This window comes from Macaca mulatta, chromosome 6 (assembly GCF_049350105.2).
Source record: "Macaca mulatta isolate MMU2019108-1 chromosome 6, T2T-MMU8v2.0, whole genome shotgun sequence".
NCBI classification, from domain to species: domain Eukaryota; kingdom Metazoa; phylum Chordata; class Mammalia; order Primates; family Cercopithecidae; genus Macaca; species Macaca mulatta.
This window is the reverse complement of record NC_133411.1, coordinates 185734687-185856582: the sequence shown is the minus strand read 5'-3', so window position 1 is coordinate 185856582 and position 121896 is coordinate 185734687. Positions and strand designations below refer to the sequence as shown.

Sequence of the window (121896 nt, the reverse complement as noted above, 5' to 3'; positions counted from 1 at the left end):
GTCCAAAGTTTTCTTTTAACATGAAAATGAGGTATGTGTTAGACTGGGGAGTTTACACGTAGCTGGGATGGAAGACACAGCACAAACATTAAGGCCTTGTTCCTGCCTAGGTCCCTTTGTGCACAAGCTTTTGGGTTAGAAGAAGGCAAGATGGCAATCTCACTGTCTTTTCCTTCCATAGATAATGTCTTGCTGTTGGATGGCACTGACCTAGTGGCTAGCATCACATAAGAAATAGCTATTATTTTTTGAGCAACTACTATGGTCCAGGCAACGTATGTGGCCTTCATTTAATCCTCATAGCAACCCTGTGGGGTAGGTGTTATCATCTCAATTCCCAGATGAGGAAACAAAGGCTTAGGGGAACAAATAAGCCACTTTTTGTCCATGGCAGTGAAACCACAGTGCCCCTACTCTTCATTCCTGAAGAAAATGCCATGTTTGGACTCCAGTATTGATTATTTTCCCGTTTTTCTTCCAGTGAAAAGTAGTTTATCAGTTATGTCCCATAAGCTTAACTCTCGCTTGTTTTCTCTCATTAAATGGCAATTTATTGGAGGTAGCACTCTATAAACAGGGGATAGTGTGTGTATCTGTTCGCCTGAAGATAAGAAAAGGAAAAGGGTACTTCTGGAAAGTGAATTATTTAGCTTAAAATTGAGCAGTCTCCCTAAAACATGAGTCAGCAGCAGGAGGGTATGGATCAGCCGGACCAGGAACCATAGGCTTAATTTTTAGCTAAATGGGGAGTCAAAGGAAGAACAGCTACCTGCTTCCCCCATCACCTCCCTACAACCGTCTTGTGTGCCCCCAGTTTTTTCTCCCCATGCTGTGATCCTGTGAGAGGAGCATTAGTGAAAGAGTGAAGAGACAAAGTAGAAAATGTGTGAGATCAGCCTACATCTGCACCCTGCTTCTGATAAAAGTTAACCTCTCTGAGACCTGGCTTCCTTGTCCATCAAATGGGAAAAAATCATACTCATAGGGTTCTAAGGATTACCATAATGTGGATAAAAGCTTTGTTTTAGCACAATGTCGTCACATAGAAGAATGAGTTAGTGGCAGCAGTTATTAATGTGATGCTAGTCTATGTGTCACAAATGATGTTGCACTAAGGGGTGGAGGGATGGGGGCGGGGGTGCAGATGCAAGAGGAGATAGTTTTCAGAGGAGCGCGTACTTAGGAGGGACTACTTGGGCTTCATCAACCATCAGGCTTCCACAGAAAACTTGGGTCCTGGGCATCTAGAGCTTTCCTAGGGCCGCTGGATTTCTTTTACTTCTGAAAGATGAGAAACAGCTGTTCTGCTGATGCTGCCAACTCATGGAGAGCTGGGAAGCTCCATGAACTTCACAAGCTATTGCCATAAATTGGAAGAGAGGCCGGGCACGGTGGCTCAAGCCTGTAATCCCAGCACTTTGGGAGGTCGAGACGGGCGGATCACAAGGTCAGGAGATCGAGACCATCCTGGCTGACACGGTGAAACCCCGTCTCTACTAAAAAATACAGAAAACTAGCCGGGCGCGGTGGCGGGCACCTGTAGTCCCAACTACTCGGGAGGCTGAGGCAGGAGAATGGTGTGAACCCGGGAGGCGGAGCTTGCAGTGAGCTGAGATCCGGCCACTGCACTCCAGCCTGGGCGACAGAGCGAGACTCCGTCTCAAAAAAAAAAAAAAAAAAAAAATTGGAAGAGAGAGAGGGGGACTACTCTTTGTTAGGCACTGTAGTTGTGCTTTTCATTTAGTCCTTATGGTAGCCCCAGCAGAGGTTGTGCCTCGCCCATTTCCCCCAGGCATTCACCATTCTGCTGTATACCCAGAGTCCTGTTGTAAGTACCTGAAACTCTGCCTGAGGACCCTCTTGGTTTGTATTGACATAAGCTGGGAGTGCCAGGGAATTAGTGCCCCTGGGGCAGCTCTCAGCCAGTGGAAGGGGGAGGATAAATACCCCAGCTTCCTCACTCAGTGAGGGACAACGCTAAGGCACATTCTACCTATTTCTCAGGGTTCCCTGTGGGAGTGAACCTCTCTAAGCTCCCAGTAACAACTATGTACACTTCATTGGCTTTCTCTTCCTACCTGGCTTCCAGCTCCTCTTCCGTGTTTTCCGGATCAGGACTGGGACTAGGGTGATGAGCCTTTTTTCTTGGGTTCATCTAAGTGCAAGGTTGGCACCTGTATGAACCCGAGAGGGTCTCTTTACATTCTGTACTCTAGGCATATCACTTGCATTGCCCTAATTCTGGCCCTGTCCTGGATCACTTCCCGAATAAAGTTATTTGCATTCAAATTAGGTCTGCTTCTGGGTTTACCTAACCTAAAGCAAATCCTATGAAGACATTAGTCTCCATGTGTTATACAGGGAAAACCGAGGCTCAGAGGAATGAAGAAATTTGCCTAAGGTCATTCAGTTGGTAATGGGATGGGATTTTGAACCCAGGTCTGTCCAACCCCAGAGCTGAAGCTCTCTGTACTATACCACACTACTTCCTACTTCCCATTTCAGTCACAAAACTAATGACTTAAGGGAAATTTCAGGTTTGGATGAGCTCATTTTTGCCTGCGAATCAGGGTAGCTTTGGCCTTAAGTTGTTAGCAGATGGAAATTTGGGGAGGGGAAGGCAGGTAGTAAGTGGATGAGAGGGTTGTAGTTGTCAGTGGAAAGATAGACTAGTGGAAAGACTGCTGAAACCATATGCACCCAGGAAGACAGTAAGAGGTTACTTATTTCCTGTCAGTTTCAAAAGACCTGGACCTTTTTTTTTTTTTTCTTTTTTTTTTTTTTTTTGAGACAAAGTCTTGCTCTGTCACCCAGGCTGGAGTGCAGTGGTGTGATCTCAGCTCACTGCAACCCATGCCTCCCAGGTTCAAGCAATTGTCCTGCCTCAGCCTCCCGAGTAGCTGGGATTACAGGTACACACCACCACGCCTGGCTAGTTTTTAAATTTTTAATAGAGACGGGTTTCACCATGTTGGCCAGGCTGGTCACGAAGTCCCGACCTCAAGTGAGGTCACCTCGGCTTCCCAAAGTGAGCCACCATGCCTGGCCAGCCCTGGACTGTTGAGGTTGTGGGAGGGCTCTTCAATTTAACAAAAATTTACTGATACTTGTTCCTTACCAGACACAGAACTGAGGTCTAAGGCTGCATGGGTGAATAAGAAACATTCTCTGGGAGCCCACAGTACAATGGAGAAGATGAACACATAAACAGATGCCTTTAATAAACATATAAATGCAGTGATACAAGAACATCCAAGATAATACGGAACCAATAAGCAGACCACACTCAGATGGGGTCAGGGCCAGGAGGAGCTTTTCAGGGAAGGGCTCCTCATTGTCGTTGATTATAATTTAAGGGATGAGGAAAAAGGTGAAAAGGTGGAAGAGGCCAAAGGGAGGGTCATTCCAGACAAGTCAGTGCAAACAAAGACACAACAGAAGTAGCTCCATGTGTGTAGGAGAGCTGCAAGGCACATTCATGATATAAAGGGTGTGGAGCAAATTGGGGGAGCTTGTTGAGGATCTCTATGCCTGGCTGGGGGCACTGTGAGTGGAGAAAAGCCTGTGAGCAAGCTCAGAGGGAAGGCCTGACCTCCCAGCCCACTGGCAGTGCTCTGCTTGTGCCCGCCTTTCCCCCAGCGAACTGTTGTTCCTCATTCCTTAGCTCCATCTGCACAGTTGGAGATTGGCACTAAGGGGCTCTGAGGGAACCTTGTGAGGACTTGTCCTTCCCTTTGTTGGTCAGTGGCCACCTGGTGTCTGAAGAGAACTGCTGGCAGCTGCAGTGCCTCTGCTATAGCCAGGCTATCCCAGCTGCTCACAGACCTCAAGCTCAGCCATCCTTCTCCCTCCACTGGCCTTGACCCAGACTTTCCCTGGCATTCTGACTAGGGAACCAGGACCCCGGCTCCTGGGGTCTGGACACAGACCTTCCAGAAACACAGATGAAGAGCCCTGGCAATGCTTGTCAGGGGCGTATCCTCACCCTGGCTCAAGAAATTGCAGGCTGTCAGCATGAATCACAGCTGGGCCTTTCATATTCAGTTCCACATTCTCCTCTCCCCACTGAACAAAGTGGAGAGGGACTGGGATCCCAGGCTAGGCGGGATGCTATGTTGTTTGTGACAGCCACTCTATCCTCCGCACCCCATCCCCCACTTCCCTGCCTTTCACAGCCTATATGCCTGGTTGGTACCCAGTAAACTTCACAGCAGGACTGATGTTTGGCATGTTTCCAGGCCTCTTCATGCCACTACTGATAGAGGAGCCACTATCCCTGGTCTCCATCCTGATGTCATGTGGAGGTCTTCTACTGTCTGTGGATAATGATAGAGTTACTGCTGACAAGGCAGCCTGAAGCTTTAAAGTGTATCCATGCGTTCAACAAAGATTGTTGCAGGCTGTCTGGTATTCTACGTTGGTGCCCCAAGGTTCTGTGCCTTTGAGGGGAAATTTCCGCAGAGAAACAGTTTGTTGGCCAATAGCTCCACAGCAGCCTAACACTCCCCTTCTCCTTCCAGTAAAGAAGACCTACCGTGTGAACCTACTCTCCCTGCTCAGCCTACAGACTAAAGTCTAGACTCTGCAGTCTGCCTGTCACCTCCTCTCCCACCATATATCCCCGCTTCGGTGTATCCTCTTCAGGCGCCTGGAGCTGCACCTCATTCCATGAAGGCATCTGTATGTGTGTGTGATTTGTGGTTGTGTACGTGCTCTCCACTTGGTCAAGGACCACTTTTGTCATCATACTGCTGTTCTTTCTTCAAGGCTCAGCTTCTTCAGCTAGCCCTGCCCACTTTCTGCAGAGTCAGCCCCTTCCTCTTGTGCTCCCACATTGCCTCTTGCTCAAAAGTACTTACCATAACCTTCCCAGGCCCAGCTCCTTCCAGGGGCGAGCCGCCACCTCAAAACTCAGTTTATTTGCAAAATAAATAGCCCTCAGCATTGTAGAGGGAATGGCCCAAAACCTTAGACCCAGTTCAAGGCTCCACTTTGCGGTGATCATCTTGCTCAAGTTTTCACCACAGCCTTGCCTAGCCTGGGCTACTCTTAGGGCAGGCCTGGAAGGAAGTGCAGCTTCCTGAATTAGCTGATGTTTGGTAAGTGGTGGTGGAGGAAAAGGGTGGGGCTTGAGGATATTATAACTCAGGTCACCCCTGAGTGTCACTTTTGGTCATTGGGGTGCCTCATATTGCCAGACAAGAGCTCAGACCTGAGGAGAGTGGCCAGCTTCTGTGTGTCCCAGGTAAGTGCCTCGGTCTGATTACTGCCTGCTCCTTCCGCACCATCTTGTCCTCATCCCTCCTGTTTGGCGCACGCCAGGGGAAGTGGACACTGGAAAGATTAAGCCAGCTGGTTCTCTTGCTTTGTTTTTGAGACGGGTTCTCTCTCTCTGTCACCCAGACTGGAGTGCAGTGGCACAATCGGCTCACTGCAGCCTCAATCTCCTGGGCTCAAGTGATCCTCCCACCTCAGCCTCTGGAGTACCTGAGACTACAGGCACACATGACCACACCCAGCTAATTTTTGTTATTTTTTTTTTGTAGCGATGACATTTTGCCATGTTGCCCAGGCTAGTCTCAAATTCCTGGGCTCAAGCAATCTGCCCGCCTAAGCCTCCCGAAGTGCTGGGATTACAGGTGCAAGCCACCACACCCAACCTGCCAGCTGGTTCTTGATGGCAGCTCCCAACATCAGCAGAGGTCCCTGGGGTACTTTTCAGGAGGAAAACTCACTTCACGTAGCCCATTCAGCTAAGGGAAGCCAAAGGGCCCTTAGTCAAACAGACCCTGGGCTCTGTGGATACTGCAGTGAAGGAGACTTGACCCTCCCTACAGGGAATCTCAGATGGAAGAGACAGAGCTGAATACCTTTACCTAGCATATAAATATTAGGGCTACTTGGGGATTACGTCACAGATTTTGTCATGTAAAAATGCTGAATAAATATCGAATGGATGAGGGAATGAATGAGTGAGTGAATGAATAAATGAACTAGCTGGGCCTTGAAAGGAGGCCACGTGTGTAGCCCTTGGTCCTTTTCAAAGGTAATTGCCCCAGTTACCTCATTTTATCCTTGAAATAGACCTGTAGCATAGAACAAGCATTCCACACCCCTATTTAGCAGATTCAGAAACTCAGCATAGGTATGTAAGGTTTCGGGGAGATTTATCAGAAGCTGATTTGTTGCTTTATTAAATAAGAAAAAACTACCCACTCCCCTTCCTTCCAATTTTAGAAAGGCACATTAGCACATACCTATACCAGACCCCGTGCCAGCCATGAGTGCAGAGGTGATCAAGTTGGGTGAGGTAAAGAGGTGAAGAAACTAGAAGCAGAGGTATCAGTTAGGAGGCCGTTGTAATAATCAGGCTGGAGGATGGTCTGGTGCAGTGGCTGTGGGAATGGGGAGGAGGGGATGCCCAGGAGAGCTCTTAGAGAGCCTGAGATCCAATTACATAGAGGAGGTGAGGGTCAGGGATGCATGCAGGCAACCCAAATGGCCGTGTGAGTGAGCACACTTCGATGTCTCCAGTCAAGGTGGAGAACAGAAGAGCTTTGTGGGGGAAAGGTGATGGAAAAATGAGTATGGCTTTGTTGAATTTGAGGAGCTTCTCCACCATCCAGATAGTGATGTCTTACAGACCATTGGGACTTAGGATTTGGCTGAGGCCAAAGGTAGATTTGGGAGCCCTGAAACAGCTATTAATGAAACCTTGGGAATGGGTGAGATAAAGGGAGTGTGGGGGAAGGGCACGACCAGAAACTTGGGAACCCCATTGTCTGAAGGAAGAGAAATTACTGATGAAGACTATGAGAGACTCAGGAAGGAGACCTAGGAGAGACTGGCTGTGAAAGCTAAGGGCAGGGAGAATTCTGTAGCAAAGAGAATGACTAGTGGCTTTGCATGTGAGAGAGGGCAGTAAAGGTGGGGGCTGAGGAAAAGGCTTGGGATTGGGCAGTTAGGAGGTCACGAGTGACCATGTGGAGAGGGCAAATTAGTGAGTGTAATGGGAGTAGGCGAGGAGGGGAGTGCAGGGGTGGGAAGGTACTGTGTTTCCAGAAGTTCTGCTATTGCAGGGAAGAGAGGTAAAGTGACTCAGTGGACAGATGTCTCTTCCCATACTGGACCCTCTACTGTGTTTCCCTTTTCCCCACCCCTAAAGAGCACCTGACTCACTGAAGGCTCCCTTGGGACTACGGGAACAGCAACACCACCTCCAGCTCGGATGAGCGAAGTATGACATTTCTACAGTTCTTTACAGTGTGCAAAGGACCACTCACTCCTTTAATCCTCCCAAGAACTTAGCTTTCCATGTTAGAAGAGGAAATGGAGACTCACAGAGTTTCAGTTCAGATTCAGCTACATAAATCTGAATGCACATCTGAGCAAGTTCCTTTGCTCTCATGATCTCATGTGCCCCACACAGCCCTTTAATACATGTTGGTCCCATTTCACAGATGAAAAGCCTCAAGGCTGAGAGATGCGGTGAAGCTGCCTTGTGGAGAGCAGGATCCCCACCTCTGAGCACAGGGCTCTTTCTGCTCTGCATTACTGCACTGTTAAAACCCCCCTGGTTTATGTTGCACATCACATCTCATAAAGCATTTCCCCAGGTGTTAACTCTATTTAGCGCTCACAACAACCTTGTGAGGGTAGATACTATTTCCTCCTGTTTTACGGATGGAAGCTGAAATTCAAAGAAGTCATAAATGACTTGCCCAAGGTCACATCACTTGTGAAACCCCTTTCTGAAGCACAGATCCACCCCTGTCCATGACCCCTGTTGCCTTCAGGAGGAAATTCACACGCCTTAGCCTGGCACAACGGCTGTCCCTAGTCCAGCCTGCCTGCCTCTCTGGCAGGTCTTTGCTCCCTTCTTTGTTCCAAGCCTCTAGCATGTCCCTGACCTCCCAACCACAGCAGCATGTCCATCTATTACATGTGGCCATCTCACCCACTGCCTGTGCTAATCATACTGTGATTGTTGATGAGACTGAGGTCCCTGAGGGCAGGGCCTAGGTCTGCTTCATCTGTACCACAACGTCCAGCATAGCAGGCATCAGGAACTGGTGAATGTCAATGAATGACAGAATTAATGAACAGCATTTGGACTGAAATCAGCCTTTCCAGTGTTCTCTCGTTTCACATGCTTGTGAAAAACAAGGGCCTTCTGGCTGACTGCTATAGGATCTTTGATGGTCGCAGGTTCTAGATTCTGCTCCCAGCTTCCTTCCTGGACCCCTTCAGAAGGAAGGAAGCTGGTCTGGGTTACAGACTCCTAGGGCCTGTAGAGTAAATGGTTGACCCAGGTTATCCCTTTTCTACTGTAGGTGGCCAGCCTCCACTGTGGAAGCTCATGGACTCCGTTGGATCTGCAGGGTTGCGACAGGGGGAAGAAGCCCTGAGTTACCCTGAGGAGGGCTTGCCCGGGCCCTCAGACAGCTCAGAGCTGGTAAGTTCAGCACTGGGTTCCTGTTTCATGCTTGTTCAAGGCCATCAAGAGCTGCGTGACTGAAGCTGCCATGGGGCCCTGGGCTCTCACCCATGCAGCCCCTTTCCACCAAGCTTTCAATATCTGAGCTGGAAATGATCTCTTTTCAGGCTCCAAAACAACTGCAAGGTTGGGATGATCATCTTACAGGTGATGAAAAGGGACATAGAGAAGTGATATGACTTGAGTTTAAGACATGACAGGAGCTCGAGCTGAGGTGTTTCAACTCCAAACATACCACTTTTGCCACCTTGCCACACAGGTGCTGCTCCCTCCCCAAGTGGGTTGACACAGTCTAGAGTGGACCTTCCCAGGATTATCTGGTCAAAAGCTGTGTTCTTGAGACCTTTCCCGCCTCTCCAGTTCCTCTTGCATGTTTCCCTCAATGTAGCCACTATAATCAGGCACACAGATGATTTTAGTGCCAAACTCATGCCTGAGGCTTGCTCAGAAGTGAGTTTCTCCTTTTTCTGTCATCTTGACCAAGATTTAGAAGTTGTCTCATACCACACCCTTGAGCAGGAAACTCTTTTGTAAGCCATTTCTTATCTCTTAGTCTCTGTTTCCTCATCAGGAAAATGGAGGAAAATAAAATCTAATACTCCCCACCCCGGAAGGCTAATGGAGATAAAGGACTTGCCTATGGCTGGACACGGTGGCTCACGCCTGTAATCTCAGCACTTTGGGAGGCCAAGGCGAGTGGATCACCTGAGGTTCAAGAGTTCAAGACCAGTCTGGTCAACATGGTGAAACCCCGTCTCTACTAAAAATACAAAATTAGCTAGGCATAGTGGTGCATGCTTGTAATCCCAGCTACTCAGGAGGCTGAGGCAGGAGAATCGCTTGAACCTGGGAGGCAGAGGTTGCAGTGAGCTGAGATTGTGGCACTGCACTCCAGCCTGGGCAACAAGAGCAAAACTCCATCTAAAAAAAAAAAAAAAAAAGGCCAGGCTCGGTGGCTCACGCCGGTAATCCCAGCATTTTGGGAGGCCGAGGCAGGCAGATCACAAGGTCAGGAGATCGAGACCATCCTGGCTAACACGGTGAAACCCCATCTCTACTAAAAAATACAAAAAATTAGCTGGGTGTGGTGGCGGGTGCCTGTAGTCCCAGCTACTCGGGAGGCTGAGGCAGGAGAATGGTGTGAACCCAGGAGGCGGAGCTTGCAGTGAGCCACGATTGTGCCACTGCACTCCAGCCTGGGCAACAGAGCAAGATTCTGTCTAAAAATAAATGAATGAATGAATGAATAAATAAGTAAATAAATAAATAAATAAATAAACAAACAGGACTTGCATAGAGGAGGTGCCCACTAAAGGGTTCTTGAGTCATTGTCTGTGGTTTCTTTAGTTTTCTGGCATGTTCTGACATCCACTTGACTAGGCTTGTTGCCCAGATTGTGGGGGTGTTACCCCTCGCTTCATTTCATGCTCCCACTTCCCCCTTGTCCAACCAGTGCCCCAGACCCTGCTGCAGACAGTTCTTCTGTGCCCAACCCACAGCCGTGCCTCAGGAATGAGAGCAGTAGCTGGGCCCCAGTGCCTGCTCAGCCAGGACTGGCTCTAGGGCCTGCTGTCATCTCCTCCCTCACTTCTCACCCCTCCCTGCTGACACTCCTGTGCAGGCCCACGTTTGCCCTGCTGGCTCCATCACATACACCTGCGGTTGAAAGAATTCCCTTTGGCTTTGGGAGACTTCACAGGGACACCAAATTTCCCATGGTCCTGGACTCCCAACTCAGCACCATAGGCCTTACCCTGTGCTCCCCTTGCTATGACCTTAGGTTGAAAAAAGGTTAGTTAACCACGTGTGGTCAGTTCCCAGCCCCATCTCAGAGGCCCTTCCCGACCCCTTCCCCTAGGCTTCTCTTTGTCATCAGAGAGGTATGGAGTCAGGCTCTCCAGGCCAGGTGTGCTTTGTGCTCTGAGGACAGGGAGCCTGTGCTTCGCTGAGCATCTCCCTATGTGTGGCGCTGTTCCTCCACCTCCGGTTTTCTGTCTTCTCCATCCTCATGGCACCTCTGGGAAGTGGGTACTATTGTTCCTGTTAGATAGAGGGGTCACTTGCTCAGAGAGGTGAGATGATGGGCCCAGGCCAGCAACACAGCAAGTTGGTGACAAGAGCCAGAGTTGAAACCACACTGGACTTCACACGCTCTCTACTGCCTTTCTCCTTGCTCTTCTGGCAGAGGTCTCTCCCCGCTCTTCCTGGGGTGTCGGAGGTGGCTCCAATACCTTCTCTTGGCTTGTGTGTGCCTCGCCGGGATCTGCCAGGGAAGTCCTCCTGTCTTTCTTGCAGTTCTGCTGTCTTCTAGTCTCTCCTCCTGAACATCTCAATGTGCCCAAGAGGAAAAGGAAGAAAAACAATTTGCCCAAGCCATTGACTTCTCCATGACTCTATTGTTTCCATGAAGCAATACTAAAACGCCCCTCCCATCCCAGCAGCACTTGGCACTTCCACATACATTACAGCCTTTAATTCTCATGCCACCACAACCATCCAATCAACAAATCCTGCTCCCAGCTGGTGCTCCTCGTGGCCCTGAGATGTAGCCTTGAGCAAGACATAGTCCCTGGCACTGGCTGACTTCCAAGTACTATTATTTTCTCAGTTTTGCACGAAGAGGTGACGGAGGCTCAGAGAGAGTGGGACTTTCCCAGGACCACAGAGCCAGAAAAAGGGAGTGCGAGGACCCAGGTGTAAGTTTTCTCAAGCCAGATCGTCTGGGGTTTCTTTCCAGCAACTTTCATCGGCCTTGGGTTCTTTTCAAGGGAACTTTCTAGGTTTTATAAAGCTTCACGTTGACGTGGAAACATCTCTGCAGTCAGACAGATATGGGTTCAGATTCTCCCCTGCCTCTTCACAGCTGCTGGGCCAGGCAGCTGACTTGCCCTCTTGGAGCCTCTGTTTCCATGTTTCTAACACTTGGGTGGCTGGGGCTCAGAGGGGCAAGGCTGAGACCCCGCCTGTCCTGCAGCTCTTTGACTTTGCTGCCCACTGCCTGAGTTCCTGGATGCACAGCCTGTGAGCAAACAGGGTCTGTAGCTTTGCTTCAGCTTCTCTTTCCCTTGTCACCAGACTGGCCTGGTCAGGGTGAGGTAGAGTGGGCATGGGCACCCCTAGCATGCATGGCTGTTGGAAGCATGTGCTGTAAGGTGAACGTGTAAGTGGACATCTGGCACCCCAGTTAGGATGATTTGCCTCCTTAGGGATCTATTTCCCATTCTCTTCCTAAAGCAAGAGGTGGGACTGAGCTGTCCTTATCTCCCTCAAACGGCAGCCTCTCCTCCCAGCCTCTCCTCCCTCCCAGCCTCTCCTCCCTGGAGGGGCCTTATTATCCAGGTGCCTGAGTTGTTATTTCACAGATAAGGGTCCAGTTTGGGGCAATAGGTCATTGAAATAGAACTCTCGTGTGACAGGAAGTGGAGGCTTTGGAAAGTCTGAGCCTGAGGAGGAGGAGGATGGAGTTGCTGGGCTGTGACCCTTCAATGAATCCAGGGAGGCTGTCGGGGCTTCTTTGAAGGATGGGTGAGAGTCGTCTAGGGGAGGGTTTTGCTCACAGGAATGAGGTCCCTGGGGCTCTTAAGCTACTGGGCTTCTGGTGGAGTGAGAGCCTGCGGTGTCCCAGCTTCTGCCTTCCTTGCCTTCTCACCTGCCCCTTCAGACTCTGATCCACCCCCACATCAGTCTTCCCCAAATCCATCCCCTCGCTCTTCCCCTGGATCTTCAAATGGCTTGTTCCCTTCCTTCATTTAGGTCACCTCCTCTGGGAAACCCTCTTGGACTCATATCTAAAAATACCTCTTTCTACCCTGGTCACTCTCTAATTTCTTATCCTGCACCCCACCTTTAATAGCCACCATCACTACTGGAACCAAATTGTATGTTTATATGCTTAATTTCTATCTCCCACCCTGGAATCTAAAGCATTTGTTGCTTCTTGGGTGGTTATGTGTGTGCAGTGCTTAGATTAGAGCTGGGTGCGTGGTGAGGGCTAGAGCAATGTTTCAGGAAGGATGACCGAAGGGATAAAGGACCATCCTCTGCATTGTGCTCTCCAAATGCTTTCGTGCTGGGCCTTTTCAGGCTTCAGAGTCTGAGAGTGGGTTAGGAGAGGGAAACACTTGAAGTTCGTTCGTGCATTTGTTTATTCTCTCGTTCGTTCAACAACAACTCACTGAGAGACTCTTGCTGTGGGTCCTGGGGAACCAGAGAGCAATCATCTGCAGTACGACAGGAAGAAGGTCTTGCCAAACCCTGAATTCAAAGAAGAAGGGGGTAGGGTAGAGGATGCAGGGAGTTGAGAAGGAGCCGTGAGGTAATGGGGCAGGAGGAGGAAGAAGGTGGATTGTCTTTCCAGGACAGAGCCTTCTGAGGAGGCCAGAGCTGGGTGCAGGCTGTTGGCAAGAGAGCCAGGGTGTATGAAGAGCTGAGAAGCGGGCTGGGCTGGGCAGGGCAGGCCTCTGCCTTGGTTGGAGTTGGGGAGTCTGGCTAGCCCAGCAGTGCTCCTTCCCAGATGCTGGCCTGTTTCTCCCCAGGTGCAGGAGTGCCTGCAGCAGTTCAAGGTGACAAGGGCACAGCTACAGCAGATCCAAGCCAGCCTCTTGGGTTCCATGGAGCAGGCGCTGAGGGGACAGGCCAGCCCTGCCCCTGCAGTCCGGATGCTGCCTACATACGTGGGCTCCACCCCACATGGCACTGGTGGGTAGCATAGACTGAGATGCGTGGCCAGGCCTGGAAGAGGGTACTGATCTAGGGGAGGGAAATGTTCCTTATTACTGTCCCCCATCTCTATGGCCCCTTGACCAGACTTTGCAGGCCTTAGGAATTTGGGAGGTGGGCAGAGGGCTCTGGTCGTGCCAGCTGCATGCCTTTCTGTGACCTGCTTGCCCTCTAGAGCAAGGAGACTTCATGGTGCTGGAGCTGGGGGCCACAGGGGCCTCACTGCGTGTTTTGTGGGTGACTCTAACTGGCATTGAGGGGCATAGGGTGGAGCCCAGAAGCCAGGAGTTTGTGATCCCCCAAGAGGTGATGCTGGGTGCTGGCCAGCAGGTAAGCACTCTCTGCCCAGCGTCTGGGGTCTGGGAGCCTGGCTGGGCAGCTGGGGCTCAGAGGGGCAAGGCTGAGCCCCCACCTCTCCTGCAGCTCTTTGACTTTGCTGCCCACTGCCTGTCTGAGTTCCTGGATGCGCAGCCTGTGAGCAAACAGGGTCTGCAACTTGGCTTCAGCTTCTCTTTCCCTTGTCACCAGACGGGCCTGGACAGGGTGAGGTGGAGTGGACATGGGACGCTGGGTCGGGGGGGGCTGCAGCCCCATGAAGGCCATCAGAGGAGTAACTCAGCTTCTCTACCTCCAGAGCACCCTCATTTCCTGGACCAAAGGTTTTAGGTGCAGTGGTGTGGAAGGGCAGGATGTGGTCCAGCTGCTGAGAGACGCCATTCAGAGGCATGGGGTGAGTGGAGGGAGGGGTGATGGGAGGGAGGCCCATGCTGGCCTGGGCCTGGCACACATGTGTGGGGCCTGCGCTTCTGGAAAGCTGCTTTCCTTTTCTCTTCATGTCCTCCATCCAGTTTAACCTCAGGTACATGTTGCTCCCATTCCCATTGTATAAGTTAAAACACACGGAGGCTAAGAAAGGTCAAATAAATGTTCAGGGCCCGGGACAAACAAACATGAACAGACTTTGACCTCCTCCTCAAGGTTTTCACAGTCTAGAGGGGGACACATTCTAATAAAAAATTGTCCGCGTCAAGGAGTAGTGCGTGGACAACTCTGGGAGTACTATAGAGGAAGCACCGGCTCTTCGATCAGGGACTTGAAGGAAGAGTTTGCCTCCTTCAAGTCAGGCTGGGACTGGGGCAGAAGATCTAGTCTCAGAGAAGGCCACACACGAGAGTCTGGATGCTGGAGAAAGGCTGGTTCGTCTGGACTAACCCTCTGTGGCGAGAAGCCAGTGCTGGGAGGAACGGGCTTGGGGAGCCAGGCAGAATGACAGTGAGGCTGGGAAGGTGCAGTGTTCAAGGAGGTGCTCAGTCTCAGGAAACTCATCCTGGTCCTGGGAGATGCTGAGGGTGGACGTCACTGTGACCTGGGGGCCCGAGTTGGGGGTTAGGGAGGAGCTGAGGGTGAGATTGGAGGAAAAGCTCCTATAAAATGGAAGCCCAGAGCGTCTGTGGCACAAATGTGTGTGGCGTGCAGACATATGTTTCCTGGACTCTATGTGTCTCTTCCAAAGCCAGGGCCCCAGCCCTGCCCATCCCTTGGATTCCCTGCTCTGACCACTCAGGCCAGCCTTGACCTCTGCCCTCTCCATCATCCAGGCCTACAACATCGACGTGGTTGCCGTGGTGAACGACACAGTGGGCACCATGATGGGCTGTGAGCTGGGAGCCAGGCCGTGTGAGGTTGGGCTAGTTGTAGGTGAGCCACAGACCATTTGTGATGACGGGTGGAGGGTGTGCTGCCTGGCGAGCAGGTCCTGACAGGTTCGTCTCTGCCAGACACGGGCACCAATGCATGTTACATGGAGGAGGCGCGGCACGTGGCAGTGTTGGATGAAGACCGGGGCCGCGTCTGTGTCAGCGTCGAGTGGGGTTCCTTCAGTGATGTTGGGGCGCTGGGGCCAGTGCTGACCACCTTCGACCACACCCTGGACCATGAGTCCCTGAATCCTGGTGCTCAGAGGTGCCCTGGTGTGGGGCCCTGACCTTTGGTTCCAGGCCCTATCTATGCTCTGCTCCCAACCCCTTCTGTTCCTGTTCTCAGGCCCTTAGGCCCCTCCCTGTCACTCTGAGGGTCTCCAGGGAGCAACCTGGGGCCCTGGCCAGGTTCAAAGAAGGAAGGGCCCAAAGTTCTAGAACCCAGAATTGTCAACCCTTGGTCCTCCCGATTCCTGACTCTGCCCTGCCCTGACAGGTTGGGGGTTGAGGGCTGGAAGTGGCGGAGCAAAGTGCTCTCTGCCGCCTTCTTCCTCTCCCCAAGGCTTCGGAATGTAACCTGTGTCAGAGGGGGCGATGGGGTCTAGGCATACACCCACCTGTCCTCTGGGAGGCCATTCGTTGCTTCTGGAGTCTCCAATTTGGGAGCCCCAAAGAAAAGAATCCTTCTTTGGGAATGCTTGGAGGTAGGACGAGGTGGACTGAGGGCTTAGAAAAGGCTTTGTCCAGCCACCCTTTCCACCTTCAGGTTTGAGAAGATGATTGGAGGCCTGTATCTGGGTGAGTTGGTGCGGCTGGTGCTGGCTCACTTGGCCCAGCGTGGGGTCCTCTTTGGTGGCGGCACCTCCCCTGCCCTGCTGAGTCGAGGCAGCATCCTCCTGGAACACGTGGCTGAGATGGAGGAGTGAGTGGGGGAGATGGTGGCTTACTGGGGGATTCTTGGCTTGGGGTAAGGGGAGGATACTCTGTCCCCAAGGTAGCCATAGGGCTTTAGTGGGATGGGGAGCTTCTGGGCTGAGCTCCAAACCACTTCTCTTTCCTCCCCAGCCCCTCTGCTGGGGCAGCCCGTGTCCGTGCTATCCTGCAGGACTTGGGCCTGAGCCCTGGGGCTTCGGATGTTGAGCTTGTGCAGCACGTGTGCGCGGCCGTATGCACACGGGCTGCCCAGCTCTGTGCTGCCGCCCTGGCCGCTGTTCTCTCCCACCTCCAGCACAGCCGGGAGCAACAAACCCTCCAGGTCGCTGTGGCCACCGGAGGCCGAGTGTGTGAGCGGCACCCCAGGTATTGTGAAAACATGATCCTCGTGATTATGTGGCATGAGCACGTGTGTGTGATACACACCCAGAGGGTCCTCTGGGATCACGTCTGCAAGCCAGTGGACATGAAGGGCACTTAGGCAGAGGGAGGGCCAGACTGAGCTATGGGAGGCCAGAAGACATCCAAGGAGAGAAACAATGCTTCCCTTTGTGTGTGCAAGGGTGGAGGCCATGGGGACATTAGGGCTTATGGTTGGTGCACAGAACAGATTTAGAACTGAAGTGATAGGGGAGGCTGGGTATGGTGGTGCACGCCTGTAATCTCAACACTTTGGGAGGCTGAGGTGGGAGGATCATTTGAGCCTGGGAGTTTGAGGTTTCAGTAAGCCACGATCACTCCATGGCACTCTAGCTTGGGTGACAGAGTGAGACTCGGTATCTAGAACAATTTAAAAAAGAAAAAAGTGATGGGGCCTTGGGCTTCAGGAGGCCCGAGGGGTCCGGGGCCAAGCTGGGCACACCTGTATGTGTCTGGGGATCCAGGGCCAAGCCGGGCGCACCTGTGTGTGTCTGGGGGTCCGGGGCCAAGCCGGGCGCACCTGTGTGTGTCTGGGGGTCCGGGGCCAAGCCGGGCGCACCTGTGTGTGTCTGGGGGTCCGGGGCCAAGCTGGGCGCACCTGTGTGTGTCTGGGGGTCCGGGGCCAAGCCGGGCGCACCTGTGTGTATCCATAGGTTCTGCGGCATCCTGCAGGGGACAGTGATGCTCCTGGCCCCGGAATGCGATGTCTCCTTCATCCCCTCTGCGGATGGTGGTGGCCGGGGAGTGGCGATGGTGACTGCCGTGGCTGCCCGTCTGGCTGCCCACCGGCGCCTGCTGGAGGAGACCCTGGCCCCGTTCCGGTTAAACCACGATCAGCTGGCAGCGGTTCAGGCACAGATGCGGAAGGCCATGGTCAAGGGGCTCCGAGGGGAGGCCTCCTCCCTTCGCATGCTGCCCACTTTTGTCCGGGCCACGCCTGACGGCAGCGGTAAGGACCTGGCCTGAGTGTGGGACCGAAACATGGGGTCACAGTGTGGGCTAGGGCTGGAGCCACAAGCACTATCCTGGCACTGAGGGTCTCTGCCCCACAGAGCGAGGGGATTTCCTGGCCCTGGACCTCGGGGGCACGAACTTCCGTGTCCTCCTGGTACGTGTGACCACAAGTGTGCAGATCACCAGCCAGATCTACTCCATTCCTGAGAGTGTGGCCCAGGGCTCTGGGCAGCAGGTACCCACAGCCTGAACCTTGGTGTCGGAGGTGGGGAAGGGCTGAGCAGTGCCTACGCCTGACCTGTCCTGCCCCACAGCTCTTTGACCACATTGTGGACTGCATCATGGACTTCCAGCAGAAGCAGGGCCTGAGTGGGCAGAGCCTCCCACTGGGTTTTACCTTCTCCTTCCCATGTAGGCAGCTTGGCCTGGACCAGGTGAGGGAGGGCCAAGAGAAGTGATTCCCAAGGGCCTCCTGCCCACATACCCTTCATGGAGTGGGCAGGGGGCAGGGGAAAAGGCTGGCTGGTGGTGGGGGCTGGGGTTGGTGGTGGTGGCAGCACTGCTGGGCTGGCCTTGCACACAGCCTCAGTTTCCCCAGACAGGGTAGGCCCAGGGTCAGGGTCTGAAGCATTTGGGAGCAGGTCAGGCCTAGACTGGGGTTGATCAGAGGACAGAGCATCCATTCTAGCTATAGCACTGGTGTGTGGGCCTCAGGGTTCTGCGGGAACCAGCGTTTGTTCCTGTCTCTAGCAGGGGCTTGAGGTTGCTTGGGGTTTTTTTGGTCTCTCTCCTCCTCCTTTCTTCGTTTGTTTCCTTCTCAGTGCCTGGCTCGGTGGTGGGTGCATGACTAGGGTGGCAGAGGGCCAGGCATAGGCCGAGACACACATCCCTACTCAGCACACACTTTAGCTTGTCCTTACACAAGGATGAAGGACTTGTCAATGTGCACACCTGAAGCCTGTCACAGAAACAATACCTCCCGGGCCTGGAGTGCAATGGCATGATCTTGGCTCACTCACTGCAGCTTCCACCTCCTGTGTTCAAGCGATCCTCCTGCCTCAGCCTCCCAAGTAGCTGGGACTACAGGCACATGCCAACATGCCCGGCTAATTTTTAGTAGAGACGGGGTTTCACCATGTTGGCCAGGCTGATCTAGAAATCTTGACCTCAGGTGATCCGCTCACCTCAGCCTCCCAAAGTGTTGGGATTACAGGCGTGAGCCGCCGCGCTGCACCTGCTGTGCAACTCTGTACTCTGCTTTCTTTTACACGGTGATTCTCTGGATGGTGCAGTGGGCCAGTCTTGCTGCTTGGCTGCTCTGCTCCAGGCTAAGCCTGCTCAGTCCTTTAGATTATTCCTTGTAAGATGTGAGAAGCAGGTGAGGCTCCATGTGCAAATCGGGGGTGGGGGTGGGGGCAAGAAATATAGTCTTATTAATTTTCTGTAACTGAACTTAATTTCTGTGCTGAAGGCCGGGCGTGGTGGCTCAGGTCTCCAGCACTTTGGGAGGCTGAGACGTGTGGATCACGAGGTCAGGAGTTCAAGACCAGCTTGGCCAAGATGCTGAAACGCCATCTCTACTAAAAATACAAAAATTAGCTGGGTGTGGCAGTGAGCGCCTGTAATTCCAGCTACTTGGGAGGCTGGGGCAGGAGAATCACTTCAACCCGGGTGGCAGAGCTTGCAGTGAGCTGAGATTGTGCCATTGCACTCCAGCCTGGGCGACAGAGCAAGACTCCGTCTAAAATAAAAACAAATGTTGGGCCCACATTCTTCTCAGGGGTGAAAACTTGACCCGTGTGGGGATTGCCTTCCCCAGGAGCCCCCTTGGCTCTGCAGCAGCCTTTGCTGTGCAGAATTTGCAGGGATGTAGGGACACAGGGAGGTGCCCCGGGCCCTGCTCTCTGGGCACTTCCCTCTGCCACGTTCTCTCTTGAGTCTCGACACCTTCCTGGGCATTACCTGGGGAAGGAGGGCAGGGGCCTCTTCTGTTCTCAGATTTCTCAGATCCCTTCTGAGCAGGAGTTCAGCCCAGCGGGGAGGGCATAGGACACCTGTCTCAGGAAGCCATCAGCAACCTGGCTCTGACGTCCCCCTTTGCCTACCCTTCTGCATTCTAGGGGTAGCAGCCCACACAGGGGCTATTACTCATCATCTGGTCTCTCTCAAACGGCTTCTTTCTCTCAAACATTCTTTCTCTCATTCTATCACATTCTCTGCTTTCTGTTTTTGAGACAATGAGCCTATAACAATTTAAAAAAAGGAATAAAAGGACATATTATTGGAGGAAAATGTTGGTTACTATTTCTAAAATCTTCTGCCCCAAGGATTTCCTGACCTACCCTCCATGCTCCTCCTCTGAGCAAAGCAGTAATTTTCTCCCAACAGCTGTAGACTAATTCCTGCTCCCCCTGCCCCCTCCCTCACAGGACGCACACTCAGAAAACAGCACTCCTTTCCAGGTACCGTCGAGCCCCGTGTCACTAAGTTCTAAGTCCCTTTTCTCACAATCCAGGAACTCTGCCTTCAGCCTGCCCAGGGCCTAGGTTCTGGCTTTTCCATTCCTCCTCCCCTTGTGTTTGGAACACTCGAGTGACTCACCCATTGACACAGCTCTATCCTTGAAGCTGAGAATTCCTTCCTCTCGAGTAACTTGGAGTTCTTTCTGAAAGGGTGGGATCTGCTGTCATCTGGGCCTCTGAGCCTTCTCTGTCCTCCTGTTTCACACACAGCACTCACTTTACCAGCTCTGTTCATTCCTAACCCAATTACAAAGGGCCATTCCTTCTGGGCAAACGTCTTAAAATGGCCAGACCCTCTGACCGTCTGGAACTAATAATGGAAAATGTAGGTTAGATGGTTATTAATAGGTTTTTGAACACCGAAAGCCTCCTGGGGAGTAGGGAGCGGGCAGAGGGCAAGGCCTTCAACCATACAGCAAAGTAGGCAAGGAATTGTGCTTGGGGAGGGTGGAAATCTTAGGTTTGTGATGGATGCAGGCTTTGCGGAGGCAGAGTGAGCCTGAAGGGGCCTCCAGCTTCCCGCCACTTCCTCTTGTTCTCACCCCAGGGCATCCTCCTGAACTGGACCAAGGGTTTTAATGCATCAGACTGTGAGGGCCAAGATGTCGTGAATCTGTTGCGGGAAGCCATCGCACGCAGACAGGTAGGAGCCTGTTCTAGGGGTGCTTTGGGGCTGTGGCAGCCCTTGAGGGGAGCAAAGAGTCTCCTGGTTTCTGAGCGGGGAGCCCTCTGCGGTAGAGACCTCTGGGTCCGGTGCTGGTTGCTGTGACGACCGCGTTGCCCAGCAACTAGCAGCATCCTTTTGTGTGCAGGCAGTGGAGCTGAATGTGGTTGCCATTGTCAATGACACGGTGGGGACCATGATGTCCTGTGGCTATGAGGACCCCCGTTGCGAGATAGGCCTCATTGTCGGTGAGGAGGGCCCTGCCCTTTCATGCCCCTACTGCTTGGCAATTTGCTGCCTTCTGTGGATTCCTCCGCTTGGATGTTTCCTTGGCATTGGGGATGTAGGATTGCTCTGGTCTGACCCAGTGGGGCTCTGGAACAATCTCGGGCTGGCAGTCTGGAGCTTGGGTGTTTAGTCCAGCTCAGTGACTGACTCATGGTCATTTAGGCTCTCTGAACTTCAGTTTGCCATCTGATAAATGAATCTGAGCTTTGGAGTTGTACAGATTTGGGTGGAAATACTAGCTTTGTGTTTCCACCTGTGTGACCTTGGGCAAGTCACCAGAGCCTCAGTTTCCTCATCTCTAAGACAGAGATAAGAATAACAATGCCTGTCTCAAGGCATCATGAGGATGAAATGGGAGGGGACAAAATATAGCATGGTCCCTGGCTCACAGCACACACCTGGTGTTTGGAGCTGGGCGGGGGCAGGGAAGCAATGAGCAGTGAAGGTCCTTGAGACAGTCCAAGATTCCATCCTTACTGAGCTCCTGCCCTGTGTCCACAGGGGACTGACTGGACAGAGGAACAGGAAGACACATAAAACAAGAGGCAATTTCTGCCTTCTCAGAGCTGACCACTCAGCAAGGGTTAAGCCCAGAACAACACGCGGTGGTCAGAGTGACTCGATTCTACACGTGGGCAGCAGCGCACAGTTAGGCACTTAGGAGAGGCATGCCCAGTTTGCTGTGGGCATAAACAGCTGGACAGAGGAACTCCAGGTGGGGCCAGCAAGGAGCCCACCTGCCCGGAGCTGAAGCTGTGTCAGGGAGAGGAGGGAGACGCCCTCATTCAGGGTGCGCCCTCTGCCCGGAATGCCTTTTCCTTTCTGTGCTTCTTGGGTTCGGTCACTTCCTCTCTGTTGCTTTCCTGACCCTGTTGGCAGAGACTTGCCCCGTGGTCTGGGCTCCCACGATGCTCTCCTTGGTGCTTTCACAGGGACACAGAGGCTCCATCAGAGCTGGCTATTCGTTGCCTGACCTCTGGCCAGACTGTGGGGCTCCTCATCTCTGATTTCTCTGTGTCCCCTGTTCCTGGTCCAGCACCTCTTAGTTGGAATAAGGGCCTGGCAGGCCAGTCCAGGGAGCTTCGGCCTCTCAACCGCAGAGAGCTGGGGACGAGGACGGGGGATGTCACATGTCTCCCAGGGGAATGACAGGACAGCTGGGCATTGTAGGAGCACTTGGGGGTGGCATGGTGGATGCACTGATGGTGATGTTGGTGGGAAAGGCAGTGAAGGTCCCCAGGGCTTGGAACTGGCAGGGTCTGCACGAGGGATGTCTGGGAGGAAGGAGGACCAGGACTAGGGACAGGCTGTGAGCATGAGGAGACGGAGAGGTAGAGAGAATGAGCCCGAATGTTGCCATCTCAGTATAGGAAGTGCTCAGAGGGTCCTTGTCCGCATCAATAAGTAGCTTCCACGTTATCTGGCCTCTCTGCAGGAACCGGCACCAATGCCTGCTACATGGAGGAGCTCAGGAATGTGGCGGGCGTGCCTGGGGACTCAGGCCGCATGTGCATCAACATGGAGTGGGGTGCCTTTGGGGACGATGGCTCTCTGGCTATGCTCAGCACCTGCTTTGATGCAAGTGTGGACCAGGCGTCCATCAACCCCGGCAAGCAGAGGTGTGGGCTGGGCCCAGGCAGTGGTGGCTGGTCGTGACCGGTGCTGGGGACTGTGGCCGGGGGGGCCTTCTGCCCTGTGAGCACACACACGTTCGTGCAGGTTTGAAAAGATGATCAGCGGCATGTACCTGGGGGAGATCGTCCGCCACGTCCTTTTACATTTAACCAGCCTTGGCGTTCTCTTCCGGGGCCAGCAGACCCAGCGCCTTCAGACCAGGGACATCTTCAAGACCAAGTTCCTCTCTGAGATCGAAAGGTGCCTGAGGCCTACACTGCCTCCCCTACTTCAGGGAGTATTTCTGTCCACTGTGGGGGATTGCTGGCCATGGGTGGTGGCGAGGTCCGCTCTGGAGGATGACGTGGGAGAAGTCATGACCCGCCTCTCTGTGCTCTCTTCCTTCCTGGCCCCCAGCGACAGCCTGGCCCTGCGGCAGGTCCGAGCCATCCTAGAGGATCTGGGGCTGCCCCTGACCTCAGATGATGCCCTGATGGTGCTAGAGGTGTGCCAGGCCGTGTCCCAGCGGGCTGCCCAGCTCTGTGGGGCGGGTGTAGCTGCTGTGGTGGAGAAGATCCGGGAGAACCGGGGCCTGGAAGAGCTGGCAGTGTCTGTGGGGGTGGATGGAACGCTCTACAAGCTGCACCCGCAGTGAGTCTGGGTGTGCGGGCTGGGGAGGGAGGTGTGGCTAGGTGGGGCTGGTGGCCTGAGCTCACCTCAGTCCTCCTCTCACAGCTTCTCCAGCCTGGTGGCAGCCACGGTGCGGGAGCTGGCCCCTCGCTGTGTGGTCACGTTCCTGCAGTCAGAGGATGGGTCCGGCAAAGGTGCAGCCCTGGTCACCGCTGTTGCCTGCCGTCTTGCACAGTTGACTCGTGTCTGAGGAAATCTCCAGGCTGAGGAGGCTCCACCGCAGCCTTGCTGGACCTGGGTCGGGGTCTGCCTGTTTCCCAGCCAGGCCCAGCCACCCAGGATTCCCGGGACATCCCATGTGTGACCCCTCTGCGGCCATTTGGCCTTTCTCCCTGGCTTTCCCCGAGAGAAGTAGCACTCAGGTTAGCAATATATATATATAATTTATTTACATTCACGTCCAATAAAATCCCTATGCGCCCCGGCGGCCGGGCAAGGCTGTGTACATAAGGCCAAGTGTAAGTGCGTGAATGCACTTAAGACAAAGTCAGGACACGAGCTTCACATGACAGGCCCCGCGTGGGGCACCAGCCAGCCCTGGGGACGGGCACACCACGCCACACACACTCGCCACTGTACAGCCCGGGACTCCCATTGCATATTCACAGGCCCCGCCGGGCAGGGCACCTCGAGGCTGGGGGAGGGGCAGGGGCAGGGAGGAGCCGTGGGGTGTCCCTGGGTGGGTGGAGAGAGGGCAGCACGTGAGAGGCAAATATGCACCGACACTGGGCATGAGACGTGAGCAGCCTCAGGTGTACAGCATGAGATGTGTGTGGTGGGGGGTGTCTGCATGACCCGGGAGGGGGGTGTGTGTGAGATGAGCACACGAGGCATGTGTGGCACGTACTCGTGTGGTGGTCATGTGCCTGAATCCAGAGGCTAACCCCTGTCCGGCTGTGGCCCTCGGTCCTGCAGGCTTGGAGCAGGGCCCCTCAGACGTGCCCCTACCCAGCAGGCACAGAAATGTTTGCATAAGGTCCAGCTCAGGCAGGAGCTCCGGGGTCCTGGCCCAGGCCCAGTGTGTGCGTGCATGGCCGTGTGTATGCGGGGCCCCTGGAGAGGGACGGGAGGAGAGGTAGCATCACACGCACATACACACACACACAGATGGGCTGGGCCTGGCTCAGGCTCCAGGCACTGTCCATCCTGGGCCCTGGGGCCGAGTGTGAGCAGGTGGCAGTGCCAGCCTGGCTAGGCAGGCCATGGAGAGGTGGGAGTTCGGGCAGGGTCTGAAGGACCAGCATTAAGGGACAACTTTGGCCGGGAGGGGGCCTGTCCGAGCAGCTCTCCCCGGGGTGGGGAAGGGCCCCTGTCCGGCTTCTGCCTGTCCTTGGTGGGTGCCAAAGCTGGTGAGAGTGTAGGCGTTGGGCCTGGCCGGCCTCAGCACTCGGCCTCCGACACTGTGAAGAGGCCAGCGTCTGGCTGGCCCAGTCCGGCTACTGCTGCAGCCAGCTGGCTGAGGTTGCCGTTGGGGAAGTGCCGCGCCTCCCACAGGTTGAGGATCATGGCTGTGGGGCTGGGCTTGGAGGCAAAGAAGCTGAGATGGCTGTGGAGGGGAAGGGGCCGTCAGCAGCCTGGCCTGGCCCCAGCCGACACCTCCTGGCCCCCTGGCCCACCCCAGTGCAGGGCCTCTTCCAAGCCAAACACAATGAGTGCCCTGGCCACTAGTAGATACGGCACAGGCCCCACAGGGCCTCCTGTCCACGCCACCCCCCACCTAGGCAGGACTGTCGGTGGCCTGCGCAGGCCCTCTCTGCCCCTCTCCCACCCACCTGTCCAGGTGGAGTTTCTGGGCCAGAGTCCGCCAGTCGGCACCCCGGTTACAGGGTGGGTCCAGGCTGGAAATGATCTTCTGCCGAATGAGGAAGGGGATCTTGAAGGCACTGGGGCCCACCAGGGCTGGGACCCCCCCTTCACTCTCCAGAGCCAGCAACTCAGCAAACCTTGTGTCCTGGAGGTGGGAGGGACAGAGGTGCCTGTTAGAACTTTCCCCAAGCCTGGGCCCACTGCCACCTCCTGCTGGGGGAGCTCCCAGACTCCCCAGAGCATGGGGGTGGCATGAGCACTGGTACATCCTGGGCACCTCCCATGTGCCAAGGCCCTGCTTACTGGAGCTTAGAGGTGCAGTGACCTGCCCAAAGCCACAAAGCCAGTGAGCAGAGGAGCCCTCTGTGGCCTCCCTCCCTCTCCGCCCTTCTCCCCTCCAAGTCACCCTGCCCAGCCTCTGCTGACACTCAACACGCACAGCTCTTTTCATGGCCTGAGTCCTCCCTGCCCAGCTATCACTGCCAGAAATGCTCTTCCCCTTAATGCTGCAGCCAAATGGCTCATTCTTTGGGGCCCAGTACAAAGCCCCTCCTCAGGGAAGCCCTCCAGGGTCTCCCCTCCTGCTGCTCTCATGTCCCCTGCATTCCCCTCCCCAAGTCCCATTTGCACCTGCGCCTCCCTCTCTCTGAGTCTGGGAGGAAGCTACCAAGGGCTTTCTGGGAGGAGGTGGGCCTGGGGACAGGTGGGAGGGAGAGTGGGTGGCAGGGCAGGCAGGGCAGGAGCGTTTTGGGGGCTGGTAGGGAGTTGGTAGTGGGAGCATGTCACGGCGGTGCTGCAGCCCCTGCCGTCCACCTTGGTGATGTTGAAGTTGATGTTGAAGCTCTGCCCATCGCCCTCCACCTGCCACACCCACAGCTTGCAGGCCAGGTCGCTAGTGCTGGGGCTGACGCGCTCCAGGGTGAAGGTGCAGTGCAGGTACTGCTGCGTGCCGTTCCAGATGTGATAAAAGGGGATCTCCTGATGGGGGTGCAGAGAGGAGGTGTCAGGTGAGCCCAAGCTCCAGGCCCTCTGTGCGCTGGCCATGGCCCTGGCCCTCACCTGGTAGCTGACGAGGAGCTTGCTCTGCCACAGGGAGCTGGGCACGTCGTGGATGGACAGGCGCAGGTTGTGGTAACTGTCCTTGAAGTGCAGGACCCGAGGCTCCTGGATCAGCTGTCCCCCCAGCTGCTTCTCCAGCTGCACCACCTCCTGCAGGGCCCCGGGTGGTCAGCCGAGGCCCCTCCCCACTGCCCCAGGCAATCAGTCCACAGGGCCAGGCATAGCTGGGCCTCCCAGCGGCAGGGGGTGGGGGTGAGGGGCGGGCGATACCTTGAGTGCGTCATGGGTGTCATGCAGGCAGTAGACCCGGATGTTGTACTCGAGGGAGGTGCAGGCCACCGGGGCAAACAGAAGCAGCTTGAGGCGCTTGGCGGCAGCCACGCTGAGGGCCTCTCCCACCAGGGCGAAGCGGCCCAGCTGCTCAGTGAAGACGTAGCAGGCACTGGCCTCCAGCTGGCAGTAGTAGAGGTGGGAGGGCGCCTCCTCGCCCAGGTGCAGCACATCCTGCGGGCAGGGGTCAGCAGGTCAGTTCTGCCCAGCTTCAGAGCCCTGGGGCCAGCTGTGGCTTCAAGAAGTGGCCGGAGACTGGGGAGGGGTGGGGGTGCGGCTCAGGGCCAACTAGCGGTGGAGGGCTGGGCCGAGCGTGCAGTTAGCCCACGTTCCCTTCCGGAGCCCGGGTCGGTTCCCTGCTCACCTCCCAGCTGCCCTCGCACGACTGCTTTTTGAGGCGCAGGCTCCAGCTGTCGGGGCTGGGCTCCCCACAGTGGTCCATAGCCAGGATGACTGGCCGGGTGAGCAGGACGCCGGGGGGTCCGCAGCTAACGATGGGACTCAGCAGGGTCTGACAGCCAGCTAGGGGCAACCTCAAGTGGGGGAATATGGGTGGGAGGGAAAGGTGTCAGTGGCCCATCCTGGGTCCTGAGGGCTAGGCCAAGGGCAGGGCGGCAGCATCCCAGGGCCCAGGGGCTTGGGTTGCAGAACCAGATGGGGCTTAGGCGCAGCTCTCCCCCCGCTGCCTCAGGCCAGGCACAACAGTGGGTGGGCAGGGGGCTTCCTGGGGACTGAAGGCGGCAGGTGGGTCCCTCCCACCCCGGGCAATGGGGCCCGCGGTCACACCTCACGTCTTCCGGCTTGTGCAGCGTGAGGTAGATCTCGTAGATCTTCCCTCGGGGTATGGCGTCTGGGGGGATGAGGAGGCTGATTCCTGGAACAGCAGGAAGACGGCCAGGGCTTACCCACTGCCAGCGCATCCAACACCCCACCAGACAGCACCTCCAGGAGCCTCCCTGTGAGGACTGACTGGTGCCAGCCCGGCCTGGGGACCGAGGGGCCTCAAAGACTGCCATGCTGACCAACCACCCCCACAGGCATGAAGCTGACTCAGGGGCACCCCAGGAGCAACTGAGGGAACCCCGGTGGGGAAAGCATGCCTCGCTAGCCCAGGCGCAGGATACCTGGGGACAGAAGGCATGCTGTACCAACCTCCCTTGTCCCTTGAAAGGCACTGGGCAGGACCAGGGTATTCCTTGCTTAAAACCTTCCCTGCCTCTGGGATGAAGTCCGGCTTCCTGGCCTGACATTGAAGGCCCTTTGCCTCTGGCCCCCACTGCCTCTCTAGCCCAGCCAGTGCTACATACTTGACGGTTCTGGAACCACTGCCTGAGCCCCCACTGCCCTCCTGTCCTGCTCCAGCTCCCCATCTCCATTGCCCCTGCTACTCTCTGCCACACCATGGTCCCTGCAGGTGGGGCAGGTCTTGAGCAACCTATCTCCTGCGCTGGATGCCCTCCCGTCGGCTGACTCGCCTCTGCTCCAGCATCTTGGAGGAGCAGGATCAGTGTGTGCCGAGAGGGGAGTGGTTCAACAGGGAGGTGGTGGGACAGGATCCGGCAAAGACGGGCCAGGGAGTCCCTCTAGAAGTGGTGAGCAGGGACTCCCCCAGACAGGGAGCCCTCACATGAGGAGGGGCTCCCAGCTCAGGACGGGTGGAGGGAGAGGAATTCCACGACTTTACCCCACCGAGTCCAAAAGCAAAAGCACACTCCCCAGACGGCAGCACAGAGCAGAGCAGGGCGGGGCGGGGCATCACGGCTTCACCGGAGGGTGCAGAGTCATAGCCACCGCTCCCTTCCCTGGCCCGAACTGTCCCGCAGTCCTAGCCGTAGTGTTGGTGACAATCCCAGACATCCTCGCAGGAATGCTCTCCATGGGGAAGGTACACACACTTGCATCTTCATTCATCAGATCCTAATGCTGGGTACTCAGGACGGCGAAGGAAAACGACAGACCCCACTCATGAAGCTCTTAGCCCAGCAGGCAGAAGGACAAGTCAACCACAGCACAGGATGCGGGAGAAGTGGCAGTCGCCCACGCTGCCTGGGCAGCAAACGGCGAGGGCTGCGGGGCCGCACTGTCCGCCTGCGTCTCTGTAAGAGCTGACAGATGCCGTCTCACCTCGTCATCCCAACAGCCCCATGAGGGGTTCGTTATCATCCGTGTGGACGTGAGGCACAGACGGCAAGAGCTGTCAGGCTGGGACCCAAAACAGAAGTCCCAGCTGAGCCGGTGGGAGGGGCAGGCGGTCAGTGCGTGTGAAGGGCAGCGCCGTGTGTCTGGGATGCTGAGAGTCCATGGTGGCTGCCGTGTGCAGGGGGATGTGTGTGCGGGAAGGGACTGAAGCAGCTGGCCTGCAGGAGGCAGGTCTTCTCTGCAGTGTCAGGTGGGCTTTGCAGGGGGCAGAGGGGAGCCCAGAAGGGGTTCGAGCACGAGAGGGTCATGATCAACTCTGGCTTCATTGGTGAAGGTTTAGAGCGAGGAACCAGGTGAGGGGTTTGGTGGCCTGTGTCAGGAGAGGCAGCAAGGGAGGACGAGAGCAAGAGGCAGCAGGAGCTATTGAGGAGAGACTGGCATGGGACTGAAGCTGGCGCGGGGCAAGGGTGGAAGAGCAGGAGGTCAAGGTGACCCCAAGTTTCTGGCTTGAGCAACTAGATGATCCGTGAACTGGGGAAAGCCAGGAACGGGGAGGTTCTGGGGGAGGGTGGGAGACGGTTCTGTTTTAGGCACCAGGAGTCTGAGGTGCTGTGAGACATCCAGATGGAGCTGGCCAGGAGGCAGCTGGGTGTACAGTGCTGTCGCCTGGGAGAACTGCAGGCTGAGGATGCGGGAGTGGGAGTTATCTGCACAGACACAGCGATTAAAGCCATGGAGTGGGCGAGGCCGCTCGGGGAGAGGGGCGCCGGGAGGGAGTTCGGAGGCACACCTACATGTATGGAACACGCAGCTGGAGACGGACAAGCAAACCAGGAGCACACGGGGTCATCTAAGCTGAGGGACTTGAGAATTTCAGGTGGGAGTGGCCGGCCGTGCCACAGGCTGCAGTCACTTCTTGCAAGGCAGCCATGGAAAGAGTTCGTCAGAGGGCTTCTGTGCTGGGGTGGGTGGAAGCCAGGATGCAGTGGGGACTCCAGGATGCCCTCTGCCCAGGCCTGTGCTGATCTGTTTGCCCCTGGTTGTCTCCCTGCTCAGTTGCAAGCTCCCTGGGACCGGGGCTTGCCCTACCTCTGGCCCCACACGGAGACCGGCACAAGTAGGCTGGTTGGCTGTGTATATGAACCGACAGTTATTTTGCGCCCACAGGCAACAGGAGGAAGACAGCTCTGGCCGTGGCCTCGGTGCCAGCCAAGACTGAGTTCTCCCCAGAACTCCACCCCTTTCCTGGCTGATCTGTCGCGGGACACTGAGGGGCACGAGAGGAACATCCAGCTGTCCCGTCCTCCTCTAGGAGGGAAGTGGAGATGAAGGAGGGAAGTGGAGCTCTCAGAGCCCCCTGGGGTCCTTCCTACCTGTGTTAGGGATCATCAGCCGGCCCCCGAGGAAGTTGAAGGTCCCATAGGTCATGTTGCTGGTGCCTCGGGGCAGGGAGCGGAAGTAGTTCTGGGTGGAGAGGCGGGAGACGAACTCCTCGGCCTCAGAGGTGGGGGAGCTGTGGTGCAGTGTGTGGCGGCCGCCACCCAGGGGGCTGAGCAGGTGCCCATTGGTGAGCTGGAACTTGGGGCTGGGCCCGTCCTGCCGGGGACAGAGACTGCCCTGGTAGGTGGTGGTGGTGGTGCTGAGGTCCGGCTGGATGGTGAGCAGATGGGGGTTGTCTGCAGGATAAAGAAAGACTCAGGCAGTGGCACTAAGGGCATCCCTGCCCCAGCAGCCCTTGGCGTGGGAGCTGGGGCAGGAGTGCTGGGGGCAGGGGGCCCCTCACCTGCTTTGCTGGGCTTGATGCTGACGGGCTGGAAGCCTGAGGTGAGAATGGATGAGTCAGCCACGTCCGAGTCCAGCCCCTCCTTCTTCCGGCAGTAAACGAGGATGAGGACAAGCAGCAGCAGGACGAGGCAGACGGCCACGGCGATGAGGCCCACGTAGAGGGCCACATCCTCAGGGCCAGAAGCAGCTGCAGGAGACAGCGCGGCCTTGGTGGGGGCAGGGGTGTAGGAGTCTGGGAAGGAGACGTCAGCGGTCTGCATCCCAGGAGGATGAGGTCTGGACCCTGGGGCATCTGCACTAGCTAGGGAGCAGATGCTCGTGGCAGGGACTGTGGAGTCTGTGCGTGTGCATCCCAGCCCTGTATTTGCCATTACTGTGCTGTGTGACTCTGAGCAAATCACATCCCTCACGGGCTTGAGATCCTGGCTGAGTCTGCTGCCCGGAGGATAGACGAGGGGAAGAGCTACTCCCCCAGGGCGGATGACCTGGTGCCTGGCTGCTAGGCTGAACCTGCTGCCTGCTCTTCTGGGACAAGGGCAGCTTGGGCTGGGGGTGAACTCCTGGGATCCCCAGAGCAGGGGGTCTGCCTCCTGCATAGTTCCAGGTCAGTGCCTAGACCAGGAGTAGGGGTTTGGGGGCCCTTCTCTCTGTCTGCCTCCCTAAGGCCTGGGGCAGGTTTGGGGAGGGGGTGATTGACTGCTTGGAGGAAGCTATATTGATTTTAGAAGAGTTTTGCATAAATGGAAGAAACGTCCATCAGAAAGGAATTGACACAGATAATTAGGTTTTTAATTGAAAGAATGGGGGAGGGTATGTTCTAGAGGAAAAAAAATCCAACAGAGATCTTTAATTGTTAGTTATGGCTTTGTAATTAACAGCCCTCACAAGCCCGGCGTCCCCACAGGACCTGTATGTGCACTTGGGGGACGAGGCAGATGTGAAGTTGTGGTGTTTGGGCGAGTGTGGGCAATGGGTGCGCATAAGTCAAGGTTCAAATCTGTGCGTGTCTCAGGAGGCATGGGAGGTGGCAGGGCGCGCCTGGGCCCACGTGCAGTATGCTAAGGGTGAGGGGGATCCCACAGGGTCCTGAGCCTGGAGAGGCTACAGCCTTTGGCGGGAGAATAGCTCCCTCAGCCCCCACCTCCCCAGGGCTGGGCAGGGCCAATCCAGGCAAACAGAAGAGGACCTCAGGGCAGAGAAGACTCACTGTGTACACAGAGGTCAGTGGTACAGTTGCGGGTGTCCAGGTCGGCACCCTGGCACTCCTCCCCTCCGTTGCGGGGTGCTGGGTCAGAGCACTCACGGCTCCGCCAGTGGGTGCAGTCCAGCCCACAGGCCGACCACTTGCTCCACGGGCTCCAGCTGCCATCCACTAGACGAGAGACAGACAGGCAGAGAGGAGACGGTGCAGTCAGCCTGGGTGCCCGCCCCAGCGGTTGGCCAGTGTGGCCCCTCTGGGCATCCAGACCAGGCAGGGTAAGGCAGCCTGGATTTGGGGGCAAAGCCAGGGCCAGGCCCGCGATGCACGCCCTCTAGTGTCCAGCTGGCCTTGATGACGCATGCTAATGACAGGGAGGCGCGGATGACGCCGGGGCTGCTTGGCTCTCTCCACACCAGGGAGGCTGTCCTGGCCCTGGGGCAGTGAGGGCTCTCTCGTCACACGTTGACCCTTCTGAACCCAGGGACAAGTGGACTCTGCAGCCACGGGCTGAGCCCTAGACCCTGTCAAACTGTACCTCACATCCTGTGACTTACACCCTATGTTGAGCCCTGAGACTGGACACAGATCGAGCCCTGACTCCAACCATACATCGCACCCCGATCCCCGCCTCAGACTGAGCCTGGCCCTGTGTGGCAGGCGGGTGGGATGGAGCCATGGGGGGGCAGGTTGGTGGGCGCGATGGAGCCAGGGCACGGAGATGGCGTGGTGAGGAACGATGCGGGAGGCGGTGGCCGCTGGTACCTGGGCACAGGGTGGCGCAGGCTGTTTTCTGGACATTCTGCCCCTCACAGAAAGCGCCCCCGTTGAGAGGCGCCGGGTTGGTGCAGCTCCGGCTCCGTTTCTGCCAGCCGCGCCCACAGCTGGCGCTGCAGACGGACCACTCGGTCCACGTCGACCACCCACCGTTCACTGGCCGGACAGAGAAGGGCTGGGGTCAGGGAGCGGGGGCGTCCTCAGATACACTGGCCCAGGGGACGGGGCGTGAGGGCAGAGGGGCTGTGAGCTGGATACGGGTGGGCTGTGTCTGAGCTGGGAGAGAAGGCCTGGGGGAGGCCATGCTCGTGCCTGCTGGCCCCCGGGCCCTGCAGCACACGTGCCACAGTCTTCCCTTCTCCCAGGGGGCACTCGGGGTAGCCAGGCTGAACCGTGGCTCACGCGCTCCTGCAGCCCAGACCCCAGCCTCTCCTGGGGTGACTCCCGCACCCTCCCTCTGCCGGCTCCTGGGGGTGCCCGGACTGTGCGTCTTCTGATTCCCGCCCTGGAGACTCAGGAGTGGGGATAGTCTGTCACCTTTCCTAGATTCCCATCCTGTCCCTCATCTCCTTTTGCACAATGCCTGCTGCCCACATGACCTCCAACCTGTCCCATACCTTTGCCCAGACATGCCCCTGGGTCCCCAGCAGTCACAGCGAGCCCTTTGCTTATCCTGCCTAGTCAGACATGATCTGGTTCACCTGGCCTTGGCCTCATGGCCTCTCTTTACCCCACCAGCCACATGTCACTGCCCAGGGGCACCACAGTGCCTCTCCCTGTGACCGGGGAGCCCCGGGGCCCACCGTAGACGATGACGGCAGCGGAGGCGCTGCGGCGACGTGCCACAATGTTCTTGGCCACGCAGGTGTAGTTGGCCGTGTCAGCAAGGCGGGCCTGTCGCACCACCAGGCTGTGCTCCCGTGTGATGTATACGTTGGGGTCCAGGGATGGGTCCACCAGGTCCTCGTTCCGGAGCCACTCCACCTAGGAGAGGGAACCCTGCCATGTTCCACCAGCCCATGCTAGCCCCACCCGGAGTGGCCCCTGCCAGAGTGGCCAGGCAGGAGCCCAGGTCTAGAAGGGGGCACTAGAGGAGTCCTTACCTCGGCTGGAGGGATGCCCTCCGGTGGGCGGCAGGGCAGCACGATGCCCTGCTCCAGGGACACCTCCTTGGCCAGCGGCTCCTGCTCAAAGTTCTTGCGCAAATCTGGAAGAGGAATGAGGGTGTCCTCCTGCCTGAGGGCCTTGCACAGGCTCAGACTGGCTGGCTGCGTCCCTTGTCCTGCAGGGACCGTGGCACATGGCAGAGGAAGTGCCAGGTGCACAGGGGGACATGGGGTGGCTAGGCGTGTCCACAGGCACTTTCCCCACTCATCCAGGCAGGGCTGTGAGATTTTCTGACCGGACCCCTTCTTCCAGGTAGCCTACTGTCCCCTCTCCTGGTGACACCCTCCCGCCATGCGCCCTCGCCCAGGGCCCAGCCCTAGACTCACAGGCTATGCGGATGTAGGCCTTCTGACTCTTGGTGGTGCCCGAGGAGCTCCATGCCACGCACTGGCACCAGTATTCCTCCAGCCCGAACACCTTTTCTACCTGCTGCCTTGAGACGTTAATGCGGACCTCCATGGTGGGCAGCCCTGGGGGAGGGAGGGGCAGGTAGTCAGGGCCCCAGGGCCACCCGGAGCCTCTGCGTGTGGGTCTCCGCGCCACCCGCCACCCTCAGCCTCGCTCGCTGCCTGGCAAGGGAGTGGACTTTGAAGGCAACCCCCAGCCTGGAGGAAACCCCGGAGGCCCAAGAGCCACTTGATTTCTATCTCCTGAAGGCCCCGGGAAGGCTGGGTAGACCTTCCATTCATTATACTTTGTTACCTGAGGCCTGACTCCTTGGAGTCACTCACAGAAATGTCCCTAAAGGGGGCTGCCGTAGAGCTTTGGGCCAGAGGGTCTGGCCTCCAAAGACTCCAGGCAGAAGGGGTGGGGCAGACAGGCTGAGCTCTGCACCTCTGGGGTAAAAGAGGTGAGGAAGGATCTGGCCCCCTCCCTCAGCGGCCAGCAGATAGATCCTGACATGTGATAATATAATAACAGTCATTAACAATATAATTGCAGTGATTATGTAGTATGATGCTAGCCCCTAGGACGCCCTGGGACTTAGGGTTTCCCACGTGCAGGGATGGGGATGTTGTCCTAAGCCACTCCCTTGGACAGAAGCGCAGAGGGAAGTAACTTGCCGTGGGGTCCCGGGACTGTCTGCATCCAAAGGGTAAGCTGGGGTGCCTATGCACTAGGGAGAAACTTGGAAGAGGGTGAGAGGGCAGCCAGCAGAGGGGGAGCTGAGCTGGGGGTCCAGGACCCGCTCTGCCTAACTAGGGTGAGGTGGGGGGACTCCGCTCCAGGCTGGACTCAGCCCCCCGCCTTCTGCCATACCTGGACTGAGGCAGGCTCAGGACCCTCTAACCACTCAGGAGCGGGGGCAGCAACCCTCCTCCTGCCGTCTGTAGCCAAAACCAGCATCCCCAGCAGTGAGAAAAGACTGTTTCCAATTTCTCCTCCTCCTGACCCCAATTTCCCTCGGGTCACTGGCTTATCAGAAAAGGAGAGAGAGGCCTGCAGCCAATGTGTTTCCATTGTTAACAGCGAAATTCAATTAGGGCTGCATTGCGGGAAGAGCGGGCGCCCAGCTGAGCCGCAGGCCGGGAGGCCGTTTCCCTCTTATTTCTCTCACATGTCTTTCTCTGACGCTTCCCAGACCCCTCCTCAACAAGTCTCTGGGCTCTCACACTAGGTGTCCAGATTTTTCTATCACTTCATTCCTGTCGCTGGCCAGCTGTCATAGGAGGTGGCGGGGCTGTCACCTCTGGAGAGATCGTGGTAGCTGGGCTGCTTCCCTCCATTCTGGGCACCACCTGCCCCGTTCTCTAAGACACCCAATGTGGACACTCTCAGGGGTGGGGTGGGCAGGCTGAAAACGAGGGCGTGGCTCACAGGGTTCTCTACAGGAGAGGGGCCTTGGGCACCAGCTGTCTTTCAAGATGACTGAGGGCATCTGATAAGAAGATTTGGGAACCGGCCCTCCACTCCCCTCTTCCTCTCTGCCTTGGGGGCTAGGGGTGGGAGACCTCCAGAACATTCTGAACTGTGTACTTTTTCTCCCTTGGGTGGACAGGTCTGTTAATAGTTCCTCCATCCCCCGTGGTGCTGTGAGGAGCCTGGCCCTCCTTCAGAAGCCTCACCCATGGCCCAGGGGGCTCAGCTGGGGAGAACAGCACTAAATTGAAGCGCTCCCTTTTCCTTTCCCTTTGTCTTCCCTCCCCTTCTGTCCTGCCACCTCCTCTTCTGCCTCTCACTTGCATGAGTGAGGGCCAAGTGTGTCCTCAATGTGCCAGCTCCAGGCAGTGCCTTGGTGAGGGGTGCCCTTCAGCCCCACAAGCTCCTGGAGGGCAGTGCCTGAGGCGGGGGCTGCAGACCCGGCCCTCCCCTGCCTTTGATGTGAGGGGCTGTGCACTGCCCTCTTGCGGATCACCAGACAGCCTGGTTCCTGGGAGCAGTGTCTGGGTACAGCTGTGTCTACACCTGCCCGGTCAGTGTGAGCAGGGGCCAGCCTTGGGGAGGGACCCCAGGCCAGCGGGCCTGGGCGGGTGTGTGTGTGAACCTGGGCCTCCCAGGGTTTCTGGCTGGGGCTCTGAGGCCAAGTTGGCACTTCGGTTCTCACTTTCTCAGCAATCTGCTTCTAAACAATCTAATAACCAATCAGTTTGTTTAACACAAAATAAATTACACTCCCAGACCAGACTCCAGTGCTTGGTTTCGCAAATTTCAGGCTTTTTTAGTGTCAGCAGGTTTGGGTTCTAGCACTTCAGGCCTTGGTCTCTGTCCCCTGGCCTTCTGGATGAGGACTGAGAGAGGGAAGTAGGTGCTCTCCTGGGTGTCCACCCGGCCACCCCCAGCCCCACACACGAACGAATGGGCTGCAGAGCTGGGTGGACCTCCAACCCCTGCCATACCTGTCTGACCGCAGCATGTTTCTAGTTTGGGGGTCTTTGGTCTGTGTCGCCGTGTGGCGCCACTGCTGTGGTATCTGTCTGTGGGTCAGGAAAGCCTTTCTCTTCGCCTCAAAGCACTCGATGGCTTTGGGTTGAGAAATTGATGAGATCAATGAACATTCAGATGTTCCAGCCATGGGAGGCCTGAGGTCGGATGCTCGGGGCAGAAGAGGACCCTGGTGGTTACGGGTGGGACGTGTCCCAAGCGTTGCTTCTCTGTCCGGCAGGAAGAGAACAGGGCCACGGGAGCCTGCCGGGGAGTGTGGGCCGGGGGCTCCCGGCGTGTGTGCTGGCCCGGGCCTGTGACTGCTCATTCAGACAAGGTCCTAGGTTCCTGCCAATCCATGGATCTGAGCCCTCATGATGGCAAGGGTGTTTCAGACAGAGGGGTGTGCACGGGAGCCTGGAAGGGGATGCTGGGAACAGCAGGGGGCTGGACTGGAGCTTCCAGGCTGCAGGAGAGCAGTTCTCTGGCTGTGCTTCCCTGGGGGACCTCCCACAGCAGTGGGAGAACTTACGCTGAAGGGACGCTGGGGAGAAAGGAAAGGCCCCGTGCTGGGTCCTGACTGGGCATGTGAGATCTCGAGGCTTCCCCCAACCAATCTGCAAGGGGCAGGATGGGGGCGGTCTCCTCATCCCCATTTTACAGATGAAGAAACTGAGCCCAGGGAGGGGAGGGACTTGCCTGCAGTTCTCCTGCAGACCCTCCCACCAAGACAAGGTGGGCCGTGCTGCTGGGCAGGGAGGCCTCTGGCACCGCCGCTGGGGCCAGGAGAGGCTCCGGTCCTGGGAGGTGCTGGTGCCCAGAGTTCTGTTGGGCTACATTGGCCACCAACCCTCTCTATCTCCCTCCCGAGGGTAGGAGGCGGAGCTGGATCACTGCCCTGAGAGCGTAACTCCTAGTACCTAACCCAAGGTGTGCCACAGAGCAGGTGTTCAGCGAACACCCAAAGACCGCAGGTGAGAAGCTGCAGTCAGGCCAGGGCGCTGAGATGACACTTGGGGGAGGGAGGCAGCCGGTGCTGACCCTTACGGAAGGGCGGGGTGTGACTGCTGCAGACCAGAAGGCCTGCTTGGAGCCCCAGCGGGGCTCTGGCTGAGTAAGAGCCAAGGCCTCAGGCTCAACTGTAAAATGACAAGCTGGTTCTGGGGTTAAATGGCGCTGCCTAAATCCAGGGCTCTTTACCTCACATCAGATCACTGCCAGAGCTTCCAAACTGTTCTTCCTGGCCAGGGTCTTGCCCTCCTCCAGTCTCCCTGTGCCCAGCATGGTCTTCCTACAGTGCAAGTCTGACTGCAGCCCACTCAGGTGTCTCACACACACTCTGGTGTCTCAGCCGCCAGGGGCCCCTTAGCGCAGTCTCCCAGGCACCGCTGCCTGCCCCGGGGCTCGCTCTCGCCCCATACCCGAGCCACTCGAGGCTGTTCTGCGCCTCTGCACCTTGCAGTCTACGGGCCTGGGTGATGCCCTTTCCAGGCGGTTTTGAGACCTGAGCTTGGATGTTCCTCCTGCTCTGGGAATCCTTCCTGGGCCACCTCTCTAGGCCCAAGGTCCCCAGCCTGTCCTTGGCATCAGTGTGAGTCCTGGGTGACACCTGCCTGTTCCAGCTGCACTGTGGCTTGAGTCTCATGGCAATGGCCTGTGTGTCCCACACAGGCTGTGACTCAACAGGGTATGTGTGCTATGTGTCTCAGGATGGCTGAGGCCTTGGTGGGAGGGGGCTCAGGACCACCCCTGAGATGTCATTATGTGTGGGGTGCTCCACAAAGCACCAAGGGAGAGGAAACTGAAACAGACTCTACTGAGTGAGGAGGAGGAGCAGGAGGAGGAGGAGGAGGAGGAGCAGGAGGAGGAGGAGGGGGAGGAGAGGAGGAGGAGGAGCAGGAGGAGGAGGAGGAGGAAAGTTAGGAGAGGAGTGGGGGAGGGGAGGAGGAGGAGGAGGAGGAGAAGGAGGAGAAGGAGGAAGGGGAGGAGGGGAGAAAGGGAGGGAGAGGGGAAGGGGAGGGAGGAGGAGAGGGAGGGGGAAAAGGGGGAGGAGGGGGAGGAGGAGAGGCTGTTGTCCGCTCCTGCCTCTCCCTCTGCCAGTCCTCTCTGGGGGAGTCATGGAACCCAGACATGTGGGCTGTCTGCCCACGTCCCCAGTGCCTGCTTAAGGCCAGGGCTGGAGGTGGAGAATGTTGTGTCTCATGGAAGAGGTGCTTCCTGGGTCTGCTCGCTGCACCTAGAACCCCTCTCGCTGTGCCCCTAGCTGAGTCTGGCTCCCTCCACTCAGTGTCTCAGGACCTGCCGCTTCCGTCAGCCTCCATCCCGGCCCCTGAATCATATATACCTCTGGCCATGCCGCTCTGCAGCTCAAGAGCCCCTAAGACAGTGGCCTCACCTCGGTCCCCTGCACACCCTCACCCTCACTGCTGACCCACCGGCACGCCGGCGTCTGCCTCCAGGCTCCCCTGGGCTGTGTCCCCTGCCTGGGAGGCAGGTCCCCTTCTTGGCTCCCTAAGCAGTTCTTACGCCTCTCTCAGTTTACACATCACCCCCCCCTGAGGGGCCTCTCCTCTTGCTGAGAGGTCAACCGCTCTCTGCCTGTCTGTGGGGGCTTGGGCTCCGAGGGTGGGGTGCCGTGTCTCCAGCACGGGAGTGGGTGCGCACAGAGGTGTGAGTGAATGCCTGACTGATGGAATGAACCAACGCACAAGAAAACAATCACTGAACCTGAGGTCTGGGAGCTCCTTGATCATCAGGGACCCACTCTCTCCCGCTCCTTCTCCCCAAACTGCTGAGGGGTGTCGCCTCTGGGGAAGGCCCCTGTGGTCCAAGGTGGGAAATCCTGGGGGCAGCTGCAGGCTCCTCTGGGCTGGCCGAGACTTGCCTCCCCCTGGATGGGCCCTGCCCGGGGAGGCCCCGGGCTCAGCTCACCGCTGCTCCCGTCTGTGCTGCGCTCAATCACATGGTCCACCTGGCGCACCCACTCCCCGTTGCACTTGAAGAAGATCTGCGTGGCGGGCACGGCCTTGCACACCAGCAGCACCGGCTTGTTCTTGACGATGTAGACGTCCTCGGGCTCCACCAGGAAGTGGGGAAGCAGGTCCGGGTTTGCACCAGGCACTGGGTTGGCCACGGTGGCACTCTGCTGGGCACCTGTGGCAGGGTAGAGGGGGAAGGTGAGGCAGGGGCCAGGCTGGGCAGGGCAGAGGCAGCGGCTCAGCAAATGATCCCACCATGGGTTGGGGCGGATGGGAAGAGAGTAAGCCCAGGCTCTGTCATGTCCCAGCTGGGCAATCTCAGGCCAGTGAACATCCCCCACCTGGGTCTCCACGTCCTCCTCTGTAAAAGGGGGGAAGGAGCAGCCCAGGCCATCCTGAAGACTGTGGCGAGGTGAAATGAGACCCGGGCAGAGTCCCAGCACCGAGGCGGCCTGGCGACCGCCTTCCTCGAAGTCCAGGGATCTGGCCAGGCAGGCCCCTGCCCGGGAGGTCCAGGGCAAGGCGGGGCAAGGTGGGAAGGTCCCTGGCCAGGCAGGTGGGCTGCCCGGGGCGGGGGAGGAGCAGCCCTGGCCAGTGGCCACCTCTGGGGCCCTGCTTCCTGGTTGGCCCCATCCCTGGCCCTGCACATTGTAGATGCTCAGAAACAACACGTGGGGTGGGCACAGGCAAGGCGAGAGCCGGGAATCTGTTTGGGAATCTGAGGTACCCACCTCCTTCAGGGAGACCTGAATATATGGGTTTCCTTCTAATTTTAACTGAAAACCACAACCATCCCACAAGTCATTTGTTGCTAATTACACAGGTAATTGGCTCTGAGGCATTGGCAGAGGTAAAATCCCCAGAGTAGTCTGACCCCTGCTCAACCAGCAGGTCCCCTGAGAGGGTGAGGTGGGGGTCACCCTCAGCTCTCACACCCCCCAGCTGCCCTTCGAACAGGCCCTCAGCCAGCCTGGCCTCCCCTGGGGCTGCAGTGATCCCCCCACCAATGCACACTCACAATTGCAGCCCCTGGGCATAGAGGGAAACCCTGGGTTTCCAGACCATCTATTCTGCTCCTCTTAGTGGTGACCCTGGGGAGTGAGCAGCTTGCTATCTGTGAAATGGAGATGACAGCTGCCTGTGGGGGAGGCCGCAGGCTCCTCACATGGTTGGCCTCTGGGCTCCTCCATCCTCCCCACAGGTGGTCCAAAACCCACCCAGGGCTTCAGCCCGGGAGGCCTGGGCCCACCCTACCCACCGAGGGGCACATATACCTGGCCCACTGCCCCTTTCGCTCCTGCTTGCACAGGGACCCTCTCCCCACAGTGGGAGTCCACCCTTCACCAGGACCGTGGTTTCACGGGGAGAGGTGTGTGCACCAGCTCCTGCAGGCGCCGTGGAGGGCAGGCTCGGACTGAGGGCTCAGGGGCCTCTGCAACTTCAGGCAGGTCCACCCCATCCTGAACCTGTGGGGCATGGTGCCCAATTCTTAAGGTTGTTGTGAGGATGAAATGAAACAGGCTTGAGGCACTCAGCACAGTGCTCAGGGAACGTTGGCTGCTGTTGGTACCCCCACGATTCTACATGTTCCACAGCAAAGGGCTGCACCCCCTCAGCTCGGTCATCCGCACAGCAATCTCATAGGGGTGAGAGTCAATAGGGAAACTGAGGCATGGAGCTGGCAGGTGCCTTAGAGATGGCAGAGGGAGGCTGGCTGAGCTGAGGGGCACAACAGCTGTGTCTTTGTGAACTCAGGGGCAGATGGGTGCGGAGGGCCTTTGGGACATAGCCGGACAGTTTGTCAGCCGCGGGGTCACCGGCCCTCCCTGGGCACCTGCCTCTCGTCTCACCCTCCGGCCTCCCTGACTGCCTCCTGCCTGCCTGCCAGACTCCGGCCTCTCCCCAGCCTGGCTTTCTTCCTTGTGTGCCCTCCCACCGGCCACCACCCCCTGCATGTTCCTGTAGCTCTGTTACGGACCCCAAGCCCTCATCATAAGCGAGTCATACCTGCAGTTCACACTTCGTGAAAATTAAGCTCACCAGACGCACCCCGCCCTGAACCACCTCTGCTGGGGTCTGTCGTAGGCTCGGGAAGTGGGGGAATGTAGGCGATGCTGGGGGGTGGGACCTAGACACCTTACAGATGGGGAACCTGAGGCCCGAGGGGCTCCCTTACTCCAGAGCCACCAGCTCAGACACTGAGCTCATCAACTGAACAGTCACCTGTGTGCTCGCCATGGTCACTTGGCAGCCACCGGCCAGCCCTGACCCAGGAGTGGGACCCAGGGGTGGCTCAGGGAGAGCAGGGCTGAGTTGGGCTCCCACATGGTCCTCCCACGGTCTGGAGAATGAATGGAAGGGGGTGGTCTTGGGAGGCTGGGGAGTGTGAACCCTGGAGTGGGGGTGTGGGGTGGGTGCTGCCGGCCCAAGGGTCGCTCTAGACATGCACCTAGGCAAGCCGCAGCATTTGGGAGGACCCTAGGCCGTGCAGAGGACAGGCCAAGCTGGATGCCAGAGCAAGCCCTGCAGGTGTTGAGAAGCAGGCAGGTGTCACCAAGACCCCCCAGTGGCAGGTTCCGGGCCGGCCTGTGCCATGTCCCTTAACAAGTAGACAATGCGCTGGCCTGTGCCTGCCTCTTGGCAGGGGGGCTGGGTGGGCAGGGGTCCCTGGCTGGGCGTGTGGGGGCAGCGAGGGGGTGCACGGCCCTCCAGCCTCCCTATCGATCAGCACGCCAAGCACTGCTCGCGCCAGCCGCCCAGTGAACCCAGCACAATCCCTCATGTCTGCATTTAACTGCTAATGAAAAATAAATGTACTGTGACCAATAAGGGGCATAGCTCACTTCTCCAGGGCCTCCGTCACGCCACTCTGGCCCCAGGGGGCATTTATCCGGTGGATCCAGGGGGCACCCTCCAGGCTGCAGCTATGTCCTCTAGCAAAGGCACTAGCAGCTATGCCCTCTAGCAAGGGCATGGGTGGGGTAAATTCGGGTGCTACTGGATGTCCTCTTGGGGCTACAGGAATCTTCCTGGGCAGTCAGGGCTAGCATTCCCTGCCTCTGCCCCCCGAGCTCACTGTGTGACTTCTATTCTTGCCATCAGTACCTGAGATCTGTCTGTCCCGGCTGGGTGTCCCAGTCAGGGCTCTCACCTGAATGAAGGCACAGCTGAGCCTCTGGCCTCCCCCACTGCACATCCTAGGCTACTAGCATGAGCCTTCTTTCCCTTTCCATGTACTTGTCCATCAAAGACAATGCCAGGCAGTGCGTGCTCAGTCCAAAGGACCTAGGATCCTTTCAACAGGGCCTGAGAGCTGACTAGTTTGCCGTAGTCCCCACCACTCCCTGTTGCCTCACCCCGGGTCTGTTTCTCCCAATTCCATTGTTCATCTAGCTCCCATGGGTGTTTCAGAATGGGGCCAAGTGCCTTTGACTGACATCACTGAGCCTCATGTTCTGGCCCCAGTTAGTGCTCTAGTCCTTCTCTGCAGAGACACCCATGGATCCCTCCGAGGCAGGAGTTTCCCACCTCCAGGTCTCTGCCTGAAACTCCCTTCCTTCCTCCTTGGCCAGTGCTTTCCTACCTTCTGTCCAGGGCTCAGCTCCAATGCCACCTCCTCTGGAAAGAGGGTTCCCCTGCCTCAGCTCTCCTGGGAAAGTACACAAGCCGTCTCACCCTCTCTGCATCTAAGGCCCGTCCTTGCTGGTGCTGGAGCTGTTGTCACAGGAGAAGCAGGCAGGTGGCCCAGGCTTTGTCCCCACCCCAGACTGTGCGTCCTCGGTCCGTGCCATGCAGCACAAGGCTACTTAATCGGGCGTTAGCAACTGGGGAGTCGGGGTGGAGCGCCTACCACTGCTGCCTCTGGGGCCACGGAGGGACAGGCGGGCGAGAACACTGCCAGGGCGGACACACCTTGGTTGCAGTGGCTCGTGGGCCTGCAGGAGAGCAGGCAGGTATGGGCCCACCAGCGTCACAGGCCCCCACTTTCCAAACCCCACTCACCCCTAGTTTTCCAAAGGCTCCTTCCGCCACGTCAAAGCTTTCCCATTGGCACAGGGCGTGACCTAGCCCGGCTGCTTGGAATTAAGTTAGAAGACCTCATTCACCGACTAGCAGATTCCTGAGGATACTTGATCCCCAGGAACTATAGGACTTGGTCAGACAGGGCTGGGTGGACGGCTCAAGCCCTTAAGTGGAACCCGATTCGCAGTGAACCCCGGGGCCCGCTGGCTGGCCCTGCCTCTCTCAGGAGGGAACTGGCGGCCCACGTGAGCTGGAGCTGGTGCCCTGCTCGGCAAGGGTGGGAGCAGCAAACTGGACAACCCCCACGCCCCACATCTTCACAGGAATAGCAAGGAGGAGGGGCAAGGCATGTGTGTGCGTGTGTGTGCATGTGTGTGTGGCGCGCATGTGTGTGTGTGCGTGCACGCGTGTGTGTGCGCGTTTGTGCGCGTGTGTGTGCGTGTGTGTGCACGTGTGTGCATGCGTGTGTGGCGCGTGTGTGTGCGTGTGTGCGTGTCTGTGTGTGCGTGTGTGTGTGCGTGCACGCGTGTGTGTGCGCGTGTTTGTGCGCGTGTGTGTGTGGTGCGCGTGTGTGTGTGTGTGTGCGCGCGCGTGTGTGTGTAGGGAGGCTGGGGGCTAAGGGGGGTGGCAACTACAAAAAAGGGAAGCAGATGAGGCCCCAGGGCCAGTGACAATGGGAGGCAAGAGACCCCTGGGCAAGGAGCCTTGGATGGAACTGAGCCTGGGATGGATGCCACCTTCTCCCATGACCTGAAACATATTCATTCATTTGACAAATACTTATTGAACGCCTGCTGTGAGCCAGGAACTGTTCCGGGCACCGGGATCCAGCGCAAGGAAGACAACACAGCCCCCCTCTCTGAAGCTTTCAAGTCGGGGAAACAAAGCAAAACAAAAGCCAAGTGCGGCAGACACACGAGGTTACGGAGAAGGTGGAAGGGGCGGACTTTCAGAAAGGGCGGGTCAGAGGGCTCTCGAGGGCGCGGGGCTCAGACAGGTGCCATCTGAGAGCGCCCTGAACACCAAGGCCAGGCTGCAGAGTGTGCTTGGAAAAGGGAATGGGGGACGCCCTAAGGCAGGAGGCAGCTGGGCTTGTTTGAGGATAGCGGGGAGGCCAGTGTGGCCTGGGCAGAGGGAGTGAGGGCGAGATGCATTCGGTCAGAGAGGAAGCAGGGGCTGGACCCCAGGGGCCTTTAGGTTTGAGTCAGGAGTTGGGATTTCATTGCCAGGGCCATGGGAAGCCTTTGGGGGTCATGTGAGGGATGTGGTGCGCTTCCCCTGTGTGAGGACTGGAAGGGGAGGGGTGGCACTGGGCAGAGGGGAGGTGGGGAGGCTGTTGTGGGCATCCAGTGGCGTGGACTGTGGTGGACCTGCTCCACCTGGTCCACCAGGGAAATGTCAGCAAAGTTGTTGCCTCCTCCTGGAGGCCTTTCTGGATCCACACTCTTTGTCACTCACCCAAGCACCCCCTCCATCCGCTGAGCCTCCATCTGGGTTAATGCCACTTCAGGACCAGGGGGAGTTTCTACCCCGCCTCCCTTGTTAGACCATAAACTCCCTGGAGGCAGAAGCCCAGGTCTGACCAGGATGCTGATGGAGGGTTTGTGGCATGACTGAATGACCGCCGCTTTTTCCCACTAGAGTTTCAGATCTGCCCAGGGTGGCCCTTCACTCCTGGTCTGTGGAGAGACCCAGAGAGAGGGCAGAGCAGCCCACAGGCGGAGTGGCAGCCAGGGAGAAGCCCCTCGCTCCAGGCTGCCCCCAGCCACCCCCTGGCATGTGCTGCTCTTAGAGGCTGAGTCCGTTTCCTCCCTGTAGTCTGGGAGATAAGACTCGCCTGGAATCTGAGGCCCAAGCTGGGTATGAAAGTGCTTTCAAATGTTGTATTTTTAAAAGCACCAGAAAATATGAGGTGTGATTAATCAAGCTATTAATGAACCCATATATAGTGAGGAAGGCCTCCATCCCTGGGGGCAGGGGAGGGGTGGAGCAGGGCGTCCCTCAGTCTCACTCAGCTGGGAGAGGTGGGTGCTACTTCCCCAGGCCGGCTGCCATTCCCTCCACCCGCCCCGCAGGCCACACAGCGTGGTTGAGGAACACAGCCAGGGGCCAGGGCGGCAGCCCCTTCCTCTACTTCCCTGAGAGCTGTTCTGGATGTGAAACGGGGTAGAGGAGGAGGCTGGGGCACAGCAGCCAGCACTGCACCCCTGAGCCCTGGATGCTGGTGCCCAGCAGGCCTTGGGGAGCCCCTGGGCAGCCTCCCCACAGAGGTTTGACCCCCAGTAGGTCCACCAGGGCCTGGGATCCCCGCTCCACAGGTGCTCGGATGTCCGGGCATGGGGAGTGCCACAGGGTGACGTGCCACTCGTGCCTCTGGCTGGCATTTGAGACCCTGCTGGCCTTGCCTCTAGGGATCCCTCCACACCCGGCAGTGTTTTCACCATGTGCAATTCTCAGGGCTTCTGCCCGTTCTGTCCCAGGTTCTGCCTCCCTCTCACTTTTTGGCTAACAGTGCCTGATTTTCTTTAAAGAATGCCTTCCTCTCAACTCCTCCCACCATGCAGACCACGTGCTCCAGGGACTGACCCCATCTCTGGCCCCACAGGTGGGCACGCTCCCCCTCTCCCATCCCCACGAGTGGTTCCCAGAAGGACTTGCAGGCCGCCCCATCCAATAGACGGGATTCCGGCATCTTTGTTGGGCTTTTAGGAAGGGAGGCCCTCTCCCTGTGCTGAGCCTGGAGCCGTGGAGTTGCCGGGGGCCCCAACAGGGAAGGGCCAGTCCTTCAGGCATTGTAGGCCCTGGTGAGGCCGAGGGGAAAGGCAAGCCATTCACAGGTCTGAAGCAAGAGCGTGAAGAGTGGAGACAACCAGTGCAAGGGAGAGGCCAGCTCCTGCCAGCATCAGGGGCCTCAGGGTCCATGGGCCTGGAGGCAGGGCTAGCTCTGGATCCCCAGAGCATGAGCCGGTACATTCCTTTTTTTGGCTGAAGCCAGTTGGAGTCAGGATCTTTCCATCTCATTGGTCCCCCTGCCCATCTGCTGTCTGCCTGGGTGGCCACTACTCGTCCTTCAAGGCCTGCTCAAACACTCCCTCCTCCAGGAAGCCTGCCCTAACCCCCGTCCGAGCGCCCACAGTCCCTGACTGAAGTCACCCTGTGCCTAGAATATCATATTGTCACCATTTCTGCATGTGTCTTCCCATATAAATTGCCAGGGCCTTGAGGGCAGGGGCCGCCCATCCCCGCAGCCTGGCCAGGCCTGACACACAGCCAGAGGCTTTTTGTGGGATGCATGTTGAACGTCATTCCCAGCAATGGGACAAGAGCCCAGGATCGAAGGGCTAGAAGTGGAGGAGGAAACTCAAATCTGGCTGGGAGCCGGCTCTGCTCACCTTCCAGTCAACCAGTGAACCCATCAGTTCAACGGGAAGGGAACCAGGTTCTTCAAATGCCAGTGCTGGACTCTGGGGAAGCAGAGGGGTCAGGGAGCCACTGGGCACAGTGGCAGGGGGCAGGGGGTGCAGGAGCCCAGTGTGGCTCAGGCGGGCTTGTAGACACGCAGGTGAGTGGGGCTGAGCACTCCCTGCCACCTGCATCCCTGCGGCCTGAGATGGCGGCATGAGTTTTCACTTTTATTTTTTACATTTATGTATTTATGTATTTATTTATTTATTTATTTTTGAGACAGAGTCTCGCTCTGTTGCCCAGGTTGGAGTGCAGTGGCCGGATCTCAGCTCACTGCAAGCTCCGCGTCCCGGGTTCACGCCATTCTCCTGCCTCAGCCTCCTGAGTAACTGGGACTACAGGCGTCCGCCACCACGCCTGGCTAATTTTTTGTATTTTTAGTAGAGACGGGGTTTCACCGTGTTAGCCAGGATGGTCTCGATCTCCTGACCTCGTGATCCGCCCACCTCGGCCTCCCAAAATGTTGGGATTACAGGCGTGAGCCACCGCGCCTGGCTGAGTTTTTATTTTTTAAACATACACAGTTCTGTGAAGAGGGAGCTTCACTAGGAGGCTCTGAGAAGCAGGGACACATTCTGCTCTTGCTGAGAGAGAGGGGGAGAGAGAGAAGCACCTCTGGTGAGGAGTGCAAGGCGGGAGTGGCAGGTCCCGTGATCTGGGTTCCAGTCTCTACCAGAGACTACAGATCTGGGTGGCACCGTAAGAGCCATGAGGGTCCAGGCGGCAACTCAGGTATGAACCTGCCTGGAGGTAACAATGGGGTACCACCCAGCCAGCAGCAAGCTGGGGTGCACGCCCCTGAATTCTTTCAAAGCCAAAACATAGAAACCCTCTGTACAGCCGGCCAGCTGCTTCCCTGACCTTATGGGACCCCACTGCAGCCCCCTTGTGTGAACCGCCTATTTCTAGAGCCTCATTGTTCTCATTTGTGAAACGGGCAAATAGAGGATGAGGTGGGTCGGGAATGCAGTCCACCCCGGGACTTGCTTCTCTTCTTCCACTTCCAGTCCGCTTGGTCCATCCCTCCGTCCATCCTCTGTCTCCCAGGCAGTCACCCCCAATAGCACAGGACTCCCTGGAGGGCAGGGACGGGTCTGCGCCAGCGTCCCAGGGCCCATGCCCAGCGTGTGGTGAACGCACGAAGGTGGGGAGAGGGCGGTGTCTCCTGTCTAGGAGGGTGCTGGACGTGGAGGTGACCGGATGGGGGTGAGAGCCCCTCTCAGTGCTCCTGGGAAGGGAGGGCTGCTCCCCCGACCTACGCTCGCACACAGGCATGCACGGCACTCTGGTTTCCATAGTAACGTGTGCATGAAGGTGTCACTGAAGCAGCATCCACCTCCCCGAGATCGGGGGAAAGTCACCCTCTTCCCCAGTGGGCTCCAGGGGCCTGGTCACAAGGACAGACACGAGCATCACGAGGAGGAATGCAGACAGGCTGAACCACAAAGAACAAAGTGAGGCAGGGCGGGGGCAGCACCGCTCCCAGATCAGAGGACGACTATGCTGCTCAGGCGCACCGGCCCCTTGCCCGCCAGCTGCTGCAGACCAGGCATGTCCTCCACCCCGGCCACTGCTCGCAGGCTCCTTCTTCCTGCCTCTGGTCGTACAGACAAGAACGTGAGGCTCAGGCCTTGCCTAAGGTCGTACAACCCACCAAGGACTTTAGCCAAATGGCCGGGGCCAGGTGTGGGGTAGGGCTCCTGTATCCGTTCTCAAACCCTCTGCACTCACCCCACCGTAGGGCCTTTGCCCTTGCCCTGCCCGCACACGCTGCCCCCGATCTTCCCACAGCTGCCTGCTCTAACCCCTCCCATCTCCGCTCTGGCAGAGTCACCATCACCCAGGACCTGGCCTGTGTGAAGGTGCTCTTCCTCCCCCTCCCCTTTCCCAGTCTGTTTTCCTCCTGCCACCATCTGAAGTCATCTTGTTTGTGTACTTGGTTACTCTTCCCTAAAACATGTCACAACAGCAGAGACCACATCTGTCTTGCCGGCACCAGGCACAGGGCCTAGCACTGGGTAGGAGCTGAGCCAAGACGTCCCAAATGCAGAGTGAACTGGCTTGGGCCTTCCCACACTTAGTGTGACACTGTTGCCATCGCTAAGTTCCTGAACCCACTCGCAAAGGGAACTCAGAAAGTCCCGGGGGGAGTGCTGTGATGGGGGGACGGGCTCCTGGGGCCCCACCCAGGGGCCCCTTCCTGCCGAGGGGCCTCGCCTCAGGCCAGAGAAATAGTTAATAAAGCTGAGGTCTAAATAAGCATTTGATTAACAAACGATAAAATAGCTATTGTGTCCCTGAATTAAGCTGTAATTGTGGCTGATAATTGGCTGGTTAGAATTTAATAAGCTGCAATTAAATAGAATGGAATCCAGGGTAATTATGTGGTCACACGGCCCAGGGAAAACTGGGGAAGGTGCTTTCCTGCCTTGGGATCCTTGGCCGGCGCCTGTGCTTTGATAGCTGTAGTGTGTGTGTGTGTGTGTGTGTGTACGCGCGTGCATGCGTGTACATGTGTGCTTCTGTGTGTGGTGTGTGTGTGTGTTTGTGTGTGTGTGCTTCTGTGTGTGGTGTGTGTGTATGTTTCTGTGTGGTGTGTGTGTGTGTTTCTGTGTGGTGTGTGTGTGTGTTTCTGTGTGGTGTGTGTGTGTATGTTTCTGTGTGGTGTGTGTGTGTGTTTCTGTGTGTGGTGTGTGTGTGTATGTTTCTGTGTGGTGTGTGTGTGTGTTTCTGTGTGTGGTGTGTGTGTGTATGTTTCTGTGTGGTGTGTGTGTGTGTTTCTGTGTGTGGTGTGTGTATGTGTGTTTCTGTGTGGGGTGTGTGTGTATGTTTCTGTGTGGTGTGTGTGTATGTTTCTGTGTGGTGTGTGTGTGTTTCTGTGTGTGGTGTGTGTATGTGTGTTTCTGTGTGGTGTGTGTGTGTATGTTTCTGTGTGGTGTGTGTGTGTGTTTCTGTGTGTGGTGTGTGTATGTGTGTTTCTGTGTGGGGTGTGTGTGTATGTTTCTGTGTGGTGTGTGTGTATGTTTCTGTGTGGTGTGTGTGTGTTTCTGTGTGTGGTGTGTGTATGTGTGTTTCTGTGTGGGGTGTGTGTGTATGTTTCTGTGTGGTGTGTGTGTGTGTTTCTGTGTGGTGTGTGTGTGTGTTTCTGTGTGGTGTGTGTGTGTATGTTTCTGTGTGGTGTGTGTGTGTGTTTCTGTGTGTGGTGTGTGTATGTGTGTTTCTGTGTGGGGTGTGTGTGTATGTTTCTGTGTGGTGTGTGTGTATGTTTCTGTGTGGTGTGTGTGTGTTTCTGTGTGTGGTGTGTGTATTTCTGTGTGGTGTATGTGTGTGTTTGTGTGGTGTGTGTTTCTGTGTGTGGTGTATGTGTGTTTCTGTGTGGTGTGTGTGTGTATGTTTCTGTGTGGTGTGTGTGTGTGTTTCTGTGTGGTGTGTGTGTTTCTGTGTGTGGTGTGTGTGTGTATTTCTGTGTGGTGTATGTGTGTGTTTCTGTGTGTGGTGTGTGTTTCTGTTGTGATATGTATGTGTTTCTGTGTGTGGTGTGTGTGTGTGTTTCTGCGTGTGGTGTGTGTTTCTGTGTGTGGTGTGTGTGTGTGTTTCTGTGTGGTGTATGTGTGTGTTTCTGTGTGGTGTGTTTCTGCGTGTGTGGTGTGTGTGTGTGTGTTTCTGTGGTATGTGTGTGTTTCTGTGTGCGGTGTTTCTGTGTGTGGTGTGTGTGTTTCTGTGTGGTGTGTTTCTGCATGTGTGGTGTGTGTGAGTGTGTGTAAGCCTCCCTCACCTCTCACCTGGCAGAGGCAGGTGGCCGGCCCAGCTGCCTCACAAGCAGTAGGGGCACTAGGCGGGCTCTGAGCGCTGCCAAGGCCTGTGCCTGCCCCTGCTGAGAGAGACAAAGATTCCTGGCACAGCTCCCGAAAGGCAAGAGGCCAAGGGAGGGTGGCCGGCAGGGCACTGAGAACACGACAGAGGCAGGCAGGTGGGTAGGTCCTTCTGTCTTTCTAATGAGGAAATGGGCTCAGAGAGGGGAAGGACTAGCTCAAGGACACACAGCAACCATGGCAGAGCCGGGGCCGATCGCCCGACTGCCCACAGAGGGAGGTAACTCTAAGTGGCCAGGAGGCTGGAGGATGCCCCCACCCTCGCCAGCTCTGGAGGCACCCTCCCCATTTCCATCCGGGTTCTTCCCCAGGCACACCCACAGGCCGAGTAAGGACAGTGGACCTGTTCCACAGACGCCCCTCAAGACAGGCCAGGTGGAAAGTCAGGAGCCGCCCCAACTAGGAGTGCCACTCTGCAGCCCCTCCCAAGAGCACGTTCCCCTGCCCACCCACTGCCTCCTGCCGCCATGCTCCCCTCCCCTCTCCTGGGGCCACCTGAGGGGGTGCACAGAGCTCCCTCAGAGGCTGCAGCCCGTCATGGCCAGCCCCGCCCCCAGCCCAGGTGTGGCCCCGGTGCGGGGATGATGAACAGCGTTGCCTACGCCGTTTATGACCCCATCAGCATTTTTACAATGTTGCTGGCAATTAATTTAATTAAAGACCCTGTCCCAGATATGGCAGCATTTCATATCTCACTGGTTTAATGTGTGCCCAGCCACAGCTGGGGCTGGGGTGGTCCAGGAGTGGCAGCAGCTCAGGTTGTGCAAGGTGGGGACCAGAGCCCAGTGGCACTCGGGAGGTCACACAGTCGCCTGCACTTGGCTGGGTGGGAGACGCCCACAACCACAGCCGTCACAGCACCCACACAGTCACAGCGATGACAACCACGGTGACCTTGACAGGATATTCTCATTTAACCCTCACAACAATTCTAAGAAGCAAGGAACTAATTTGAACTACCAATGAAGAAACTGAGGCACGGAAAGGCACAGTAAGTCGAGAGTGATGGATTCCTGCCCAGGCAGGCTGGCTACAGTTCCCCGGGCTCTCAACCAGAAGCATTCATCTGGCAACGTGTCCTGGCACCGTGCTAGGCACCAGCCAATGCAGCCCAAGAGGGACCCACATCCATGCTCCCATGGGGTGGCCCAGGGACCCCAACCCCACTGGGAAGTCCTGGGAGCACAGCCTCCAGAATCATGCCTGCTGCAGCCCGGTCCATTAACATTCGTGGGCACATACACCACTGCCCGCACCAGGATGGTGACCGCAGCCACAGGCCACCAGCCAATCTTCGATTCCCATTCTCAGCAGATGAGCCCGCTTGGACCCCTCCTCATACGATGGCCCACAGGAAAACCCAGTCACCCAGGGACAAACCCAGCTCTCACTCATGGGCCCCGCCAGCCCAGGGCGACGGCAGAGGCCAGCACACGCAGCTGCTCCTCAAAGCTGCCAACGGTCCCCTAGGCTCCGCTCTCCTGAGCCCTGCTTCTGCGGCCCCCACCAGCTCCTGCCCCGGGGTCTCCAGCCAGGCTCCTCACCCACCCTCGCTGCCTGCGCCATCCTGACTCTCCCTCTGCCTCTCGCAGTCAGCAGGGCCCCCTCCTCCCAGGGAGCCTCCCTCCTCTCCTGCCTCGAAGCCACCTAACTCATCCAGTCCCCACCCTTGGCCCCACCACCCACAGTATGCCTTCCCTTGGCCACCTCCTAGCTCAGTGCCATCCTCCACCTCGCTATTTCTAGAAAGAGAATCGGATCCCACACTTCAAACCCCTGCAATGGTTCCCAGTGGCCACAGGGAAAGGTGGCCCTCCTGACACCCCCACACAACTAACACAGCATCCCATCCCTGGTCACCAACCCACACCCTGCAGCCAGCTCAGCCAGGGGCATGTACTAAAGTTAGGGCTCGCACCCCGATTTCCTCCTAAACCTACAGGGCACCCCGCCTACTACCAATGCACTCAGCCCTGTTCATTCAAAATTAAAGATGTTGCCTCCTCTGGGCTGGCGTGGCGGGGATTGGAGGACATGGGCTGCACGGCTTGTTCCTCGGCCTCCCAAGATCCTGCTGACGCAGGGCTGGCTGGCACCTGCCTCCGCTGTCAACCTGTGCACCCTCCAGCACACGCAGCAGCTCGGAGCCAACTCTTTTCAGCAGTGTCCAGCTCAGGGGCTGGCAAGTCGGGGGCCAGTGATGGTGGTGGAGTTGAAATGTCTCCTCAACTTGCCACAAGCTCCGAGAGCAGGCAGTAGGGTGTCATCTCTGTCCCTGCTGGCAACTGGCCCAGGGTGTGTACTTGCTGGGGGCTGGGGCACAGCCCTCAGTCGGGCATCAGGAAGTTGAGTCCCCAGCCCCTACTCTGCCTCCACCTGGCCACGTGGCCTCGGGCAAGCCACTTCCTCTCTGGACCTCAGGAGAAGTCGGACTGAGTGAGAGGTGGCAAGTTCAGTGCCTTCAGGGGCTGGGTGGGGCCGGGAAAAGTGGAAAGTGACGGTGTCCATCCAAGGGGGCAGGCCAGACGAGAGATGCACCGTTTTTTTATTTTTTGAGACACAGTTGCCCAGGCTGGAGAGCAATGATGTGATCTTGGCTCACTGCAACCTCCACTTCTCAGGTTCAAGGGATTTTCCTGCCTCAGCCTCCCAAGTAGCTAGGATTACGGGCGCATGCCACAATGCCCAGATAATTTTTGTATTTTTATTAGAGACGGGGTTTCACCATGTTGGCCAGGCTGATCTTGAACTCCTGACCTCAAGTGATCCACCTGCCTTGGCCTCCCAAAGTGCTGGGATTACAGGCATGAGCCACTGCGCCCTGCCTGCACTGATTTTTTTTTTCTTTCAAGGGAAGCTAGAATCTATTTTTATGTGAAACCTCCCATTTAAAGATGTTGACAACTAATTTAAACACTTTAAACACTCTGCAAACAAGCCGGCAGGGCAAAGCCAGACTGGACAGTGTCCAAGGCCTCTTCCGACTTTACCAGTCAGGGTCACAGCAAGGCAAGGGAATCCCCGCTGCCCCACACTCCAGCCCTGTCCCTGTTGTGCCCTCCCAGTCTCTGCCCGACTCTTCCTGCTCTTGCCAGCACCCCATCATTCCTGGAAATCCTCCTCATCACAGCCCCCAAAAGAAGGCCCCTGGGGCTGGACAGAGGCGGAGGGGTCGGCTGTCCATCGCCTCAGGCATCTGGGTGGGTAGCAGGATGTACCTGTCAGCACCAGGTGTCCTCTCAGCTGAGGCCTGAGGGCACTGTCCCTTCCAGAGGCTGAGAGGGGAGCAGCTGCAATCCCGAGAAGGGCAGGACCCAGGCTGTGGCTGCCCGCCTTGTGTGCCCATCGTCTGAGCCTCAGCTCCTGCCCCTGGGTGAGCCAGCTCAAGCCTCCTGCAGCCAGCAGCACCGGCAGGTCCGGGCCGGGACTCCAGAGAGCAGACCCCCGAGACACCCACCTTCCTATTCCAATTTTGGGCGAGAAGGAGTCTGGGCCCCGCTGCGACCTTCCAACTGGGAATAGGGTGTCTGGCCGCTCCCATCACACCCCTGATGAGACAGTAATGAGCCCTCACCCCGTTTTAATTACCCACTGTCCAAATAATTACCAGCTTGTTTACTTCACTTAATGGCAGCCGTACTTTTTTCTCCTGGTATTGATTTCATGTTTTCCTCGTTTGTTCATTATCTTTCCTGCCCCTTTAATGTGCTCTAAGGTCTTGGAGGAACATGGAGGAAAGAGACAGGGGTGGCCTCAGCGTCACTGTGCAGCCTCAGATGAACCGCTGCCCTGTCTGGGCCCTGAGTCCCAGGGCCTCAGATCCCTGCACACCCACCCTCCTTGTGCTTTGGGGTAGCAGGGGAGAGAGAAGCTGGGGTACCCCCTCCCCAAGGCTCCCTGAAGGATATCAGACCAGGCTGAGAGGCAGAGGGATCTGGGTGCAGGGAGGGGGCGGGTGGTGCTAACGCCAAAATGAGGCAGGGAGGGGTACTCTAGGAAACCAGCCTGGAGGAGGCCGCAGTGTGGGGGCTGCTGGGCAGCTGATCAACAGGGGCCTGGAGGGGCTGCTGTGTGCCTCCTCTTCCTCTTGCCCCCAGGTCTGGTGTGGGAAGGCAGCAGGAGCCTCTGCCCTTAAGAAGCCCAGCCCCTCCCTGGGCCTGACCTCCATCCTGGGCCTCCGCCCCACCTGCCTGCTGTCACCATGGAAACGCAGGCGCTGCTGCCATGCCATCTGGGCTGTGGAAGGGCAGCCCATTTCTCTGGTTTTGGCGGGGGAGGGTAAAGGGGAAGAGGGACAAGGGGGGAGGGGAGGGCCAGGGCCTCTTTGGGTGAAGATTTAGAGTCTCTTGAAGGGGTCATTAGCTCTTAATAAATCACTAATAATTGCATGAATATTTAAATCTTAATAAAAAAACACTGAGGGCCCCGCGAGTCTCCCTGTGTGGGTATTTATGGCTATCGGGCTGGAATATATAAAAGTTGGGATCAGTCTGATTGAACTGTTATCGCCGCAGCTAAATGGGTAATTGGGAGTGAGAGACGCTATCAGTGGATATAAATTACATACAGTAAACCAAGGGCATTAACTGAGGGTTTATTATCAATTATCTCTGCGCTTGTTCCCCTTAAAACGAACTTTAAGTATATTAATGAGAAAATTTACAGGTCTTAATGAATTGAGGGAAGCCAGAGGATGCTGAGGGCCCCCCACCTCGGCGGCCTGTTCCCAGGAGGGGTCCCCTTAGAAGGGAGGCCCTGGAGGGAGGGCGGGGTCAGCCAGCCCAGCCACATGTGTGTGCACAACGCCAAGCCCAGCTCTCCCATCAGCCCCTGAGGCCAGCCCTGTCTCTCTCCCAAACGCCCATCCCTGAGTCACGCGCTGGATGGGAATGGGGCATTTTCATTCAAACATCCTTTCATCAGTGAAGACCACCAGGACCTGGCTCCAGCAGTTGGGCACCGAGAATCAGCCGGAGCCCGACTTCAACGAACGGGGGGCGAGGCAGACTTTCATTTGCCCCCACGCGGGAGCGGGGCACCCATCGGAGCAGCACAAATGGAATGAGAGGGGGATGGGAGGGCGGCAAGGGGCTGTGCGGCTCTCTCCTAGGCTTGGCAGGGGCGCTCCCCGTGGAAGCTCTGGGAGGGCAGAGCATGTGCACGGCTCTGCATCCATCCTGCTCCCAAGCACGTCCGCCCCTGCTGAGATGCGCTCCAGCCGCTCAGAGCAGCCCACAGGCCGGCTGGCTTCAAGGTCGGCATGACCTCCTTCTGGGCCAATTCACCACCCAGCAGCCCCAGCTCCCTCCGGGCCTCCGCGCCAGGACTGTGGCTGCTGTCCCTGCTGTCCTCAGCCTCTCCCACCACCGGCTGTGGGCCAGGTCCTGGGCAGCAGCTTAGATTCACCAAGCAGCGCGAAACCAGGCCTGGTCCCTCTCTGGAGCCCGCCCACTTGTGGGAGGCAGACGGTGGTGAGATCATCCAAGTGGTAAGTCCAAGGTTACTGCCCAAAGTTAGAGTTCAGTCAGAGAAGGGCTGGTGGCATGAGCACATAACTGGGGGGCCCGATCTGGGGCATCCAGGAGGGCTTCCTGGAGGAGATGTCACCAAGCCGTATAAGATGCCTCAATAGCCAAGGAGTCTCCAAGGATGCTCACCTGTCCCCCATCACGGACAAGAAAGCCATTCATTAAACTCCTTTGCTTTCTTGTCCCTGCTGGTCTGGGTCTCTCTTCTCTTTTCCCTTCCCTACTCAGTTCCCCCGACCCGCCTTAATCCCATTCCTGGCTCTACCTCCTACAGTCTGGCTTCCACCTCCGCCTAGCCATTTGCCAAAAGACCCCTCTGTCCCTGGTTCCAACGCTCCTTTTGGCCCGGCCTCCAGGGCTCCTCCCTCCTTTGTGCTCTGTTCTGCTCTCCCCTCTCTCCTGGAGAATGCCAGGCTCCAGCGAGGACCTCAGGGCAGAAATTGCCTCCATCCTCATCAGGACCTCCAGGCTCACCACAGCAGAACATTTCGCCTCAGCCATCCTGTGTGGCTACCACAAATGACCAGCTCCCTGTGCAAATAGCATGGTCACCAACGTGGCCAGAAACCTGCTGAATGTGACCTTCCACCTCCTTTTCTCCTGTCACTTCAGACACCACGGCCACTGTCCCTTTCACAATGCAGCACCCAGCCCTTTGTTGGTTCTCCCAGCGCTCTGAGCTCAGTCCTGCTTCAGGGTCTTTGCATCTGCTGTTCCCTCTGCCCAGAATGCTGTTCTCACTGATGCCACAGTGCACTCCGCATCACCTGGATCTCAGCTTGTGGCACCTCCCCAAGGAGGCCCTCTCTGTCTCCCCATTAAATAGTGCCCTGTTGCACTGTAGTGCCTAGTGACCCTGGTGGGTGCCCTGCTGGCCATGTCTCTTTGTTGTCGGTCTGCGTGGAACTAGAGGGGAAGCTCCAGGAGCAGGGGGGCTGTCGGTCTCATCCACCTGGACCAGGGCCTGGCTCACTGCAGGACAGATTTCGGAATGGGGGAATGCAGACATTTCTGGAAGCCCTACTCTGTGCCAGGCCCCAAGGCCTGGGCTGCAGAGGGTCTGTGGGACACTCACTGTCCAACAGGGGACGCCAGCAGGCACAGGTGCAGTGCATACGCCCTGCCTCAGGGCCTCGGGGAACAGGCGGGGGCTGAGAAGAGGTGGTAGGGAAGGGCATTCCAGGCCGATGAACAGCATACGCAAAGCATATGAGGCAGGACCTATCTGGTGGCAGCACGGGCTGGATTAGACAGGCTTGGATCCGTGCCAGGACACTGAGCGTGGGGAAGCAGGGGCGGCAAAAGACTTGAGCAGGGACGAGGAGATCAGAGAGTTCTGGAGCGAGGGCTCTGTCGTGGGGGTGGTGGAGGCTATCGTCACAGGAGGACAGGGAGCTGCCTGACCTGGAACAGGCTGCTGGAGACGGGGAACGGCCGTGAAAAACATCCCCGGGGCAGGGCATGAAGGGTGACTCTCCTGGCAGGAGGGAGGCGGGGCGGGAGCAGAAGATACCTCTGTCATTTCCTGCCTGGTTGTTGCGTGAGTAGATGGCGGTGCAGCCGGGCAGAAATAACTGGAGAAACCTTGGCCTACTGCTCACTCTCAGGGGAGGGCAAGACCACTGCCCTCTGATAAGGTGGGGCTCTTCCGGCAAGCTGCGAGCCACCAACCCAGACCCAAGTGTGGAACTGCTGCTGTCTGTCGCGAGCACTGGGCAGGTCTGTGGCTGGCACCGAGGACCGGCTTCCACGATCCACTGCAGGCAGTGCTGGGGGGTGGAGAGGAGTCTCGGGGTGAGTGGTTGGGCCACAGCCCCGCTGAGTCCTCTGTTCCAACTGGAACAACAGGAGGCTTTTGGAGGCTGCGAGCTGTGGTCCACAGGCCCCAGGTGTGATGTAGGAGGTTTAACTCAGCATTTAAAGACTAGGAAGTTACACAGAAACACTGGTTTCCCACCTCCTGTTGAAGAATCAGAAGCCAGGGTCCCACCAGCCCATGCTCCCCCGAGCCACAGTGGGCTGTGCATTTCGGTGTGGCACAGTGCAGCTAAGTCCCCACTGGACCTTCCCTTACCAACCTGCTGTACGCAGTGGGCGCCCATGCCGGCTCAGATCATCCCGTGTCCCTTCTCGCTCAGCCGGGACCCTGTGGGTGGACATAAACCTCCCCTGGTCTCTCCTTCCTTGGCACAAGGCAGGCCCAGGAGAACAGAGTGAGGCTGGGCCCTGCACAGATCTGGGCCCACCTCCACCTGCGACTCCAGCAGAGCGGCTTCCTTAGCTGTGCCACACCCACCAAGAGAACCCCCGTGGCCCATGGGCTCCCAGGACGGAGCGTTCTCCTCAGCTCTGTCCTGAGGATCAGGCAAGGCCTGGGGCCTCTCATCTGTCCCCTGAGATGCTTCCGTCAGCGTGGACCTGAGTTTAGTCATAGCTTTTATTCAAAAAGCCCTGTTTGCTGAACCTCGCCAGCCCTCCACTGGTTTCCATGTCTCAGGGCCCCTCCTCCTCCTCCTCCTCCTCCTCCTCCTCCTCCTCCCCCCCTCCCCCTCCCTTGCCTCCTGTCTCTGTAAATAATCCTCTCCTCTGTGCCTATAATTAGCCCCAAGTAGAATAATTCATAATAAACTTTATTTCTTGTGGCATCTTTCTTGCTAACATGTCGCTGAGCGCCTCACACGATCAAAGGGAGGAAAGCAGACTCCGGGGAGCTGCTGAGAGCCCTCCCCACGCACTGCATGTCTGTCAGGACACCAGGGGCCAGGGCTGGGCAAGACGGCCCATCACACGCCACGGCTGGGCCCAGCCGCCGAGTGGGAGGAGAGGTGCCCTCCTCGGCCAGCCTGAGCAGAGGGGGGCTCCAGGGTGCAGCCCGGTGGGTTAGGGATGCAAACGATAAGCGACCAGTCCAGAGAATCTTCCGCGAATAATAATAATGGTAACAGTAATAATAATAAGAGCAGCGAGCACTTACATACTTACTACACCCCTGGCTCTGTTTTTCAAAAATCTGTTTTTTTTTAAAGCATAAAATAAAATTTATCCCCATTAAATCTACAGCCTGATTAATTTGGACAAATGTATCCACCACCAGCACCAAGACACAGAGCAGTTTCATCCCCTAAAGTTCCCGCCAGCCCCTTTGCATCAATCCCTTCTCCCTTCTGCTTTCTGTCACTAGAGTTTTGCCCTTTCTAGAATGTTATTGCAATGGAATCATGCAGAATGGAGTCCTTGTGTCTGGCTTCTTTCGTGGAACACAGTGCTTTAGAGTCCCTCTCGGTGGCTTGAACCCGCGGCTGTGTCCTTCCCCTGCTGGGCAGCGTCCCACCGTGTGGACGGACCGCAGCATCCGTCCCCTCACCTGGGCTGTTTCCAGATTCTGATGATTTTCTCTTTCTTTCTTCTTTTCTTTTTCTTTTCTTTTTTTGAGACAGAGTTTCACTCTTACCGCCCAGGCTGGAGTGCAGTGGCGTGATCTCGACTCACTGCAACCACCGCCTCCTGGGTTCAAGTGATTCTCTTGCCTCAGCCTCCCAAGTAGCTGGGATTACAGGTGCCCGCCACCACACCTGGCTAATTTTTGTATTTTTAGTAGAGACAGGGTTTGCCATGTTGGCCAGGCTGGTCTCAAACTCCTGACCTCAGGTGATCCACCCGCCTTAGCCTCCCAAAGTGTTGGGATTACAGGCATGAGCCGCAGCGCCTAGCCCTTTTTTTATAAAAAAAAAGAAATTATTTTTCCGTTATTGGGGTACAGGTGGTATTTGGTTACATGAGTAAGTTATTTAGAGGTGATCTGTGAGATTTTATTTTAGTGCACCCATCCCCTGAGCAGTATATGCTGTACCCTATTTGTAGTCTTTTATCCCTTGCCCCCTCCCACTCTTCTCCCCAAGTCCCCAAAGTCCCTTGTATCATTCTGATGCCTTCGCATCATCATAGCTCAGCTCCCACATATCAGTGAGGACATACGATGTTTGGTTTTCCATTCCTGAGTTACTTCACTTAGAATAATAGTCTCCAATCTCATCCAGGTCACTGCAAATACTGTTAATTCATTCCTTTTTATGGCTGAGTAGTAGTCCCCCACATATATACACACACACACACACACACACATACACACACACACACACACACATATATATATCACAGTTTCTCCACTTGATTGATGGGCATTTGAGTTGGTTCCACGATTGTGCAATTGTGAAATGTGCTGCTATAAACATGTGTGTGCAAGTATCTTTTGTGTATAATAACTTCTTTTCCTCGGGGTACACATCCAGTAGTGGGATCCCTGGATTAAAGGGTAGCTGTTTAAGGAATCTCCACGCTGTTTTCCGTAGTGGCTGTGCTAGTTTACATTCCCACCAGCAGGGTGGAAGTGTTCCCTGATCACCACGTCCACGCCAACATCTCCTGCTTTGTGATTTTTTGATTGTGGCCATTCTTGCAGGAGTAAGGCGCTATCGCACTGTGGTTTTGACTTGCGTTTCCCTGATCATCACTGATGTCGAGCAGTTTTTCATGATTGTTGGCCATTTGTATATCTTCTTTTCAGAACTGAGATTTTGACGATTTTCAGCAAATCTGCGAAGAGCTTTCACAGACAGGTCTTTGGTGGACACATATCTGAACTTCTCTTGGGAGTGGGACTTCTCCAGAGAGACGGATTGCTGGGGTGCATGGTAAGCACATGATTAATTTGATAGGAACTTTTATCTTTGTGGTTTGTGCTACGTACGTTTATAGAGAACTTCTCACTTCATCCTCAGAGCAACGTTACGAGTTAGGTGCTACCAAGATTCCCACTTTACAGGTGACAAACTGAGGCTCAGCAAGGTTCAATCAGTTATATGCCCACAGCCACACTGCTGCACATGGGACAGCCAGGCAGCCCGGCTCCAGAGTCTGCGCCCCAAGCCCCCCGCTACGCTGTGGCTCACAGCTCTTCTAGGCTCAGCCCTGGGTGAGGCTCTGGGGTGGTGGGCACAGCTCTGATCTGGAAGCTGGGAGCCGAGTCTGAGTCCCCGATTCACCTCTGGCCGGCTCACTCTGGCACAGCTCTGTCTGCAAATGGCACCCACAACCACCTATGTCACCGAGCAGCTCTGTGGCTCAAAGGAAATAAATTAGAACAGACATCTGGCGCCCCCTGCAACTTTAGCTCGTGATCATTACCATGTGGTCCTGACCCCCTGACCTTACAAGTTTAGCTGAAGAGACGAGAACAGTTTCTGACACTCTCATTGCCTGCCACAGCTTTTGATGCATGACCAAGTCACGCTGCCTCCATTCAGCGCTGAGTGGTTCCTCCCCCTTCTCGGGTGAAGGAGGTGGATGGTTTTCCAGTGGGGAAACATTTGCCCAGACACCCAGAGTTTGGGGATCAAATGGAAGCACCAGCCAGGCCACCCCATTGCCAGCAGCTCTCTGTGCTGCTCAAGGGTTGTGGGGGGACCCATAAGAAAGGCGGGACAGGGTGGCACAGAAGCCCTTTCCGGGGCTGTCAGTGTGGGCTCATAGGGGCAGGTCTCCCTGTCATCTGGTCCCGTTTGTCCCACTGCAGAATGAGGCTTCTCTGAAGTTGGCCTGGACTTTGCAAGTCCTCTTCGTTGCGGAGTTAGAAGATGGGCACCTGGGGCGCCTGGGCCGGGTTGGGGAGAGGCCCCCTTTTGTCCTGCCCACTTGCTCCCTCTGGGAAGCGCATCTGCAGATGAACGGTCCCCGGCCCTCACACGAGCCCTCTGCCACCCTGAACTCTGCTCCGGACCAGCGGCTCCTGTACAGGGTGAGGGTTCCCTCAGAGGGAGAAAGACACGAAGAGATAGAGATGTGGTCACTCCCTTGCGGAGCCCAACGTGTTATTAAAACAGGAGCACAAAAGAGAAAAGTGCTGACGCGAGTGTTATCTCATTTAGGAAGCTGCGGGCTGGTGGGAATGAATAATGGCTCTGCCGCCCAGCCCCTCCCCTGCCTCACAGCCCAGCCTGTCCCTGCACCCTCACAGTGGGCCCCACGCCTCGAAGTTCCTTCTCTCCTCTCTCTGACACTCTGCTCCAGTCTCCTCTCCCTCAGGCTTCCAGCAGGTTCCTTACAAGCCCCTGCTCTCCCCAACCACATCCTAGTCCCCACATCCTGGGCCAGCGCCTGCAAGGCGTGAAGAAGGTTCACACTTTAAGAAGAAGGTTGCCAAGCGTGCGGCTCATGCCTGTAATCCCACCACTTTGGGAGGCCAAGGTGTGCTGACTGCTTGAGGTGAGGAGCTCAAGACTAGCCTGGCCAACATGGTGAAACTCCATCTCTACTGAAAATACAAAAATTAGCAGGGCATGGTGGCGAGCGTGCCCGTGGTCCCAGCTACTCAGGAGGCTGAGGCAGTAGACCACAAGCATGGACCACAAGCAAGGCTGAGGCAGTAGAATCGCTTGAATCCAGGAGGTGGAGGCTGCAGTGAGCTGAGATTGCACCACTGCATTCCAGCCTGGGCAGCAGAGTGAGACTCTGTCTCAAAAAAAAAAAAAAAAAAGAAAGAAAAGAAAAGAAATAAAAAAAGGAGGTGGTGGGGAAGCCACAGTGGGGAAAGGGAAAGGAGTCCAGGTGCTGCTTGCTTCTGTCTTAGCTTCCAGCATCTGCTCTCCCAGGACCCCCATGCCCTCCCCAGAGTGCTCCACTCAGGCCAGGTCACCCACTCCCTGCACATCCTCAGCCTTCCTGCTGCGGGCCCTGCCAGGGCAGTTTCAGGGGCAAGGCTCCTACCCACAAACCAGGGAAATTCAACCCTTTCCTAGGGGTGAGGGCAGGAGACAGCCTAGGCCATGTAACCTGGGCACCAGGGACAGCCTGGGACTGCACAGACAGCGGCCCTCCTGGCCTGCCTGGGCTGTGATGCTGTTATCCCACCCCACTGAGCCAATGTGACAGCAGCCATCCGTCACCAGGCTCCTGCACATGGGCCCTGGGAGGCATGTCCACTCTCCTTACTGCCTGCGGATCAGGGATCTTGCTGCCACAGAGCTGTAGCTTTCCTGGCTTTCAGTTCATCTTCTTCTGATGTGCTTGTGGCTGAGTGGCCTTGGCCCCCCTACCTGCTCCCCAGCTAATCCACTTATCCCCTTCAGTATCTCCTCAGGACAAAGAGCATGTGCTAGGTGCTGTGAGGGGTCAGGGAAGGTGAGCGTGATGGGAGTGACAGGAGTGGGGTCAGGAAGGCAGTCGCCTTTGAGAGGGGCCTTGAAGGTGGCACAGGGCATCAGTAGGTGGGATGATAGGAGAGGGCATGTCAGGCAGAGACCTGCAGGTGCAAACGCACAGAAGCAGGAGAACACACTCCATGACTGGACACCTGCTGACCGCTTTCCCAGCTCCAGCTCCCCTTTCCCCAAAATCACAGCTCCATTTTCTTTGGAGATCCACTCCTGTTCCATACTCAACTATGTGGTTTGAGTGGACATGACCTCTACCAGCTTCAGGGATGGACGCTGATTGGCTTAAATCAATGCTATCTCTTGCCCTGGCTCTGGTGATTGGTTTGAGATGGGCATGTGGGCCAGCCACCGAGGTCCCAGGAGACATTCCCCAGGGCTTTTCAAGAGAGGAGGTATCTTTCCCCTGGAAGGTGTGGGGTGAGGATGTGAGGGCTGTGCTGCTGCAGTCATCCCCGTACCAAGACAGGAAGAGTGCGGAGATGTTAGGGGATGCCCTGGGGAAGCAGAGGATATGGCCAACACCAGGGAAGCCAGAGTGGAACAGCGAGCCAGGGTAGCTCCCGAGTGGTGGTGTCTGAGCCAGCGCATCAGGCTTTGCCCGAAGTCAGTTGTACCTTTGGGATTTTCAGTTGCAAGTCAATAACATCCACTTAGTAAATGTGTTTAAGTCTGTGTGAGTCAAGTTTTCTTTCAAACTGCAACCAAAAGATTGTTAACTGAGAATCCAGTTTGGCTGGAGTGAAGGGAACATGAGGAGAGGTAAGAAGACAAGACTGGCAAGATAGATCAGGAAGATTTTACCGCGGGACTTGAATGACAGGTTGGGAACTATACTTATATCTATAGGCATTGGGGGACCATCACAGGCTTTTCAGCAGGGGAGTGGCTTCCTAAAATCCTAAAATACCATCTGAATTAGGCCTCACCAATTCCAACTTCTCACCGCTCCAGCTCCTTCCCCCCAGAGTTAATCAGTAGAATCAGGTTTGCAAGAAATAATAAATAGTTCACTCTTCATGATTCTGCAGGGCCACGTTGCCCGGAACGAGTTCTGGGAATTTCAACGGAAGCCGATGGGGCAGGAGTCTCCACCACAAAGAATGGAGGCCCCGAAGGGCAAGTTTCTGACTATTCCGTTCACTAGTGTACTCTTGCACAACAGTGACTGGATGTATATGTGCTCAGTTAATCTTTGCAGATGGATAAATGAATTCTCTAGAGGTCTCTAGAGGTGGTGGCGGGGACCTCCATCAGGAGCTAGCAGAGGTTAGGAAGCAGCCTCCGGAGAGGCGTCTGGGGCTGTCCACGGTGCTGAAAGCGTGCCACGTCCAGGACCGCTATCTGTGGTGCTAAAACAGAGTTCCCAGCTAGCTACACAGCTCATCCATGGCAGCTTGGAAAGGGCCCAAGGCATCTTAGGAACAGCGGCGGGAAAGCATACTCCATAACCTTACCTCCCTTGCTAATCCCATTCCCTGAAGACCTTCTGCACGACTCAGATAACCTGGCACACACCCGAGCGTGCCTATTTCCCGATGGTGACCCTGTCCCTGGTGTGGATATCGGTCTGGCCTCGGGTACCCAAGTTCTCCAGGGTGTGGGTCCCTGAAGGGCTCATACCTCAGCCCCTATTCAGCCAGCCTCTGCTAGGGACCCTGGGAGAAGCAGCCAGGCAGAGATGGGCTCTGGGCAGTCAGCCGGAGAGAGAGACTGCAAGCCAACAGCATTCACTGGAGGGCCTGGCAAGAGGCCCCTGTCCTCACCGACTCATGGGCACTGCCAGGCAAGGTGCCTGTGCTAGGAGACAGTACCCAGAGGGAGGGGTGGCTGCTCTGTGATGGCAGGTGAGATGGCAGGGGCAAGCTGGAGATAGAAGTTGGCACTGTGAGAGTGAGGTCTGGGAGTGGGGCTGGGGAACCCCACAGCATGGAGTTTAAGGGGGCTATGGGAGCAGCAATGGGGGTGAGGGACTGGGGAGGGAGGAAAGGCAATTTCACGGCACAGTGAGGCTGGTGAGAGGGAAGGCACCCTCGTCAGACAGGGACAAGTTGTTCCCAAAGGCAGACTCACTCACACATACAGAGGCGGGGTATCAGGTTGTTCTGTCTGGCCTGTACGCTGGCTCTGGCAGGGACTTCCTCTGACATCAGAGAGGAAGATGCCTCCTAACATTCTAATTTTGCCCAAGAACTACTTTGGCTCTGCCATCCATGAACTTATCTAAACCTTTCTGGAAGCAATTTATATTTCCAGCCTGTATCACCTCTAGGGGAAATGATTTTCAAAGTTTATTCCCTGCTGAGTGCAGCAGGATTTCCTGTGATTGGTTTTAAACATACCTCTCCTGAGCTTTGCTGGGGGCTGGGGGCTGGGGGAGGGGTTCGCTCTGTCAGGCTGGGGCCCAAGCTGCCTTCTCCCAGCCCTTTCCGGTTTCCCAGATCTCCGCGACACTCCCTCTCGGCCTCTCTCTGACCGAGGCTGTCCCAGGTGGGCCGGTCTGATTTTCTATGGCCGCTCCCTTCTCATCGCAACTCTCTCCGTAACCACTCACCTGGCACTGAACTTTACAGGTGTCTACACACTGTGGTCTCTGTGAGATCTCAGTGGCTGTCGCTCCCCTGTGGAGCAGGCCCCCAGGGATCGCTACTTCCATTTCACAGATGTGCAAATCGAGGGAAATGAATTATGCAGATCACGTAAGTCTGTAATATAATCAGGTTCTGCCCCCTCTCGGCTGGGGCTCCCCTAAGGAGGTGTAACCACAAGCATGCGGGATTGTTGGGTGCAGGTATCCCTCACTCACCTGTTGGGAGAAGGGAACATCTATGGCTTGCTGCAATCTCCCCTCCCTATCATGCCCGGCCTGCTGTTGCCCTCCTGGGCCCTGCCTTAGGAAAGTTGCCTTCCCCCAGACACCGTCCACATCATTCTCCCCAAACTAAGGCCTGCTGGCCATTCTCTGTCCAGCTCACGGCCTTTCAAGATAACATCTTCCTAAAGCTCATCCCTCACCAGTTCAGCATTTCACTGCCACCCAGGAGAGTTTCGATTTAACTGCAAACTTGGTGATTTCACTATACACATCCTCTTCAGATCTTTTATTTAAATGTTAAAAACAGATTAGCCCCAATTCTTGCCTGAGCTCACATCTTCCATTTCTCTATCCAGAAGACTGTTTATTCATCCAGGCCTTTTGTTTCCTTTCTTTGTCAGCTCTTTATCAATGAGAAAACAGTGGCTTCAAATTCCAGATGAATCTGTTAAGACACTTACACAGGAGACCTACACCCCAGGATACTTAGGATGTGCACACCATTGCAGGACACACACACAGGCACACACACACAGGCACACACACAGGTACACACACAGGCACACACACACAAACACACACATACACAGGCACACACACACACACACAGGCACACACACAGGCACACACACAGGTACACACACACAGGCACACACACAGGTACACACACACAGGCACACACATACACAGGCACACACACACAGACACACACACAGGCACACACACAGGCACACACATACACAGGCACACACACAGGCACACACACACAGGCACAGGCACACACACACAGGCACACACACAGACACAGGCACACAGACACAGGCACACACATACACAGACACACACACACATACACAGGCACACACACATACACAGGCACACACATACACAGGCACACACACACACACGCATACATAGGCACACACACAGGCACACACACACACATACACAGGCACACACACACAGGCACACACATACACAGGCACACACAAACACACAGGCACACATACACAGGCACACAGACACATACACAGGCATACACACAGGCACACACAAACACACAGGCACACATACACATACACAGGCACACACAGGCACACACACACACACATACACAGGCACACACACACAAACACAGGCACACATACACAGGCACACAGACACATACACAGGCATACACACAGGCACACACAAACACACAGGCACACATACACATACACAGGCACACACAGGCACACACATACATACACAGGCACACACACACAAACACACACATACACAGGCACACACACACACACAGGCACACACACACAGGCACAGGCACACACACACAGGCACACACACACACAAGCACACACACACAGAGACACACACACAGGCACACACACAGGCACACACATACACAGGCACACACACAGGCACACACATACACAGGTGCGTGCACACACAGCCACACACACAGGCACACACACAGACACAGGCACACAGACACAGGCACACAGACACAGGCACACACATACACAGACACACACACACATACACAGGCACACACACATACACAGGCACACACACACACGCATACACAGGCACACACACACAGGCACACACACACAGACACATACACAGGCACACACACACACACAGGCACACACAAACACACAGGCACACATACACATACACAGGCACACACAGGCACACACATACATACACAGGCACACACACAAACACACATACACAGGCACACACACACACACAGGCACACACAAACACACAGGCACACATACACATACACAGGCACACACAGGCACACACATACATACACAGGCACACACACACAAACACACACATACACAGGCACACACACATACACAGGCATACACACACAGGCACAGGCACACACACACAAGCACACACACACAGGCACACACACACAGGCACACACACATACACAGGCACACAGGCACAGGCGCGCACACACACACAGGCACACATACACACACCCTTTATCAAAGGCATCATTTACACAGATGCTGGTACCTCTACACTCATGCTCAGGTGCACAAGAATTCACACCCATGCCCACACTCCTTCCTCACTGGCACACCTGCACGCTGGGGAGGGATCCGGAGCCACCCTTTGAAGGGCCCTTGGTTTCATGTGTTTGACAGGAGGGAAGGGGCCGGAGCCAGGCAGGGAAATGCCAGCACAGGGAGCGATGAGTCGGAGGCTCTGGAGCATCTGGAACTGTTGGGAAGGAATCAGGGAATTTCCTGAAATTTGGACAGGATGGTTACAGAATCCGGGATGGGAATTTCTCCCAGCCACAGGCAGGCACCCCCAGGAACATTCCTGGGAGACACACACACTGGACTAGGCAGGCGGCCTCTGTTCAGACTTAGCCAGAGGCAGTCCTGGCAGGTGGCCCTGAGCCCCCAGGGCCTGCTTTCCAAGCCTGCAGGAAGGTCACCTTCACCCATGGGCACATACTTCCTCAGTCACACCAGTGCCAATGTTCACCTCCAGGTGCACAAGCCAGCCCCTGGCCAGAGGGCCCATTCCCTGGCTGATGGGATGTGAGAACACCTGGCACTTTAACAAGCCACCCTGAGACCGCCTCTCTCCCTGGCCACGCTGCCTGCAGAGTGCAGCGGCTGCCCACAGTGCCAGGAATTTCTGAATGCTTTCATGGAGCTTGTGGCTGCACGCAGGCATGTGTCTCCCATAGCCACCTGGCACAGGATGGACCCAGCCTGCCAGCTCCTCTGGCCCAGCTGTGGGGATGAGAAGAGTGAGGCTGGTCCCTGCAGGAGCCCAGACAGTGCACACACTGCTCCTCTAAGAACTGGGAGGGAAGGAAGAGGGACAGTGGCAGATTGAACTGTAATCAGGGACACCATCTCCTAGCACCGGGAGACAGCTTCTCTCTGGGAGGGTGGGGCAGGTTCAGACTCCTGCAGCGACACAGGGAGAGGGAGAGAGAGAGAGGGAGAGGTTGGGGTGGGGGAGAGAGAGATTGAGAGAGAAACCTGCAGAGAGTAGAGAGAGGTGGGAGGGCACTTGCGCTGCTGGGTAAATACGTCTCTCGGCAAACAGGGCCCCGCTCCTTCCACATCTGTCCTGCTGCCTGGGAGTTCTGAAACCAGATCCCTCTTCTTCTCTTTTTCGTCCTTTTCTGGCATTTTTCTTCCCCTTAGGGTCCTCAGAGGAGAAGACTCCATAGAAAACTCTTTAAATGAATGGCCTCTCCTGGGCCCCGGGGAATAAATTAGAGTTTGGAAGTGATGGCCAAAACGGGGGAAGTAATCCTGGGAAGACAGGGAGACGGATCGGGCCAGCTGGGCGGCTAATGCCAACCATGCATCTCGGCAGGACTGGGGAGCTGGGAGCCACTTCTCCTGTGCAGACAGGACAGCGACAGGCGGGGCGCCCTGTCTCAGCTCCGTCCTTGTTCTCTTCCATACTCCCGGCAGTGTGTAATTATTTCATTTCTTCATTGGTTCACTGGTGCACGGCATCCCCTCCACTAGAGTGTCAGCTCCATGAGGGCCCACGCACAGCTCCGCAGTACTCCACCTCCCCAGTGCCGGCTTAGAGCCCGGCACAGACGCGGCATTCCACAAGCATTTACTGAAGACCTAAGTTGATGAATGAGAGAATGAGAGGCTGTGTGACTGAACTAATGAGTTCTGCCACAAAGGGCAGACTCACGGGCTATGCTTGAACCTGTCAGGGAGAGGAAGCCGGGGCCCTGCGGGTGCCTAGGGAGGCCCCACCTGAGTCCCAGGCCATGGCCTAAAGATTCTGAGCTGGCGTGGACTGGATAAAGAACACGTGGTACATATACACCATGGAATACTACACAGTCCTAAAAAAGAATGAAATCCTGTCCTTTGCGGCCACATGGATGCAGCTGGAGGCCATTATCCTAAGTGAATTAATGCAGGAAGGGAAAACCATGTTCTCACTTAAGTGGGAGCTAAATATTGAGTACGCATGGACACAAAGAGGGAAACAACAGACACCAGGGCTCACTTGAGGGTGGAGGGTGGGAGGAGGGTGAGGACAGAAAAACTACCCATCGGGCACTGTGCTCACTACATAGGCAACTACATCACTCACACGCCAAACCCCAGCACACACAATGTACGCATGTAACAATCTGCACATGCATCACCTGGAACCCCGAGTAAAAGTTGCAAGGAGAAAAAAGATTCTGAGTCGGGTTCCTCTCGACTCCAACTTGGCCTCGGCCTGAGAGGGCCTTGCTGTTTCCTGGCCTTGGCCAGCTACCTGCACCCTGGGTTTGAGAGTGGCTACCACACGTGCCAGTCCTGTGTGTGGCACTGGGGAGGGAACGGAGGATTTAAGAAGGCACGAGCCCCCTCTCATTCCTCCTCTGCCCAAGGGGTGACCAAGCCCTGGCCATCCAGTTCTGTCCCTGCCTCCACCTCTGCCTGTCATGGCCTCGTCAGTCCTCATCTGGATCACTCCAGTACCGACGGCTCCCTCTTGCCCAACCAGCTTCTGCTTGCCACCGCCATTGTTCTAAAACCCAGATCGGAGTCCGCCGCCTTCCTGATTGAAAATCTCCAGCAGATCCCCACCATCCCCAGAATGGCTCAACACCCCTCAGCGTGCCATGGAGGGCCTTGTAGAAGGTAGACCCAACTTAGCTTCCCACCCTGAGCTTCCCCCACCATTACATGGTCACAGCAGCAGCGGCAGCTGAGGGTCCCGGGTTCTCACCACACACCACACAAGGCCTTATCTGATCCTCTCATCCTAGAGGCTAGGTGACTGCTGTCCCCATCCTACAGATGAGGAAAGTGAGGCACGATTCAAGCAGATAAGTGACTTGCTCCAGGGTGAACAACAATAGAAGCAAAAAGAATCATTATGAGAGCTAGCTTGGATCAGGCGTGGACTTTGCTCCTGGCATTGTCCTAAGCATTTCACAACTGTCACCCCAGTGAGTCCTCACTCCAGCCCTGTGAAATCAGACTGCCAGCCAAACGCCCAACTTCTCCACAGCTCATTTACTGCATCTGTAAAATGGGAGCATAATAACGGCACCTCCTCCAAACTGCGTTGAGGCTTCAATGAGAAAGTGTGAGGCCAGGCACGGTGGCGCACGCCTGCAATCCCAGCACTTTGGGAGGCTGAGGCAGGTGGATCGCCTGAGGTCAGGAGTTCGAGACCAGCCTGGTCAACATGATGAAACCTCATCTCTACTGAAAATACAAAACTTAGCCTGGCGTGGTTGCAGGCACCTGTAATCCCAGCTACTCGGGAGGCTGAGGCATGAGAATTGCTTGAACCAGGGAGCCGAGATTGCAGTGAGCCGAAATTGCACCACTGCCCTCCAGCCTCCTGGGCAACGGAGTGAGACTCTGTCTCAAAAAGAAAAATAAATAAGGCCGGGCGCGGTGGCTCACGCCTGTAATCCCAGCACTTTGGGAGGCCGAGGCGGGTGGATCACAAGGTCAGGAGATCGAGACCACGGTGAAACCCTGTCTCTACTAAAAATACAAAAAATTAGCCGGGCGCGGTTGTGGGCGCCTGTAGTCCCAGCTACTCGGGAGGCTGAGGCAGGAGAATGGCGTGAACCCGAGAGGCGGAGCTTGCAGTGAGCCGAGATCGCACCACTGCACTCCAGCCTGGGCGACAGAGCGAGACTCCGTCTCAAAAAAAAAAAAAAAAAAAAAAAAAAAAAAAAAGAAAGTGTGTGAAAGTGCTTAGGAGAAAATAAGGTTGGCACCTGAGGGGGGACCAGCTTGAGTGGGCTTTGGGAAGACGGTGGGCACACCAGTGGGGATGGGTGGGTTGAGGGCAGGACAGAGGAGGACTTCAGCCAGGAAGCAGTGGCCAGGGGTCAGCTCTGGGAGGTGGAGGTGGGTGGGACAGGAGGAGACAGGTGTGAGGACACTGGGCTTATAGGGAAGCCCAGCTCTGGGCAGTGCAGGAGAGTCCGAGGTGGTGCAGCAGAGCCGAGTGATGGGAGAGGGCCTGTCAGGGAGAACCAGTCCAGCCCACAGCTAGCCCCCTTCTATGGGGCAGAAAGAAGGGCCAGCCCAAGGCTCGCCCCCCTAAGGAATGGAGCCCCGAGGTCACACCTGGATGTGTGCTGGCCTTGAGCATTCCTGCGCAGAGGCGGCCAGTATCCCGCTGTGTTGGGTAAAATGCGATGAACAAAAGGGGTGCCAGGCCCCTGGCATTGGAGCCCTGGCCCAGGCTGGCAGTCCATTAACATGAAGGACTTTATCACACTTTCCAACCTCCCTGCCTTGTATGGCGACAGCAGGGAATTAAAACAATAATTGTTTTCTGATGTTGCTTCTGCAGAACGATAAAAGCTTCTAGTTATTTTCCTTTCACTGGGGGAGGTGAGGGAGGGGTTTGATCCGGGGCGCGGAGGTGGGGTGTGGGGCAGCAGAAGTTTGGGAGGCGCAGAAGGATGAGGAAGGGGCTTCGGTGTGGCCACCACAGAGCAAGACTGCAGGAACTGACTCGCTGGACAAAAGTCTGATCACCTCCCATCTCACACCCACACACACATGCACACCCACACACCAGCGTGCACACACACACCTGCACACACACGCATGCACACACCCCAGCACACACACACACCAGCACACACACGCATGCACACACCCCAGCACACACACACACCAGCACACACACGCATGCACACACCCCAGCACACACATGCACACACACACCAGCACACACACCCCACTCATGCACACACACCAGCACACACATGCACACACACACCAGCACACACACACACACCAGCACATGCACACACACACCAGGGCACGCACACACAAAGCACACACACAAGCGTGCACACACACAAGTGCACACACACCAGCACGCACACACACCAGCACACACATACACCAGCACACACCAGCACGCACACACACACACGCCAGCACACACACAAGCACACATATACACACACCAGCGCACACACACACACGCACACACACACCAGCACACACACACCAGCACCCACACACACACCAGCACACACACTCTTACACACCAGCACACGCACACACACACCAGGGCATGCACACACAAAGCACACACACAAGTGCACACACACACCAGCATGCACACACACAAGCACACACACCAGCACACACCAGCATGCACACACACACACGCAAGCACACACACGCGCACACATATACACACACCAGCGCACACACACGCCAGCACACATACATGCACACACATACACCAGCACACACAAGAACACACCAGCACACACACACAAGCACACACACAGGCCAGCACACACACTCTCACACACATAAGCACACACGCCAGCACACATGCCAACACACACACGCACACACGCCAGCACACACACATGCACACACATACACACACCAGCACACACACGCACATGCACACACTAGCACACACACATGCACACACATACACACACCAGCACACACACAAAAGGACACACATCAACACACACACACAAGCATGCACACACACGCCAGCACACACACACACGCACATACCAGCACACACACATCAGTGCACACACACACCCACTCATACACATGCACACACACCAGCACACACACACACCAGCACGCACACACACACCAGTGTGTGCACACACACACCAGCACACACCAACACACACACGCCAGCACACACACACCAGCACACACACACATGCACACACACACATGCACAACACATGCACACACGCCAGCACACACACGCCAGCACACAAGCAGGCGCACACTGCACGCCGCACCCATGCGCCATGGAGGCGTGTCCTCCAGCCCAGGCTTTAGCGCACTGTGAGCGGCTCCGGAGAGGGCCACCCTGCTTGGGAGCTCCTGGGAAGGGAGTAGAGGGTCCCCAGCCAAGAAGACTGGCAACAGCTGAGACCTGGCAGAGCTGGTCTGTCTGAAGGCCTGGGAGCCCCTTAGAGCGGCTCTCATGGCACCCAGAGAGGAAGGTGACAGGGACAGGCTCTAAAGAGTAAAAGTTTTGTGACCAGCCTGTCCAACATGGCAAAACCGCATCTCTACTAAAAATACAAAAGTTAGCTGGGCATGGTGGCACGCGCCTGTAATCCCAGCTACTCAGGAGGCTGAGGTAGGAGAGTCGTTTGAACCGGAGAGGTAGAGGTTGCAGTGAGCCAAGATTGCGCCATTGCACTCCAGTGCGGGAGACAGAACAAGACTCCAGACTCCATCTCAAAAAAAACAAAACAAAACAAAACAAAAAACAAACAAACAAAAAAAAAAAAGAGTAGCAGTGATATGGAAGTGAGAGGGTTGGAGGCCTGTGGGTACCAGCCCCATGGTAATGAACTTGTACTTCCCAGGTGTAGAGAAGCCTGGCACACCCAAGGTGGCCTGCCCAGGGCTGGGGACTTGAGGGACTGATTCAGGGATGATAGGATGCCTGATAAGGTGAGGGAGTCTTCTGTGTCCCCTGAATAATCATCCACCTTCCCTCCCACTGATCCATCCATCCATATATCTACCTGTCTATCCACCCATCCATCCATCCATCCATCCACCTCCCACCCATCCACCCACTCCATCCATCCATCCATCCATCCATCCATCCATCTTTCATCCATCCACCCATTCATCCACCCACCCATCCAGCCATCCATCCATCCATCCATCCATTCATCCATCTTTCATACATCCACCCATTCACCCACCCACCCATCCATCCACCCACTTCATCCATCCATCCATGCATCCATCCATCCATCCATCTTTCATACATCCACCCATCCATCCACCCATCCACCCACTCCATCCATCCATCCATCCATCCATCCATCCATCAATTCATCCATCTTTCATACATCCACCCATCCATCCACCCACTCCATACATCCATCCATCCATCCATCCATCCATCCATCCATCCATCCATCAATTCATCCATCTTTCATACATCCACCCATCCATCCACCCACCCATCCATCCACCCACTTTATCCATCCATCCATCCATCCATCCATCCATCCATCCATCCTTCATACATCCATCCATTCATCCACCCATCCACCCACTTTATCCATCCATCTATCCATCTTTTTTCTTTTTTCCTTTCTTTTTCTTTCTTTCCTTTTTTTTTTTTGAGACAGAGTCTCGCTCTGTTGCCCAGGCTGGAGTGCAGTGGTGCGATCTCGGCTCACTGCAACGTCAAACTTCCAGGTTCAGTTCAATTGATTCTCCTGCCTCAGCCTTCTGAGTAGCTGGGATTACAGGTGTGCCACCACGCCTGGCTCATTTTTATATTTTTAGTAGAGATGGGGTTTTACCATGTTGGTCAGGCTGGTCTTGAACTCCTGACCTCAATGGTCCACCTGCCTTGGCCTCCCAAAGTACTGGAATTACAGGCATGAGCCACCGAGGCAGCCCCCATCCATCTTTCATACATCCACCCATCCATCCATCCATCCATCCATCCATCCATCCATTCATCCATCCATCCATCCATCATGAATGAGCAGTGAGCATGAGCAGGCCATAGTCCCTGCCCTCAAGAAGCGTGTGTTTTAACTGGGGGTGGTGCAGAACATCAACAAGTAAGCAAGTCAAGAAAGTCATCTCCAATGTTGATAAATGCCAAGAAGAAGCTAAAGCAGAGAGTGACAGGCTGCTACTTGAGGTTGGAGGCCCAGGGGGAACCTCCCTGAGGAGGTGATATTTGAATGAGACCAAATAACCCAGGGAAGCCAGAGGAAGATGGGGGGGCTGAGGCTTCTGGGCCTCCATGCCCTCAAGGGACTCTTGTGTCCCATGATCCCTACTCCCTGGTCCTGCCACCTCCAGCCCCATGCCCAGGAAGCGCAGGGTGGGCACAGGTGGGCGTGGAGTGGTGACTGCTTGCACTGGTGCCATGAATGACATCACACCCAGGGGCTCCCTCACCCCCACTGCCCTCCAGGTTTGCAGCAAATCACCCTGATGCTTTAAAACAAATACCTCTTAATCACTAAAAATTGAAATGATTTCATGTGAAAATGTTAATGTATTCGGAATCACAGCCGCGCACTGCGTCTGACAAATTAGCACCCAGCCCGCCGCATTGTTTGTAGCTACATTTATCCTGGTGACGAGACACACACACAAAACGGTGGCGCAGAGGGGCAGAGAGGGCAGCTCCTGGCTGGGGGTGGGTGTGGAGGAGGGGGAAGGAGGACCAAAGGGGGGTTTCAGAGGGAAACAGAGGTCCACAGGGGTCCAAGAGGGCTGTGAGAGGCCCAGACCCGCTCTGACCCTACCGCTAGCTGCACCTCTGGGGGCTCCCAGCCGTCTGGTCCCCTCTCCCATCTTCTGTCACCAATCTTGAACCACGAGACCTACACCAGGCTAACCTGATGGCCACACACAGATTCAAGCACCAGCAAAACAGGAGCCCCAAGAGATGAGAAAAATTTTTGCAAGAATTTAACATTTCAAAAACAAGAATCAGGATGTGGAGAAACTGGAACCCTCATTATTGCTGGTGAGAATGTAAAACGGTGCAGTTGTTAAGGAAAATAGTTTGGCAGTTCCTCAAGAAGTTCAACATAGAGTTACCATATGACCCAGCAATTCCACTCCCAGGCCTACACCCAACAGAACCGAAAACAGGTCTTTAAACAGGTTCTTGTACCCAAGTGTTCAAAACAGCATTATTCAGTCGCCAAAAGGTAGAAACGACCCAAATGTCTACCAATGGGTGAAGGGATAAACCAGATGTGGTCCATCCACACAATGAAATATTATTTAACCACAAAAAGGAATGAAGGCTGGGCGTGGTGGCTCACACCTGTAATCCCAGCACTTTCAGAGGCCAAGGTGGGTGGATCACTTGAGGTCAAGAGTTTGAGACCAGCCTGGCCAACATGGTGAAACCCCATCTCTACTAAAAATACAAAAATTGGCCAGGCGTGGTGGTGCATGCCTGAAATCCCAGCTATTCGGGAGGCTGAGGCAGGAGAATCGCTTGAACCTGGGAGGTGGCGGTTGCAGTGAGCCAATATTGTGCCACTGCACTCCAGCATGGGTGACAGAGTGAGGCTCTGTCTCGGAAAAAAAAGAGAGAGAGAAAAAAAAAAAGGAATGAAGCAGTTGAAGCAGTGATGCATGCTACACATGGATGAACCTGGGGCACATTATGCCAAGTGAAAGAAGCCAGGCACAGAGGACCACGAATTATATGATTCCATTTACATGAAATAGCGTCACAGATAAGTCCATAGAGACAGAAAGCAAGCTGCCGTTTGCCAGGAGCTGGGGCAAGGGGAGCATGGGGAGTGACTGCTTAATGGCGTCTCCTTTGGTTTGATGAAAATGTTTAGAAACTAGATAGAAGTGGTGGTCACGTAACATTGTGAATGTACTCAATGCCAATGAATTGTGCACTTAAAATGGTTAATTTTATGTTATGCGAATCTCACCTTGATTAAAAAATGGCAAAGAAGAATTAAAAAAATGAAAAAATATATATATGCATCAAAGTCCAACTCCATTGGACTAAGCTCGTTTTACCAGTTACTGTTTGATCCTGGGGTTGCTGAGGCCTGCGAAGGGCGGACGCAGCCTGCCTAGCCTTCTCCCCGCACCCTCCCAAGGCTTCTACCCTTGCCCTGTCCCAGGCTCAGGATCAGCTCCATGAGAGCCCAGGCCCGGTCATTCTTCCCTTTTGTAGATGGGGCAGGGGAGCGTGTCTGGCCTGGGCTTGTGCTGTAGCAGCAGAGCAGGTCTGGGACCCAGGCCCCCTGACGTCCTCCGACCAGCTAACCCTAGCAAATGTGCCCTCAGCCGCTCCCGCTGTGCGTCTCTGGAAGTGGAGGTGGCTTCTACGCGTGTATAAATGGACACAGACACAAGTCATCACACCTCTCCTCATCCAGCTCCACATTCCCTGTAACCAGACCACAGTAGGCCCTTTGCTGCACCCGCAGCCGGTCTCAGTTCATTCAGGTCTCAGTTCAAGTGTCACCTCTTCCAGGACTGTCCTGTCTCACTGGCTACCCAGCATGCCCCTGCTTCCAGCTCCCTCATGGTCCCATGGCCCTCATGCTCATCTGTGGCGCCTGACGCCGGGCCTGGCCCCAGCCAGTGCTCAATACATGCTTATTTAATGGCCCAGGTGCCGTCGCCACCTAGCTCTGTCCCTCAGTCCATCCCCTCTGCTTCTCTTAAAAGCTTGCTGAGGCTCTGGGCCTTCTGCTCATTTTGCCTGCTATGGAGCTGGGGTTGGCACCTAGCTCTGCCCTGGCAGCCGTGGGATGTGGGCACGTCACTCGCCTCTGAGCTACCCATCGAGAGCTTTTGTGCAAGTACATTGCCAGCGCCCAGCAATATATGCTTGTCCTGCCCTCACCCCCATTTCCCAAGTTTCTCCCTGAAACCTTCACTGCATCCTGTGCCTTTTCTACCTGGTATCCTTCCATGCTCTGCAAATTCCAAAGGGCCTCTGTGTCCGGCCTGTCCACACTGTTCCCACTGTCCCAGCTCACTCCTGCTGCTTCTGAGCACAGCCTCCTCCCGCAGCTCTCCTTGCCTGCTCCCAGCGTGTCCTCCAGGCCTTATCAGCAGGGCCTTTGCCAAAGCCTTCCTCAAGGCTGCCTCCCCTCCAGCTTAAAACCTTGCACATACTCCTGGGCCCCCACTGCTCTCTCCCGGGCCTCCTTTTGGCTTCCTCAAAATTGTCCCCTGAATCAACCTTTCCACCCCAGCCATGGCCATTCCCTAATCATCTTCTTAGAATGGGATTCGAGCTCACGTATGTCCGTGATCAGCTCCTTATGAAAGGGTCTCTCATCTCCATTTCCCACCCTTACTGCATCTGAAAGTGCCAGTCACGGTTTCCAATTATCTTTTAGATGTTTCCACCTGACTATATCCTCCATCACTTCAAACTGAACAGGTGAAATCTAAGGCCCCAAACGCAGGCTTCGAGAGCTGGAAGGGAGGGAAGGAGAGGGATGGCCCTGCCCATGGCCTCAGTACCTGACACCGACCAAGCACTGTGCATAGGGTAGGGGATGCAGCCTTGGTGTGCATGGGAGCGGGGGTGAGTGGCAAAGAGAGGGTAGTGCACAGGCACTGGGGGTGCATGGGGCAGGGCATACGGAGTGGTGAGAGTGCCCGGGCCAGAGAGTACACGAAGCAGGGAGTACACAGGGTAGGGGTGTGCAGGGCAGGGCAGGCTGGTGCACAGGTGGTGGTACTGCACAGGGCAGGGGGCAGAGGGGGACACGGAGTGTGAGAGTACCCGGGACAGAGGGTACACAAGGTAGGGGGTGCACAGGGCAGGGGGCTGCACAGGCACTGGGCTGTATAAGTGGTGGGGGTACACAGGTGGTGGGGGTACACAGGTGGTGGGGGTGCACAGGTGGTGGGGGTGCACAGGTGGTGGGAATGCACAGGTGGTGGGGGTACACAGGTGGTGGGGGTACACAGGTGGTGGGGGTGCACAGGTGGTGGGGGTGCACAGGTGGAGGTGCACAGGACAGGGGGTACACAGGTGGTGGGGGTGCACAGGTGGTGGGGGTACACAGGTGGTGGGGGTACACAGGGCAGGGGGGACAGTTGGTGGAGGTGCACAGGTGGTGGGGATGCACAGGTGGAGGTACACAGGTGGTGGGGGTGCACAGGTGGTGGGGGTGCACAGGTGGTGGGGGTGCACAGGTGGTGGGGGTACACAGGTGGTGGGGGTGCACAGGTGGTGGGAATGCACAGGTGGTGGGGGTACACAGGTGGTGGGGGTACACAGGTGGTGAGGGTGCACAGGTGGTGGGAATGCACAGGTGGTGGGGGTACACAGGTGGTGGGGGTACACAGGTGGTGGGGGTGCACAGGTGGTGGGAATGCACAGGTGGTGGGGGTACACAGGTGGTGGGGGTACACAGGTGGTGAGGGTACACAGGTGGTGGGGGTGCACAGGTGGTGGGGGTACACAGGTGGTGGGGGTACACAGGTGGTGGGGGTGCACAGGTGGTGGGGGTACACAGGTGGTGAGGGTGCACAGGTGGTGGGAATGCACAGGTGGTGGGGGTACACAGGTGGTGGGGGTGCACAGGTGGTGGGGGTGCACAGGTGGTGGGGGTACACAGGTGGTGGGGGTGCACAGGTGGTGGGGGTGCACAGGTGGTGGGGGTACACAGGTGGTGGGAATGCACAGGTGGTGGGAATGCACAGGTGGTGGGGGTACACAGGTGGTGGGGGTACACAGCTGGTGGGGGTGCACAGGTGGTGGGAATGCACAGGTGGTGGGGGTGCACAGGTGGTGGGGGTACACAGGTGGTGGGAGTGCACAGGTGGTGAGGGTACACAGGTGGTGGGGGTACACAGGTGGTGGGGGTGCACAGGTGGTGGGGGTGCACAGGTGGTGGGGGTACACAGGTGTGGGGGTACACAGGTGGTGGGGGTACACAGGGCAGGGGGTACACAGGTGGTGGGAATGCACAGGTGGTGGGGGTACACAGGTGGTGAGGGTGCACAGGTGGTGAGGGTGCACAGGTGGTGGGGGTACACAGGTGGTGGGGGTACACAGGTGGTGGGGGTGCACAGGGCAGGGGGTACACAGGTGGTGGGGGTGCACAGGTGGTGGGGGTGCACAGGTGGTGGGGGTACACAGGTGGTGGGGGTACACAGGTGGTGGGGGTGCACAGGTGGTGGGGGTACACAGGTGGTGGGGGTGCACAGGTGGTGGGGGTACACAGGTTGTGGGGGTGCACAGGTGGTGGGGGTACACAGGTGGTGGGGGTACACAGGTGGTGGGGGTGCACAGGTGGTGGGGGTACACAGGTGTGGGGGTACACAGGTGGTGGGGGTACACAGGTGGTGGGGGTACACAGGTGGTGGGGGTGCACAGGGCAGGGGGTACACAGGTGGTGGGAATGCACAGGTGGTGGGGGTACACAGGTGGTGAGGGTGCACAGGTGGTGAGGGTGCACAGGTGGTGGGGGTACACAGGTGGTGGGGGTACACAGGTGGTGGGGGTACACAGGTGGTGGGGGTGCACAGGGCAGGGGGTACACAGGTGGTGGGGGTGCACAGGTGGTGGGGGTGCACAGGTGGTGGGGGTACACAGGTGGTGGGGGTACACAGGTGGTGGGGGTGCAGAGGTGCTGGGGATGCACAGGTGGTGGGGGTGCACAGGTGGTGGGGGTACACAGGTGGTGGGGGTACACAGGTGGTGGGGGTGCAGAGGTGCTGGGGATGCACAGGTGGTGGGGATGCACAGGTGGTGGGGGTACACAGGTGGTGGGGGTACACAGGTGGTGGGGGTGCACAGGTGGTGGGGGTACACAGGTGGTGGGGGTGCACAGGTGGTGGGGGTACACAGGTGGTGGGGGTACACAGGTGGTGGGAGTGCACAGGGCAGGGGGTACACAGGTGTTGGGGATGCACAGGTGGTGGGGGTACACAGGTGGTGGGGGTGCACAGGGCAGGGGGTACACAGGTGGTGGGAATGCACAGGTGGAGGTACACAGGTGGTGGGGGTACACAGGTGGTGGGGGTGCACAGGTGGTGGGGGTGCACAGGACAGGGGGTACACAGGTGGTGGGGGTACACAGATGGGGGAGGTGCACAGGGCAGGGGGTACACAGGTGGTGGGGGTGCACAGGTGGTGGAGGTGCACAGGGCAGGGGGTACACAGGTGGTGGGGGTGCACAGGTGGTGGGGGTACACAGGTGGTGGGGGTGCACAGGTGGTGGAGGTGCACAGGACAGGGGGTACACAGGTGGTGGGGGTGCACAGGTGGTGGGGGTGCACAGGGCAGGGAGTACACAGGTGTTGGGGTGCACAGGGCAGGGGTGCAGAGGCACTGGTTGTGCATGGGCATGGGGGCACCTAGCAGTGAGGGTGCTCATCTGCCAAAGTGGCATCCAGGTTCCAGCCCCAGCCACCCAGGAAAATGGGCTCGCTGGGCCCAGCCCAGATCTTTTGCTTTTTCGGGAGAAGCCTGACATTTGGATTTTTATGTGAATTCTCTCTCTCTCTCTCTCTCTTTTTTTAGAATGTTCTATCTGCCGCGTGGGGGCTCGGTGCCCTGCCTGCTGCCACCTGGCTACCTCTGGGTGGGCGCTTTGCCCACATCATCATCTTTCTCCTGAGATCCTAGGCCAGGCCCCTTTCAGGTGCAGGACACAGAAACCCAACTCACACGGGCGTTAAAGTGGGAAGTTCTTGGATCTAGGGCCAGGAAGGCTGTTAAGAGCAGCTCACAGGACTGAGAAAAGCTGCAGGGACCAGAGCCTCAGGGCCTCGGGGCCACTGGGACAGCCTCCTCCTTCCGCTTGTCCCCGATCTCCCTGTGCGCTGGCTTCACCCGCCTCCACCCCACGGCTTCTTTCCATACGAGGGAGAACTAGCTCTGGGCCAGCGTCAGAACCTGCATCAACACTGCCACCAACCCGGGAGGTATCAGGGTTGCACCTCTGCCTCCAGGCCGGAGAAGCCCTGGGAAGGATCCTGACTGGCTCAACTCAGGCCATGTGGCCAGCCTGGCCCAATCATGTGCCCAGGATCTCCGGAACCATTCACCAGCTGGGGCAGGTCCTTTCCCTAGGGAGAGGCTGGGCCCCCATTAACTGACCGTCCCACCAGGGCTCCACGGCGGGAGGTCACCAAAGGAAGGTGGAGGTGCTGTGCCCTGAGAAAGTATTTCAGCAGCCAAAACAATGGGCGGCAGAGAAACTACCAAACCCCTCGAGATGGAGCCGTCCCTCCAGAAAGCCCAGTTCCCAAAGCGTAAGAAACTTCTCGAGACCAAGTAGGGTGGACCTAAGGGGAGTCCAAGTCAGTGCCCAGCCGTCCTTTCCCTTTTCCCACCGAGCCTCGCCGCGGCCACCTGCCCCTGTCCACAGTCTCCCTGACTGTCCCATAGAGCCCGTTTCCAGCAGTCCCCCTGTGGGGGCTCTCATTGCACCCAGACCTCCGTGCCTCTGCTTGCTGGGAGGGTCTCCCTCAGCCTCCCTGTGTCTCTCCCTGCTGGTCCTGACCTACCCTGGAGGGCTTCACAGAACCGAGTAAATCCACCTTTCCCTGGACGGCTTTCAGTGCCCTAAAGGAAACAGGATGGCCCCACACCACCAGGACCTGTTGGACGTCTCTCCTGGGCCACGGCTGGGTTTAAGTCTGCCTGTCACCCCCAGTGCCTGCCTGACCCGACAGGGCTGTTCCGCTCCCTTGCCTTCACGTGACCACAGCCAGTTTCTGTTGCTTGTGACCCAAACGCCCTGTCCACACTCTACACATAGCCTGGCAGGGTGGAGCTCCCTGGGTGGAGCCTCTTGCTCTTTCGGCTTCTCCCCCAGCCCAGCTCCCCATCTATTTTCTGTTTCTGACATCACTTCCCCAGGCTTGAGAGCTCTGAATCATGTTTGCCTCCTCCCCCTCCCTCGCCCCCCCACATGCAGCATCCAGATGCAACATTTCCCCCTTTGCAGCGTCTCCCACATCCATCTCTCTTACTCCATCCCCGCCGCCTGCCTGCCACCAGGGAGGGACGCCTTGTCATTTCTTGCCTGGATGACCGCAGCAGCCTCCCGGCTGGTCTCCTTGCCTCCAGCCTCTCCCTGCTCCCATCCATCCTCCATGGGCTGCCAGATTAATCTTCCTTAAACACTGCTCACTGCCTGTCACTCCCCAGCTCAGAGATGTGGTCACAGCCCTGTCGCTTGCTGGCACCCCACAGGCACCGTCTGCTCCAGTGGGGCTGCACGCCTCCCGACTGCCCTGTACACATGCTGCCACTGGCATTGCCCGTCCACTCCTCCTCCCCTCATTGTCTGGCCAAATTCCACCACATGCCAAGGTCCCAGCCTGAGTCCCTCTCCTGTTCTGGCCTCAGGGCTCCCAGAACTCTAGGGCAGAGGCAGGGGGTGCCCAGGGACCAGCTCTGAAGTCACAGGTTGGCCTGAGGCCAGCAGGTGGGCTGTCCTTGCTGGGCCTGTCTGGGCTCTCCAATGTGGCTGTGGCCTCTGCCACCTCTCTGCTCTGCATGTCCTGGAGACACATCCCGGCTCTCAGGTGTCAGAAGTCCTACTCAGCCAAGTCACTCTGGTGACTCACCACCACACCAATCTTCCTTCTCAGGCCCCCCATGAATGCTCATTATCCAAGAATGAGCACCTTCCCAAGATTCCAGGCCTGCAGGCCCTGCCCTTGACGCATGCTGCTGCCAGTTTTATCAACCGAAGATCCTGCTCCACACCAACCCTTCAAGGGCGTGTCACAGAGAGGGGCCAAAAGTGAGCGTCCCCCGCCCCGCAGGCCACACAGCTCACACCTGCAGAGCATTTACTGTGAGCCAGCATCAGGCGGCGTGCGCCACGTGGCATGACTCGTTTATTCCTTGAAGCCCTGTGAGGTAGGAACCTTTCATTGTCCGCATTTTCCAGGTGAGCAAACTGAGTCACAGAGAGCTTAAATAACCTGCCCAAGTTCACCCAGTTTAGGATTCTAATCCACATCAGAGCCCTGGCTCTTAAGCACAGTCCTCCCAGGTCCTAGCTGACGCTCTACCTTTCGACCCACCAGAGTCTAAAGTCCAGGAGGGAAGCTGCCCCTTCTGGCCTGGGAAGTCAATTGGTCCTGCAGGGGAAGGCCTGAGATGCCTTTGTCCACTCCTTGCCTGTGGTCATTTCAGAGGGCTGGGAGTGACCTTGGTCAGGAGCAGTGGTGTATGGAGCCAGCTCGTCCTGGCTCAGGACAGCCAATCGCTACAATTTCTAGAATTTTGCAAGTCAGTTGACATCACATTGGTAGCTTGAAATAGGCCGTGGTGGGAGTATTTACACCATGGAAATTGGCAAATTAGTCCCCCAGCCTGCCTGAAGAGCCAGTTGTTAACCATTCAACAGGACGCCACGCTGGTGCGGGGGGAGGCAGAATGCTGACCACTGTCAGAAGGCGTCCTGGCATTTGGGTGGTGGGCTTCAGGAATTCACACTCAAGACGGGCCTCCAGTGGAGCCAGGGATCTGAAAGAGGTCTTGAGAAGACCAAGTGGGTATCAAAAATGGACCTCTCATTGTGTGATCCTGAAGGAACTGGAGGAGGAAGGTCCCTAGAAAAGTGCCAGGGCAACTACAAGATATCCAGGTAGGTAGGCTCAGACTCTGACCAGACACGCCCAGTATAGAAAGATGGCCCGAAACCAAGGACAAGCCACAGGTGAGAGGCACGGATGGAGAAACCACGCTGGGAAGCGGAGCACAGGTGCAGCGGCGTGAGGCTCGTGGGCAGTGCCAGAGAAACACAGGGCAGGGGCGGGGCTCGGAGGAGGGCGCCTGGAAGAGCTGAGCCGTGCTGCTGACCTCTGAGAAAGTGGCATGGGGGCGGCTGTGGGGCAGGAGCTGTAGTCTAGTCGTCATAAGGAAGAAAGTTTGGTTTGGTGAATGTATCACTTAGGGTTCTTTGAAGGTTAGCAAGAAAAAAACAATTCTCACAAATTTAGGAAAGAAGTAGTACTGGCAGAAGACTGGGTTGTTAAGAGAAGGAACAGAGGCTTAAAGAGCAGGCTCTGTAGCTGGAAAAGAACCAGGCCAAGAGAAATACTTACCTAGCTCACCTGGGCCCTGTGGCCGGAATGAAGGGGCCCCCAAAACACCCCACTAAGACTGGAGTGGAAGCTGGACCAGATACAAAACCTAACAAACATCCACTGGAGTAGCAACAGCCCAGTGAGCCTTATGCAAACTCTAGGCACTGTTCTCAATGAGCTGCAGATGACCAAAGGAAGGTGGGACCGTGAGAGGCCTGCTGGGATCCCCATGGACCAGTCACACCAGACCAGCTTCCCTTATTATGGGGTTACTGTCCCACGGTAGATTAAGGATGGACTAGTAGAAACACAGCATGTCTGGATTCTAGCCAGGCACCTGATAAAATATCTTAGATGGCTAAATGCAGATATATGAGCAGATGACAGCACAATGAAGGGGAGGCAAAACCTGTTGAATGGCCAGCCTTGTTTTCTTTTTTCTCCTTTTTTTTTTTTTTTTTTTTTTTTTTTGTGAGATGGAGTCTCGCTCTGTTGCCCATGCTGGAGTGCAGTGGCATGATCTCGGCTCACTGCAAGCTCCGCCTCCCGGGTTCATGCCATTCTCCTGCCTCAGTCTCCTGAGTAGCTGGGACTACAGGTGCCTGCCACCACGCCCGGCCAATTTTTTGTATTTTTAGTAGAGACGGGTTTTCACCGTGTTAGCCAGGATGGTCTCGATCACCTGACCTCGTGATCCAGCCATCTCGGCCTCCCAAAGTGCTGGGATTACAGGCATGAGCCATCGTGCCCGGCCTGTTTTTTCTTCCCTCCCTACCTCCTTCCCTCCCTTCCTTCCTTTCTCACACTGTCGCCCAGGCTGGAGTGCAGTGGAGCAATCTTGGCTCACTGCAAGCTCCGTCTCCCAGATTCATGCCATTCTCCTGCCTCAGCCTCCTGAGTAGCTGGGACTACAGGTGCCTGCCACCACACCTGGCCGATTTTTTGTATTTTTAGTAGAGACGGGGTTTCATCATGTTAGCCAGGATGGTCTCGATCTCCTGACCTCATGATCCGCCCGCCTCGGCCTCCCAAAGTGCTGGGATTATAAGCGTGAGCCACCGCGCCTGGCCTGGCCAGCCTTGTTTTCTAATGCTGCCAACAAAATAGTGTTGATCCAGATCCTGCTTTGCTTCTGAGCCACAGGCTGTGCTTGGTGCTATTCAGTATGCTCATTTAATACCTGGCAAAATGTGTTGATGACATCTGAGGATGATTGTGCCCACCCTTCCTGGTGGACAAGAAGCTGAGAGGAGCAGCACATAGCCTGGGTAAACACAGGACAATGGCCTCGGTGGCTCCAGCCCAACCTAATCTGCATAATCATACCCCTGGCTGTGGTGATTGGCTCACACACTGGGCAGGGCACTGGAGGTAGACCAGTGATGGAAGACTTGGACATTTGTTGGATGGTGGAGGGAAGAGATGTGCTCTTCTCCCCCACCCCTGCCAGGCCTGGGCCTGGGCCTGGGCCTGTAAAGATGTAGTCCCAGGAGCTACTGGCAGCTACCTTGGGATCAAGGGAAGAGGCTGTTGGAGAGTGGTGCCAAATCCCCAAGAGCAGAGATGAGGCAAGGACCTTGGCCATGCTGTTCTCCCTGGGTACAACCATGCCTGAAGCCACAGCCACCCCGAGTTCAGTTCCATGTGCCATTATAGTCTCCTTACTTTTTTTTTTCTTAAGCCAGTGTGAGTTGGGTTCCAATATTTGCAACAGATACACTTAGTGTCCTATGTCACTTCAAGCTGGGGCATTGTGGTGAGCTCCCAGGGCTGGGGAGGCTGTGACAATTGGGCCGCCACCCAGAGGCAGGTAACAAAGATGGGGGGGGTTGGGATTCCGGCTTGGGTGAGGAGCAACTGAGAGGGCTGGGGAGGGCTGGCCAGGAAAGGGGCAGATGTGGCCAGGTGAGAGCCTTGTCTTAAATAACTGAAAGGGTTCCTCCATCCTGTGCAGCCCCAGAAGGAAGGGCCCAGAACCATCTGGGGAGCTTACTGGGAAAGAGTCCCCCTCATTATAAGAAAGTGGTTTTGAACAGTCCCAGTCGCCTGAAGATGTGTGGTCCAGGCAAGTCCCTTTGGCTTAAAGCTCAGGGCTACGGGTGAGGAAAGCCAACACCACCAGAGGAAGTTAATAATCAACGTCTGGTGGCCTGGACAGCCGTTCTCAGGCTGGAAGCACATTAGGTGGGGGTCAGGAGGCAGCATGGCGATGGGGAATGGGCTCCAGGCTGTGAGGGAGGTCACTCGAGGCCACACAGAGAATCAGGGTCTCCATACTTTCTCCCATCAAGTCCATAGGAAAACAGAGAGGCCCTGGCAGTAAACAGCCACACAGGAGAGCCCACAAGGTGGGTGTGGAGTGTGGTGGGGGAGATCGGGCAGAGCAGTAGCTGCCCAGTAAGGTCCTAGCTCTGCCACTTCCTGTGGTGTGACCTCCCCTGATATGTGTCCTCATCTGATGCATGGGGCTAACCTCACCCACCTGTGGTTTGTCCTGAGATTTTGATCAGATGATGTAGGCGGAGCCCAGCAATGGCATGATTACTACCATCATCAAGTTAATTAAGAATAAAAAACGTAACAGTCTATAGCCCCCAGGGGCTCCTCCTCTTCCTGCCACACAGCCTCTCTACTTAGCAGAAGGAGAATGCATTTGGGTGTCTGGGGCTGGAGTGGAGCCCCAGCCTGTAGAGGACAGCCGGGACCTGGGGCAAGTCGGGGCTCGACCTCATCTGTAAAACGGGAATGGCGACACCGGTGCATCGGAAGCCCCGGCCTGCAGGAGGTGCTCGGGATATGGGCACGTTCTCCTCCCTTTCGCGGCGGTATCAGCCCGGGGTCTTCGGAAGCCCCAGGCACAAGATCGCCTGACAAGCCCTGCGCCCACCCACTTCTCAGGGGGCCCGGGAAGGGCGGGCAAGGGCGGGCAAGGGCGGGGGCTGCAGCTGGGCTAGAGCACGGAGGCGGGGTGGAGGCGGCCGCGCGGCTGTGCCCGGAGGCTGGACGCCCGCTCCCGGGGCGGCAGCCGAGCGCTCAGCCAGGAACTTGTTAACAGGCCCCGAACAAAGAGCCGCTAATCCGGCGGGCGGCCGCGGGCGGGCTGGCGGGCGGAGGGATCCCGCCCCTTCCCGGCTTGGCCGCCAGAGTTTGCAGCGCGTTAATTACCCCGCGCCCGGCGGCCCCACGGCACCCACCCCCGGCCTGGACGCCCCTGGGCGCAAGCTTCCCGCAGCCCCGCCCGACGGGCGCCGCGGCGAATGGCGAAGCCCCTCGGCCCCCGGCTGCCGTGGGCTCGGGCACCCGCGCCCCACGGCCGCTCACGTGCCCCGCAGATCCGCCGGCCTGAGGGCCCCCGCGTACGGAGCCACCTAGACAGCGGGGCGGGGGCTGCCGAGGCCCGAGGCACACGCTGAGGAGGGGCTGCTACCCGCCAGTGACGGGCACATTTGTTTTGGGGGGGGTGGGCGAGGTGGGGGGCGGTGCTGGAAAGATGCAGACCTGGGAAAAACGACTGGCCCCTCGGCTCCACTTGGCCCCTGCCCCGATTAGAAGGGGTAGAATCTAATTCAGGGAGTACTCCCCCAGAACCCCGCAGCCTCTCCACTGGACCTGCTGGCCTGGGGCACGGGAGTTCCACCTGCCGCCCTGGCTGGGGACACCTAGGGCAGAGGTGGGACGCAGGCTCCGGACCTCCTTCCCCAAGGCCCTTCAGGTGCTGTCAATCTAGACAGACTCCCCCGGTCTTCCCCCACACCCCCTCCCCATCTGAGCTACATATTTGCCTGGAGCTCAAGGTGACCCTGAGCCTTCCAGACGGACACAGCTCTGATATCCCAGTGTGGGACAGGCCCGGCTCTGGGGGCCCCACCAGTCAGGGTGACACTGGCCCTTGGCGCTCCCACCACAGCACAGAAGCAGGGGCCTCAGGGCCCCTCCCCCATCAAAATAGTACCTAAAACTTCCCCTTCCCCAGTTACTCTGGGGCTGAGCAGCTGCCACTCAGACCTCCCAGAGGTCTGTGCGGCTCCCCCTCTCCCACCTCAAACAGGGCTGGGAGGGCCAGTCAAGGACCACCTGCCCTCGGCATGACAAGAAACAGAAAGGAATCCAGGCTTGCCCCCAGCCCAGAATGGGAATCTCACCCCAGGCCTTTTGCCTCCCCCCTGGTTCCCCAGCCGCACCATCTTCCACAAATTCAGCCGAGGACTCCCCCACTTCCCGAAGGAGAGGGCTGAACAGTGCCCTCTGCCATGTCATCATCAATTGTTAACATGTATTGAGTGCCCACTATGTGCCAGCACTGACACGCTTCAGCCCGCCTAATCTGCACAAAAACCTAGGAGGTGGGTTCTTTTGAGTACGTTGTTCAGTCAAGGAAACTGAAGCTGTGCAGGGAGGAGCTGGATGCAGGGCCAGGAGGCGTTCACTCTTGGGAGCTGGCCCTACCTTTGTGCCTAGGCACCTGCCCAGCCTCACCCTAGTACTGGTCCAAACCCAGCTACAGAGCTTGCCAACTCACCTGTTTCACTACCTTCTCCATGTGCCTGGGGTTCTGGGCCCCTGGGGTCTGAAGCTGCCTGCCACACCTGACACCAGTGCCCAGGAAAGGGGTGGGCCTTGGGCACTAGGACCCTGACCTGGGTGCCCTGAGAAGGCCTGTTTCTGACATAGGAGGTATCTGCCAGCAGAAGTGGGCCCTCAATTCCTGGCCTAGGGGTTGGGACTCACAGTCCCCAGCTCTGCCTCACAGCCACTTTTGGCTCTGCCCCAGCAGCCACCTGGCTCTCCAGCAATGCACACAGCCCCTGCCAGGGCGGCTGATGTCTGTGGCAGGTGCTGGGCAGGTGTGAGCAGTTCCTGGGGGAGCCTGCTGCTGAGTGCAGAGTCCACCCCAGGCTCCAATACAGGCATCATTGGGTTTACACCCTTTAGTATACAGAGAGGCAAACAGCCCAGAGAGGTTAAATGATTTGTCTAAGATCACACAGCAATCAAATAGCAGAGAGAGGACTAGAATTTAGTTCTGTTCAGGGCTCCTGCCCCACTCTGTGCCATGTCCTGAGAGTCAGAGATGATCATCAACACACAGTTGCATGACAAGCTGAACCCAACTCTTCATCTCCAGAACCTCCAAACAGCTGCCCCTTGTGCACTGGAAGCACCGACGTCTGAATCAGGCCCAAGCCCCTGCGGTGGGTGGTGTATGTAGAGATGGCGGGGGAGCGGGGGCGCTTCTTCCAACCAGAAGGGGCCACTGCCTGGGCCTGGGGCAGAGGGAAATGAAGCGGCTCACACTGAGACTCATCTTTCTCCTGTGTCTGGGCTCGGGCCCTGATGTGGCTTAAGTCCCCACCTCTGTCCTAACTCACGCCACCCCCCCACAAATGCAAGGGAACACAGACGAAGGAGACAGAGAAGTTATGGCACCTACTGGGTGTCGGAGTTCATCCTGAGTGCCCTCTCCACATTGCCCATCAATCTGTTACCATAACCCCAGAAAGCAAGCATGACCCATTCTATCAATGTAGAAACAGGCTGGGGACTGCAAGTTGCTTGTCCAAGGACATGAGGCTTGGGTTGGAAGTTGGCCCTGACTGCCTCCTAAGCCCCTGTCCTTTCTGTTCCACCTGGAGAGAATATAGGGTGAGACTCTCCAGAAGGCAGGAGGACCCTTCAATGCCACTCCCACAGGAGCAGACGAGGAACGAAGGGGTGGGCTGGTGGAACTGATTGCAGGAAGCTGAGCTCCTGTCTGCGCGTGGTTGGGCCCTGGGGCTCAGCCTCAGGAACCAGGAGTCCCACCCCACGTAGGAGCTGTGCAGAGCAGCCCACGTCATGACGTGACTCTGTGAATGACACTATTTGCTCAAGAAAACATTCGCTCTGGGAAAATCCATGTCAGGGTGGGGATGGGGGTTCCTACTCAACAGATATGGGCATACAACTTGTGTGAGTGGCCTACAAGCATGCACCAATGTGAGCTGGTTTGCTGTCCATACGTGTGGCTGGGGTATGGCACTCCCCACTCCATGATGGGGCCTCCTTTTCCTGGTTCCCACCCTGGACAGGAGGCCCTTTCCAGCCTCCCTGGAGTACGGCAGTCTGTGTTCAGGGACAGGGATGGGGTGGTTGCTGAGAGGGGCAGAGCAAACATCTCTCCCTGTCCCCAGCAACAGCACCCTCCCTGCCTGAACAGAGAACCCAAACTCACAACGAGGAAGTGAAGAGAAACAGCACCTGGTTGGCAGTGACTCGGAGCAAGCTGGGGCGGAGAACAGGGTCATCGCGCCATAAACAATGGCAATACCTGAGGGAGGCACTGGAGGAGAAGGCGGCGGCTCAGGTCGGCTCAGGTCAGAGGCTTCTGGCAGCTGCCCCAGGGCTGAGGACTCAGTGCCTCCGTCTTTCTTTAGCCCCCCCAAAGCACATCAGTATGCCAGGGCCCCTTTGCAGCGGAGGAGGTGGGAGGCCTTTGGGAGGGGCTGGACTGAAGCTGCAGGCTTCACAGTGCAGGGACTGGCAGCAGCAAAGGGGTGTGTCCCAGGTCTGGACAGAACCAACGTGGGGGTGTTGGGTGGGGAGCATGCTGGCAGGGTCAGTGGCACGAGGCTTTGCAAGGCAAGGGAGTTACAGTCTGGAAGCCAGAGCTTGCCTGGGGGTGCCCACCCCACCAGCAGTCAGAGCCAGGGAGGGCACCCGACCTCCAGATAGACCAGCCCAGAGCTGATGTGGGGTGATGACGAGGGAGGAAGGTATTTTTCTAAGGGCCCAAGGGGGCTCAAGGTTTGGACTGACCTGCAGGCACTGGGAGTCACCAAAAGCTTTCTAGCAGATTTCCAGCCTGGATGCCAGGGGATGCCTTAGTCTGAGTGGAGGAGGCCCGAGGGGGATGGGTGGTGGTGGTTGCTGCAGTGGTCCAGGTGAGGGAGAAAGGAGCGGAGGAAGACAAAGAAGTCGAGGGACATGAGCAATGTCACAAGTAGGCCTGAGCTGGAGGACTTGGTGACATATTAGACGTGAAGCGTGAAAGAGAAGGGAGAACCAAGGGAGACTCTAAGGCTTCCAGCCCCAGGCTGGGAGAATAGGAGGAAGAGATGACAGGGCCCTTGGGAAGAGGGGGCATCAGGAGAGGGGTGGCCTAGAACAGGAGGCACCACATGCATGTGCGTGGACACACAGGTTCCCAAGTGGCAGCTAGGCCCAGCACCAGAGCAGGGAAGCCCCACCCCAAGCTCAGGGCAGGCTCCCGCCTTCTGAAGCCCCAGAGCTCCAGCCTGCAGGTCTGGGCCCAGAGCAGCACTAGGCAGGAAGAAGGGTTGTGAGGACAGGGGCTCTCTGGCCCCTGGCTGAGGCCAAAGTTGGCTGCTCCTGGGAACCAGAGCTGTGACTTTTGGTTGTGGGCTTGGTACCTGGATCAATGCCTATCCCTGGTTCCTGAGAGAAGCCCCTCCCAACACAGGCAAGTGGGGGAGCAGGCAAGCAACAAGAGGACCAGCTCTCCCCTGGGGGGACCTAGGGACCCCAAAGCCCAGGCCACCCCACCCACAAGGCAGGGTGAGCAGGAGCAGGGTATCTCCTAGCCCTGGAGGATTAAGACCCCCTCAGCCAGCTGCATTCTCCCAGGTGTGGGGGTGGACAGACAGGTCCTAGGTCAGCCCTAAGTATGAGGATAGGGGTCCGAGAAGGAGGAGCAAGGCTAGATGGTTGGGGTCAGGTTAGGCAATGCGGCAGTGCCAGAGCATGGCACCCCTGAGCCCCATCTTCAAGGGAGCCAGCTCCCAAGCCCCTCCTGCCCAGGACTGCAGAGGTCTGGGTGACAGGGAGACCACAGGGGCAGGGTGGGAGTGTGCATGCCAGCTGCGTGTGACGGGGTTTGAGAGGGAAAATCCTGTGAGACAGATGGGTGCTTGCGTGCACGGGCACAGAGAGGGCCTGCAGGTGCGAGCATGATGAAGGGACAGGCTTTTGTGTGATGTCCAACAACAGAGGGTGGGCGGGTGGCCTGGGGAGCAGGCGGCTGCAGTCGGTCACGCTGGCCCCCGGCGCCCCCTGCTGCCCACTGGCCATCCCTCCTTCAGCGGCTCACAGACACATTTTTCACTGGAGGCTGTTGCCACGGAGGCAAAAGGCAGCGCGGGAGGAGCCGGGGTCACCGCAGGGCCAGCCTGCCTGGGCGTCCACATGTGCCCCGTGCCTGTGGGGCACAGGGGGAAGGGAGTCCCAAAGAAGTAGGGCCAGCCCCCCCTTCCCATGGCCTTCAGCAGCTCCTCCCGCAGGCCCACGGGCAGAGTTGATGCTTGGGGGCAGGCTCTGCTTCAGCCCCTGCAGCACCTGTGCCCACCTGCCAACTCCCTAGGCAACCTTGGGCCAGGCCTGAACAGATGCCCTGCCAACCAGGGATGCAGTTTCCCCACCCCACAGCCTCCTGAGGAGTCCATCTGGCAACTCCCCGCTCCAGGCTGCGGGGCCCTGATTCACCGGTACCTGTGCCCCCTTATCTGTACACGCTCACCTGTGCAACTGCACACAGCCGTCACACATGTGTGGCATGCTGGCCATCACACACATTCATCAGGGCACACATACCAATGCTGCACAGACTATGCCAACCCCCTTCGTCACCCGGGCACACATGTCAACCCAGAGCCTTCACACGTGCTCACGTGGGCGACATGCAGCTATGACCACCCAGCCCTCACATGCATCAACTCAGAAAACATTTCCAGGGCACCTACTGGGTGCCGGGCAACACCTCACCTGTGTGTAGGGCACTAATACCCCCACCTCATCATGGACAACAGTGCAACCTGCACCCCCATCTGGAGAGCCACACACACGCCCCTAACACACACGTGTGGGACACGGACACACACCCAACAGTTCAGCCTTTCAGCGTGGTCAGGATTAGAAGGAGAGGCCCTGGGGAAGAAGAGGGGTGCTGATGGAGAAGGGAGATAGAGGGGGTGGGATGGAGTAGAGAGGGGTATTGAGGAGGCAGGATGGGGCGGGCGGACAGGCAGTGATGGGTGCAGGATGCGCTGTGCAGAGACACCCTTTAAGGAAACAGCCATCAGCCTCAATCATCAGGCTGGTCCCCGAGCTCTCACTCACTGATCTCTGATCAATCTGGCTTGGCAGCTCAGAAACCCCAATGCTCCCTTCCAACACCCCTGTTATAAGCAGTGGCCTGGCCAGGCTGGGGAGTCACCACCCAGGTTCTAGGGGCAGCAAGAATCGAGAATTGCCAGGTAAGCCTCAAGCTCCCTTGACCACACAAATGGCACCCGTCCCCCCTCCCCCCGACCACAGACACATAAGCTTAGCTCAGCTTAGTGCATGGGGGGCAGAGATCAGGAGGCCCCCACAGCTCAGCCTAGGTGAAGGCTCAGGGACAGCAGACAAAGGATGCAGGGGAACTTCCTCCCCCCAAACCCCCTCCCAAGGGAACCAGGTGGGGTGAGGGCTGAGTTAGCAGCGGGTTAGGGTGACCAATGGGGCATGCAGGGACCAAGAAAGGCTATGGAGTTTAAGAAAGAAGGGGAAGCTGGTGGACCAACCGCACACAACTCTGGCCCCCAGCACCAGGGAGACCAGGAGCCACAGCCCCGGCCATTCGGACCGCGGCGCTTTGACTGTGCTGGCTGCAAGGACTGGGGGCTGGTGTATGCGCCTCCACGCCTGAGTGTGTGCGTGTGCGAGCGTGTGTGGCGGGGACAGAGGAGGACACTGTGTTCTGGACGTGGGCAGAGGCCAGGTGCCAAGCTGGGAGATTGTGAGTGGCTGTTTAGGGCAGATGCTACCGGGAAGAGGTATCTTAACCGCTCCCCGCACCCCCCATATTCTGGGCACTGGGATAGGATCAAAACCCTCTAATCTTCGAATCCTGAAAGTCAGTCTCCCTGGGGTTGATCAAAACCCCCAGCCCTGCTTCGGGCCCAGGCAACCAGCAAACTTCCCCCACCCGGAGGCGTGGGGTGTCTACACTCGCCAGCCCCGTGCGCTGACAGCTGCTCCTGGACTTGGCAGAACCCAGGCTTCCGGGAGAGCGCGCGGGGAAGCTGCGCAGCAGCAAGAAGAGGCCCCCGCGTCCCGCCTCGCAAAGTTTGGCCTCGGGGGGCTCCTAGCCGAGTCTGGCAGCGCGGGTCAGGGACCCCCCCAGAGTAGCGAGCGTTCACGCGCACGGTCCCCCGCAAGCCTCCCCAGAGCGCGCGCGGCGTGACTCACCCGAGCCGCGGAGCCAGGCGGCGAGGACTATGCCCAGAAGCGCTGGCCACAGGCCGGGCCGGACGGCCATGGCCGCGGGCGGGCGGGCCGGGCGCGGGGCCCCGCGGGCGGGAGGGCGGCTTTCAGCGCCTCAGCCCGGAGCCCCAGCTCGGGGCGCCCCCGGGGCCCATGCCAGCGGACTGCGCTGCCTCCGGGCGGCCGGCTGCCGGGCGCACGCGGCGCGTGGCTCCCCTGGGCACGGGAGCGCAGCAATGCAGCCGGGGCGGAGCGCAGCGCCAGCCGCGCCGCGCACCGAGCCAGCCGCGCCGCGGAGCCCGCAGCCGGAGAGCCGGCCGGTGGGCGCCGCAAAACCCGGACTGGAGCGACGGAGCGGGGCGGCGGCTGGGAGGGGCTGGGGAGGGAAGGAGGGGCCGGGCCGCCCCGCGACGCGCGCGCGGGCCACCCCCAGCACCGGGAATCCCTCTGGGCGATGCCTGAGGCTCCCCCAGGGAGGGGCTTGGGGTGGTGGGCGTGGAGGCCTCCCACCGCCCCGCGCGGTCTCCAGGGACAGGGGCAGGAGTCTGAAACCCGGAGTGGATCGGTGCTCCGGATCCGGGCTCTCGCAGGCCCGCCAGTCTGCGCACAGGTGGCCCGGGAGGGGCCCGGGGCTGCGGCGACCCCGGCGCGGCGCCAGCCTGCGGAGAGCCGCCCAGGGCAGGGGTGCCCCGGGCAGGTTCCGCTGCAGTCTTCTTCCCCGCCCCTTCCTCGCGGCCGCGCTCCGGGACTGTCCGGGCGCCGCGGTATGCTGCCAGCCCGCGGCTTGGTTAGGGGACTGCGGGAGAGCGCCGGGGCCCCGGCCCGAGCGCAGAGGTGGCCACCAGAGCTGGCAGGCCAGACTCGGGGACTCCCGCAATCCCAGTCTCGCAGCCTGGTGGATTCCAGGGGCGCGCCTCCCACCATGACCCAAGGTTTCCCTAACCCCTCGGCGCAGTTCGCCGAAGGAAAACAACCTTTGGGCGCAGAGCACCCGACTGGGCGCGAGGTGTTTGAGCCCCGAGAGCGCACGGCGCCCGCGACGTGGGTGGGAAGGAACGAGCTGGGCTTTGGCAGCTAGAGAAATCGGGGGTAGGGTCTAGGCGACTTCACCTTCTAGCTCTGTGACCTTGGGCAAGTCACGTCGTCTCCTGGAGCCTCCAGCAGTGACCGCTGCTGGAGTCTCCTGCGCCCCACCCCCATTCCCTAATCCGGCTAAAATAAACAGAGGACTGCCTTGAAGGAGAAAGAAAATGACAGCTGCACGCCGTGTGCCTTGCGGCGAGTGATCGGAAAAAGAGAGGGTCCTAGTCTGGGTCGGGAGGGGAATGAGAAGGGTGAGGGCAGGGTCGCAAACTCAAACGCCTACGGGGCCGGTCGATAATATAAATTGGCGCTGCAGGCTAGGCGATACAAGGAATGGTCTTGCTTCCACAAAGAGATATGAGCTCTCCTATATTTCTTGAGACACGAGGCCCTCTCTCGGTCTGTCTTTTGTTTCCCACTTTTGAGAGAAGGGTTATGAAAAATGTTTTGCTTTCCTCTTAAGTCTACTATAAAAAACACCAGCTAAAGCTCCGGAGGCAACCATACAGACGCTGGGCTCCATCGCCAGGGAGGCAAAGGGCAGCGCTGGGGACAGGGCACAAGGATCCCATCTCAAGGGACAACTGTCTCTTCTGCTCCAGGTGCTGGTTGTCGGGGAAGGGGTCTGGGGCACAGTATAGCCCGGTCTTCCAAATTTTCAACAGAAGCCGTCGTATGTGAAATATTCTGATTTAAAATTTTTAACTGGTAAAAAATAATTTTTTAGACTTCATGTGAGCCCAGGGGAGAATGTCCACCACCTTCTTGTTTGGGAACTTTGCTTTGGGGGCTGTTTGAATGTACACAGTGTCGGGGCCTGATCTACTCACATGTCTGTGTGTGTGTGTTTATGAGCAGTTCGTACCCAGGCTGCTCCTATTGGCACCATAACACCCCTCTTCAGCATCTGCAGGAAAGAGGTGGGAGGGAGAGGTGAGTCAGCGGCAGGATCTGCCCTTGGGGCTCATGGTATAGGGGAGATGATTAGGAACCAGGATTGGGCACTGGAGGCTGGTGGTTGAGGATGAAGGAGCAGGATTGAGGGCTGGAGTATAAGATGGCATTATAATAGTGTATGCTCTGTCTAAAGGGATGGCTGGGTGTGGTGGGTCACACCGTAATCCCAGCACTTGGGGAGTCTGAGGTGGGTGGATCGCTTGAGGTCACACAGCCAGATGTGGTGGTGGGCGCCTGTAATCCCAGATACTCAGGAGGCTGAACCAGGGAGAATTGCTTTAACCTGGGATGCGGAGGCTGCCGTGAGCCAAGATCATGCCATTGCACTCCAGCCTGGGTGACAAAGCAAGACTCAGTCTCAAAAAAAAAAAAAAAAAGAGTGTATGCTGGATACCACTATGTCCTTGCATACATTTATAATTTGGCTTGATCCTCCCATGCAGTCCTATTAAAGAAACATGATTATCCCCATTATGCAGATGCAGCAGTTGAGGCATAAGGAGAGGTAGCGCCTGATTGCTCAGGGCCAACCTTATTCAATAGACTACTGGGGTAGCTGAGATACGTCCTTGGGAGATTTGATTTCAATGTCCATGTCCTCATCTTTCCTCCTGCTACAGTTTCTACTCTAGGATTTGAATTGGGGAGATGAGGTTTGAGATACAGGAAAGGAAGGGTCTTTTCTGCTCAGTTTGGCTGCTTTGTTCACTTCTCTTCTTGCCCCTCTCTCTTCAGCCAGAATGGAATGATCTATGTAAGAGTCAGGATAGATTAGGGGATGTCATAACAAATAGTCCCCAAATCTCAGTAACAAATCAACAAAGGTTTGTTTCTCATTCGTCCATCATTGGTCTACTACTCCAGGTCACCCTCACTTGAGGACCCAGCCTGACAGCAGCCACTCCAGAGGTACACCCACTAGCCATCAATGGCTCAGCTCGGACACAGTGGATCGTGTCTGGTCACAATCCATTGGCCAGAACTGGCCCCACAGTCCCACCCAAGAGAGCCAGGAAGTATAATCCTACCTCATGCCTGGAAGGCAGAGCTGAAATAGATGGAGAGTAGTGTGAGTGCCTGCACACCCTGCGGTCCCAGCAGGATCTGGCCCCTGCCTTCCTCTTCAATTCTGCCTAGGCCCTGGCCATAAGGCCCCCCAACCCCTCACTTTGTTTCTCCAGCATCCAAGCTCATCCCACCTCCAGGCCTTCCCATTTGCCTTTCTTCTTAGAATACTCTGTCCCTAGATCTTCACATGGCTGGTTCCTTTTAGTCACACAGGCCTCAGCTGAACTGTTTCCTTCCAAGTAGTGCTTACAGTCATGTCAGGAGAAGGAGGAGGGGTGCCCCTGCAGAGAGGGGGGTAGGTGTCTCACTGGAACTCTTCTTAAGAATCCAGGGTGAAGGGCTGCCAGGAAAGGGTTTGTCTCAGGCCCTAAGGTAGGATGGCCAGATGCGAAGAGGACTCCTGAGAGCTCCAGCCTCCTTTGCTTCTGTTACTCAGGCAAATTTTTCTTCATAAGACGAAGTCTTGGTCTATCCTGAATTTTCAGGGCAGACAGTTCTGCTTCAGATGCTGGCATGGCAGCAGGGCTCTGGGCCCCTGTCCTTGCCACCCAGACACCCTGTGCCTTCCCCCCGCAAGTGCTCTGTAGTGAGGCCGCTCCCTGAAGGCATCTCCTGAAGGGATTGGCAGGTGTCCTGCCATCATGGCCTGATGCAAAAGAGGAGTCCTAATCAGTGTTGGTCAGTGACATCGAACTACTAATATCCCCTGGACCTGGGGAGCTCAGACCCTGTGCTGAGGCCATCATTGACTTGGACATGCACCGAAGTTCCTATGAGTTGCTTGGAGTATAAATTTCCATGTCCTGCCTATCCTGATGTTGATCCAGGATGTCTGGGGAGGGGTCTAGGAATCTGCTTTTACCGAGCCCTGTAATACCTACAAGATGTTTTTGCTGCTGCCAATGGTCTGAAGACTGACCATACTTTGAGGGACATTGTCCTAGGTCTTTGCCATAGGTGCTATCAACAACTGGGTGTTCCTCACCTACCCTTTAGGTCCCTGGTTTTCTGCAATTAAATGCAGACACTTAAATTCATCCCAATTATATTCCATCGTATTACATCTAATCCTCCTTTCCCATATGGAGCCCTCTCAGGACGTGGGTGCTGTCAGGCAGGGTATTTGCTATTTTCTTCTGCTTCCTGTCATTCCCAGATGACATTAGGAAGTCACATATACTTTCAACCAAGTCTTTACTAAACAGGTTGCTGCAAGCAGGACCAAGGACAGGACCTAGAGGCTCACCAGCTGCTCCTTTGTCCACTCAGCAAGCCTCTGACCACACCATCCTTCAGCTCACATCTCACTGCTGCACCCACAAAGAGAAATGGAAAGACTTAGCAGAGCCCCAGAATCATGAACTTCCAGCTTTGCTCAAATCTACCAGACAAATAACCCAATTGATCAGGAAATTAGTTCAGCAAGCAGGACGTGCTCTTGGAGACCCCTAAGCAAGACACTGGATTTTCTATTTATTTATTTATTTATTTATTTATTGAGACAGGGTCTGGCTCTGTCACCCAGGCTGGAGTGCAGGGGCACTCTCTCAGCTCACGGCAACCTCCGCCTCCCAGGCTCAAGTGATCCCACCTCAGTCTCCCAAGTAGCTGGACCTACAGGCACATGTCACCACTCCCAGCTTTTTTTTCTTTTTCTCTCTCTTTTTTTTTTTTTTGTAGAGATGGGGTTTCACCATGTTGCCCAGGCTAGTCTTAAACTCCTAAGCTCAAGCCATCTGCTTGCCTCGGCCTCCCAAAGTGTTGGGATCACAGGCGAGAGCCACTGCGCCCAGGCAAGACATTGGCTCTTTATAGTGATCCAAGTGTTCACATCTACCCACTGCTCAGCATTCAGCTTCTGTCTTCTGGAAGCAGCTTCCTGTCTTTTCTTCGAAGGATCACCCCTCCCCGCCATCAGTGCACAAGATTCAGGTCAGACTATCCCACTCCATTTCCAAAAGACAGCACATGCCCAGGCCTGGCCAATCAGCATCCACTGTTCCCTGAAACACAGTGATTGGTTCAGGGATGGGTATATGACACTAGCCAGGCCATTGAGTTTCATTTCTGGGAGTTTTGTTGGAACTAAGGAGAGAAAGAATTTCTTTTCTCGCCGTACTTAAAACTGGAAATAAATGACCTGATCTTGGCAGCACTGCCACAAGAGAAGGGCATGCCTGAGATTGAAGCTTGGGTGGAGAGGAGCAGAGACTGGAGAAAAGAGGGTTGCAGAATCCTAATTCATTGTTCAAGCCCTTAGATTCAGCTGCTTCTGAGGCTGCTGATACCGCTGGATTTTTCAGTTAGATCAGCCAACGCATTCCCTTTTGAGCTGTTTAAGCCCATTTACGGTTTTTGTCATTTATATTTGAAAACATAATACAGGGCTGGGTGCTGTGGCTCACATCTGTAATCCCAACATTTTGGGAGGCTGAAGGGGGAGGATTGCTGGAGGCCCTGAGTTCAAGGCCAGGCTGGGCAACATAGAGAGACACTGTGTATCACTGTGTATTAAAGCATTTTTTAAAATGAGCTAGGCATGGTGGCATATGCCTGTTGTCTAGCTACTTGGAAGTTTGAGTGGGGAGGACTGGTCGAGCCTAGGAGTTTGAGTCTGCAATGAGCTACGATAGGGCCACTGCATCCTATCCTGGATGACAGAATAAGACTCTGTCTGTTAAAAAAAGGGAAATAAAAATAATACAGAATTATCCTTTATTAAAAATATACAGGGTGAGCATTTATGACTGACTGCTATCTGTAAGGCTTGATGCTACCCACTGGGGGAACCTGCAGCATGTTGGGGAAGACACAAATGTCCTCCCAGTTGTAAACTGGGGTGGAATGAGAGCCAGATCATAAAAGAAATGAGTGCTTTGTGAGGGACAAGACAGGAGATGGAACTAGAAATAAGCCCCTTCAAAGGACCCCTGGCAACATCTGGACCCGTCCCCTCTGCACACAAACCCCAACACTCACCCGTGCTCTGAATCCAACACACGCACACAGCAAGCCAGAACCTGCCCAGTCTCCACAACTAACACAACACAAATGCACTTCCCACACCCAGCTCACACATGTGCATACTGGATAACCAATGACAAGCAGTACAGGTACTCATGTTCCCCGCACAGTCACATACATGTACAGACTCTTCCATATCTTTCCACTCCTTTCCTGCACAGACTGTTCACATGCCAACCCTCCATGCTGCCCTGTTCTACTGAGCACTTCGTGCCTGGGCCTTGAGGCTGGCCTGGCAGTGCCTCGGCGCAAGAACTGGGATGTCACTGCCTTGGAGCCTCCAGGACCAAGGACAGCGCCCAGCATTTCTTGAGAACTCTCCAGGTGCCCAGGACAGGACTAAACTCTGTAGCTGGTTTATCTCCTTCGATTCTCACAGTCCCTTATGAAGTAGATGTGATTATTGTACCCATTATATAGATACAAAAACTGTGGCACAGAGAGGGGATGTAACTTGCTAAAAGCCACTCAGCTGGTAAGAGATGGAACAAGGATTTAAACCTAGAAGCTGCTCCAGAAATGTTTGCTGAGTGATTGAAAGAATGTTCAGTCTAAATGGTTTTATTAGAGACACATCCTCCTATGATGCATGTGTTATCACACACACACACACGCACGCACACGCACTGCACACACCCAGAGACAACCTTTCCCAGCTCCGTGAGCTCCGTGACATCTCAGTCTCTGAGGTCTCCCTGGCTACACAGTCCCCCTTTCGAGTTTTCCTGCTGGGCACTCTCAGGCAGGTTGGGGGGTGGGCAGTTCTCTGCTGAGGGGCCTATGTGAAAAGGAGGAGGCGGAGAACTGTCAGGAAGGGGCAGGAGGAGCGGAGGAGGAGGAGGACGGGATTGGACCAAGTGGAAGCCTGGCACTGTGCCCTTTGCAGATGACCTGATGAGTATTTTGCAGAGTTAATTTCATTAGCGTCTCTGGGAGATGAACAATTAGCAAGATGCTCTGATGCCTTTAAAAGCTTAAGAGAAGGAGAAGGTGGCCTTTCTTGCTTCCCCACCAGACCACAGCATCCCCCACCCCCACTCTCCTCCATCTCTGTCCCCATCTGCATCGTTCATCCACCCTTGTCTGATCTTCTCTCGTGCCCTCATGCCCTCAGAGCCACTTCTACCCTCACCCCACCCTGCTCCTTGGCCACCACACAGCCCCTCCCTCCCTCTTCCAGGCTCCCATCTCCCCTGCGGCCTCGTGCTGGAGCTGTGCCCACACTGCATCAATTGGTCCCCTGTGTTCTGATCGCTCAGACACCCAGCACTGGGGCCTGGCACTGGCCCAGCCCTCCAAAGAGACACAGCTTTCTTTGGCACCCAAAGAAAGCTGGGCCAGGTAGGGGTTCTCTGGTTTTGATTGATTTTGCTACCAGGTCTCTAGCAACTTCCAGATGGGGTTCCAATGGGGATTAGAGTTCCCATGCCAATCCCAGGGTGGGTCTGGTAGGCAGGACAGAGGTAAGCTTTGACTCAGTGAACCGAGGGCTGGGAGAGGAGGCAGAAGCTTAGCTCTGCCTTGCTTACCAGACCCACCCTGGGATTGGCATGGGAGCTCCAGTCCCTTGGGGAAGGTTGGGGTTCACAGAAGGGAGGCCCAGGTCTGTGGGGGGCATCTGTGGCTGTATCAAACAGGTGGAAAATGGGACTCCAGACATCCTGGGGCAGTGTTTGTCCCAGACCCCTGCTGCGTGACCGTGGTCCTGGGAACACATCCTCATACTGCCTCCTCCATGCCCTAAGTCAGTGGGAAGGGTTCTGGTCCAGCCACCAGCCTCCCACAAGCCTCCTCTGGGCAGCCCTGGGTAGTGCTGGCATAGGGAGGCCTGGCTAGATGGGTCTTGAGTTCTCTAGGACCAGGTCAGTGTTCTAGGCAGGCCCTTTTCCCTCAGACTAGATGGTTCCTTGGTGATTTGAAACCCCCTTCAGCCCCAGACCCCCACTTCAGACAGGGCATCAGAACCCCCTCAGAGCTTGCTGAAACCCCGATGTCAGGCCCCTCTTCAGGTCTACTGACAGGATCTTTAGGTGGGGCCCAGACAGCTGTGTTTTAAGAGATTTCCAGCTGGGCCCTAAAGACTGGGAACCACTGCACGCAACATGGGCCAGGAGTGGGAGGACAGTGGTCACACCCCTGAGGCCGGGCAAAGAAACCCTTGCTCTGCAGCAGGGACTCTCAGCGGCCTGTGTGGGAGGGTCTCCTTTCTCCAGGAGCAGGGTGGAAGCTGGTTATTCCAGGGCAGGTAAAAAAATTCTGGTCTCTAAAGCACAGATATACACACACATATACACATACACACATACGGTGCACAACCAGATATACAGTGTATCTGTGGTCTTAACATTTCAGGGGGGCTACTAGGGATGAAAAGGCTCCTTATGGGGGCAATGGTAAAAAACAGGCTAAGAAACACCTCTTACTACTCAAAGAGCCTCAGAAGTACAAGGGCACAACGAATACTCCACAGCTGGACGTGCACACACACAGAAACGCAGGCAACACACACACATATACACAGCCCACACCCGGATATGCACACTCATGAAATAGCCAACACACACACACATATACATGCAGCCCACATCCAGACATGCACACACAAATACACATACTCCACACCAAGGCATACACACACCCTACACCCAGACATGCACACACACTTATACATGCACCCCACACTTGGACTGAACACACACACATACACACACCCTACACCTAGACACGCACACACAGATATACACATCCCACACCCAGACTGAATACATACAAGCACACACAACTCACATCTGGGCACACACACACACCCCCCACACACACCTGGACATGTACACACAGACCCAGGGATACACATGCTCCCAGGTACACACAAACACAGAGGCCACACCTGGACACAGCCCACGCAATGGCACACCCCACACACATGAATAGAAAGTCTTCCTCACACATATGCAAACACATACACTCTCTTCTTCACCCTCCCACACAATCATCAAGAGACTCCAGTCACACTGCGTTAGTGAAGAGGAGACTAGGTTAAGATTTTAATAAGCGTTAAATAAATAAATATACCTTTACCAGGACACCATGCTTTTTTATTAATGTGACGTCTTGGCCTTATGCTTCTTGAGAACAGAGGAGGCACACAGCCGTCTTCACACATGGCCACCCGTGCATGCGTGTGGGTGTGGAGTTGTTTTTGAGATGAGTGTGTGTGCTGTTCATGGCTGTGAAGGAGACACGCGCCTCCATGCAGGCGTGTGTGTGCAAGCATCTTCTAAGTGTGTGCTGAGTGTCGGTGTCATGGGCAACAGGTCAGGAAGCAGCATGTGTGTGCTCATATGTGTTCTCATGTATATATGTGCATGCTCATGTGTATGTGTGCTTGTGTGTGTGTTCGTGTGTGTGTGCTCATGTGTATGTGTGTGTGCACTCATGTGTATGTGTGCTTGTGTGTGTGCTCGTGTGTATATGTGTATGTGTGCTTGTGTGTGTGCACACGTGTGTGGGTGCATGTGTATTTGTGTGTGCTTGTGTGTATGTGTGGTTGTGTGTGTGTGCTCATGTGTGTGTGCTCGTGTGTGTGTGTGCACTCATGTGTATGTGTGCTTGTGTGTGCTCATGTGTATATGTGTATATGTATATGTGTTCTTGTGTGTGTGCACTCGTGTGTGTGCATGCATGTGTATCTGTGGGTGCTCGTATGTGTGCTTGTGTGTGTTCATGTGTGTGCTCATGTGTATGTTTACTTGTGTGCGTGCTCGTGTGTATGTGTACTTGTGTATCTGCTCGTGTATATATGTGTATGTGTGCTTGTGTGTGTGCACCTGTGTGTGTGCACATGTGTATCTGTGTGTGCTCGTGTGTATGTGTGCTCGTGTGTATGTGTGCTCGTGTGTGTGTGCACACGTGTGTGTGGGTGCATGCGTATTTGTGTGTGCTCGTGTGTATGTGTGGTTGTGTGTGTGTGCTCGTGTGTGTGTGCACACTCATGTGTATGTGTGCTTGTGTGTGCTCATGTGTATGTGTGTATATGTGTATGTGTTCTTGTGTGTGTGCACTCGTGTGTGTGCATGCATGTGTATCTGTGTGTACTCATACGTGTGCTTGTGTGTGCTCATGTGTATGTGTACTTGTGTGTGTGCTCGTGTGTATGTGTACTTGTGTATCTGCTCGTGTATATATGTGTGTGCTTGTGTGTGTGCACCTGTGTGTGTGCGCATGTATATCTGTGTGTGCTCGTGTGTATGTGTGCTCGTGTGTGTGTGCACATGTGTATCTGTGTGTGCTCGTGTGTATGTGTGCTGGTGTGTGTGTGCTCATGTGCGTGTGCACACATGTGCTTATGACTCTGGGGTCCTTAGGCAGACATTGTCAATTCCCAGAGCACTCAGTCTCTAAATCCTTCCTGTTCATCATCGTATCCCTTACTTTTGCCAACACAGTGCACACTCCAGGAATATGTGCTGAATGAATGAATCAACAAATTAATGTAATGCAAGCATCTCAATTTCTGTTCTCTTCATTAAACCTTATAAATTGCCCCGTGACTTAGATATCATCCTGCTCATTTTACAGATGAGCAGACTGAGGCTTGGAGAATTTGAAGCAGCACCTCCACCATCGCCATCCACATCTTCTACCTCCCAGGCTTGCACAGGGCACACTGGCTACCCTGCGGACACTTGGGAGACCCAAGCAGAGTGGCCCGGGCTGCCTTCTCTGAGGTCGGGTCAGCCCTGCTCAGGTCGTTGCAGGAGGGCTGCTGAAGAGGCAGCCTTGTTGGAATTCGGCGCCCATGACAAGACTCTCTTGTGAGGTTTCGGACAATCCCTGCCCACATTTTCCTCCGCTCCTTCCTGGTGCCACCAGACTCCTGGCCCTCGATGTCCGCTACCCTGGCCCGTTGAGAGTCTTCTGGAGCTTGTGCAGAGCAGATGGGTGATGTTCACCCAGCACAACCATTCTGACTCAGCCCCTCAGGGCTGGTACATACTGTGTGCCAAGGTTAATTAAACCAGTAATTAGAAGGAGAGATGCTTAATCTACCTGGTTAATAAAATAACTCCCCTCACATGAGCTTGCGGACGCTGTCACTCTCTGGGTGGAAGCGGAGATGCTGCAGCCCCTGCACCGTGGATCAGCCGAGCAGAACGCTCCCTGCTCTCCGTGGGCCTGACTCCTGCCCTGCACCAGCTCCCTGCTCTCCGTGGGCCCGACTCCTGCCCCGCGCCAGCTCCCTGCTCTCCGTGGGCCCGGCTCCTGCCCCGCGCCAGCTGCCTGCTCTCCGTGGGCCCGGCTCCTGCCCCGCGCCAGCTCCCTGCTCTCCGTGGGCCCGGCTCCTGCCCCGCACCAGCTCCCTGCTCTCTGTGGGCCTGGCTCCTGCCCCGGGCCGCTCCCCGAGTCCTGGAACCAATTCCTGGGCCCACCTCAGCCACTTCAGGGTGGGGTCTTGGAGGAAGCTTCAAGGGAGGTCAAGCCTGGGGAGATAGCTGGGGGTGTCCAGTCTCAGAGAAGGCGCCGTGGTGACAGGCGGCACCAAGGTTTTTCTACCAGGCACCAGGCCCAGGGCAGCGGCTCAGCACCCCGGGGGTCTCCCCTGTAGCCGGGACCCTCTCCTGTGCTTTCCTCACTGTCCGTTCCCTTCCTTCAAGGGCGAGCTCTGACCCTCGCACTCTAAATTATATCCTTGGTGAATATCTTTAAAAATTAATTTTTAATCTTACATATAAAACATGAATACATTATGTTGTGTTTTTAAAAAAGACTACACATCACCCCGCCTCACATCCTTGGTTTTTCCAGGGAGAAAGCTGCTGGCAGAGTCTGCCGCGTGGCCTCCTGGGCCTTTCTCTCCATGGGTGCAGGTCTATATGTCGGCATCAGTCACTAGACCGAGTTTTGCTTGAATTTAGGTATTTACTCTCTGGTCTCTTGCTGTATGCTTCCTTCAGCAGTGTGTCTTTCCCCTCACTAACGACATGAGGAGCTGATGTTTTCTTCAGTTACATTTCATCGAGATGGAATTTTCTGGATGAGGAGAGGAGCCTCCCTCGCCCTCACGACCCCACGCTGGGAATGTCCTGTACCTGTATCAGGGCACCCCCTGAATGGGAACCCTCAGCCCCAGGGGTCCACCCTGCCCCACCCCAGTCTTGTCGCCACGGCCCAAACGCTCCCCAGCCCCTATCCCCCGTGCCTGGTGTGAGTCAGGGGGACAGCAGGCCCCTTCCCTCCTCCATCGCGGAGACTACTGCAGCTCACAGAGCGCGGGTCTCTGTGTGCGAGGCTGCCTCAGTCCCGCTGTAGTGGCCGCCTCCTGCCAGCCTCACAGGCCCCCCAACAGGGTCTGGCTCAGGTGCAGGGTCTTCAAAGAGACAGGCCACCTCCCACTTCCCACCTCAAAGGACAGCCTGGAGGGACAGGGCCTGAGTGACAGCCGCTCCCTCGGGGCTGCTCACCTGCACGGCCACCCCGCTCTCTCTCAGCTCCTGGCAACAGTGAGAGCAGACCCAGATGATGGGCAGCAGGCTGCAGGCGAGGGCGGACGTGTGCGGGTGTAGGGGAACGGGTTTTATTAACCTCGTAATGATCTGCTTAATGGGCTTTGAAGTCAGGTGCATCCAGCAGCTAGAGCAGGTGGCCCTGAGGCCACAGGGTGTGAGCTGGTGGGATGTAGGAATCTGGAGGGTCTTTAGCCACCAGAGCGCCACGCGAGTTCCCAAGCTAAAGAGAATAAACAGGACACATGTTTATTATTATTTTTTAAAGGGGCATGAAATAGATTAGAGAGTGAAGGCAGGACTGGACAGGGCATGGGCTCAGTCCACCAGGTTGCTGGTGCCAGCTGTGTGGCCTTGGGCACATCACATCTGCATCTGAGCTCGGCCCGCTCACCCTCACCCACCCATCTGTCCGTCAGATATTCATTCATTCAACAGGTATTTATTGACCTCCCTGCTCTATGTCAGGCCTTGAGCTATGTGGAAGACCTTGTGTTTTTGGAGCCAAGTACTCCAGTGGGGGTAGCAGGTGGGAGAAAGACTGACAGTAAGTAAGCAAACAAATAGAACAACAAAATAATTCCAGAGGCTGCAGAATATAAAGTGGGTAAAGTGAGAGAGGGGCAGAGAGGAGGAGTGGAGGGCATCTCTGTGGAAGTGTGGCCAGGGAGGGTCTCTGAGGAGGTGCCGTTTCAGCAGAGACCTGGTTGAAGAGAAAGTGGCAGCGGCCATGGGGAAGACCTGGAGGAAAAGTGTTGTGGATACAGGGATCAGCAAGTGGAAAGCACCCTGGGGGAAAGTGAGCTAGATGTGTTTCCAGACCCCAAGGACCGGCAGTGCAGCTGGAGCGGCAGGGTGTGGCGGGAGGACATAAGTGGGGATGGACTCTGAGAGGTGGGCAGGTACCCGACCCCCAGAGCCCCGAAGCAAGGAGAATCTAGAGTACTGCAAGAGCAAAGTGAAGCCAGCGGAGGGTTCAGGAGGGAGTGATAGGATGTGATCTGCATCCAAAATACATTATTCTGGCTGCCACGTAAGGTGACTGGGAAAAAAGGGGGGGTTGGGGTGGTGGCCAATCATTTTGAAGCCCATTTCAGTTCCAAAATCCTGTAGTGCCTCGCCCGTTTCCTGTTCTGCAACACTAAGGATAATCTCTAACATTTGAAGGGTGTTTTCAACATTTACAAATCACATTCGTGAACAATTCTGTTTCATTCTCACAGAAGCCTCTTTCAGTACTTTCCCAGGGAAGTGGACTCCTCCGACCACCTGCAGGGCAGTCCCAGAGTGGAGCCTCCAGGGACCTGGGACCTTTGAGTGCTCTGATGGCAGGGCCAGCCAGAAGGCTGAGATTGTCACCATTTGTCTGGTGGTGAACATCCGTTGTCTGCCAGCCAGGGTCCCAGACCCCCTCTTTGGGTAGCAGTGCTCCCGTTTTCCCTTGGAGAACCTGCACCCGCCACCTCCACCCACAGTCTCTGTGGCTCAGATGAAGCCACTCTAGCCCGGGCTCCAGGGTGGCCAATCAGAGTTTCCCAACATCCTGGCTTCCACAGAGGTTGGTTCAAATTGAGTTCTCCATGTGTACCAATGAGAACCAAGCCTGAGGCTGAAGCCTGGGCTTACATAGAAGATGCTCCCTTTCAGGTACGGTGGGCCACATGTCAGGGTAGGGGCCTGGAGGGCTGATGGCCACCAGCTGGTAAAAGGCTGCCTAAGCAGGGAGCCCCCACAGAGGAGGGCTGACAAGCAGACAGGGAAGGAGAGACTTGTTCTGTTGGAGCACCTTGATCTGGCCATACCTGAAGCTAAACTTCTCTCACCCTAGGGACTTTTCAGTGACAAGAGCCCATGAATTCCCTTTTGAGTTTGAGCTAGTTTGAGATGGATTTCTGATCCTTGCAGCCCAACTGGGTCCTTACCAATACACATTTGTACAACCCTTAAAGGTTTATAAACAGATTCTCACATATGGCTTAATTCAGTTCTTAGAGCAACTCTGGGAAGTAGGCACTTTTTTTTTTTTTTTTTTTGAGACGGAGTCTTACTCTGTCGCTCAGGCTGGAGCACGATAGTGTGATCTCAGCTCACTGCAACCTCTGCCTCCCAAGTTCAAGTGATTCTCCTGCCTCAGCCTCTCGAGTAGCTGGAATTACAGGCGTGTGCCACCACACCTGGCTATATATATACATGTGTATATATATGTGTGTGTGTGTGTATATATATGTGTGTGTGTGTGTGTGTGTGTGTGTGTGTATATATATATATATTTTTTAATTTTTAGTAGAGACAAGGTTTCACCATGTTGGCCAGGCTGGTCTTGAACTCCTGATCTCAGGTGATCTGCCCACCTTGGTCTCCCAAAGTGCTGGGATTACAGGTGTGAGCCACTGCGCCTGGCCAGAAGTAGCCATTTTTATCCCCATTCCACAGAGGAGGGTAGTTAGGCCGGAAGATGGAGTTGCCAGGAACAGGGCGAGGGCTTGGACCCCAGCCTTCAGTCATTCCCCTTCTGAAGGACCAATGTGCCACACACAGGATCTCCCCCAGGGAACTTATTTTCTGTCATGAGCCAGGCCTCTGTGCCCCTACTTTTGTCCACCAAGGCCTAGGACCGGCCTGTCCGGCTTTTTCCTGGCTGCTGTCCCCTTCAGCCTGGGGTTCTTGGAAGCCAGACCCTCCTGCCTATTAAATGCCTATTGTGTGACCGCTGTGCTCCAGCACATGGGGACACGGCGCTGAACGGGAGACACTCTGCCGGGTGGAGGCAGATGAAAAGCACAGGAAGGAGATATTTTCAGGCAGGGATACCTGCTGTGCAGAAAAACCAATGGACAAAACTCGGGAGATGTGATTGTGACCAGAGGAGGGAGAGGGTGCTAAGTGAGATGACGGAAGGCCTCTCCTCTGAGACCGGAGTGATGAGAAGGCACCCAAGGCCACAACTGGCTGCTAAGTTTCCCAGGCAGAGAGCACAGCCGTGCAAAGGCCCTGCGGCGGACTGGGCTGGAAGAGCAAGGCTGCTAGGGAAGGAGGGCCAGGAGGCAGGGAGGGGTTGGCAGGTGCAGCCCTGGGTACATTTATAAATTTGGGCCTTATTGTATGTGCAGTGGGAAGCCAGGGGTTGGGGGCATGGATAAACAGGCGAGGGACAGCTACAAAGCTCACTCAAGAAAAGAGCAGTCTGGCGGCTGTGGGAGGATATGTGGTGGGGACAGAGGCAGCAGGGTGCGCCCAGCCCACTCCAGCGCTCCCAATCTGATCCTGCTGAGCCCCAAGCTCTCTTCTCAACTGCAGAACCCCGCGTTCAGCTCCGGGCACCTGGGGGAGGAAGCACCTTGACAAAGTTCAGCCAGGGGATTAGCGCCCCACAGAAATGGCCTCCCGTTTTCTGTTATTAGCATCCACAAAGGCGCACTCCTCAGGCTCCAAGGGATCTGCCCCAGGGAAAGATCTTTTCCCTTAATGCCAGGGACCAGGTCTCTCCTCAGCAGTGTCTCTGGAATTTGGAGGGTCCAACCCCCAATCTCCGGCCCCTCCATGGCTGCAGGAGGCGGCGTCGTGAGCATGAATGGACGCTGTGCCTGTGTGTCCGCGGGCTCGTGAGCCAGAGCAGATGACTGAGGGCAGGAGGAAGGGAAGGGAGAGATCCTTCCCTGGGAAGGATCCTGGTGGAGGAGAGAAAGGCCCAGGCTACGGGAACCCTGCGGCCACCTCCACTGCCTGTCTGCTTCCGTCAGGAGAGCCACTGGCCTCGCAGGCTATTTTATGTGTGTTTGTTTGTGTGTCTGCCTGTGTCTCGCTCTGTCTTCTGATGTGCCTGTGTCTCTGCTGTCGCATGCCCCCTCAGCTGGAGCCACTATTGCTGAAGACAAGCACAAGCCCGCATCCTCTCCCTGAGGGCGGCACGCACACCCTTTGGCCCCTGGGGCCTCGCCTCCTCTGAGAAAAGCAAAAACAGCTCCTCAGCTGCACAGCCCTTTACAGTTTGCATTTCTCTATCCCACGCACATGTTTAATTATATCCTTGCCTTGTTCTTGAAGTTTAAGGCACTAACCCTCTGTTTGTTCTTCACAATGACATTGCGGGGTGCACAGGCACAGACTTAGCCCACTGGCAGCTGAGGAAACTGAGGTGGAGCCAACGTGTGCGAGGCGCAGGGCTGGGCTCCGGCCTCGGGCGGGCGCGGGTTGGGTTGCTGGTGCAGGGAGTTTCCAGAGTCCTCCCTCTCCCGGAGGTTCGGAGGTTGCACTACCTGGAGGTGTCCCACGCCACGCCGCCCTGTAGCGGGCTCAGCAGGCTGAGCTGGTCACCTCCTGGTTTTCTTAGGCCCCTGGTTCCTCAACTTTCCTTCGAAAGTTCCTGGGAAAGGCGCCTGTAAGTGGGGGAATCCCTTGGGAATTCGGGGAGAGGGAAGGGGATTCAGTCTGGGCCCGGGACGGAGGGTGGGGTGCTGAGGGCCGCTGTGAAGTGCCTGCCTGGGCCCCACCCTGCAGCCTGACCATGAGGGGCTAGGCCTGGGGAGGGATTGAGTGGTCTGCAGGAGGTGCGGTGGGGAAGAGCAGGGGCTGCCTGGTTGACAGCAGGTGACAGGATGGCTCCGCCGAGCTGCTGCCGTTGCAACAAAGGAAGGGAGCAAGGGGGGCGACGAGGCTTGGCCACCATTCTCCCAGCTGCTCTGGGTTTGAAGCTGAGCCACTTTGCTGGCTCCAGCACAGCGCGAACAGGTGGCAGCAAGATTGGCACAGCCAGGAAAATCCATCTTGTGGAGGCCAGCGTGCAGCAGAGCGGGAGAGGAGCAGCCAGACGGAGGGGGGTGCAGAAGGAGAGGAGGGGAGGGGCTGCAGGGAGGGGACCCTGTCATCTCCAGGCCTGGCCATCCCCAGACAGCTCTTCCCAGCTTCCCCGACACGTGTCCATGTGTGCCCACAGAGCCAGTTCTGCACTCAAGAGACCTCCAGAACCCTCAGGGACCTCGGGCCGGCCAGATCTCCTACCTGGGAGGGCTCACAGGGCACCTGTCTTTCCCTTTTGCCCTGCTGTCCTTGCCTTCCAGCCAGCCTCCCCTCCAGCTTGTGCCAGGTGGGCTTCCTGGCACAGGTAACACTTGAGCACCTGGGGTAGAAGGAGGCACCTGGAGCTCCCAGGTGGGCTCCCAGCTCCAGGAGTAGCAGGTTGAAGTTTCTTGCCTGGCAGCTCTGTCAGGATGGGCAGCCCCCAACACGTGCTGCAGCACCTGGTGGCTCGGCTGGGGGCTGGTTTGCTCAGCAGGGACCCAAATCATGACCATGTGGGCTCTGCCACAGCCCCAGCAATACTGCCTATGCGTGAGGTGCTGTTTGCCACTCAGCAATCACAGGCTTGTGCATGGTGCTACCTGAACACCCAAATGAACCAGGTGGCTCTGGAATTTACTCGGTCCCCACTTGGTAGGTGTCTGTGAAGAGTCTAGCCTGGGCTAAGCCCTGTTCCAGGTGTAGAAGATGTAGCAGGAAAGAGGACAGGCAAGGTCCAGGCTCATGATGCTTACATGGTGGAGGGACAAGTCAAACCAATGAACAAGGTTATTTTTATTTTTTATTTTATTTTATTTTAGATGGAGTCTCACTCTGTCACCCAGACTGGAATGTAGTGGCATGATCTTGGCTCACTGCAACCTCCACCTCCCGGGTTCAAGCAATTCTCCTGCCTCAGTCTCCCCAGTAGCTGGGATTATAGATGCCTGCCACCACACCCAACCTATTTTTGTACTTTTAGTGGAGACGGGGTTTCACCATGTTGGCCAGGCCGGTCTCGAACTCCTGACCTCATGATCCTCCCGCCTCAGCCTCTCAAAGTGCTGGGATTACAGGCGTGAGCTACCGCGCCGGGCCGTGGTCATTTTAGATAGTGACAGGTACATGCAGAAATACACAGAGTGATGAAAAAGTACCTGGAGATGTGGCCTTCCAGATGAGGTGGCCATAGAGGGCTTCTTTGAAGAGGCGGCATTTGGGCTGAGAATTTGGATATGGACAGAAAGAACTGAAGATTGGTTCAGGGTTGAGCTGGGGACTTGGCATTCCCTGGGCCGGGAAGGACTGGGGACTCCCGTGAAGTTAGGGAGGGGCCATAGAAGATATTCTTTCTCCTCCTTTAAAAGTACAGCTTAAAGGGAATTCCCACACTCCTCCTGCCTCCTGGGCTAGCCTAGCCTGGGGCCCCTCATCCTACCCGAGAGCCCGAGTGTTCACCCCTATCCCACAGACACTCTCACCCTGACCCGCTCTCTCATGCATTCTGAGTAAGCTGTATCCCTTCTTGAAGATGGACAGCACTTTACAAACTCCATATGCTCAGTTTTCTTTTATTATTTTAATTTCTAAATACTTGGGAAGGTTTCCAGCACTGGCTTCTGCTGTGATTCTGGTGCCAGCAAACACACTTTGCTCTGTCCCCCTCCTCCTCGTCCCTTCCTTCATCCAAAGCACAAAGACTTCCTCCAACTCGGAGGAGAACTGGGATGCAGGGAGAGAAATTCAGCCAGCAAGTGGGTGCCCTGTGGGCCTGGTGGAAGAACGCGCTGCCCCAGGAGGCAGCATGGACTAGCAGGAAGGGCCTGGCCTGGCGGGAGGGAAGCCCAGGGTCTAGATGATGCGGGGGTTTCTGAAGATGGTGTCAAATGGCCCCTGGCACAGAACAAGAACTTCAGGCCTTGCCACACAGCCCACTCCACAGAGCCTCCCAGGCCTCTCCCCTCCCTGAGTCCCACAGGGTCTGACTCCCCACCCACCAGCACCCGTGTCCTCCAGGGGAGCTGGCTTCCTTTCTGGCTGTCAGAGGCCTCGAGGACTTTGCTTTTCTCTTCCTTCTGCCTCGAATGTTCTCCCCATCCCCAAACCTTCACCAAGCTCGCCCTTTCTCTTTCAATGTTACCTCTTCTGCAAAGCCTTCCTGGATACCCAGTCTGAGCAGGCTTCCCTAAACATTCGTCACAGACCCTGGCGCTAGCTGAAATCTCATGTCCCGCTTTCATGACATGTTCCTATAAGATCAGAGACCTTACCTGTCTTTGCTCTCTTCTGTACCACCAGTGACTGGAATAGTGCCTGGGGTGGAGTCAACCATTCTCTTTGAATGAATGAATGAATGAGTTTTCCAAGTTTCCTGTCCATCTCCTCCTCCTGCCAGCTCCCATTGGTGGAAGGGAGATAGGGTTCTGGGTAACTCATAGTCTGGTATCTAGAGAAACAGGACGACATTTATTGACTGGCTGCCAGGAGCAGCCATGTGACCACATTCAATGGGCTACCCCCATTTTAGTTACAAGAAAATGAAAACTCAGAAGAATAAGAACCTGCCCAGAATCAGGCAGCTTGAAAGCCGGGGAGCCACGATTCAGATTCCTGGCTTTGCTACCCTACCAGGCCATAGATGGACCACAGAGAGATGACCAATTTTCAAAGAACTGGAATAATAAAGTGCACTTAGCACAACGCACTGTTGACTGCAAGTCAATGCCACTTTGATGACTCAGAAGGTGATGATTTCAGAGCCCCAAGGGGCACTGTCACCGCTGAGTCCCGATCTCATGGAGCGGGCCCACACCTGTGCACAGCGTGGGGCACCGACAAAGCTGCATGACCCCAGACCGCGCCCGGGGGCTGCTTTCCAGGCAGCAGCGCTTGTCTCCGCAGACGGTCCTCTGCTTTTTTGTCTGGAAGAAAGGAGGCTAGTGCCTTGATGTGATGTTTCCTGCGGCGTATAATCTTGACCAGCGGGAGTCTCCAAAGCCAGCCTCAACCAGAAGGGATGGCGACACCACTGGATCCTTTTGCATGGTGCCAGGATAGCTGTGAAGCCACAGCCTCGCCTCCTCCCAGCCTGTGCTCATGGCCACGCTTTCAGAGCATGAGCCAGTGTTTGCGAGGCAGCGCCCATGGCAGCCAGTGCCCTCCCTTCCCTGCCTCCCCGTCCTTCAAATCACCCGCCACCATTGATCACACCATGCATTTGATTTATTTTAGTTACATCTCCCCCTACCCACCCCGCTGGACTGTAAGCTCCACAAAGGCAGGGCTTTGTCTGCTGGGTTCCCTGCTGCCTTTGTCCCCAGCACCGTGGCTGCCACACCACTGGCACCCCATGTTTGTGCAGTGACTATTTCCCCATTACCTGTCACTCACATCCCACCTTCACAATTTTGGTCCTAACTGTGCCTCACTTGTGCTATTTAATATTTTTCTTTCCATCAACCCCTTTTTAAAAAAACTGAAAGATATGAAATGTAAGAGGAAGCTTTTTTATCACTGCCATAAATGGAAAGCCAATATCACTTGCCATAAATAGAAGACAACTGTTAAAATAAATGCCACAAAAACAAAACAATGTGATGAAATCTGAGCAAGAGCTGGTTGCTGGTGGAAGGCAAGAAGGCTGGGGCCAGCTCTCCCTCTGTGCTAAACAAGGGAGGGCAATGAGCCCCAGAGAGGTGTTGAAGACAGGCTCACGCCAAACCCAGACTTTGTCCTTGATAGAGGCTCTTAGAGCTGAACAAGGAGTCACTTTCTCAGCATGCAAGTGAAGCAGTGTGACTTAACTCCAGCCCCAGCACGTCTGAAGATCACTCCCCCCACGAGGGGCCTTCCCCTGTGCTTTGGGAAACAGAATCTGGAGAAGTTGGTGGGGCTAGACCTGGAGGAACTGCTCCCCCAATGCACCTGGCATTGCTAGCCCCTAAGGTGCCTTTGTGCAAGTTAGAGAAAGAGCTCTCTCTGGGGGGAGGTGGCCCCCAGCGACAGGGCTAGGCAACCGAACGGTGCCTTTGTGGGCAGAGAAAGGTGCTCCGTCCCCAGGGTCTTGCTTTCCTGCCAGTGTCCCGAGGCCCATGGATCCATGTCTCAGCCTCAGCTTTTATTTCGGTCTTGCTCATGTTCTGGTCAGGCCTGAGCCTGTCTTCCTCACCTGGAAGCAGCTGCTGGCTGCAGGGGCTGTCTTGCTCATATGTATGTCTTTCACCATGTGACAGAGTGTCCTGCATGTGACCAGCTTTCAGGAAACATTCGAGGACTTGAATGGAATTGATGATTAATCAAACTTCAAATAGCCAACATTTCCTCCTGTCCAGACAAATAAGACCAAAAAATTCATCTATGCTCTCAGCCTTGGTGGCTTTTTTCTGAAGTCTTCCCAGCACCAGGTGGGCCGATGGGTACTTCCCAATTCCCACACCCTTTGAAAGAATTTTGTCTTCCTGATTCCTGAGCTCTCCTGCCTGATCCAGTCTCTGGTTTAGGCCTCAGGGAGTTTCCATTAGAATGCTTTGTGTTGCAAGTGACAGGAAAACCCAAGTCTAATTGGTTACATCCTGGGGAGTTTATCGAGTGGAGGTAGCATTAGCATCATGTGAGGCTTGGTCCAGCGGCTCCAAAGATGTCACAAGGACCTTGTTCCTTCCCATCTCTCCTGTTACAAGCCTCATCGTCAGGCTCCTTGCAGAATCTTCCGTTCTCCCACTTCAGGCAGTTCCAGGCTATCCAGGCTATAAAATTCCAATTTTATACCACATCCTTCCGTTCTCCCACTTCGGGCAGTTCCAGGCTATAAAATTCCAATTTTATACCACATCCTTCAGGGAAACAATGAAGGTCTCTCCCAAAAGCTTCCATGGAAGACAGGAGAAACCTTGCTCTCCCAGAAACACTAGGAATATTCTTGCATCTTATGTGCTGATTGGGTTACTTGCCTATCTCTCAACCAATAGCCACAGTCAGGGGGAGGGAATGCGCTGCATGGCCAATCAGGGCCTGCTCCTGAAGGTGGGTGTGGAGTCAGCTCACCAATCATGAGCTGAGAATGGATAAGGGCCCCAAGGGACATGCAGGTGAATGGTCCCAGAAGGAAGAGGGGTCGGGTGCTGGGGGCAAACGGTAGATGCCCCACCAGCCCGGGAGATAAGTCAAGAAAGCCAGCCATTGTGGGATTTGGAGTTTTGCAATAGTTTCTCTTCTTCCCCAGGGTACAGTCAGGTGGGACGACAGGCTGGGACCACTCTGAGAATCCAGGTGCTACTGGGTCTGAAAAAGACAAGGGTGAGCTGGGTGCCCCCCGCCCAGCCCCCACCATGGAGACATAGAAGGTTAGGACTGGAGGGAGCCAGCAATTCTCAGCCAGGGGCTTCCCAAGGATGGTGGCTAGATTGCAGGAGGTGCAGGAACCTTCCAAATCACTTGCCAAATGTGTGGGGTCCTCTGTGTACTTTTCTGGGCAGAGGGCCAACAACTTAATGTGGTCTCAAAGAGGTCTCCAGCCTAAAGAGGTTCATCAAGAGGTGCTTGCTCAAGATTGAACAAAGAGCTGCTAGCAGAATCTAGAAGACCTCCTGGGTCCTCTAGCTCCCCATACAAGGTGCTCACGTGCCTCATCTTGTGTAATGCACTCTTCTTCTTCATGTGACACAGGGGCTGCTGTCTCCATTGTGCAGATGGGAAAATTGAGGCTGAAGAGAATCTGTGATTTGCTCAGGCTCACAAGTGGTGTAGTGGGTTCAAACCCAGGTGTCTCTGTTTGTTTTTTTTCTTTTTTTTTTTTTGAGACAGAGTCTCGCTCTGTTGCCCAGACTGGAGTGCAGTGGCTGGATCTCAGCTCACTGCAAGCTCCGCCTCCCGGGTTTACGCCATTCTCCTGCCTCAGCCTCCGGAGTAGCTGGGACTACAGGCGCCCGCCACCACGCCTGGCTAGTTTTTTGTGTTTTTTAATAGAGACGGGGTTTCAACATGTTAGCCAGGATGGTCTCGATCTCCTGACCTTGTGATCCGCCCGTCTTGGCCTCCCAAAGTGCTGGGATTACAGGCTTGAGCCACCATGCCCGGCCCTCTGTCTGTTTAATCTCCATTATTCCTTAGAGCCATTCAGTAATGTGAGATCAGGCAACGTTGTTCAACGGTTCTCCAAACTGCCCGTCTGCAGCCTGAGCATGAGAAAACTGCCTCTAAAAGGGAGTCCATTTTTGCCGTGCCTCTAAGTATGTCCACCCAGGAATCACAGGCTTGGCTTCTGATCAACTTGGCAATCTCGGTTTGCTGTCTCACCTCTCAGAGCTTCAGGTCCCTCATCCTAAATGGGACTCAACAGTCCTTACCTTGCAAAGCTGTTTGGGGGGTCCCCATGGGTCCTTGTTGCCATAACATCATGTACATGGCAAGGCCTGATGTGGGAGAGAGGTGGCTCTTTGGCCACCTGGATTCAAATCCCAGCCTCACCGTGACCATGTCACCTGGACCAAGCGACTTCCCCTGGGCTGCCATTTCTTTGTCTGCAGAATGGGGGTGTCCACAACACCTGCTCAGTGGGGCTGGAGCACGATCATGCAAAGCACCTGGCACAGAGACTCCGCTCCCCAAATGTGGACCATGGCATCTCTTGAGGCGGTCTGGTTGCCCACTCAGGAACCCCACTCCTCCTTGGCTTGGGGATGATTTCCCCATGGCCCACAGAGGACATGCATGAATCACTTAGAGCAACAGCATGGGCTGGGAAAGCGAGCTGACCTTTGGGAAATGGCGTCTCTGTGCCAGGTGTTTTGCATATATTACCAAGCTCCAGCCCCCTGGCAGCACCAAGCAGGTGCTGTGGACATTGGGTACGAGGAAATGGCAGCCTAGAGGTGAGTCACTTTGTTCGGTGGCACGGTATATTGATGAGGTTGAGATTTTAATCCAGGTCTGCCTAAGGCCAAAGCTGTTGCATTGTCCCGTACTGCACTTGCTGTGAGCCAGAGAGCAAAGCACATGGCTGTGTGATGGAGATGCTTCAGATGGCAGAAAGGCTGGCCTGACCGGTCTGGCCATCATTTAATTTAGACCTGTTCTTTGCTAGCTCCTTAGGGAGGTGCCAGGGGCAGGGGCCTGCATGGGGACAACAGGACCAGCCTCATTGCTTCTCCTGCCCAGCCTGCTGCCTCCGGTGCAGGATTCATGGCCCCATTGCCCCCTGCGGGCCTGACTGCCCTTTGAGCTCTGGCATGGAGGTGTGGGGGGCTTCCTGCTCCAGTGGGCAACACTGCTGCCACCACGCACTGCTCCGAAAGCCATAAAGCAGCTGAGGAAAAATGACGGCGGCTGAGGAAACGAGCCACGGAGGAAATTAACTCGCACCCAGGGAGCCGCGCGGCTTTCTGCTGACAGAGAGGGCCGGCTGCCTCATAAAACTAAACACTTAAACTCTCCTCTTTACAATAATTACGGCGCCTTGAATGTCTCTTCCCGCTGCCCCGGTCCAGCCTGGCTTCTTGCAGGGCACCAAGGGGGACCCACGGGTGGGAGCCGGGGCTCCTTGGGAGAAGGGATGGGAGCCAGGTTTGGCTGCTGGAACCCAGGTGCCTTCAGTGGGGATGCCTGGCCAGGGAGCCAGAGGACGCTAGAGCCAATGGTGCCTTGGGGCCCGGCGGCTCCAGCCTCCTCGTTTGACAGATGAGGAACCTGGGAGCCTAGAGAGGGTTTGTGACTAAGTGAAGGTCACCTAGCCAGATGGAGGCAGGACCGTACTGAAAGCAGCACCTCTCCCCGAGGGCAGTGGGGTCCAGTCCATTTTCCTCCAGAATCACTGGCCTCCCCACCTACATTTCCTGAGGGCCCGTGCCTGAGCCAGACCCAGTGTGGAGCCCAAGAGGGAAGAAAACGCGCCTGGCCTTGGCCTCATTAGAAGGTAAGTCCCTGGGAACCGAGGCGGCCTCTGCCCCCTGCACACTGAGCCTCAGCCCCTGAGCAGGGCCAGATTCAGGCGGGCCCTTGGGCAACACTTGACTCTCACAAAGCAGCAGCCCTGGATCTCCTATAAGAAAGTGAGTGTCCTCTTCACCCCCTGGCCATCTGGGGCAACCCCCAGGAAGACACGGAAGCCAGCGGTAGCTTCCCAGCACAGTGGAGATCGTGTCTGCCAGAGGGGCAGGAGTCAGACTCTGAGCCTGGAGGGGCTCCGCGGGTGAGGGGTCTGTTGCCGCAGGTCCCAGACACGGCTTCTTCTCCAGAGCAGCAACAAACTACTGCGCTTCGGGCCGTGGCCCCCCGTTTCTCCCTCTGCCTGCCTGCAAGGCTGCCCGTCGACTCTGCAGGGGAGGACCCCTGCCCTCTGTGACCCCGTAACCTGCTCCCCAGGCCCAAGTCCAGCCAGTCTCCTCCAACCCCCATCCCCCACTCCTCCCTGGGCCTCCTCCCCCAGCAGCAACCTTCCTCTCCGCTTGGCACTCACTGCCTTCTGTGCTTCCAGCAACCCCCCAACCCCCTCCCCAAGTAGGGGACAGCTGTTGTTTTTTCCTGCAGGCATCGTCCTGCTCAGTGGGACCCCCCTCCCTCTTGCTCAGTCCCTGAGCTTTGGAAGAAGCTGCTCGCTCACTCAGAGGGGTGGGCACATACCCTACGCCTGGCCAATCAGTGGAGCCCATCACCCTGGTTACCGAGAGTGGTTTGAAGC

At 56.3% G+C, this 121896-nt stretch overlaps 2 protein-coding genes across 6 annotated transcripts; one reads left to right on the top strand and one right to left on the bottom strand.

Moving 5' to 3' along the window:
- Positions 1-4833: 4833 nt before the first annotated feature.
- On the top strand, positions 4834-23448 carry HK3 (hexokinase 3). 2 transcript variants are annotated; one of them, XM_077937455.1, is made up of 19 exons: positions 4834-5099; positions 8334-8455; positions 13033-13195; positions 13392-13546; positions 13640-13759; positions 13851-13946; positions 14815-14914; positions 14995-15178; positions 15680-15835; positions 15979-16212; positions 16920-17215; positions 17319-17455; positions 17535-17654; positions 20290-20385; positions 20555-20654; positions 22130-22313; positions 22414-22569; positions 22726-22959; positions 23044-23448. In XM_077937455.1, the coding sequence occupies exons 1-19, from the start codon at positions 5093-5095 to the stop codon at positions 23186-23188; spliced, it is 2805 nt and encodes a 934-aa protein (XP_077793581.1). In that variant the 5' UTR covers positions 4834-5092; the 3' UTR covers positions 23189-23448. The 2 variants fall into 2 exon arrangements, with proteins under 2 accessions (XP_077793581.1, XP_001086179.2); XM_001086179.5 differs by lacking the exon at positions 4834-5099 and adding an exon at positions 5119-5245.
- On the bottom strand, positions 23365-96154 carry UNC5A (unc-5 netrin receptor A). 4 transcript variants are annotated; one of them, XM_077937458.1, is made up of 16 exons: positions 95797-96154; positions 39053-39274; positions 33586-33729; positions 33196-33299; positions 32896-33076; positions 32081-32248; positions 31325-31489; positions 30116-30349; positions 29706-30008; positions 26980-27067; positions 26558-26726; positions 26134-26367; positions 25864-26013; positions 25618-25782; positions 24771-24949; positions 23365-24544 (listed from the first exon to the last, which is right to left on the bottom strand). In XM_077937458.1, the coding sequence occupies exons 1-16, from the start codon at positions 95864-95866 to the stop codon at positions 24379-24381; spliced, it is 2742 nt and encodes a 913-aa protein (XP_077793584.1). In that variant the 5' UTR covers positions 95867-96154; the 3' UTR covers positions 23365-24378. The 4 variants fall into 4 exon arrangements, with proteins under 4 accessions (XP_077793584.1, XP_028705765.1, XP_077793585.1 ...); XM_028849932.2 differs by having other exon boundaries at positions 30116-30304; XM_077937459.1 differs by lacking the exon at positions 32081-32248.
- Positions 96155-121896: the final 25742 nt, after the last annotated feature.

What these genes read in the sequence shown, in the direction of transcription:
- HK3 (XM_077937455.1), top strand. An exon ending in CCTCAGACAGCTCAGAGCTG is followed by an intron (nt 8,456 to 13,032) that starts GTAAGTTCAGCA and finishes GTTTCTCCCCAG; the next exon opens with GTGCAGGAGTGCCTGCAGCA. An exon ending in CCCAGGGCTCTGGGCAGCAG is followed by an intron (nt 17,456 to 17,534) that starts GTACCCACAGCC and finishes CCTGCCCCACAG; the next exon opens with CTCTTTGACCACATTGTGGA.
- UNC5A (XM_077937458.1), bottom strand. Translation starts at nt 95,866, where the DNA reads ATGGCCGTCCGGCCCGGCCTGTGGCCAGCGCTTCTGGGCATAGTCCTC. An exon ending in GGCCTACATCCGCATAGCCT is followed by an intron (nt 33,300 to 33,585) that starts GTGAGTCTAGGG and finishes TTCCTCTTCCAG; the next exon opens with ATTTGCGCAAGAACTTTGAG. An exon ending in CTGCGCCACCCTGTGCCCAG is followed by an intron (nt 31,490 to 32,080) that starts GTACCAGCGGCC and finishes TCTCTCGTCTAG; the next exon opens with TGGATGGCAGCTGGAGCCCG.